Source organism: Ursus arctos, unplaced genomic scaffold (genome assembly GCF_023065955.2).
Source record: "Ursus arctos isolate Adak ecotype North America unplaced genomic scaffold, UrsArc2.0 scaffold_32, whole genome shotgun sequence".
In the NCBI taxonomy this organism is placed as follows: domain Eukaryota; kingdom Metazoa; phylum Chordata; class Mammalia; order Carnivora; family Ursidae; genus Ursus; species Ursus arctos.
Window position 1 is genome coordinate 6,212,183 of NW_026623008.1, and position 140,849 is coordinate 6,353,031.

General features: G+C 52.3%; 4 protein-coding genes and 2 long non-coding RNA genes across 7 annotated transcripts; 3 read left to right on the forward strand and 3 right to left on the reverse strand.

Moving 5' to 3' along the window:
• Positions 1–2,999: 2,999 nt before the first annotated feature.
• CA6 (carbonic anhydrase 6) lies at positions 3,000–25,028 on the forward strand. The gene is made up of 8 exons (XM_057305160.1): positions 3,000–3,117; positions 4,988–5,167; positions 12,746–12,894; positions 13,566–13,658; positions 17,350–17,419; positions 21,352–21,509; positions 22,528–22,651; positions 24,599–25,028. The coding sequence occupies exons 1-8, from the start codon at positions 3,039–3,041 to the stop codon at positions 24,718–24,720; spliced, it is 975 nt and encodes a 324-aa protein (XP_057161143.1). The 5' UTR covers positions 3,000–3,038; the 3' UTR covers positions 24,721–25,028.
• Positions 25,029–39,534: 14,506 nt separating this feature from the next.
• On the reverse strand, positions 39,535–58,083 carry LOC113270673 (solute carrier family 2, facilitated glucose transporter member 7-like). The gene is given in 12 exon segments (XM_044391405.1): positions 39,535–39,704; positions 39,707–39,783; positions 39,785–39,810; positions 40,385–40,515; positions 45,910–46,018; positions 47,600–47,710; positions 51,338–51,506; positions 52,218–52,428; positions 54,718–54,913; positions 56,620–56,733; positions 57,078–57,153; positions 57,884–58,083. Coding segments are annotated over 12 exon segments (1,590 nt in total).
• A 6,427-nt stretch (positions 58,084–64,510) lies between these two features.
• On the reverse strand, positions 64,511–90,384 carry SLC2A5 (solute carrier family 2 member 5). 2 transcript variants are annotated; one of them, XM_057305161.1, is made up of 13 exons: positions 90,189–90,384; positions 89,770–89,860; positions 83,227–83,325; positions 82,486–82,646; positions 73,811–73,935; positions 69,810–69,962; positions 67,347–67,472; positions 67,059–67,246; positions 66,840–66,950; positions 66,367–66,468; positions 65,958–66,033; positions 65,356–65,483; positions 64,511–65,262 (listed from the first exon to the last, which is right to left on the reverse strand). In XM_057305161.1, the coding sequence occupies exons 2-13, from the start codon at positions 89,800–89,802 to the stop codon at positions 65,059–65,061; spliced, it is 1,506 nt and encodes a 501-aa protein (XP_057161144.1). In that variant the 5' UTR covers positions 89,803–89,860; positions 90,189–90,384; the 3' UTR covers positions 64,511–65,058. The 2 variants fall into 2 exon arrangements, with proteins under 2 accessions (XP_057161144.1, XP_026375691.1); XM_026519906.4 differs by lacking the exons at positions 82,486–82,646; positions 83,227–83,325; positions 90,189–90,384 and having other exon boundaries at positions 89,770–89,854.
• Positions 89,904–95,843, forward strand: LOC125283073 (uncharacterized). Its single transcript, XR_008956733.1, has 3 exons — positions 89,904–89,969; positions 94,214–94,418; positions 95,639–95,843. It is a non-coding gene; the product is annotated as an uncharacterized LOC125283073 (long non-coding RNA).
• Positions 95,844–105,342: 9,499 nt separating this feature from the next.
• Positions 105,343–124,262, reverse strand: GPR157 (G protein-coupled receptor 157). The gene is made up of 4 exons (XM_026520156.4): positions 123,769–124,262; positions 111,859–112,072; positions 108,636–108,830; positions 105,343–108,171 (listed from the first exon to the last, which is right to left on the reverse strand). The coding sequence occupies exons 1-4, from the start codon at positions 124,149–124,151 to the stop codon at positions 107,959–107,961; spliced, it is 1,005 nt and encodes a 334-aa protein (XP_026375941.2). The 5' UTR covers positions 124,152–124,262; the 3' UTR covers positions 105,343–107,958.
• Positions 124,263–130,891: 6,629 nt separating this feature from the next.
• On the forward strand, positions 130,892–133,182 carry LOC123002173 (uncharacterized). The gene is made up of 4 exons (XR_006411773.3): positions 130,892–131,201; positions 131,716–131,777; positions 132,761–132,890; positions 133,043–133,182. It is a non-coding gene; the product is annotated as an uncharacterized LOC123002173 (long non-coding RNA).
• The last annotated feature ends 7,667 nt before the right edge of the window (positions 133,183–140,849 follow it).

Consider the following 140,849-nt stretch of genomic DNA (forward strand, 5'->3'; position numbering starts at 1 on the left):
CTTAATTACATTCAGCTTAATCTGTTTAAGAAAACAGGCATGAGTGTGATACATTTGAGAAGTTTTAATCCAAAAGAGACTAGGTGTTAGTACTTATATAGAATTGAGCCTTTAACCATCTAGAAAGTTCACTTGAACAGAATGACTCATTCTTCAGGATTCCAGAGTTAGCACTCCTGAATGAAACAAAATGGTGGCCCGTCTGTATTACCGCTACCAGAAAGTACATATTCCTTGGTAGCCGGATCCATTCTTCTAGGCTAGTCTTACGCAAACCAGAGCATTGGCGCACCTGGCCTGACCTGACCACCCCTCCCTGCTCCCCTGGGCTGATCACCCCGCCCTGCTCACTTGGGTTGATGGTGCTTCCCTGTTTACCTGGGCTGATCACACACCCTGGCCTCTTCCTTCTCTTCGCCTCTGTGGGTCTCTGTCATGGAGCTGTGGTGGCACTGAGGAAGAACAAAGCTCCCTTCTCATTTTTGACATGGTGTTACGATGAAAATGGCATACTTGTCAGCTCATCTCAGACAGTCGCTCAGGACACAGGCCTAGAAAAACAGGAGTTTAGAATAAGACGCAGCCTTGATGAGCCGGTGATGTGGTCGGATAATGGCAGAAGCGAGTTCAGAGTCGAATGCGACACCCTAAAAAAACAAATTAAAATGAAACAAAAGCCTGAACCAAAACAAGCAACGTGCTTCGTCAACACGAGAAGGAGGAAACTCATGTCCACAGTTAATGGAAAATTTTATGGTTGAAGAAGACAGTGAGTTAGAAAGTAGGCAATGAGAGGGACCCTGCTTGACTCTGTGTCGACTGTGTCATTGGAGTCTGCCACCTAGGCGAGGGAGGGACCCTCTTTCTCTAGTACGATGCCCTCCCTAGCAGGTGGGTCCTGGCTGGTCCGATCACGTGATTAAGTAATTACTCACTCTAACCACCTATGGTCCGTGTTAGCCAGCAGCACAGCCGCCCAGCCGCCCCGGCTCTTGCCTGAGCCAAGGATTGGGAGAAACTGGGGCAAGGCTGCAGGTCTGACGACTATATTGCAGGATGCCTCCACGGGGAGGTTGCTAAAATTACAGGCTCGCAGGTGCTTATTGTGAGGACTCTGTGGGGCCATAAAAGGGCCGGGGCTCCCTAGGCATCCCCAAAGCACTAAGCGCAGGACAGGGGAACCTGCGGGAAATGGAGCCACGGGTAGTAGCAGACACCCTCCAATTCCCCGGCAGCGCTGTCTACACCAGCCCCGAGCCCTCCTGCCTGTGAGCACGGGCCCTGTCTCCTCGCACTGCCCTGGGGCCACCTCCTCCCTCCCTCTCTCTTTCTCTGCAGGCTGCCCCTACCCCTCACCCAGCCCCCTCTCCCTCCTGTCTCCCCTGCTCGGGGGCTCCGTACCCCCAGCTGCCAGCAGCGCATGACCTTTCAGGCTCTCTCTGCTCTCCCTCCTTCCCTAAGTCCTACTTCAGACTCCCAAGAAAAGTGCTCAGACACCTCGGTTTGTGTTTCCCTGCCCGCTGGATGTCAGGGGTCCTTGGTCCGTTGGAAGGTGCTTGGCGTCCTTGCTGTCCTCAGGAGAGGTGGTCTCACGGAATCCATGAGGTGGCCCTCTCACAGGGCCGGGGCCCAGCAGGCAGGACGCGACTCACTTTGCAAAGACCAGAGAGCGAGCTTCTCACTTCTGAAAATGTGGAAGAGAGTTCCGGGGCGGGGGAGAATGAGCCCTTCGTTTTTACCTCTAGCTCCCGCACTAACAGGCTGGCTGACGATGAGAAGTCACTTTCTTTCTTCATCCAGGGAGGGATCTGGATAGAGGATACTGCCATCTGCCATGTACCAGGGGGCACGTTCTATTGTGAAAGCCTATTCAAGGTGGGGAAACTGAGGCATAGAGGGGCTGAGTCACTTGCTCGGGGTCACACATGGCTCATCAGTGGCGGAGTGGGGATCTGAACCCCATCACTCTGGCTTCAGAAGAACCCTTGCTCTTGGCCAGGCTCCATTCGCGCTGGCACGTAGCAGGTCCAGTGTCCCCGGGCTCCAGGGAGAAGGGCGCCACGAGCTCCGGCAGCGGGGTCGGGTTAGCGCTGCTCTCCTTGGTGTCTGGCCAGCGCCCCAAGCGCCCTGCGGGGACGCCGCCTGCCCTGTGCCTTTGTCCTCTCTTGAAGGGCATGGGAAATGCCTGCCTGTCAGTAGGTATAAACTCAAAAGTTTCTCCCTCAGCTGGTTTCAAGGACTGTTTACCCGAGTAGACATGGGAGGATTAGGCCCTCCGCTGATCCAACCCGTTTGGGTGTGACCAAGCGGGCTGCAGCTGTCAGGACAAAGGCTTCCCATGGAGAAACAGGAGGCCCACAGGAGCTCGATGGCCCCGAGGCACGCCCTGGGATGTGGTTCCCGAGCTGGGGCTCCGGGGTCTACAGGCGGTTCGAGAGTGACGCTAAGAACACAAGGGCCTCCAGGTGGGACACTGGTCCCTGCCTAAGCGTGGGGGGCCAGGCCATTTCCCAAGAGAGCGGCCGAGGCAGCCCAGGTCTGCAGGGGCAGCCTGTGTGGACTGCTGATGGGCAGGAAATGCCAAGCCAAATCCGGCTGGGGTTTCCAGGCCCCTGGGATGGCCCTCACCCATTCCCAGAGTCCCCAATTGCCAGGAGCAAGGGCACAGGAAGTGTCATTGTCCCCGGGAAATCCTCCCCATCCTGCTTCTCTCTGCCTTGGGCCTTTCCCTGTCCTGCGGCCACTCATCCACAAAGGGTGCACTGTGTGGTCCTTCAAGTGAGTTTTCATAAGTTAGGACATGGAACAACCCAAACCGTGGGCTCAGTGCACATGACGCCAGCAGGGCTTGGGCAAGTGCACGCCACCTGGCCCCATCACCCAAGTCACAAGGACCATTGTGGGAAGGTGTTATTGTTTTACTGGGTGCAGCTGAGGGTGGGTCAGTCAGCGAGACTTGGTAAATTGTTATTTACAGTTTCTGAGCTTTTAAAAGAAGAGCTGCCCCAGGATCAGCGTGGCTCCAGACCTGCGGTACCATGACGGCTCTGGCCCTGCTGCTGGCTCTGTTCTTCCTGGGCGCCCGGGCCCAGCATAGCTCCAAGTGGACCTACTCAGGTAAGCCCCCACCCCAGGGGCTGCACCTTTCCTCGGTACCCTCACCTGCTGGGGCTGCCCCTCCTGCCTACGGAGAGCACACTGAACTCAGACCCCTGATTGAGACAAGGGGAGTTCGTGCTCCCTTCCCGAACCCCCTGCTTCTCCAGCAGGTGTTCTTGCTTTAGAACCTTTTCTGGCCGTGGTGCTGGTTGGAAAGCCCGCGCGGCGCCCCTGACTGCGTAGCTCTTTGCTTTCGCAGGCTCTGCACGTGGTGGAGGAAGTTGCTAGAAAGGGCTCCCTGCCATCTCACAGAGGGTTTGTGAGAGCTTTCTTCTTGGAGAGCTCATGGTCTGAGATTTACCCAGAACACTCCGACTTGCCGAGAACCCAGCAACTTTGCGCGGCCCCCAGGCTGCTGCCTCCCAGTAGCCATGACCCTGCTGAGACCCAGATGTGCACATCTGGACCCAAGTCACCCCTCCCATGGGGGGGGCGAAGAGAGCTCCTGTCCCTGCCCTCCTTTTAATGCCCTGCACTGAAGGATGGGGCTCTGGAGGACCTCAGGGTCGCTGGCTGACCCACTCTCCACACGGCGCCCCCAGCTTTGGACACCAGGGGAAGCATACATTCAGGGTGGATGTATGTTCTGTTAAGTCAAGGGCAACAGAATTAGGGACATCATGGGAGGCTCAGAGAGTTCAGCGTCAGAGGGCAGGGCCACCAGCTCTCCACTCGGGAGCAGAGGACGATCACGTGTGGCCAGTGCCACGGAGGCCCTGGGCTTCTACTTCCTGCGGCTCGTTGGTACTAGGGGCGGTTCAGAAGCGTAAGCAAGAGAGAGAATTCCAACAGGCTGGTCTTGTCCTTCCTAAGCTCAGCCCGGCCTCTGAGACTGTGGGCCTTCTGGAAAGCGATCAGGGGCCCGGGAACACTCGGGGCAGCTGCTTCAAAGGCCTTTGAGGAATCCTCGAGAATACTGCAGCACTGCCAGGGACACAGGCCAAGGCCTCTCGATCCGTGCAGGGGCTGTGTTCGGCGCCTCTGGCCTTGATCCTGGCATCCCACCTCTGGGAAAGAATGTTTAAATATTGGTTTGTAGTATTAAAACAAGAAGAGCAGAGAAATAGAAAAAATGGACTTTTCTGTTGATTGCAAAACCAAGCCGCTGTGAGGGGCCCCAGTACAAACATCTTCCTTAAAACCAGCTATGCGCTTGCCATGCAGCTGCCATCCCGACTGTGAAGGGGCGGCTCGTTACAACCACTAGCTTTCTTCCTTCTCTCCCTAGAATCGTTGCCCACCTTAAAAAGAGACATTTCCTTACTTTCTTTTCAACTAATCACTTTGGTCATCTTTGAACGTGATGCTTCCCCTTCTTGCCCTGAATCCATAGGTGTAGGCATCCAGGTGGCCTCGACCATACTGGGATCCCATGGAAGGGGCTGGAGCAAGTAAACAGGTGGGGGAGGGGAGGGGCTGCATGGTTGTTGGGGGAGGGGAAGGAAAACTGTGCCATTAGGAGGAAATGGGGACAGGACCCCTGAGAGTAACACAGCAATGGCAAGCCCCAAGGAGCCTTCTAGTGCATTTACCAGCATATTCCCATTCCAGGGGAAAACTATATATTAAAGACCCTCATTGTTTTCCAAAAGCCGACTGTTCTCCACACTAATGACAGCAATGGGGAAGTCTGGAATCCGTGTCAAAGCCCCTGAGACACCAGGTTCCACCAAGCGGACTTTGACGGTGTCCCTCCCACCTCCTTCTGGGGGTCAGGCCCTGCTTTCTAGAAAGGAGACCCCTGGCCTTGATTGTGGCCTCCCGCTGGGCAGGCCCTGCTGTGAGCTGAGCCCCTCCAACTCTGACCCTTGGCTCTCTCCTGTCACAGCGGGGGCACTGGACGAAGCGCACTGGCCAACGGAGTACCCCACCTGCGGGGGGAGGAGACAGTCACCCATCGACCTGCAGTGGAGAAAGGTTCAGTACAACCCCTCCCTGAAGGCTCTGAACCTGACAGGCTATGAGGTCCAGGCAGGCGAGTTCCCCATGATCAACAATGGCCACACAGGTAAGGGGCAGGTGGCAGGACGCTGTCCACAGGCGCCCAGCAGCGGCGGCAGGTGCCAGGGGCCAGAGCGGCACACGGGAGACACAGAGCGCAGGCTGGGAGCTGCAGGCCACAGGCGGGTGGTGGCCTCCACCCCAAGCTGCGCGGGAGAGCCTCTGTCTTTGGCCTCAATTCTTGGCTGGCTCCTTCCTTCTGCATATTAGCCTCTCCCCAAACTCACTCTGACCCAGCCAGTGGGAAATGCAGCTGACAGAGGCCATGCTGTTGAGGCCCCTGATCAGCCTGTGAGGTCCGCGCACCTGTGCCCTATTCGGATTTTCCATATTTTCTGTATCGAGTCTGATTGGCTCACAATGCCTGACAGGCGGGCCCAGTATTTCTCAAAGGTTTTGTTTATTTTATTTATTTATTTTTAAAGATTTATTTATTTATTTGACAGTGTGAAAGAGAGAGAGAAAGAGCACAAGCAGGGGGAGCGGCAGGCAGAGCAGCAGAGGGAGACGCAGGCTCCCCACTGAGCAGGGAGCCTGATGTAGGACTCGATCCCAGTACCCTGGGATCATGACCTGAGCCAAAGGCAGACGCTTAACCAACTGAGCCACCCAGGTGTCCCTCAAAGGTTTTAAAAAGAGGCTCTTGAGGTCTTGAATTGGGTCCTCTTATAGGAAGGGGGTGGAGGTCAGACAGGAAAAGGCTGACCTGGATCTTGGAGACACCCCACTTCAGGAGCCTGGACTGTTCAGCTGGAAAATCTGTGCTTTATCTTTACTGAACATACTTTTGATTTTCCAAGTGGGCCCATCTCCCCTGAGCCTCGTGATACCCTCCACCCCCGGCAAGGGGTATCGTTTAGGCCGGAGGCCAGCGGCCTCGGGAGGCAGAAGGACTTAAGGTGATGCAGTCTCTGGTGGCTGAGCCGGACTCAGACCCCCAGCCCCCATGTCCGATTCGTTGACCACGTCCTCCTCAGACACCCCCACCCACTTCCACATGCTCTGGGCTGATGTACTCCTACCCACATAGGTTCATGGAGGTCACAGGACTTAGATCTCCTATTTGCACGATGGAGAAGATAAAACCAGTTGCCCTTGATGGGGCTGGTGGACACGGGAGAATGAAGATCGATAAAAGGCCTCAGGCACATGTGGCCGAAATCACTGAACTCTGCAAAGAATTCATGAAAGCCTGATTCAATCATTAACATCAAGCTCCTATTTCCAAAGTTACTCTCTGAAGCCTCCAGCAAGCTGGCAGGATGGAGCTTCCCCTGCTCTCCTTGCCCTTGATGAAGAGGGGCCAAGGGTGGCAGCTGAGGGCCAGGGAGAAGCTTGATTGACCCCACCAGGACAGGCAGCCAGAAGTATCAAAGGATCGAAGACCCCATAGGCACCATGGGCTGTTTCTGTTGCATGCCTGCTGGGTAGGGCTTTGTGCTGAGGACCCAGGAGAGGGGAGGGGTTAGGAAGGTCCCAGCTTCTGGGGAGGCGGGGCTTACAGCGGCCACCTCCTCCCAGTTTGGAGAGGGCCCTGGACCTTCCTCCTATGGGCTGTACTGGGCTCTCTGGAGGCTGGAAGCCTGTAGGGTCCCCCATCTACCCTATATCATATCAAACATATTGGAATGCCCTCAAATGGCTCCCATTACTTATATTTTTTTGATGTCAAGTATTTTGAAAGATTTTTAGAATTCTTTACAATTGGCTTTACATTGTCAGCAAGCTCCAAGCTTCAAGAATTCTACTGAAGGAAAAAAACAACAATACCGTAACCAACAAATTTCCAAATCTAATAACATTTTGATGAGTAAGTTTAAAAATAAAATTGATATGATATAATTAAACACTTACTAATTTTGATTTTGTAGGGTTCTTTTTAGATTTAGGAACCAAAGATGGATAGATATATGTAATATACACACACATATTTTTAACTGACTTCATTTTCTTAGAGCAGTTTTACGTTCATAGCAGAATGAAGAGGAAAGTGCAGAGATTTCTCATACACCCTCTGCCCCCACATACACTGTCTCCCCATTGTCAATATCACTCACCAGAATGGTACGGTATTTTTTTAAAGATTTTATTTATTTATTTATTTATTTATTTATTTATTTATTTATAGAGCGGGGGGAGGGGCAGAGGGAGAGGGAGAAAGAATCTCGAATAGACTCTGTGCTGAGCATGGAGCCCCCCGTGGGTCTCTCCATCCCACGACCCTGAGATCATGACCCGAGCTGAAATCAAGAGCCAGCTGCTTAACCAACTGAGCCACTCAGGCGCCCCTAGAATAGTACTTTTTTTTCTTTCTTTTTTTTTTTTTTTTTTTTTTTTACCATGGATGAACCCACCTTGACACAACATAATCACCGAAAGTCCAGAGTTTGCCTTAGCGGTCGCGCTTGGTGTTACGCATTCTATGGCTTTGAGCAAATGTAGAATGACAGTATTCATCGTCACAGTATCATACAGAGTATTTTCACAGCCCTAATTATCCCCTGTGCTCCACCTGTTCATTGCTCCCCCTCCCTCCCACCCCCTGCAGCCACTGATCCTTTTACTATCGCCATAGTTCTGACGTTTCCAGAATGTCACAGAGTTGGGATAATACAGTATGTAGCCTTTGCAGATTGGCTCCTTCCATTGAGTAACGCATTTAAGGTTCCTCCATGTCTTTTCATGGCTTGGTAGCTCATTTCTTTTTAGCATTGAATAATATTCCATTGTCAGGATAGACCACCGTTTATCCATTCACCCACTGAACGGCATCTTGGCTGCTTCCAAGCTCATAATTCAGCAATTATGAACAAAGCTGTCATAGACATCCATGGGCAGAGTTTTCTGTGGACATGAGTTTTCAGATCCATTGGGTGAAGACCAAGGAGCACGATGACTGAGATGTATGGTAAGACAGTGTTCAGTTTCGTCTTCCAAAGTGGCCGCGCCATGTTGCGGCCCTGCCGGTAGCGAATGAGTTCCTGCCCCTCCACACCCTCCAGCATTTGGGGGTAATGGCGCTCTGGATTTTGGCTGTTCTGATAGGTGTGCGATGGTATCTCACTGTTGTTAATTTGTATTTCCCTGAGGACATACGATGTGGAGTCTCTTTTCACATGCTTGTTTGCCATCTGTACATCCGTGGTGCGGTGTCTGCTAAGGTCTCTGGCCCATTTTTTGATCAGGTTGGTTGTTTTCTTATTGTTGAGTGTTAAAGGGCTCTTTGTATATTTTGGCTAGGAGTCCTTTATCGGATGTGTCTTTTGCAAATATTTTCTCCTAGTCTGAGGCTTACCTTCTAAGTCTCCTGATAGTGTCTTTTACAGAATTGAACTTTTTATTTATTTTTTAAAAGATTTTATTTATTTGAGAAAGAGAGAGAGGAGGAGTGAGCACAAGCAGGTGGAGGGGCAGAGGGAGAGGGAGAGACAGACTCACTGCTGGGCAGGGAGCCTGAGGCAGGGCTTAATCCCAGGACCCTGGGATCATGACCTGAGCCGAAGGCAGACACTTAACCGGCTGAGCCACCCGGGTGCCCCTCACAGAACAGAAGAATTTCATTGTAATGGAGTCTAGCTCATCAAGGATTTATCTCATGGATCCTGTCTTGGTGGTGTGTCTAAAAAGGCATCACCACACCCACGGTCATCTAGGTTTCCTCCTATGTTATGTTCTAGGAATTTTATGGTTTTGTATTTTACATTTAGGTCCGTGGGCCACTTTGAGTGAATCTCGGTGACAGGCGTGAGGTCTGGGTCTAGACTGGTTTCTTGGCATGTGGATGGCCTGCTGTTCCGGCCCCGTTTGTTGAAGAGACTCCATGGTACTGTCTTTGCTCCTTTGCTAGAGATGAGTTGAGTAGATTTATTTAAGAGTCTATTTCTGGCCTCTCTTGGTTCCATTGAGCTACTTGTCTCTTACTAACACTACCTTCTACTGATTGTCGCTTAATAGTAAGTCTTCCAGTCAGGTAGTGCCAGTCCTCCAGCTTTGTTCTTCTTCAATACTGTGTTGGCGATTCTGGGTCTTTTGCTGCTCCACAGAATCTTCAGAATCCGTTTGTTGATATCTACAAAACAACTTGCCGGAATTTTGATTGCATGACTCCATAGATCAAGTGGAGAAGATCTGACACCTTGGCAGTACCAACCCTTTCTACCCAGGAACACAGACTATCTCTCCATTTCTTTATTTTTTATTTTTTTATTTTTTTAAAGATTTTATTTATTTATTCGACAGAGAGACAGCCAGCGAGAGAGGGAACACAAGCAGGGGGAGTGGGAGAGGAAGAAGCAGGCTCATAGCGGAGGAGCCTGATGTGGGGCTCGATCCCGGGACTCCAGGATCACGCCCTGAGCCGAAGGCAGACGCTTAACCGCTGTGCCACCCAGGCGCCCCTATGTCTCCATTTATTTATTCTTTGATTTCTTTCATCAGAATTTTGAACTTTCTCATCTAGATCTTGTGCACACTTTGTTCAATTCATACGTAAGTACTTAATTTTGGGGGGAGCTCATACACATGGCATCGTGCTTTTGATTTCAAATTCTACTTTGTATTTACATTTTTATGTACCCTATCTTTTATTATGAGATTCAACAGATATAAAATGGTATTTCGGTAAAAAGAAATTGAAAACACAGCTGGATATTGAGACAAACTTAAATTGCTACAAGAGTTTCTAAAGCTTATTCTCAATTTCCCTATTTAGTCGCGGACTGGTAACAGTTGGTGGACCAGTACTCATTGATTAACATATATATTCTTTATCCCCCAAAATATATATTCATAGGCTCCAGAAAAGCTTACAGGCCCGAGACATTGGGCCTTTAAAGGTCAGTGGGAGAAACAACACTGTTCTCTTAGTAGGTACTATTAGTCACTCCATTTGTTAGGCTCCTTGAAAGGACGGATGATCTGTCATTCATCCTCCTATCTCAGTACCCGGCACAGAGCCTGACACAGGTCAGATGCACTTGAGGGGAAAAGACTTACATGTGAAAGGATAAATCCCCAAGTAGGTGCCCAGAGTGAGGTAGGGTTCTTAGCAGGTTCCATCTCTGAAGGCTGTGGGAGCCAGGCTGGTTTTGTCTTAAAACAAACAAACAAAAATACGCACCCCCCTCGCCAAGACCCCTTTCATTTTGAAATAGTTTTAGACTGGAAAAACCTCAAAAATAGTACAGAATTCCCATATACCCTTCTCCCACTTCCCCTAATATCAACATCCCATAACCTTACTACCTTGATACATACAACACGATCGACTATTTCACAAACCCTTGTGAATTTCATCACGTTCCCATAGATGTCCTCCTTCTGCTCTGAGACCTAATCCAGGATCCCACAATCCACGGAGCCCTCTTATCGCCTTGGTCCCCTCCAACCGCAGTTAGTTCCTCCATGTTTCTTTGACCTTCACGACCTTCACAATTTGCTCTCGTTTTCTTGAGCACAGAAAATGCGTACATCACGTGATTCTTCTGGCTTGAAAAGAACTTGGGAGAACTTAGTTTCAAGCAAAGAGGAGCACCTTCTGCTAAAACTTAGATCACTTTTCGGAATCCGGGAGGTGAATTTAGCAAGTCTATTTTGGGGGACAGGTATTTGGCTTCACCTCTTCAAAGGCCCAGTAACGTGCTCTGAAGCAACATCGCTGCCATTTTTCAACCCAGCCTGGGCGATCCTGTGGATACAACTAGGGCAAAAAACACTCTGTCTGCAGGGAACTGTGTTTGGGGGAAACATACCCAGCAGGAGTTTTGTCACTGCTCACGGGGGCTAACTGTCCAATTAGAAAGCTCTGGCCTGGTGTTCTGCTTTCCGATCTCTTGGCAAAGATGACTCTGCACATCTTCTTTTAAAGGCTTTTCCTTTTTTTTTCTCATGTGAGCATCAATTTGGAGGCTGGCCGCGTTTGAAGCACCAAATATGAATCATCTGCTCTGCCGAAGTGCATGTTAAACTCTTTGGGGCCAGATTCCTGCTTTACAAGCGTATGAACTTAATCGCAGCTCCCCGCTGCTTTAGGCAAATTGGAAGGGAAGAAGGGGACATTATTGATAGATACCAATCCCTAGCATTTGCTCTTTAAGGAAACCTATTTGTTTATAATCCTCTTTGATGACTTTAAATGGAAACACCCGGCTCAAAGACTAGATGCTGCCTGTCCCTGTCCCAGTCCTAAATTATGTATAGATCTTTTTCTGCGTCACTCTTTGCTGTCACCCTCCCGTGTCTTCCTTTTCCCTGGCTCATTCCAAAATGTAGAGATGTCTCTGAGGCCTGAGCCAGTGAAGCGAACAACGGCAGCTAGGCGACCAGGGTGACCTCCCTGGAGCCAGTCTGTAGGGCACAAGCAGGAGGAGGAAGTGGGAAGAGTGGCCCATTTTCCCGCTGGCAGGAACTTAACACTTGAACGCATCCACGGATAAGAACAGCAAGTTAAACCTCAGGCCAGGAGCTCTTGTGTTTCCAGACTTGCTGTAGAATTTGGTCTCTTGTCTTCCGAAGACAAGGGGAGGCCTGTAATGGGGACATCCTATCCCGGCCATGCCCCGTTCTTGGCCTGGTCTGCCCGCCCCCCTCCCGTGACCTGTGTGCCTCTGAGCAAGTCTTTCCACCCCCCAGGTTGACTTCCTCGTCCATAAAACAAAAGCAGTGAAGCCTGCGGTGATTCTCCCTTTTATGGGATGGAGTCAGCTGGTCGTTGGGCTATTGCTTTTTCTTTTTTTCCGAATATTTTATTTATTTATTTTAGAGAGAGACATCGAGAGAGAGAGAGAGAGAGAGAGAGAGAGGGCACTAGCAGTGGCAGAAGGAGAAACCGCCTCCCCGCTGAGCAGGGAGCCTGACGTGGGGCTTGATCCCAGGACCCTGGGATCATGACCTAAGCTGAAGGCAGACGCTTAATGACTGAGCCACCCAGGTGCCCCATTTTTCTTTTCCTTCTTTTTTTAAAACATTTTATTTATTTATTTGAGAGAGAGAGAGAGAGAGAGAGAGAGAGAGAGAGAGAAAGCAGGAGCAGGGGGAGGGGCAGAAGGAGAAGCAGACTCCCGGCTGAGCAGGGAGCTTGGTGGGCTATTTCTAAAAGGGTACCCAGGATGACATATTAAACACCTCAACTTGGCCTCACTTACAGTACTCTGGGAGTAAAAGTCATCAAACTAGTCCCAAGAAGGCCCCCTTCCTATTCCTACGATGTGGGCAAATTACAAAATTGGCCAGAAGTGGAGAGTGGCATTCTGGTTTCCACACCCACTGGCCATATTTTTTAGGGCATCCTCCTTCCCTAGGGCTGACAAGCTGGCCTTGCCACTCCGTGGTCCTGCCCCTGCCCTCCAGGTCTGGGTAGGAGGGCATGTGCCCTGATATGGGCACCTGCCCAGCCCAGCTTTCTCATCCTGCCCTGTGTGCCAGTCTCCTCCTCCCCATGGGTGACCCTGCTGGTGGAGTTCTAAGCCACTGTCGTCCTGGCTTGCCCCATAAGTGGGCAGGGGAGCAGGGGAGCTGCCTGGCCAGTAGACCTGACCCATCCATACCCATCTGCACACTCGCAGCCCTTGTTCGTCTTCTCTCCCAGTGCAGATCAGCCTGCCCCCGACCATGCGCATGACGGCCACCGACGGCACCGTGTACATAGCTGAGCAGATGCACTTCCACTGGGGTGGCGCGTCCTCAGAGATCAGTGGCTCCGAGCATACCATCGATGGGATCAGATTTGTGGCTGAGGTACTCTGAGGACTCCAGCCAGGTCCTCTTTTCTCTTTCAAACCCCACAGTCACTTTCCTTAGTAAAACAACCAAAGGGACTGCATGGTGACAGTCAAATCACCCTAAGGTTTTGTTTTTTTTTATTCATTCACGACTATTTATTGATCCTTGTAATGTGCCAGGGGTTCCAGCAGGGTCCCCGCTCTCCCAGAATGCACAGCAAGGCAGGAGTTTATAGCCCATGGAATGGGGCAAGCCCTCTGAATTTCTACGTGTTAGATTTTCAGGGTTGTCTCTGTCTTACATAGATCTGTCCTTAGGATGACCATGGTTTACAGTGTCCTCCAGAGCAAGGTGACCCATGCCCACTCCTGGGAGACCTCAGGAGAACCCAGTGGCCTCATATGAGCCCTCTGGACACTGCTAGCTTGTCTGCCTGGAGGGACTTGGGGTCAGGGAAATGCCCTTGAATTGCCATCTCCCCAGAATCCCACTCATGCTCTTTCTATTCTTGGAGAACTTTCTGGTCTTGATAGATCTCATACTCAGATGGAAGGAGGTCAGAGTTGTTTGGGAGGGACAGGCTGAGGCTTGGGGTGGAGCGTCTTTCTTTTCATTCTTCCCTGAGAACCTGAAGTATTTGAAGTCTGTGTGGACCGCCCTTGACTTACACTTTCTTGCTCCCACAGATTCACATCGTTCACTACAATTCTAAATACGAGAGCTACGCTATAGCCCAGAGTGAACCCGATGGTTTGGCTGTGCTGGCAGCCCTCATTAAGGTAGGCTGAAACGACAGACGTGAAGTCATAGACTGGCGTCCAAAGTATCAAGTGTAGACAAAAGGTCTTCCTTCCTGTCCCTCCTCATCTCTTTCGGAACTCACCACTCTCGAAAAAACTCTGAGTCAGTGAAGCCCTTGCTCACAGTCTTTGTGTTCCTGTGTCGCCAACCTCAGGGAGCTTGGATAAGTTGGACACCTGACTTAAAAGAGCTAGGATCACAGCACAGTTGGCCAAACATTAACTGGCCTGAGGGCAAGGGGAAGCCAGCCACCTGCCGGGCAAAGACAACACCTCTGGTTTTCTCAGAAAGTCTCGAGGGCAGGACTTGTGGCAAGAAGTGGTCAGTGAATTCAGTTTCCCTAACAAGTGTTAAGTGGGATAAAATTGCCAAAAACCAACCATTTCCCTGCTCTGGAAATGAACCACAGACAAACAACAAATTGAGGCATTTATTTGTGAAAAGTGGCTAAAATTTTGAGCAAGAACAATGAGGTTATTCCTATCCCCACCCTCTAGCTTGGTCAGCAAAGTGGTTTTACTGGGGCAGACTGGACAGGAGAACCAGCAGCCTCACTGCCTGGTGGTGGGGGACCCACTTGATTTGGAATGTGAGTTGAAAACCCATGCTCCAGGCAGTAACAGTAAAAGTAGCAAGCTTGACAGAAAAGACAGGAAACAGAGGGAACACTTGCAGCTCTGATCATCTGAGGTTGCAGATCTAGTTGAGGAAAGTACCAAGTGGCAGACCAACCAGAAATGTAATGAGAGATCCTGAAAATGCGAGAGCCGCAGAAGGGCTGTGTGAGCTTCCCGAGATGGCCTGGTAGCAAGCAAAAACTGAGGCTGACCTGAGAACTGGCTGATCTCTGAATGTGCTTCTCAACCCACACACAGATCCATCAGCAGAGGGTGTGAATCTTCAGGACTTGAGGGGTTTGAGCGGCAGGCTCTGCTGAAATCATTGAGCTGACCACAAAGCTATGCTGACCCTAAAAATAAGATTTAAGAACAGAGTGGAGACATCAGCTGGCAGTGGAGACACATCCTGCAGGTGAAGGCCAAGCAAATTACTAAACAGATATACAAACAAAAACTCTCTGAACAATTTTTAAAAATCAGAATTCCTATTTACTATCATGTTATTTAAATGTCCAGTTTTCAAAAAAAATTTGCACATGCAAAGAAATAGGAAAATATGATCCATATTTAGGAGAAAAAAATGCAGTGAACAGATAATGACTCTGAGTAGACCCAGGGATTTAGCAGACAGGATTTTCAAACAACCTTCATATACGTGTTCGAAGAATTAAAGGAAAGTATAATGACAATGACTTAAAAAAGGGAAATCTCAATAGAGAAACAGAAATGATAAAAATGCACCAAATGCAAAGTCTAGTGTTGGAAAGTATAATAAATAAAATGAAAAACCCATGACATGGTCTCAAAGCACATATAAGGCAGCAGAAAAAGGAGGCGGTACATTTGGAGAGAGAACAAAGAAATTATTCGATCTGAGGAACAAAGGAAAAAGATTGAAGAAAAATGAACAAAGCCTTAGAGATTCATGGGAACAAGATCACACAGCCCAAACAGACGTAATAGGAGTCTTGGAGAGGAAAAAGAGAGAGTGATAGAAAAAAAATTGAAGAAACAATGGCCCCCAATTCCCCAAATTTGATGAAAAAAATTTACTAAACCAGGAAACTGAACAAAATCCATGTCTAATCAGAGTCAAAGTCAAACTGTTGAAACCAACAAGAGAAAAAGGATTTTTTGTAAACAGGGGACTGACACTACAACTAATAGCTGACTTCTCGTTAGAAACAAGTCATCAGAAGGCCGTGGAATGACCGGCAGCCAGGAATCCTAATCCAGCTAAACCCCTTCAACAATGAGGCGAAACAAAGGCATGCCAGATAAAGAAAAACTGAGATAATTGCTGTCTTACGAGAACTATTACAGAAAATCCTTTTGGCTGAGAGGCCAGTGACTCATCAGACAGTAACTCAAATCCACAGAAAGAAATGCAGGGTGCTGGGAATGGTAAGACTATATACAAATATTTTTGTCTTGTCTTTAAAACATTTCTTTTAAAAAACCCATAAGATTGTTGAAAGCAATCATCATACCACTTATTGGTAGGTTTACGATATAGGTAGATGTAATGTCGGGGACAAAAGTGGAGAAAATAGAAAGAAATAGAACTAGCTTGGAGCAAAGTTGCTACGTTTTATGGGAATTAAGTGAGTATTAACCTGACATAGGTCGTGACAAGTTGTATCTTGAACAGTAGTTCCTCCTTATCCTTGGTTTCACTTTCCCAGGTTTTAGGTACCCAAGGTCAAGTGCAGTCTAGAAGAAAATGTTCCTTCTAGTGACGTATTCCAGTAGCCTAACGCTAGGTCATGGCGCTATGTCATTCACCTCCTTGATCTCATCACGTAGGCATTTTATCATCACGCGTCATCACAAGAGTGAGTGCAGTACAATAAGATATTTGGAGAGAGAACGACCACATTCACATAACTTTTATTTCAGTATATTGTTATAATTGTTCCATTTGGTTATTAGTTATTGCTGTTAGTCTCTTACTGCATCTAATTCATACACAGAACGTCATCACAGGTGTGTACAGGACAGAAGGTGGTATATATCGGGTTTCATCTACCCCTGGTTTCAGGCATCCCCTGGGGGTCCTGGAATGCATTCCCTTCGGATAAGGGGGAACGGCTGTAATCACTAGAGCAAATGCTAATAATTAAAAACGGTTAGGGGCGCCTGGGTGGCACAGCGGTTAAGCGTCTGCCTTCGGCTCAGGGCGTGATCCCGGCGTTATGGGATCGAGCCCCACATCAGGCTCCTCTGCTAGGAGCCTGCTTCTTCCTCTCCCACTCCCCCTGCCTGTGTTCCCTCTCTCGCTGGCTGTCTCTATCTCTGTCGAATAAATAAATAAAATCTTAAAAAAAAAATAAAAATGGTTAAATGGTACACGGAAAGTATTTGTTTCACACAAAAGGTGGAGAGAGGAACAAAAACACCACGAGGCACCTAGAAAACTGGTGGCAAGCCGCAGTCACAGATCTAAGAAATCGGAATTCATGCACAGCGAAGAAGAATTGGATCAACGCCACTGACTGAAAAGAACCATTGAAAATCTACCTTTTTCACCAAAAGCAATTTTTCTGACTTCTAAAATGTCAGCACTCACACAAAAATTGGTCACCCGGGAGTGGGCAGAATTGGAGCCGTTTTGCCTTGGACTGAGGGCTGTCCCGGCTCAGTCACGAGTCCCGAGGACGAGGAAGCAGCACATGAGACCAAGCCCCCCCTCCCCCCTTGTCACAGGGAACCGGCCTGCGGCAGGCCCTGCCCAAACGGGGTCACCGGGGGTATGGTGACAGTGACTTTGGGCCATGCCCTGAGAGCCTCACCGGTCGCTGCTGAGAGAGCTCTCTCCCTGGGAGCTGCCGAAACGCTTCAGTCCGGCCCCCCTGGAAGAGACTAGTGGGCCCGGGCAGTTGGTGGCAAAGAACAGCCAGGTTTTCTCTCCCCGGACAACTGGGGCGCGGACGGGCTGCCTCCTCCCTGCCCTCCAGGCTCTGCCCAGTCGGCAGGGACACCACACAGCTGGATTACCGGACGGAGGCCCCTTTTGCACTCGGTGAACTGCTCCGTGCTTCTCCCCCAGGTCAAGGATTACGGTGAAAACACCTACTACAGCAACTTCATCGCTCACCTGAAGGACATCCGGCAGCCAGGTGAGGAAGGCCCCCCGCGGCGGGTGGCGGGGAGCGCGAGGTGGGAACAGGGGCCCGGGAAGGGGGATGTCGGCCCAGAGGGTGGCGCACAGGCCCCGCCAGGCGAGCGCCCCCCTCCCTGGGCGAGGGCTCTCCTGCAGGCAATTCCTGCTGTCGGCTCAGGCTGCAAACACCTCCGAGAAACCTGTCCACGAAGCCCACCTGTTGCCCCCACAGTTGGAAGCCAGGGTACCACGGACTGGGAACATCTTCGCCTCACCTCTGGTTCCCGCGAGTGGCGATGACTCTGGGCACTAGAGAGAGAGAGGTCCTCCTGAGTTCCAGGCTGAGACAGACCTCGAGAGTGAAGCCCCTCATTGTCGCGTCTGGACAGGGCTGGGCTTCCTTTCCTCTGCCTCCAGAAGGGGGAATTCTTGTCCGAGTGGCCACCTACCCTTACAGCGGTGACCTGGACAGCAACCGCATCAGCCTTGACAGCGAGGCTTTGTGCTTGACTTTGGCCATCTCTCCCTGACTTCAGGTCCTGCCCCTCCAGGGGGTCCCTTGACCTCCCACCTAGGGGCCTTCTGTTCTCATCAGTGCAGGAGTGGGGATGGGGGTGGGGGGAGAGGCAGGGGGAGAAGCAGACTCCTGTCTGAGCGTGGAGCCTGACGACGCAGGGCTCGATCCCAGGACCCCGGGATCATGACCTGAGCTGAAGGCAGACACTTAACCGACTGAGCCACCCAGGAGCCCCTTGCTGTTATTTTTATTTGTAGCTGTAAGTATGAGCACGTATTAACACTGCCTGGAAATCCTAAACTACTCATCTGGGCCTTCGCTTTTCCCCTCTCCAGAATGCTTATTTCACATTTTCTCCCCTCCCTCGAAGCCCCCTGCACCGGCCCCCGCTTCCCCTTTGGAGCGGATTCCATGCCTTGTTCCTGCTTCACTGGGAAGGCGGTCAGACACTCACTCATCTTCTCAGCCCGTCTGCACCTGCCTCGCCCCACGTGCCCTCCCCCGTTACAGTGGGTGAGAGCCCCTGTGCCCCACCAAGGCTGGCCCTGCACAAGTGCGCCACCGCCCCTCCTTCTCGGGGTCCTTCCTTCTGCTCGCCTCTCTCCTGTCCCGCAGCCCGAGTTCTTACCGTTCACCCGTCATCCCGCTCAGCCCCCACATCTGTGCTCTAATACCTCCCGGTTCAAAACACCAGCAGACATGACTCTCTTTTGCCCCAGCCACTCCCTCGCCATCCTCCCATCTTCCATTGCCTTTGAAGCGCCCTTGAAAGCATTGCCTCATGGTCCTGTTCTGTTTTCTCGCTGGCCCTTGGCTGGCCCCGGCTGGCCACCATCCCTTTATGGTCACCTCTGTCAGATCACCTGGCCGCATCTCTTTTCTCTTAATTGACCTGGAAACAACGATCCATCACTCCTGGCTCTCCTTCTGGCCACACTCTGGCTCACCCCCAGCTCCGCTCTCTTTCTGCCCCTGCTCTAATTAATGGTGGGGTTGCAGGCTCTGCCTTTCCAGGGGGCCTTATTCAGTCCCATGCCTCGACTGCCCTCTCTGGGCTGTGGACTCCAAAAATCTGCATCTGGTCCTCCACGCAGTGACAGTATCAGGCAGGACAGGCGCGGCAGGGCAGATGCAAGAACCAGCCGGCTGCTTTACGGACCCTTAGCAAGGCCAGCAGGAGAAGCCACAGGCCTGTGCTCTGAGCTGTTTCCTCGAATGCACGACCTCAGCTATTCTGTTTCTACAAACTGACCCACATCCATTTCCTTTTCTGATTCAAAAAATTACGCTTCTGATCAATACTGCTCACAGCACTGGCCTCCCTCTCAACTCCGGATTCCTCTATCCAACTGCTTGCTTGATACTGGCCTGTGAATCTAAAACTTAACATGGCCCAATCTAACCCACCCCCCAGGTTTGTCCCTAAACAGATTTTCTCATCTCAGCAAAGAGCATCATAATCCAGCCCATTGTTTAAGCCCCAAATCCCAGAATCGCTTTTTTTTTTTTAAAGATTTTATTTATTTATTTGACAGAGATAGAGACAGCCAGCGAGAGAGGGAACACAAGCAGGGGGAGTGGGAGAGGAAGAAGCAGGCTCATAGCAGAGGAGCCTGATGTGGGGCTCGATCCCACAACACCGGATCACGCCCTGAGCTGAAGGCAGACGCTTAACCGCTGTGCCACCCAGGCGCCCCACACTTTTTTTTTTAACTTAAAAAAAAATTCTTTTTAAGTAGGTTCCACCCCCAACATGGGGCTTGAACTCATGACCCTGAGATCAGGAGTTGCGTGCTCTATAAACTGAGCCAGCCGGTGCCCCTCCCAGAATCATTCTTCATTTTCCTCTTTCCATGATCCCTCACATCCAAACTATGGGCAGGTCTTACTGTTTTCACCTCCCTGCTTTCAATCCTCTTGTGTATAAGCTGAGAAGTAGAATTGCTGGATCATACGGTAACTCTATGTTTAGTTTTTAAAGTAGCTGTCGTATCCTCTTCCTTAGCGGTTGCACCACGGTTCTGGAATTCTTAACTCGCTTAAATATATTACTCGCTATAATATATTAGTGATGAAACTAAATCTGTGCACTAGAGCCCTTTAGAAAGTGTAACTTGAAGCCTTTCCAATAACACTAACATTAAGAATTCTTTTTGCCTATTCATGGGATTATGCACGACTAGACTCCGACGCCTTGGTACAGCGAGCCTATTTATGTCTATGTAAAAACTGTAAAACCTCTTTGGGGCGCCTGGGTGGCCCAGTTGGTTAAGCGACTGCCTTCAGCTCAGGTTCATGATCCTGGAGTCCCAGGATTGAGTCCCGTGGTGGGCTCCCTGCTCAGCAGGGAGTCTGCTTCTCCCTCTGACCCTCCCCCCTCTCGTGCTCTCTCTCTCTCTCATTCTCTCTCAATGAAATTTTGAAAAAACCTGTAACCTCTTTGCCATTAAAAACATGCAAAGTGCTCACGGAAAGTGAAGCAAAATTCAACTCAATTCCGTGTTTCTTCGATGGCGTCATGCTGAGCTCAGGGGCTCAGAGCCATGACATGAACAGAAGAGGGGTTCTCTAGATGCAGGGGTACCGGTGCTGGGAGTTTCCAGACACCCTGTGGCAGCGCCTCCCCCCCGACCTGTGCCTGAGCTTGGTTCCCCGGGGGCACGGCAGGACGAGCTCAGCACCGCCTGCACCCCTGCTTGGTTCTGAGTCTGCCTTTCTAATCTCTATCTGCCCATTTTTTAAAAAGATTTTATTATCCATTTGAGAGAGAGAGAGAGCGAGCACAAGAAGGGGGTGGGGCAGAGGGAGAGGGAGAAGCAGGCTCCCCACTGAGCAGGGAGCCCGACTCGGGACTCGATCCCAGGACCCTGGGATCATGACCCGAGCCAAAGGCAGACGTTTAGCCAACTGAGCCTCCCAGGCGCCCCTCTATCCACCCATTTCTAAGTGAGCCCACACCAAGGAACTTCGTTCTTCCTTTGAGGGGCTCACCCCGAAGCCCAGCAGTCATAATTCCTTCTTTCATTTATCATAAAGCGTATGGTCTGCCCAACAGCCATGATGACGTGAGGCTCCTGAGTACTTTCCTATGAGCAAGTTCAATGTCCAGACTTCATAAGCACACCCCCTCCCCTTTATCCTCGGAGCAATCCTATTGAGCGTTCCCTTGGCACAGATGGGGGAGCAGCCTTTGAGGAGTGAGCCCCCGGCCAGTGCCACTCAGCCAGGGGGAGGTATTGAGTGAGTCTCTCTCCAGAGTTTTTGCTCTTACGCCCTCTGGGAAGCAGCAGACCGGGGAAATGTTTCCAACGATCAGCTTCTGTGTTCTGGTGAATCAGGAGATTCGAACATGGAGAGGTCTGACCTGAGCCGTCCTCCCAAGGGGCACCGGTGGCCCCTCACATTCCTCTATCCTTTGTCCCCTCTGTTAGGACAAAGCACGGTTCTGAGTGGCCTTGACATTCTGGACATGCTCCCCGAGAACATCCACCACTACTACAGCTATTGGGGGTCCCTCACCACTCCTCCCTGCACTGAGAACGTCCACTGGTTCGTGCTAGTCCATCACGTGCCGCTCTCCAGCGCACAGGTAAGGCCCGGCGTCACCTCCCTCGTCTGCCTTTGACTGCTGGCTCACAAGAGTGCTCCCCTACACCTCACCTAATGCCAACACCTGGGCTCCTAGGGCGCTTTCATGCCTGGGGCTCCCGTGCCTCACCTCTGTTGCCGTGGGTGATCCTACTAGAGCCGTGGCAGAGATGGGCAAGTTGAGGCATCAGGGAATCCAAGGAACCCTGGGCCTTGGATGCAGCAAAAGGACAGGGACCCGACCTCAGTCAGAGAAGAGCCACATGGTGAAGGCAAATATTTACTGAGCAGGTGCTCCTGCCAGGTACGGCTCTAGGCGCTCGACGGACAGAACCCCCATGCTCATGAGCTTACGTTCTAACTTCATAAATGGCTTTATGCAAGGACATTGACATACTGACATCGGTAGCTCTTTGCCGTGCTAACACGCCTGCAGCCCTTTGAGGAGAAGAGCTCTATCAGCTACCTTTTGTTCCCCAACATAGTATGGGTGCAGAATAAATATTTGTTGGGTTAGTGAAAGGACAAAGGTAACTGAGGTTGCAGAGGCAAAGCTGGCATTTCCTTCTGAGTGATGTTCTTTCTCAAGAACAAATAGATCTTCTTCTTAAACTTTTCATTTCCCCAATGCAGGAAAAGGTGGAAAGACCCCTATTCAAGGATACCCACACGGAAATCTGTTTGTTTCTTTTTCTTCTTTCTGCTTGTGACCAAATACTCATAGAACACAATTAAGAGATGGTTGGAAGAATGGATGGATGGATGGATGGATGGATGGATGGATGGATGGATGGATGGTTGGATGGACAGATGGATGGATGGTTGGAAGGATGGATGGATGGATGGATGGATGGATGGATGGATGCTCTGCCTGCCTTGTAGCAGAACTTGAGATCTTCTCATACCTGTTTTATCGGGGTTATATACCTAAACTCAAGCTCTAGTTCAATGGCTAATGATGCTCCTTTAAACCACCCAGTACCTCTTCCCCTCCATAATTCACTTCATGTGGCCTGTAGATTTGGAAGCTACAGAATTCCATAGTGGATCACGAGAACAAGACGCTCCACAATGACTATCGCAGGACCCAGCCGCTGAACAACAGAGTGGTGGAAACCAACCTCATGAGTCTCCCTAACCTGCGTAAGATCAACTCTTGTTTATCCTTTGCAATTTTTTGAGTCCTGTTTTCTTCCTTCTCTGGGTGGACCATGTCTTCTGGCAACAGTAGGGGAGGGAGAGCCAGCTGAAGGGCAGGGGCTCGGAGGGGCCAATCTGTACAGGGCATGTGTGGGCAGAGGAGATGGCTCATCTTCCCAGTCCCTGCAGTGAGGCCAGTGCGTAGAACAGAGGAGACCACAGGATGGACAGTGACATGATTTATCACCCACTTGGTCTTGGCCAGAGAGAGTAGGAGAAGCAAGATGTTCAGCAACATCCCGATACTCCCATAAGAGTGTAGGCTCAGGTAACCTTACTAAACACAACTCAAATTATTTCCCTCATGCCTTTATCTTGGTCTGTTCGCAAGCCCATCCCCAACTCCCACACGTTCCCTCGAGGTGGGGTTAACTAGAGCATGCATTGTTCACTACATTTTCTTGGGGATCACACCCCAGAACCAGGATGCTGGAAGTAGACATGACCAGTCCAGCCTTCCTGGGACCCTGTAACCCACTGGGTCAGGCTTCTTGGCTCACCTTATTGCTGTGGTTGCAAGAATGCAAATATTCTGCAGTTTTCCCGTCTTTAGTTTCTGTCTCTCTCTAAAATTGTGGTGAACTAGACACATTCCCTGAATTCATTGTCTTTATAGGCTATTTCTCCTAACCATTCCTGAAACCTTTACACCCTCTAATACCATAGAATTGGTCTCCAATCAATATTGCCCACTCAGTATTACCCCAACTGATTATATGTATCTTTCAAAACTTTTAAATCTCCAGACATGCTCCCCCCTCCCCATCAACAAAAGCCCATTTGTGATTCTCTCCCCATCTTTCCTTCCTGCTTCATTGATTGTTTTCCCTTGCATTTGTTTCTTCCTCTGACAATACTCACAGAGGAAAAAGGACACCAGTTATAATGATCATTTCCCCATATTACACTGTATATGATATTAACAGTACCAATTCCTTTTCCAAAGGGTGACATCATCCTAACCAGGTCCAAACGCTAGCTGCCTAGCTGAAGGGACCCATCTGCCTGATCTGCCTTCTTGTTCTAGTCCTGCCATGTTCCCATCGTCCCCGATGAAACGTTCACGGCTCTTGCAGCAGGCACATGCAGATTGTATAGTTTCCCACCTGCCACACCCCAAATGCTCTTACCATGAGGGGGAGAGTCGCTCCAGTTCACCCTCAGGAGGGAGCTCAGGTGGTTTAGATATCCGCCTCTCCGACCAAGACGCCCCACACTGCAGTTTGCCTTGATGTCCATTGTGCCCACCCTTCTGAGACCTGCTGTTCAGGATTATAACTCCAGCTTCCAGTAGGTGGTAAGAATTCTTCCTCTCCCACGCGCAGCCAGGGGACTGGAATGACAGCCTCCCTTTGCTGTTAAGAGAACGGAACTGGGCACCATTTTGCCCACCTGCCCTCAGACCCAGACTTCTCGTAGCAGCGCTGGTTTCCAGTCATCCCGGTGTGTCACCCACCTGATGTCTCATAGTTCCTTCAAAGTCCACCCCCCGATGGGTTAATATGATCAACCCATCCATAAGGAACGACCTGACAAAGAAGCAAGATTACAAAAGCAGGATAATGGCCAAGTACAGTGTCTTACAATTCATTATTAGAAAACACCCACGTCCCCTTCAAGTAAGGGCTTCTGAGCATCACATGAGAAACCAAGGTCCAGGGGAAGAGCCACCTTTGTCATATCAGCCCTTGGATTCTGGCAGCTTACACGCCTAAATTCAGAGTGAAGCTGCTTGAAGCCAATGGGATGGGAACATGGAGGGCATTCTAAGGAACCTAAAATCCTTCCCGTTAGTACAGGTGTGGGGAACGGTGTCTGGCTGTCCCACATGCTGTTTTCACGAGGACCACCAAACTTTTGATCTTTCTGTATCAACTCTTCTTTTTATAGGGTATAATCTAGGTCCTGAGTTCCAGCTTTATATAAACAAACTTGACAGTAAGCTCGAATACTTGAGAAGACTTATTGAAAAGAAGAATGTGAAAGAAAAACGCTACAGGCGGCGAGCGTGAAGCGGGAGGTGTGCAGACGAGGTGGCCCTTCCCCCGAGCCCATGCCCTGACCGTCTCCCCCGGCTCTGTGTCGGGATCCCCTGTTCAGTTTCTGAGTAAGACAGGGGAAACCATCATCCGTGAGCGGAAGTGAGGTGGTGTAAGGGTAGGAGAAGGGGTTTGTTAGACGACACCAATGGGAATTGATTGGGATACAAATTTAAAGGAACTGGAGCCCTACGTATCTTCCTATCGAATCATGCATGTTGATCTGTGTAAATTACAAAGAAGCCCGGCTGGCCCTATGGGATTTAGGTGTAATAAAACGTCTTTGGGAATTTGTCATTTGAAAATTTCTCTTTTCTGTTCCTTTGTACCACTTTGAATATGCCTTCTTCGCCCTTCCCCCTGGGGACACCGGTGATGGGACAGAGATCAAGGTGGGAGGGGTTCTAGGACCAAGTTTAGGAAAAAGGAAAGAGTCTTACCTTGGGAACTTGTTGGGGGGAGGTCTGGAGCATTGGCCACACTGTGTGAGCAGAGGAAAAGTAGAGGAGCAGGACTGCGGGTTCCCAGGAGAGATGGGGAGGAGAGGGGAGGAGAGGAGAGAGGACCTCCCTGCAGATCTCGTCCTCATCAGTCAGATGGCGGCTGGGCCTTGTCCCTAGAGCCGGGTTCAAGAGCCAGTTCTGCTACTTACTGTCATAATCGCTTACCGCGACCGTCTCCTGTCTCCTGGACGTGGTTTGAGCGCACTGATGCATGTTCCTGACTGAGGCCCCTTTCTTACTGCTCGCTCTTTGACTCCCCCATCTCCGGCCCAGCCCCCCACGTTCTTCCCAGTTCCTTTGTCTGCTCTCCTTACTGGCTTTGCTCCCACACCCACGCTGTCATTCTTCACCTTTGACTTCATTTACCCCTCAGGGCAGTCCTCAGCAGAGCGGCCTTTCTCCCAGTTCACTGAGACAGAAGCCAAGATGCAGGACAGCCAGGTGACTCGCCCGCCACCGCCCGGGTAGAAGACGGTAGAGCCAGGATCTGAAGACAGGTCTTTTGTATCTGTTGTTGTTTTAGCTACAAAAGGCTTCCCTTTCATTTATCCACGCTTTGTGAAGCACCTGCCACGTGCCAGGCGTGCAGCTGAGGGATGGGGCACAGAGATGGGGCGGGAGGGATGGTTTCTACCCTGAGAGCTCAAGTCCCGTGAGCAGGACGGACATGGAACTAACCCATCGCCCTCTCCTGGGAGAACAACGGTTTGTGACCTCTGCAGAGGGGCTGGTGCTCGGCCTGGGTTGAAGGAGTTCACCTGGGGAGCCCAGCGGGAAGGCTCTCGGTGCACCTGAGCCCGCAGGGAAAGGGGGCGTGGCCGGGAGGTCAGGTGCGCCAGCACCTCTGTGCCACTACGGTGTTGTGGATTTTCCGTGGGTGATGATGGGCAGCTGCTGCGGGGTGATGGCATTCCGCTGTGATAAGAGTCATCCTTTCCACCGGAAATGAGGGTCTGCGATGAACTGGAGTGGAGTTCCAGGGAGCGGCACTGCCCAGGGGTTTACGTAAACGAGTGAACGGAGATCACAGGTGTCTGTGCTTGAGAACAAGGGAAAAGGAACCAGAATTAAGTATAATGGTTCCCTAAAAGGGGAGGCAGAAGAAGAGTGGGGGATGGGGCTGGAAGTTGGGCTTTTCCTGAGCGCGTCTGTTCGGTAGTTTTAACTTTGGAACCTTCCGTTTTACGTCATTATAAAACAAAATTAAATTTTAAGATCTTTTTAAATCCCTACAACTTAAGTTAAAATGTGAAAACATAGTAAAAGGATCGAATAGTTGTACATTGAGTTGGTAGCACACACAGAGAGGATTTTTTTCCAAGTTATTTTAATTTATTAATTTTATTTTTTAAGAGATTTTATTCATTTCTCTGAGAGAGAAAAAGAGAGTGGGGAGGGTCAGAGGGAGAAGGAGACTCCCCACTGAGTGCAGAGCCCAATGGGGGGCTTGATCCCAGGACCCCAATATCATGACCTGAGCTGAAGTCTGACGCTTAACCAACTGAGCCATACAGGCATCCCTAATTTATTTCTTTTAAAGATTTTATTTTCAAGTAATCTCTACACCCAACATGGGGCTCCAACCTACAGCCCCGAGATCAAGAGCTGCATGCCCTACCGACTGAGCCAGGCCCCCATCCAAGTTATTTATTTATTTATTTATTTATTTATTTATTTTTAAGATTTTATTTTTTTAAGCGATCTCAACACCTAACGTGGGGCTCAAACTCCTGACCTCAAGATCAAGAGTCGCACGCTCCATGGACTGAACCAGCCAGGTGCCCTAGCCAAGTTGTCGTTAAACATGGTGCTTTTACTATCACACCTAGTGGGGTAGGTGTGTCCGAAGGACAAGAAGAGCTGCAAAGAAACCCAAACAGTACTCAGGAATCTTGTCAGTGTCTGGTTAGTACTAGCATTGCTATTTGGAAGCTGTGTGTGTGCACGTGTGTGTAATTGCTTCATGTTACTATATGGACGTAATTACGTTTATGCCCCCAGTAACAAGATTTTCAGGATGATAAAACAGAGATCCAAATATAAAATCAAGAAAGCTAAGTAAAAACCCTGTAATCCTAAATTCGAATTGGAAATATCAGCATGAGTTGATAAATTCTTTTTCTAAGGGGCATGTATTTTATAGCCTCTATACTTCTGCTCACGGAAACAACCATGAGCAGCAGCAATGGATGCCTTGTGCCCAGACAGTGGTTTCTCTTTCCTACAGTGGGGAACCAGGGCTCCCTGGAGAGATGCCGAGTCCAGATCTGGGGCAAGGAAGACAGGATGGGTCTGGGATATCTTTTTAGGCTCAGAAAACAAGAAATTTACCTAAGATTACTGGAGTCATGCCCAAAAGACACAGGGGCCATCTGGAACGGGCTCTTGGGACAAACTAAGCGTCGAAAAAAATATCAGAGAAAGAGTCAAACTCAATGGATCAAAACCTATCAAATATATAGAAAATACCTGAGCTCATATGGTACTAACACAATGAAAGAAAACTCATCGGTCAACTTTGGAGGTTGCTGGGGGAACCATTTATTATTCTGTAAATTGACAAACAGAGGGGAAGAAGCAAGTGTTTGTCCTGCCTTTTCCATCCAAATTGTATTTCGGAGAAATCTCACAGTGGTTCCTGGGCTATTGTAGCCAATGACCACAAACTGCCTGGCTTAAAGAACAGAAATGTATTTTTTTTTTCCCCACAGTTCTGGAAACGATAAATCCGAAATCAAGATGTTGGCCGGGCCAAGGTGCCCCCAGGCCTCTATGAGAGAGCCCTTCCCCGCTTCTGCCAACTGTGCTGCCTCCAGGCCCTTCTTGCTCGAGGCTGCATGCCTCCCACCTCTGTCTCTGCCTTCGCATCACCTTGTCCTCTTCTCTCTGTGTCTGCGTCCCTCTTTCTGTCTCTTACGGTGTTTGTCATCGGCTTTAGGGCCCACCCGACTATCCAGGATGGTCTCATCTCAGAATCCCTAATTAAATTAAAAAATCCTTAATTGCATCTGCAAAGATCCTTTTTCTCAAATAAGGTCACATTTACAGTTTCTGGGTGGATGTATCTTTTAAGGGGGGGGGGCCACCATTCAACCCACTACAGGTGGTGAATGGAAATTCTTCTTGGAGCAATTCCGGCCAGTAAATTCAAAAGGAATCGTTCGCAACCGCAGCGGAGTGGTGGACGCAGGTGCTGACCCTCATCGGCTCCTGCAGGCTGAAGGCTGAGACGGTCTTAGTACAACAGACGGGTTGGGCCGGTCACCTCTGGAGATACTCGGCAGTGTTAACATCACTCGGCAGGAAATAAGGTGACATTCTGTGCCTCTTGGAGTACAGAGCAGTGCCAATGAAGACAAGCTGCAAAAGAGATTTTTTTTTTTTGAGCCTGAATCTAATTAAGCCTGTAGCTATGGGCAGTTTTTGGAAAATGCAGGGGAGAGAACAGGTGCTCACTGGGAAGACAAAGGCTCCATGAGGACTGTCCTTCCCAAGAAATTCCAAGCACCTGAGAAGCGTAGGTGCCCTGAAGGTGCTCAGGGACAGTGGGCCGAATGCATCCCGGCCACAGAAAAAATTCCTGCAAAGCAGCAAGGAAAGGACTAGCAACCTACGAGAAGAATCACAAACCGGGACAAGCAACCTACAGGGGAGGAGCTGGGAATGGCAACGAACTCATGGAAAGGCTCACTCTCACTAGTGATTAAGGTAATGAAAACAAAAACCATGACAAAGTGCCGTTTCTCACCCCCAGCCGGGCACAAACGTCCCAAAGTCTGACAATACCAAGAACTGCTGAGGACAAGGGACCACCTTCCTTCCCCGCTGGTAGGACTGTCAACGGGAACACACACTCGGGAAGCAGCTTTGTGATACCTGTAAAACATGGGGCATGGTGAGGAGACCAAAGTTGACGCCAGGATTTCCAGTTCACGGGCCCTCACCAGCAATGAGTGTGGCTTCTCACCGAGGCCCGAGGGCTTGGGAGGGAGCTCGAGGAGGGCTGTTTTCTGGAAAGGAGGCTCTAGCCAGGAAGCCGCGGGTCTGACCAGAAACTCATTTACGCGACAGTGTTCCTGGAGGCCCTACCAGGCAAGGCGCCACACTCTGGGAAGTCACGGTGGGCGGCGGGAGGTGGGGGCACGCGGTACCGCCACGTGAGTGTTGTAGGGCTGTGGGGACAGAGCTTTCCGGCACAGCAGCGGGAAGGGCAGGAGCTGGAAAAGGCGGGGAGGCCGGGGCAGGTGGGGTGGCAGGAATTGTCCTTTCAGGGAGGTGTCCACAGCTACCCGGCCTGGCCAACCTGCCCACCAGGCCAGCAGGGAACTTTGGGCTCCTCACCGTCCAGGGCCTTCCAGGGGCTGCTGGGGGAGTGGAGGTCTTGGGCCTGATGGAGACCCCTTGGAGGCAGCAGAAATGAGAGGGAGAGACAAAGCCACCAGGAAGTGATCCTGGAAGGGACTGGCTACCCTGAACACTTGCAGGTAAAATTCTTCTATTAAAGTTTTCATTTTTATTATTATTATTTTTCTATTAAAGTTTTTAAACCTCTTAGTACATTTTAGCCCATTAGGCTTGCTCAGTTTTGAAGCAGCAAGAAGTTGGGAATTTGGGGGCGCCTGGGTGGCACAGCAGTTAAGTGTCTGCCTTCGGCTCAGGGCGTGATCCCAACGTTCTGGGATCGAGCCCCACATCAGGCTCCTCTGCTATGAGCCTGCTTCTTCCTCTCCCACTCCCCCTGCTTGTGTTCCCTCTCTCGCTGGCTGTCTCTGTCTCTGTCGAATAATAAATAAAATCTTAAAAAAAAAAAAAAAGAAGTTGGGAATTTTGTAAATGTCTAACCCTAAAGAATTCATCTGAAGACCAGGCTGGCATGACATTCGTGTGGGTGTACAAAGAGATCTGGAAGTTTCCACACCAAGGATTTAAATCATAGAATCTTCTTGGGTGGGTTAGCGTATGACATTTTCCTGCCTCATGAATGAACATTACCTCCATAATGAGAAAAAAATATAACACAACAAAAGAAAGAAGGAAAAATCTGGAATCGTCTAGCATGACCAACTTTTCCACTTTCCTGTAGTCCCTTATATTCTAATCGTATTGAAAGGTTGAAAACGAAAGTTTGCAACCATCCACGGACATTTTTACAGCTTCTCTGGAAACTATAAATGTTATTGTCTGATTGTGTTACTGCTAAGGTATGATTCCAGCTCTTCAGTATGACACACACTAGGAATCTGGCTGAATTTAGTTTAAAAACGAAAACACCCAAGGAAAAATCTTAAAAGGCTTCAGGCAATATTAATTTCAGGCTGATGTTGTTTCCCTCAGAGTGTCCTTGTGAACACTTTTTAAAGTAAATTGCTGGGGTCGATTTTGTTTCCATTACGTTCTTTCCCAGCAGCGGCAGAAGCTTCAAGGGCACATCCTACCCCAGGGGCAGCACAGAGACTTCGTCCCTCAAAGAGCCACAAAACCAGCTTCACGCTGTCAGTGGAAGAAAGTCACGGGCAGCCGCCCCCTTGGGGTCCGAGGGGGCCTGTCTGGGGGCAGAAGCGGGAAGACCCCCCTGGTGGGCCCTGAACCCCAGTTGTTCCATTATGGGTTCTGTGCCCTCAAGGTGCCCCAGAGCGGTCGTGGGGAACACAGCATCCCTCAGACACAGCCTGCTAGCTGTCCCAGGGCGCTCTCAGCGGGCGTCTCGCAGCCGTGCCAGAATTTTCCACAAGGCCTTCTGTGTTGGTGCCATTTTGTGAAAACTAAGGAAAGCCAAGGTTTTGCGGAAGATGGCTGAGGGGGCCGAGCGGGCGGGCTGTTTGCAGAGGAGGTGCTGCCCCCCAGTGGCCGCTGCGGGAATGGCGGGCCCCCTTGGAGATTTTCCCTCCCATTTTTCACATTGGTAAACTGAGGTACGCGGACGCCGTAAAGGTTTCGGGTAAGTTACAGGCATATCAGCGACGACCAGCACAGCGCGTGTCCCTGAACTGCTGTCCTTCTCACTCAGAAGGCGGGCGTCGGATTGCCCGGGGCTGTGGTGCCTCCGGTCTCCCCCACCTGCTTTCTGAATATCAAAGCACCCTCACACCTGACAGATGCTCAGCTCTTCCTGTCCACCCTCTTGTCACCAGGCGCCTGCCTCCCCCAGCTGAAAGGGACAGGCTGGCCATTCCGATGCCCCTCTGGAGCCCCCCTGACATCTGAGGGCCCCGGCCATACAGAGGCAGCCCACACGGGTGACCCTGGGCCTCCCACAAGGGGACGCTGGGGTTGCAGACACGGGGTCCTTCCAGGGACAGCTGCGGTGCAGAGGGAGGGAGGGTCAGCGTGGCTGAGGGTCGTGGGCAATGAGCTGCTGGTGACGGCTGGACTCCTGCCCTTGACTTCCCCAGAAATTCCCCACAGGCTTCCGTGGGGCCTCCATTCTGCTCTTTGCAAACACACACTCTCCGATGGGGACACAACACATCTTTGTTTGCACCTCGGAAGCAACCAGGGAGGCTTGGAGGGCCTGGTTTGGACACTGGGACCAGAGAGTGTGCTCTGACACACAGCGGCTTAGTGGACAAGTGGGAACTCAACTCCAAGTCCTGGGCTCCAGCCACTTTCTTGCTGGCCCTTCCGACCCCTGGGGCTGGCCTAGGGAACAAGTCCGCAAGAAGAAGAGGGGACATTGAGGTGCAGCCCAGCAGCCTCCCCAAAGGAGACCCCTGGGCTGAATTTTTGGGTGCTGGGACCTGAGCACCTTCCGAATTCGTGTTACATGCCCCCTCGGGCCCTACTCCAGAGTCCCTCGCCCCGCGCCTGGCAGCATAATTGACGCCTGTGGGCAGAGGCGTCTGAGGGGAGAGGGACCCCTCACCGGTCCAGGGTGGGCCACTCAAATGTTGGCCTCTGCTTCAGTGCAGACATGAAAAAAGCCTGCTGACGCACAGCCCTCTTCTTCTTTTTTTAAAGATTTTATTTTTAAGTAATCTCCACACCCAACATGGGGCTCGAACCCACAACCCCAAGATCAAGAGTCGCACGCTCTACTGACCAAGCCAGCCAGGCGCCCCTGATGCACACTCGTCCTAGAAGCAGACAGAGACGGACAAACAGAGCCCTGGACCGGGAAAGAAAATTTAGATGGGACCACTAGCCTTTGTCAAGAACAAAAGGCCCCATGTTCGTGGAAGGGGCATCGGAGGCAGTGCCCACTGCCCACGCACAAGAACAAGGGTGCCATATGTTCTGCTCACTCTGCCCGCCCAGCCCGGGTCTACCTGGGAGCCCCACTTCATCCTTCAGGACGTGGTATCCCCACCCGCGAGACAGGCATGGCACCCATATGGTGCATGTTTAAGAACGAGGAACAGAGGTGCAGGGACATTAAGCAACTTTCTCTAGGCGTCTTGGGTATGAAGCAGCAAAGCAAGATCTAGAACCTAGGTCTTCCGTTTCTTAGGCCGGTGATCTCTCTATTACATTTCCTACCTGAGCAGACCTCGTAGGGCTCTTGTCAGAAGTTCACCATCAGAGATTAAAAATTGTTTATGGTGGGGGCGCCTGACTCTTAATTTCAGCTCAGATCTTCATCTCAGGGTTGTGAGTTAAAAAAAAAAATCCTCTAGGGGCATCTGGGTGGTTCAATCGGTTAAGGACCTGCCTTCAGCTCAGGTCATGATCCAAGAGTCCCAGGATCAAGCCCCGTGTTGGGCTCCCTGCTCGGCGGGGAGTCTGCTTCTTCCTCTCCCTCTGCCCCACCCCCTCCCCCTGCTCATGCTCTCTGCTCACTCATTCTCTAAAATAAATAAAACCTTAAAAAAAACTCTCTATGGTCAACAAGCTTCTCTTTGAAAACGAAAACACTACAGGGCAAGCCAATAGAGGAAGTCTAAATCTCTAGCTGACACTGAAGTACTGCTCTGAGTTGCTTTGCTCTTTAAGGAACTATTTTATTCAAGACTCTTTGTTTTCAGAGACAGCAAATCCAGATCAAACAGGTTTTAGCAGCAAAGGAAGCCTATTGGTTTACCTAACTGGAAAATTCAGGTGAGGTCTGGCTTTGAGCGCAGCTGATCCCAGTGCTCACACCATATCGTCAGCCCGGAGCTCATTGTCCCTCAGCTCTGCTCTGCCCTCTGCTGGTCTTGTTCTCATGTAAGTCTTCCCCCCAGGGTGGGTCCCAGCAGCTCCAGGATTCCCTACTCTCAGCTCTGCAGCCAAGGGGGGAAACCTGGAATAGAGACCCCTATCCAAAGTGGGACCCTGGAGAGAAGATCTTCAGCAAAAGGGAGAGCAGGAAGCAAGTCCACCCACTAATAGGAAACCTGACGGTCCAGGTCTCAGACATTGGAGGAGGGGTGAAAACATGAGCCTTGGGCATTCAGAAGCACAGGTCGGTCCTCCGCTGGCTTGAGGGTTCAAATTCACACGATATGCATGTTAAAAGAATACAAAAATAAAAACAAAAGGGAAAAAAAAAGTAAACCAAAAGTTTGACAACAACTCCAGGTGCCTGATAGGAGCAAACACAAAAATATTTTGGGCACAATTACAGATATTTAATAATGACCGGGAAGGACATTATTAGGTGACATTAAGTCCTTTTGAATTTTCGTATGTGAAATAGAGGTATTATATAAAAACAAGGCTTTTTTTTTTTTAAAGATTTATTTGTTTATTTGGAGGGGGATGGGCAGCGAGAGAGGGAGAGAGAATCCCAAGCAGATTCCATGCTCAGCGCAGAGCCTGACGTGGGGCTTGATCTCACAACCCTGACATCAGGACCTGAGCCGAAATCAAGTCAGACGTCCAACTGACTGAGCCACTCAGGCGTCCCAACAAGGTTTTATTTTTTAAAGATGAAATGTCATGATGTCTGTAATTAACTCTTAAATATTTCAGCAAAGAAGGAGGAGGAGAGGAAATATGGCAAATTTATAAGTTGTTGCTGTTGTTGTTTTTTGTAAGAAGCATTACCGGGGGAAGAAAGGATCATTACGAGGATGTGTCTAGGAGTCATAGGTGTTTGGAGACTTTCTAGACTGAGAATAGGATCAGGGACAGCAGGGGAACAAGTGGGGCCTGGGACTCTCATGGTTGGTCACATTCTGTCCCCTCACGGGAAGCAAACAGGCTAATTGCAAAGCCAGGTAAATTGACAGGAGCCCTGAGCCCTGTTCACACCTGTTTCCAACCTTGGCCAATGGTGCTGACCTGCCCCTCTCAGAAAGCAAAGCACTTGGGTCCTTCCCTGCTGTCGGTGACCCTGAGGCAGGACCAGGGTGCTGGCACCCACTGGTCTGTGTTAGTACAGACCCTGTATCCCCAAGAAAAGACTTTCACTCTGAGGCTCCCGTCCCGATGATGGGAATGATGGCAAAGACATTATTCATCAGTGGGGCTCCCTTTCCACCAGGACGTGGCCTGGGACAGACTCTGGGGACAGAAGGTGGCTGAGATGGCAGGTTCCCCTGGACCTGAATGACAAAGGGGGTGTGATGTCTGAGCCCGTCCTCACCCAGGTGCCAAGCAGGCGTCTAGGACAAGACCATGGGATGGGGGCCATATGAAGGTGAGGACGGAGGGCCGAGCTCCGAGCAGGAAGGCTGGGGACCCATGCGGGAAGGATATGTCCCTGGGGGAAGCTGCCTGCCGTCATCGCTCCCACTGAACACGCACACACTTGGGGCCGCCCACTGCAAGCGGCACTCTCCAAGCCGACTTAGTGGGCTCCCCCAGAAGCAGAGCCTGAGTCAAGGGTTCCAGGGCAAGTCTTTCATTTGGAAAGGGGAAGAAAATGCTGGGAGGGAGGGGAGAAATGAGCCCCGAGTAAGAAAGCAGCCAAGAAATGGTGTGTCGTGGAGGCAGCTACCAGCAGGCATCGCCCCCCGGAGTCGCACAAACGTGTGGAGCATCCTCAGACTGCTCCCACCGGAGGGGCGGGGGCACCCGGGGCTTCTGCACATCCACTCGGTCGGCCAGTGGGGTGCAGGGCTGCCGCGGGGGCGGCCACCTCCAGCCCTTGTGGGTCACCCTGGGCTCAGAAGAACATCTTTGGGGAAAGAGGAGAGCAGAGCCAGACATACAGAATCTCAGCCAAGGAGCCCCCTCCCCGCCCACGGACACACTGAATCTTCTCAACAATGCTACGGCGTAGATACAAGTGCTATGATTGTCCCAATTTTTCAGATTGGAAAATGAGACAGAGAAGTTAAGTAACTTACCCGAGTGGCAGAACCGGGATTGAAAGCTGTGCTGTCTGGTTCCAGAGCCCATGCTGCAGTGGGCTGTGTTTGGGGGTGGTGAGTTGCCCGTCAATGAAGGCATTCAAGCAGAGGCCTGATGACAAGGGTAGGAACGTTGAACATGGGATTCCTACCAGGGACAGGGACTAAGACAAAGTCCCTCTCAGTTTTGAAATCCATGATTTTTTGAACAGGCAGGGCAAACAATGCCCCCCCCACCCCCGCAGTGGGCTCCAAGAGTTCCATGAATACTGCCCCCCCACCCCGAGCCGCACAGGACTCGCTGGACAATTAACTGACATGTGGGCTGGTTTTCTAGTGGACTGGCTACCAAGCAGGCAGTGAGGGCCTGCCTGGGAGACACGTGGCCCCACACCTGGGGGGTGGCCCACTGGAGCCCAAACCTCGCGAGCCGTGCGATTGACCAGCCCGAGGACCCCTCCCCCAGCCTTTCCTGATGCCCAAGAGCGCTGTTAGCCTCACGGAAGCTCAGGGCTGTCCAGACCCCACGTGGACAAGGCTGGCTCCAGCGCCCCTCCTGGGTCCTCATCTGTAAAATGAGGCCTGTGATGAGACCATCACCGAGGTCCCAAGTTCTGGGACTGTGGGGTTCGGGCAAGGAAGTGGCGGCCAAGCCTGGGCTTCTAGAACAGCTCAGTCACTCTTAGTGAAGCTGAGAACAGCACAGTCTGAATTCAAAGAAGCCTGGGTTATGGAGTCGTTACAATGCGCTGCGTGTTTTCTTCATTCAAGTGAACCACATACGGAGGATTGTTAATCAAGTACTTAGAACCCTGAGATCTGGGCTCACGCCCGTCCTTCCAGGAACCTTGACCGAGGCACCCTTCCCTATCTGCAGAGTTGCGTCCTTGCGGCTCCCGGGCTTAGGCATGGAGATCACCGTGTTAACCAAGCAAAGTACAAACAGCTAATCTCGATTCTCACACGAGGCACGAGACCGGGGCATGTGCGGTGACTCAGCCTGAACCCCAAACCTCAGAACAACAATGCCGCGAGGCCGCCCAGGGAGGGGCTGCGGCTGTTATAGCTTGGAGCCCCGGGTCACCTGGCTGGGAATTAAACCCAGTCAACAAGCACTTATTGAGCACCTGTTGGAAGCACTGGCCAGGCACAGGCCACGTGCCGTCAAGCACTCTGCTCTCCAGGGCTGTGCCGCCTGCATGGGGTGGCTGATGGAGGGAATGCTGTTCTGTGCGGTGGACACGGGAAGAAATCCCGGAAATTCAGGGGCTTGCTTCCAGGACAAGGTGTCTGTGGCCAAGTGGGGACTAGACTTCGGGCCTCTTGATTTCCAAGATCGCAGCAATTCCCCACCACAGGCACAGTCGCCTAGAGACCCATGGTTTACCAATGTGAATTTTTAAAATATTTTTATTAGTCATTTCTTTTATTTAAAAGGTACAAATTGATAGTTGGACATATGCATACGTCTGTGATGCTATCACCACAGTCAAGATAATGAACATTTCCATTATTCCAGAAGTTACTCCCAGGCAGCCACTGATCTGTTTTCTGTAACTTTAGATTACTTTGCATTTTTTTAAAGATTTTATTTATTTGAGAGCGAGAGAGGGAGGTGCAGAAGGAGAGGGAGAGAAAGTCCCAAGCAGACTCCCTGAGTGTAGAGCCCGACTCGGGGCTTGATCTTATGACCTGAGCTGAAACCAAGAGTTGGACGCTTCACAAACTGAGCCACCCAGGTGCCCCGATTTGTTTGCATTTTCTACAGTTTTATATAATTGAAATAATACAGTATGTACTTTTTTTTTTTTTTTTTGGTCTGGCTTCTTTCACTCACCAGAATTACTTTGAGATTCATGTATATGCAGCACTTCTCCATCATTCATATCTTTTTATTGCTGAGCGGTCCTCTGCTGTATGGACATACCACAACTGGTTTATCCACTCACCTAGGGACCCACTTTTACATTGTTTCCAGTTTGGCGCCTTTACACATAAACCTGGTACAGAACCTTGCATACAAGCCTGTGTATGGACAAATGCTCTTTCTTCGGGCAGATAGGTAGGCGTGGAATGCTGGCTCACTTGCAGGTGTATTGTTCACTTTTTAAGAGACTGGCAAACTGGTTTGGAAAGGGGTTGTAGCATTTTACAATCCTGACGGTGGTACGCAGGGGCTCCTGTCTCCACATTCCGTCGATGCTCGAGGTGGTCAGTCCTGGTGAGGTCAGGCATTCTAACAGGTGTGTGGGAGTAGCTCTTTGTGGTTTCAATTTGCATTTCTCTAATTACTGATAATACTGAGCTCCTTTTCCCATGCTTATTTACAATCTATTTTTTCTTTGGTGAAGTATCGAAATCTTTTGCCCATTTTTAAAATTGGATTGTAGGTTTTCTTGTTATGGAGTTTCGAGGGGTTTTTATACTTTAATCCATCTAGATACGAGTCTTTCTCAGCTATATGATTTGCAAATATTTTCTGCTGGTCTGCTTGTCTTTTCATAGCAGTCCGATGTATCGATATCTACTTCTATGAATTATGCTTTTGGTGTTTTTGTGTAACCCAAATTCACAAGTATTTCTCTCTCATGTTTGATTCTACAAGCTTTAGAGTGTAAGGTTTTAACTTAGGCCTATGACCCATTTGGAGTTAATCTTTATGTATGATGTGAGGTATGGATAGAAGTTTTGTTCTGTTTTGTCTTTGTATGTGGATATAATCGCCCAGCACATTTGTTAGAAATACTATGCTGGGGGCCTGGGTGGCTTAGTCAATTAAGCATCTGACTCTTGGTTTCAACTCAGGTCATGATCTCAGGGTCCTGAGTTCAAGCCCCAGGTGGCGTTCCACACTCAGCATGAAGTCTGCCTGTCGCTCTCCCTCTGCTCTTCCTTCTGTTCCTCCCCCTGCTCTCTCTCTCTCTAATAAATAAATAAATAAAATCTTAAAAAAGAGAAAAAAGAAAGAAATACTATCCTGTCATGGGGCTCTTGGGTGGTGCAATGAGTTGAGCACCCAACTCTTGGTTTTGGCTCGGGTCACGATCTCAGGGTTGTGAGATCCAGCCCCGAGTCTGGCTCCGTGCTCAGCACAGAGTCTGTTTGGGTTTCTCTTCCTCTTCCTCTGCCCCTCTCACTCAAGCTCTCTCTCTCTCCCCCTCAAATCAATAAAAATAAATCTTAAAAAAAAAGAACTATTATCCTGTCACCATTCAATTGTTTTTGTCAAAAATCCATTGTTTACGTGTGAGTTTATTTCTGGATTCTTTATTGTGTTCTATCCATCTATTTGCACACTGTACTGTTTTGATTACGGTAGCTTTAGAGTAAGTCTTGACGTTAGGTCATACAGTCATCCAACTGCATCTTTTCCAAAGTACTTTTGGTTATTACAGGGTTCTTTGAATTTCTACATAAATTGTAGAATCAGCTTGTCAATTTCTATCCCCCTCATAAAGCCTGCTGAGACTTTGGAATTGTGTTGAATTTATAGATCATTGTGGAGAGGATTAAGCCAACCTTGCATTCTAGACTAAACTCCAGTTGGTCATGATATTTTATGATCCTGTTAACATATTACTGGATTCTGTTTGCTAAAATTTGGTTAATATGTTTGTACCTATGTTCACGAAGGATAGTGGCCTATGGTTTTACTGCAATGTCCTTAGTCTGGTTTTGGTGTAAGAGTAATGCTGGCTCCATAGAATTACGTCCCTTGCCCAGCCGCCCCTGTAGGCTGTAATGCTGACAAACAGCCCCCTGTCACAAGGTGAGAGGAAGCCGCCTCCCCAGGAAGGCAATGGAGTCCAGAGCTTTGACTTCTAGCTCTTTTAATCCTCTAACCAATGTGCTGATGAGGATTCAGGCCTCTACCTCAACCACAGCACTTGAAAAGTTTTCCTTTCAAGAAGTGCATCCAGACATCATTTGGGTTTTGGTGCTAATGCAGAATCAGAGAACGGAGTTCTAATGGGCCAACCACTTCTTGACTGAATCAGAGACTAACGTTTCCAAAGTCTTCCAGTTGCCAAGGTGGGTGGGGGGGCACCAAAGCCTCAGAGCTCTCACCCTCACTCAAGGCCTGGGGTGGAGTCCTTCTCAGAGGAGGAAGCCTTGATACACCACCTGCAGACATGCGTTTCCTTGGCAAACAGAGACAGTATGTGAGGCCCGACATCTGTGATTTCCTCTTGCTTCTCAGAAAACGTCCCTCTGTTTCTCTTGGCAAAAATTCGGTTTACTCCACAAACGTCTGGCCCTTGGTCTCAGGAATAACCACGAAGACGTACATAGCAGCTAGGAAACAGATTTTAGCAAAGAATGAAACTGTAGGCACCAATGACCTCCTAAGCCAAGGGACAGGAAAACAGGAGAATGGAGGAGGAAAGAAGTGACAAGGACAGTTCTGGGCAAGGCCTTTGTGAATCATAGAGGAATTTCTTGGTGGCCAGTTTTACCTTACTTCTGCTGGAGGGAAACAGCTAGAAAACTGGGTCCCACCTTCATGTCAATAAGAACTTGTTAGCCCTTTAATGACAGGGACTTGGTGTTCCCTGGGACATTGTACACGCCCTTGGGACAGGGGAAGGAGAGTGGGGTGGGACATCTGTTCCCTTGGCTCCAGCTTGATTTCTATTGACTTCGAAAGTGGCCGACCAGAGGCCCCGTGCAATGAGTCTTTCATTAACTGAGCGAGGGAGCTCCCTCCAGTAAATAGGAAACTGCCTTATTTACAGAGTTCGAATTGGTGCCACGTGTGTTTTATGGACCTTGAAAGTGTCTGAGAGCTGCCCCTTGTCGAATTCGTAGAAGGGGAAACACCAGTTCTTTCCTGGAGCCTCTTCTGCCTTGGGGGTATCAGGGTGGACTGGAAGCGGGGGAAAGGGGCTGCCCCACGTGCTTCCTGCTGGAAAACCCCACTCACCTGGATGGAAGGGACAAGAAGCCCACGGTGAAGCAGGAGAGCCAGCGCACAGCCCCATCTATATGAAGGTGGGCGTCCAGGAGGGGCTGCGGGAAGATCTCAGCCCTCACCACAGAGGGGACGGGACCTTGAGGAAGAGAGCACAGGACGAGTGGAGCAGAGAGGGGCTCAAGGGCCCTCGAGGACGACTAGTACCTGGCTGGCTCTGTCCCCAAATCTAGACCTCCTGGAGCACGGTCCGCTCCAGATGGCCAAGGGAAGAAGCTGACATCTCTCACCCCGCTTCCTATCCCTTCGGGCTCCCCCTGGGTGCACTCACAGCTGTGCGGCATGGGGACAACCTCTGTGCGTGGGCCCCAAGGTCACACCGAGTCCACTCTCCCCTGGTGTTGGTGCCAGTTTGAAATTCTCAGTGAAGGGGAAGCAGAGCTCGCGGAGAGCTTGTGCCTGGGAAGTGCTGCTGCCCTGTGGTGGGTGCGGGCAATGGTAGGCACATGCTGCTTGCGCCTTGCCTTGGGTGTTCCTCAAACTTTTTTCATTAAGATTGGTCTAAAATGTCCTCAGCCATTTTTTCCCCCTAATCACCATCCCTCATGAAATTTTAATGCCACATATATGCTGTATAACCGTTTTATGTACTGTGTGTCTATCTATAGCTTTATATATAAAAAGAGTAACATCCTGTCTCTCCTCCTAACCACCTTCCAACCCTTGAGGATGATTTGGCCACAATGAAAATGCACAGTCTCACTGGATGGACATGGACAGGATTTCAAAGCCCCAGAATGGGCTGCCCGTAGGAAGTCAAACCCCTCCAGTCCAGCAAGGAGGAGGCCCCTTCTTCAAGGCTCTGTACCCCAAAACGGTGAGGGCAGTTATCTGTGCCGCCCACCATGTCCTGTTTCCCTCTCCACTTCCAGAAGACTGGCAGCCACGCAGTCCTTTAGAACCCGGCTCCCTGTCAAATCCGCGCACCGTCTGATCATCCTCATTCTTCAGGCGGGAGCCCGAGGCCCAGAGAAAGCACAGGCAGGAAGGGGCAGAACTCAGGTTCCTTTTTTTTTTTTTTTTAAGATTTTATTTATTTATTTGACAGAGAGAGACAGCCAGCAGAGAGGGAACACAAGCAGGGGGAGTGGGAGAGGAAGAAGCAGGCTCCCAGTGGAGGAGCCTGATGCGGGACTCGATCCCAGAATGCCGTGATCATGCCCTGAGCTGATGGCAGACGCTTAACGACTGGGCCACCCAGGCGCCCCAGAACTCAGGTTCCTGACAAACACCAACACTCTTCCCACTGGGCCCTCCTGCCTCCACATTCGAGGCTCACTGGGAAGGCTTCCAGCCAAAAACCCCACTTAACTATCCTTAAACGCGGCTGTGTCCCTCTGGTTCACAGCCGTGTCCCAGGGCCTGGCACGAAGTCCGGACTTCATCAACGTGTGTTGAAAGGATCGATACTTTTGTTTTGGTGTTTGGACAGCTCTTTCAAAACCAAGATTCTGCAGGGAATGTTCTCGTCTTTGGAGTCAGATACCTTTTTTCCAGGCAGTGAGGATGGGGTTTGATTCTCTGGAGGACACAGAGGGGAGAGGGAGCCCAGAGTCTGGAGGCTCCCGAGAGGTAGACTGAGGGGAGGGCCTGAGGCTGCGAGCTGTGGTCACGGGGGTAAGGCCACAAACAACTGTAGCCGGGGGTCAGGGGACCAAAGACCACTGAGCCTCGCGTGGGCGGTAGGCGTGGAGGCTAAAGCAAACGACTGGAGGGTTTGGCTGTGAACTGAGGTGTCCCCAGTGCGGTCTGGCTGGCATGAGCTCCTTCTCTGGAGAGGCTCATGTCCTGGTTGGACACCTCTGGGAGCCCCGGCCTGGCTGCGGCACAGGTCGGCACTTGGTAAATGTGTGTTGAACGAATGAGCGTGAACTGAAACGGCCTTCAAGGGAAAGGTAAACTGAGCTGAGCCTTCACATATAGGCACAAAGGAAAAAGCAGAGAGAATGTCACAAGCATCATGAATCGAGGACGTCCGTTCATTCCACAAATATTTCCTGAGCACCTGCCATGTGCTCCTGAGCACCAGGCCCTGGAAGACTGGTGGGGTGTGCAGGTGCTCAGGGGACCCGAGGGAACGTCCCGTGATGCAGATGAACACACAGGCGATGCCAAGGCAGGACGGCTCAGGGACCGTACTCTGCGGGGAGAGGCAGGGCTGGCTGGGCCTGCGGGGGCCGGCCTGGGACCGCTGAAAGCTTGAGGCCAAGAGCCCCACGTGCAGATGAGCCCACCTGCCGGTCCCACCTCCCCGGCACTGAGAGGAGCCACGCCGAATTTCTGAGCACCCGCTTGGGTCTCAGGGGCTCTGTGGCAAGAGAGAGAGGAAGACGAGAACCAGGACCGACGCCCAGCGTTCTCGTTCACACAGAGAGGGCTTCCCACGCCTTACCTAATTGAGAACAATGTAATAGGGGTGCCCACCATGCGTTTACTCTCTGCCCATCGCAAGGGTCAGCCCACTCAATTCACGACACGCCTCTGAGTGAGGACGTTATCCTTTCAAGGCCACGGAGGTGGAATCAGAGCACAGAGACCCTGAACACGGATCACAAGGACGCTGGGCCTTTCAGGGATCAAGCAGTGTCCCGAGTCAGACGATCAGCAGGGGCGGGAGGTGGGTCCCGGGCTCGAAGCTACCGGACAGAATCCTTCTAGAAGCTACCAGACCAAGAGAGCTGGCAGACCACCCTCTCTGCTCCCCACAGCCGAACAAGCACTGGCACCACATCAGGTGAGCACACTTCAACCAAACTAAACGGGGAGCCCCAACACTAACGACACGGGGAACTTCTTCTCTGCAACTGGGAGGTGGGCTGCCGAGGAACGGGCGCGGGCCTGGCGGTGGAGGCGGGCCAGGAATGGCTCCTTCTACGAAGCTGTCTCCACCCGCCAGGGCAAGACTGGGCTGCAAGGACAGCCCCCCGGAATGGGGGAGGCGAGCCTGGTGACAAGGGATGAAGAGCCAGCAGGGCCTCCCGAGTCACGTTTCCACGACAACCGTGGGGGAGGGGCGGGGGGAGCAGGCAGGAGAAATATAAGAAGAGGTGAGTGAGGCCGGGTGGGGGGGGCGTCCCAGACACAGAGCCACAGAGCCACACAGCCGGCAGGATTGGCCCATCTTTTTGGGCGGAGGCAGTGAGGGAGAAAGGGCTGCTGGGGACGCCACCAAGTTTTCCAAAACGTACCCAGCAATTCTCTCTGTAGACAATGTCCCGTTTCATCGACTGCTTTTCTCTCGCCCAAAGTCCCCAAATGTTCTAGATTAGATTTGTTTTAAAATAAGGAAGTTCAGGTCTTTACAAAGCAAACTTGAACCCAAATAAGAATGCAGCTCGCATGTTCCTCGCCAGCTCCTTCTGTCACCGTCCACCCCGCCGGTCCCTCCATTGGTCCCCTCCCCATCTTGCTATCCCCCCCCATCTTGCTACCCTCCCCCCCACGCAACCCACTTTGCACCTGAAGCTCACTGCAGGGCCCAGGAATGAAGGAGGAAGTCGTCCTTAGGGAGAGGCCAGCTTGGAGAAGAGGACGAAGAACGAAGACCCCTGCCCGGGCCAACAGAACCATCTCCTCGCACGTGCAAAGAAGTAGCAAGGATGCATAAAATGTTGATTGCTTTCCGAATGTTTCGTATCACAGCCATCCTCCGCGTTTTAAAATGCTTGCGGAGCACAGCTAATAAACGTGGGAGGACGTGCAGGGCTCCCCCGCTACCCGAACGTACAGTGTTCCTACGAAAACTTTCGTAAGCTGAAACGGCGTGAAGCAGAGAAGGCATGACCATTCATTTCAACAGGAAAACTTTTGAGGGTTCCCAGACCCTCCCCAAAATAACGTCTCTTAGGCTTTTCTGATACCTTAGGACACCTCTTGCTTAGAGATGCATAAAATCAATAAAGCTAAAGCACAGATGTTCACGGACATTTTTTGAAGCTCCAGTAGCGAGACGCTGCGCTGCTGGACTATTTCCCCGGGGGAGGAGCTCGTCGGGGCGCTAGCGCTGGGGAGGGCGGGGCGCTGCTTCTGGAAAGGCCCCCTGAGAAACAAACACTTTTTCACTCACATAAAAGTGAGAATCTTCTTTGGATTTCTTTCTCAACCTGTTATCAAAAACAGGCACTAATGCAGGTCTTTGGTTAAAGGGAAATGGTATAACGGAAACTTTGGAAAAGCAGGGGACACCTGTATTCCTCGTCTGGGGTGCATTATGTTTTAATCTCACTCTGACACCACAGCCGACCCTAGAGCAGGACAGGTGTGAACTGAGCTGGTCCACACGCACATGAACTTTTTTGACAAATACAGTCCAGCGGCGTAAATATATTCCCTTCCTTACGATTTTCTAAATGACGTTTCCTTTCCTCTCTCCGACTTTACCGTAAGAATACAGCATAGGACACATACTACATACACAATAGCTGTTAATCGCCTGTTTCTGTTATTGATAAGGCTTCTGGTCAATGACAGGCTGTTAAGTTCTGAGAGAGTCAAAAGTTCTACTTGAATTTTCGACTGCATCCGGGAGGGGTCGAGGCCCCTCTAACCCCACGTTGTTTGAGGGCCGACTATAACCCAATGACTTTCCAGCTCCTCATACTGGTTTCGTTTCCCACTTCGTTCCCATCTGGCCCCCGAGATGTTTTTACTATGCAGTGTTTTTACTCTTGACATGCGGTGGGATTTCGAGAGGAGAGCTTGGCCTCACTTTATAACCTGGGGGTTACTTTACCCGACGTCTCTAAATCAGGCCAAGCGCATTTGCTGAACGTCCTGTCCTTCTCTCGCTCTCTGTCCTAACCTTTGCGTGGGCCTGAGCCTCATTTCCCCTCTCTCATCCCGGATCCCGACAGAACTCACCCTGCCATTCACACTGGCCGCTGCTCTGTCCTCGTAACTTCTTCCATGGATCAACTTCGGACCTGTCTTCTCCTGAGTCCGCTCCAGTTCCCCCCAGCTGGCACTTTCTAGCGCGCTTGGTGCCTGAGAATTTAGCTATTGAAATACCTGTTTTAGCGGCGCCTGGGTGGCTCAGTCAGTTAAGCATCTGCCTCTGGCTCAGGTCATGATCCCAGGTCCTGGGATCGAGTCCCGCGTCGGGCTCCCTGCTCCGCGGCGAGTCTGCTTCTCCTGCTCCCTCTGCCCCTGCTCATGTGCTCTCTCTCTCTTTTGCTTTCTCTTGCAAATACATAAATAAAATGGTAAAAAAGGAGAGAAATACCTACTTTATTGAAAACGTTTCCTGTTTTGCTTTCACGTTATGGTCGGAGCGTCATACTTATCCACTGTTTGCCTGCGTGTGTGGGTGAGTGAAACTCCCCCCAACCTCACTTTAGGGCGGGGCATCACTGAGGACTCGTATATGAGGGGTGCGGGGGCCACCTGGTCTAGCGGTGCCGAGGGCCACGCCCCCCCCCCCCCCCCCGCGGCGTGCTCCCCCAACGTCCCGCAGGGCAGGAAAATGGGGTCAGACCCGGCAGAGGAGCGCCCGCGTCAGCAGGAGGAGGCCGAGCCGCAGATGGGGAGCCGACCGGCAGGAGGGGCCGCCTCCCGAGCCGAGCCGAGCGCTGCACAAAGCCAGCCTGCAGGGCAAGGAGGACGGCGAGGAGGCTTTATGGTTTCTAGGGGAAGGCAGGCTGAGCATCGGCTGGTCTGAACAATCTCAGCAGGTTTGGGAGTGCAGGCGCTGCCCCTGGCTGTTTGGCATGTGCCCCGGGGAGGTTAGGGCTGGTGGGTCCGGCCCAGAGTGTGAGAGCCTACGGAAGACCTGGCTGGGGCTGTGGGCTCTGGATCGGCTGATTTCATATGAAAGGTGCACTCACGGGCCAAGTGGTTTGCTCTTTCTAGAAAATGGTTAATCGTGGGGGGTGGGGGGCCCTTCGGGGTCAGTAAGGCCCCAAGGGAGCTGTGACGGTCATCTGATTGGCTGGCCTCCCCATACCCAAATGGTCATAAAACCTGTATTAAAAAATAGCTTCCCCCCATTACCTGCTGCTTCGATTCACAGTGTGGCCATTGGAGTCTGGCCTCGCATCGTGCAGGCCCCGCTCAACCCACACACTCCCCTTTCCGCCTCCTGGACTTGCACGTTCCTTCTTGACTATTCCAAACTTAAGCCCTGCTCTTTCCAGCTAACTTCCCCTACAGCCTTCTGGTTCCCATAACACTCTGGTGCTACTCCAAGCCCGCCACCAGCATCCACACCAGTGCCCCCCGGAGGGCTGACCTGGTGCAGGCCCTGTGTGGTCACTTGCAATCCTCCCAACAGCCCTACAGATGGGGATTATTGCTGCCCCTCAGCGAGGGCCTGACAGGAGCAAAATGGCAACCCTGGTTTGTATAAAAAGTTGAGAAAGAAGACCAACTCCATGGTCAAGGCCCGGCACCCGGGGCTGTTCCTCCAGGGAGGCGAGGGTCCCGGGCAGGATGGTGGGCGGAGGGAGGGTCCCGGTTATCTCCTAGAGCAGAGGGCTCTGGGGAGAGGGCGGGCTGTGCCCAGGGGAGGGGGACACGAGGGAGTCAGCAGGAGGGGGGGTGGACGGAAGGACTCCAGGAAGGGTGGGCGGCCTGGCCTGGCCTGGCCCCTCCTGTCACCCTCCCATCACCCTCCCACTCCCACCTCCTTAAATCCCCTGGAAGTTGACCGGGACTTAAACCGGCTCTGGCGAAAATACGAGAAAGTAATAAATAGCTTTCTAAAATACCTTAAACCTCACAGCTAACTCAAGAAACAGCAACTGAAAACAAGAGTAAAACACCTGTAGAGGTTCTAGAGAAAGGAGCGCTGGGGTCTCAGCCACCCGACCTTGGGAATGAGCGCTCCTCTGCTGATTTACGTTCTTAACACAGCACCTACGTCAAGGCAGGAGTGGTTCACATGTCACATCTAAAACTCTGAGATAAGTTTTACTGCAACCGTAGGTGACTCCCACATACTCTGGGTAAGGCAGCCACTGTGACCACTCTATGGAGGAAGAAACTTGAATTTGAAGGTAGTGAGATGGCCTGGTCAAGGTCACAGGAGTGGTCCAAGAGTCCACGTCCCTCCAGTGACCCCAGAACCAGTGCCACCACACCTCTCCACGGACCCCTGGGGCTCCTCTGTGCCTGCTGGGGCCCTGCTCGGAGACCCGCAAGGGAAAGGGCGCTTCCCAGTCACTCACCGAGATGACGGTCATCGCTGTGTTGACCATGGCAACACCCACTGTTACATACTGGGAGTGAGTGGCCTCCACGCCCGCGGACACATAGACCGTGTGTGCATAGTGGCTGACCTAAAACAAGGGCGCAGGGGCTGTGAGGGGAGGCCCAAAGGCCAGGCCCCTGGCTTACCATTCCCGACTTGACAACAGTCCTGAAAGCCTAGGGCACCTTTTGGACAGGAAGGAGGCAGTGGGGGCAGGGGGTGGGGTGGGCTGCGACCTGGATTCTGGAGGCCTGGGGTAAGCCTGGCTCTGCCCGGGCCCCTAGATGCCAGCAGTGGCCCCTCTGAGCCGCCGGATCTGCCTCTGTGAAATGGGGGCGGACTCAAAAAGTTGCAAATAGAGCTACCCTATGACCCAGCAATTGTCCTACTGGGTATTTACCCCAAAGACACAAATGTAATGATCCGAAGGGGCACGTGCACCCCAATGTTTATAGCAGCAGTGTCCACGATAGCCAAAGTGTGGAAAGAGCCCAGATGTCCATCGACAGATGAATGGATAAGGACGTGGTGTATATATATACATATATATATATGATGGAATATTACTCAGCCATCAAAAATATGAACTCTTGCCATTTGCAACGACATGGATGAAACTAGAGGGTATTATGCTAAGCAAAATAAGTCAATCAGAGAATGACCATTACCACATGATCTCACTGATGTGTGGAATTTAAGAAACAAAACAGGATCATAGGGGAAGAGAGGAAAAAGATGAAACAGGATGAAACCAGAGAGGGGACAAACCATAAGAGACTCTTAATCTCAGGAAACAAACTGAGGGCTGCTGGAGGGGAGGGGTGGGGGATGGGGTAACTGGGGGATGGGCGTTGAGGAGGCACGTGATGGAATGAGCACCGGGTGTTGTATGCAATGATGAAACACAGACCTGTACCCCTGAAGCAAATAGTACAGTATATGTTAATTAAAAAGTATAAATAAACAAAATTTTAAAAAGAGAGAAAAAGAAGAAGAAATGGGAGCTGACTGAGGCATCTCCATGACTCCTCTGTCACTTTGATCCTCTGCCATCTCGGGGCCTCTTGACAGACTCTTCGCCGCTCAGTCTGGGCCCCGCTGACCCCGGGCTCAGCCTCTCCCGGCCCAGCCCCCAGGACGTGGGCACGCACCGCCCTTCTGAAAGCCACACGTGCGCGTGCTGTTGTGGCTTCGGTGGCTCCTGCCCGGGCTGTCCGTCACTCTTAACATCACACAGGACATGTCCCCGAGTCCCTGAAGGCCTGATGCCACCTTTTCCTGACACGTTCCTCCAACACCAGCTGGGTTACCCAAACAGCCTGTGATGTTCCTGGAAGCAGCCCCCTGCCCCCCCTCCCTTTTTTTCAGATCTCCACCCTTCCCTCCACATCACGGATAGGGTTACTGCAAAAGGACAATGTTCACAGACAATGAGGCCACTATCGGCCACACTGAGTGAGTCCAAGATGGGCTCCTGACCCAGGCTGTGCCAACTCGCCACCCTCCCCCGGGGAACTTGAAATCTGTTTGACCCCCAGTTCATTCCAGCCTAGCAGGCCTCCTGCAGAGTGGGGAGGGGACTATTGGCAGGAGGCTGAGGGACTCTTGGGGACTGAGCTGGAAAGAAAAAGTTTCTGTAGCCAGAGAAGAGCAAGGCGGGCCGTGGGGAGGGGCAGATCTGGGAGACAGAAGCTCCGGGCCTCCTTGGTGCTAGAACAGCACAGCTCAGGATAGAATTTCCAGCCACACGGCAGCCCCCTGCCGGCCTCATCCCCGCCGCTCGCCCACCCCTGCTTGCGGCTGGGCACACAGGCCGCGCCTCACAGCCCAAGTACAGCCTTGATCCCAGAGAGCTGCAGAGACCGAAATGGGAAGAGGTGGAGAGCAGACAGGCCACCCTGGGCCTTCCCTGCCTGGTCCGTCACGTTGCTGACCGCTGACGGCAGCTCATCGGCCTTAGGGAGGCCCAGGGAGCTCCCTAGGAGCTCGGCCCACCTCTGGCCACAGCCCACTGTTTTCTTGGTGTGGTGTGCTCACTTGACCCCACCTGGGTCCCCAACACTGTGATGGTGTCCCCAGTCACAACCACACACCCGGGTCCAGCTCCCAGCCCTCAATGCCAATCAACCATAAGGCCGACTCTGACCTTGACTGTGTTCTCCACCAACCACGCCCCCTAGCTGCCAGGGATGCGCGGGCACCAGGGCGCCTCCATCCTGTCCCACTGGCCACTGTGTCTCGGAGCGCCTCTCCCATCCAGAATCTTCCCTACCTTGCCGAGCTGTTTCTTCATCACCCTTCTGAACGACCCCTGCAGGCACTGGGCACCCTCCCTCGGACCTCCCCGTGTCCTGACTCCCTCTCTCAAGGTCACTCGCCCCCCGCATTCTGCATCCCCCCCCTCCCGCCCATGAGAGCCAAGGGCAGCAGGGACTGAGTCCTTGCCAGGATGGGGCTGCCCGAGACCCAGCCACAAAAGGGCTCCACATTTAAAATTGGAGAAAATCATTACAATTTAAAAAGGATATTTATTACTTCACTTTGCAGCAAGAGCATTGTTTTTCTTCATAAGCACATGATTTAAAGGCGTGAGCCCTAAAGGAAAGGAAGATGCGTCTTGTTCCCAACATTATGACTGGAAATGGCACACGCTCTATGTGACCAGAGTCCGGGTCGGGAGCGACACGGCAGGCCCAGCGCTGCGGCTGTGGGAGCCCCTTCCGAAGGTCTGGGGTACGGGGCACTGCCAGGGATCGGGGAACCCCTGGAAGCCAGGATGGGGACCAGGCCGAGCCGGTTAACCCTGCTGAGCGGGCGTTGTGTCTGCAGGACAAAAGACGAGCCGCCGCGGCTGTGAGGGCGGACAGGCGGGCGGGGAGGGCGGACAGATGGCCAGGGCCAGCGGGAGGCAGCCCCCTCCCAGATCCGTGCTGAAGGTCAACTGCTCGGGAATCCTTACTGCTCCTGGCCTTTCACTGACCCCCTACTGGTTCGGGGTCTCTGCAAAGTCCCGTGGTGGTGGGTCTACCCGTACAGGAATGTGTGTGGAATTTGGGTAATTTGAAAATGTTTATGAACAAAACAAAACAACCCCACTGTGTTCTTTTTTTTTTAGGCTTTATTTATTTGACAGTGAGAGAGAACACAAGCCAGGGAAGGGGCAGAGGGAGAAGCAGTCTCCCCACTGAGCAGGGAGCCCGACGTGGGACTCAGTCCCAGGACCCCGAGATCGTGACCTGAGCCAAAGGAAGATACTTAACCCACTGAGCCACCCAGGTGCCTCCCCCCACTGTGTTCTTGTAGGCTTTTCGTCTCCCCTATCCCACCTGCAATGGCCGGGCCTCCTATTTCCCGGAGGAAATAGAAGCAACCAGAAGAAAACGTCCAAGGGCCCCCCCCCCACCGCTGCTCGCGCCCGGCCCCGGGCGGTTGTGCTAGCAGCCAAGTCTGCTGCATCTTTCCCGCCGGAAAACCCTCTTCCCTCCAGCACCCCCATCTTCCCTGCAGCAGAGCCCCTGAGCTGTGCACCCTTGTCTCCGAGTCTCCCCCTTCCATTCCGGGGTGCCATCTGCCCCTGTCAGTCACCAACACTGCCCTCCCCACCCACGTCCCCCAAGCTGCTCATCACCCAACCAAAGGTCACCTCTCGGCCTCGTCTGTGCCCTCCCGTAACCTGGCAGAGCTGAGTGCTTCGGCCACCCACTTCCCCTCTGACCTTGGTGGGCCTGGTGCCTGCAGGCTTGCCCAAGACGGCCTGCGGCCTGAAGATCGGTGCCAGGAAGAGTCCCAAGGTGATAAGAACGTCCGTCCTGGTTCCCAGAGTGCCCCTAAGGGTCTTGGGAGCCACCTCCCCCAGGTGTATGGGGAGGCACTGCAGGAGATGCCTGGTTCCAGCAAGACAGAAATCAGAGAGGAAAAGCAGTCCCAGTCTCCTGCGACCCTGAGCCCGGGATGTAGTTCAGTTCCGTCTGCTAAACTCACCCCCACGGCACCCGCTCCGCCGCCAGGCAGCTCGCACAGCCCCCACCTCCCCTCCGTGGAGATGGCGCTGGGCCATGCGGACGGTGCGGTCTGCACTTACAAGGAAACCCTTGCGGGATCCTCAGACCAGGGTGTCATGAGGACATCCTCTCCTTCCTAGCTGCAGAGCTGGGATCCCTCGTCACGTACCTCGTGGCAGGACTTGAAGACAACTCTTTTGCTTTGAGTTACTGGCTGATTTTTCCAAAGCACAGAGGACTTGTGTTATTTTTTTTTTCTCAATAGAAAAAAAATCACTATAGTTGAGAAGCCTCCCTCCCCTGCTGATGGAGGCTTCCAGTTCAGTATTCCTTCTGCTCGAGGCCCGTCCGCCTCAGTGTAAACCGGACCTCCACTTCGGAAGATGCCTGTAGAGCCTCCGTGGTGATGTACGCTTCCGGGTAAAAGTGTGTTTTTAAAGATCCTTCCCTGATAGGAGGCGTGGTTACATCAGGTCAGGGGAGAAGGCTCAAGGTTTGCAGGGACCTGGGAACGGAGACATGAGGATGCCCCCCACCCCAAAAGGGAAAAGAGCCGGCAGAGCCCAGAAGACCCTTGTCCTCCCTGCTTCCAGCCTTGGCCAGCGGTGCAGGGCATGGCCCTTCCTCCCACTGCGGAAACTGAGCATGGCCTTGGGGCTGCAGCCGCTGCTCCAGACACCTGCACAGACTCCCAGCATCACTCGGGAGAAGGGGATTAGCTCCAAAGCCGTGGCCACTCTGCTGACCCCCATGAGGATGGCGGGGATGGTGGCGGAGGGGCTGTTGAGCAGCGGGACTCCCTTTTCTGCAAAGACTCCCCCCCCCAGAGAGCAGGGTGGAGGATGCTCCCCTGACATGAGTTTCTCCAGGCCAGCCGTCACGGGGGTGCCGGGAATGTGCCAACAGAGGCTGATGGCCGGCAGGGACGATGAAGCAAGGACCAGTGGGCAGAAGTCCCATGCAGGGAGCTTTGGCGTGAGCTGGGGTGGGGTGGGTATGGGAGCAGAGTGATAGTTGGCGCTGACTGGAAACAACAGGAAGAGAAAGGAATGGCTGCCTCAGCAGAGAGGGAGTCTCCCGTCACTGGTGGTATTCAAGAGAGCCTAGGCTAGAGGAAGGTCGTCAGGAATGCCAAACGGGGTTCCCATAGCAGATGTGATACAGAGTTGGACTAGATGGACCCCTCTCAAGGCTGGACAACCACGAGTCAGTGAAGGAGAGGGAGGGTCTCTGAAAACAGAGAACTGTGCTCATGGACCCTGCCCGACCCCGGGATCCACAGCTCCCTTCCAGCCCGCTCCACGCCCCAGGCTGACTGGCAACAGTGGCATCCTTGCTGACCCCACCCCGCCAACTTTGACCCAGGTCTTGCCAAAGGAGGTCAGGAAGGGAGAGAGAGCGCCGGCTGTGGGACGGCTGTGGGCTCTGCGCCACCCTTTGTGGTCTCCCTGCTCCCCGCCCGCCTTTGAGAACTGTCAGTACCCCAAGGGACACAGGTGCGCTGAGTCAGTCAGCAGCAGGGGGGAGGGGGGAGCTCTGTTGCCAGGAGCAGGTGTGTGTGTGGGTGTCTCCAAACAGAAACCCAGAAAGCCCTCCTGACAGGTAGCCAGAGGAGTTCTAAGCAAACCCCCTGCTAGGCAACGCTGAGGGCTCGCCCGGTACGCACGCTGGTGTTCTCAGCCACGTGGGTGGCCACACCCCCGAGAGAACTGCCACCAGAGCCCCAGCTCTGAGAGCAGGTAATCAGCCAGCCCCGGGGCCCAAGGAGAACCAACAGCCCACACATACCTGCCCCACCTCCAGCCCTTTCCGAGGGGCCAGAAAGCCGCAGCTTAGCTCAGGGCTGTCCAGACCCCACGTGGACAAGGCTGGCTCCAGCGCCCCTCCTGGGCTCCGGGTCCTCATCTGTAAAATGAGGGCTGTGATGAGACCATCACCGAGGTCCCTAGTTCTGGGACTGTGGGGTTCAGGCAAGGGAGTGGCGGCCAAGCCTGGGCTTCTAAAACAGCTCAGTCACTCTTGGTGAAGCTGAGAACAGCACAGTCCGAATTACAAAGAAGCCTGGGTTATGGAGTCGTTACAATACGCTGCGTGTTTTCTTCATTCGAGTGAACCACATACAGCGGATTGTTAATCAAGTACTTAGAAGAAGAGGTTCTATGGTCCTGCTTTAACAGAGAATTAATTTTCAATTGGCAATGCTTTCTTTTATGTGTGAAAATTGAATAACTATGGTTTTTTAAATGTTAGTTTTCTTTAGAGGGCTTTCCACTCCCTCCTACTAATTGCCAACCTTGGTGCATCAAGTCCAGGTGTAATTGTGAACTTCAAAGAGTGGGATCTGGAGGTGCTTGGCTGCCTCCATCGGTAGAGTCTATGATCTTGATCTTGCGGTTGTGGGTTCGAGCCCCACACTGGGTATAGAGATTACTTAAAAAGAAAATACTGAAAAAGCAAAAACAAAGAGTGGAATCTGGCCAAAGGGAATGCCATGGTGCCTCCCCTGAGATCTGGGCTCATGCCCGTCCTTCCAGGAACCTTGACCGAGGCACCCTTCCCTATCTGCAGAGTCGCGTCCTTGCGGCTCCCGGGCTTAGGCATGGAGATCACCTTGTTAACCAAGCAAAGTACAAACAGCTAATCTCGATTCTCACACGAGGCACGAGACTGGGGCATGTGCGGTGACTCAGCCTGAACCCCAAACCTCACAACAACAATGCCGTGAGGCTGCCCAGGGAGGGGCTGCGGCTGTTACAGCTTGGAGCCCCGGGTCACCTGGCTGGGAATTAAACCCAGTCAACAAGCACTTATTGAGCACCTGCTGGAAGCACTGGCCAGGCACAGGCCACGTGCCGTCAAGCACTCTGCTCTCCAGGGCTGTGCCGCCTGCATGGGGTGGCTGATGGAGGGAATGCTGTTCTGTGCAGTGGACACGGGAAGAAATCCCGAGAAATTCAGGGGCTTGCTTCCAGGACAAGGTGTCTGTGGCCAAGTGGGGACTAGACTTCGGGCCTCTTGATTTCCAAGATCACAGCAACTCCCCACCACAGGCACAGTCGTTTAGAGACATGTGGTTTCAGTGAGGGCAGCACGCCTCTTTATCTGCTGCACCTGTCAACCAGCAGGCCCACCGTCAGCGACCCCAGCGAGCCACCGAGAGGAAACATGGGCAGAGTGCAAGACCACGGGAGCAGCGTGAGGTTCTTGTCCACGAATGTTCTGTGTCTCTCCAAGTAGGTTTTATAATGAAACCTCATAATGACGTTAAGACCTGGAAAGCATTGCTCCAGCTGCAGCCAAGAACCTGGGCATCTCACGAGACATGACGATGTAACGTTCCCAGCTGCCCCTTGCCATTGTCCTGAAGGGTGTTTCTGCCATTACCCCTAGGACACAATGGATTCTCTGCTGTTACATGAGAGTAAAAAGCCTACAGTAGTGTGGGGTGAGATGAGGAACCAGACTGCACAAAACGTTGCTAAAAAGTCACTGTTGGGGGGGCGCCTGGGTGGCACAGTCGTTAAGCGTCTGCCTTCGGCTCAGGGCGTGATCCCAGCGTTATGGGATCGAGACCCACATCAGGCTCCTCCGCTATGAGCCTGCCTCTTCCTCTCCCACTCCCCCTGCTTGTGTTCCCTCTCTCGCTGGCTGTCTCTATCTCTGTCAAATAAATAAATAAAATTAAAAAAAAAAGTCACTGTTTGGGACGTCTAGGTGGCTCAGTCGGTTGAGTGTCCGACTCTTGTTTTTGGCTCAGGTCGTGATCTCAGGGTTATGAGATTGAGCCCCACATCGGGCTCCACACTCATTGGGAAGTCTGCTTGGGATTCTCGCTCTCCCTCTCCTCCTACCCTCCCCCCCTCTTTTAATAAAATCTTAAAAAAAAAAAAAAGAAATCATGCTTCAAAAAAAAAAGAAATATTGTCACTAATTGTGTGATTTGGGGCAAGTGATCCGACCTCTATGAGCCTTAGTTTCCTCATCGGTTATAGAGACAATCTATATTTGATGGAGAATCCGCAAGCGTGCCGTGTGATACGGTGATGGCACCTTCATGACCGAGGAAAGATCGTTGTAGGGATATTAACACACGTCATGAGCAACTAATGCAGTGCCTCCTATAAAACAGTCGTGAATAAAATACAGCTACAAACGAATGACATCATAAAAATACGGCAGAACTCATAACCCACATGAATGGCGGTAGACCGTGGGTCCTGTCCTAGCTCTTTCTGGGACTTTCTCCCTGCAGTTGTCCCCTGTGTGTCCTGCCTCGCTGCTCCCTCCTTTTTTATTGCCTCCTCCCTCTCAGTACGCAAACAAGACTGCCGCCCTATAAAACCTGACGTGACTCCCTCGTCCCCCTTCACTGAGCTTCGTCTTTTGCTCCCTCGTGCAATAAAACTCCTGCAAATAGCTGCCTGTCCTTGCTGTCTGTCCTCCAGCCCACCCACTGTCCCTTGAACCCACTCCAGTCAAGCTTTTGCCTCCGGCTCTCACCACAGCTGCTCTCGTCAAGGTCGTGCATGCCCTCCACGAGGTCAAAGCCATGGTCAGTTCTTGGTCCTCATCTTGACTTATCAGCAGGGGCTGTCCCTCCCTCCTGACTCATATGTCTTACTAGGCCTTGGGGACACTCTGCCCTCGGGATCTTCTCCACCCAACAAGGACCCTCTTTCCTTTTCCTTTGCTCCCCCTCACCCCAGTCCCAATCTCTAGATGCTCTCTGGTTCAGGGAGGAGCCTGAAACTCCACGGTCAGTCCTTGACCCCATTCTCTTTGCTGTCTGTAAGTGGCTTTCCCAGGGGAAGGGCAGTGGCATGAAGTCTCAAGGCCACAAGCAGGGAACTCAGGTCTACTTCTCCCCCACCTCACTGTCCCAATATGCCTGGAAAGGATGACGCTCCGGGGAGAAACAACTCTAATCATCCCCTGGTCTCCAGAGGTGGGCATCCAGCGGACCACCAGGGGAGGAAAGATAGCAGCAGCCTCCCACCTGCCCTGTGCCCGCCTTGTTGGGCGTCTTGACCATGGTGATGTTGGAACTATCCTGGAAGGCCAAGCCAAAGGCTGTGCTCAGGGTCACCAGCACCAGCATGGGCTGGAGCCTCTGCAGGAGACAGGGCTACGGTCAGGGACTCTGGGGGGTTGCTCTTGGCCCCTGGAAATGGGGAGCAGGGGAGCCCAGGCTGAGCCCAGCTGGAGGCGGCAGATGGCTGGGGGGTGGGGATAGCTGCCCACACACTCATTCCCTCCTGGAAGACCTGTCTATGCGTCTCCTGTGTGTCTGGCCCTGGACCAAGTGGGGGCTGCTTCAAGGACAAAGGTCCAGCAGCGTGCTGCCCCCTTGGAGATTCCATTCTAGTAAGGGGACCCCCCAAATTGCACACATATGAGAAATCCAAATAACAATAATGTCATGAGGACAATAAGACCGGGTAATGGGCTGGGAACCAGTGGGGGCTGAGCAGCCAGGTTCGGTAGGGTGGACAGGGACTGTGCCTCTGAGGAGGAGCCTTTGGGCTGAGAGCTGAATGGACGAGATGAAGCAGACTGTGAGCTTCTGGGGAAAGAACGTTCTGGAAGGAGGGAGCGACAAACCAAGGCCCTGAAGGACACACTCGACCTGTCTTTTACTGCAGGATAGGCCTTCAGGAAAACCGAGGCGATCATACTTTCCTGCTGGCCACAACACCCAGGACTGCTCACGAGGGCTGGCCCAGGGCCAGGGTCTTAGGCAGGGGTGGCTGAATTGGGGCAGGGGCTATGGCTGCCTCCCACTGCTCCAAAAAAGCAGCTGGTCTGGAGCCACAGCCCTTGGACCATCCCCCAGCCCTCTGCTTGCCTAACGGCACCCCTGAGCCCCCACCGTCCCCATCAGCTATCTTCCTGCCACATCCGGGAGCCAGCCCGGCAGCCAAGGGCAAGATGAGGCGCCTTCAGGGGTCGGGGTGGAGGTGTGGGGGAGAACAGCACCGGGCAGGGGCAGGGGCTGGAGGGAAGGTGGCATCTCTGATGTGCCCCAGCCTCCCACACTTCGCTAGCTCTGGACTCAACCCCCCCCGTCCTGTGTCTGAGCTGGGATGTTAGGGGAAGCTGCTTCCCCCCACTGCTCTCCCGGGGCTGGCCACCCCCCCCCTCAGGCAATGCAGGAGCAGTGCTGGCCTCTCCTTGCTAGAAGCATTCCAGAGCCTCCCCCTTCCCCCGTGGGTCCCCTCTTCCCATGGGACAGTAACAGTGACAGTAGTCTCAGCACTTACCCCTCCTTGGTGGAGTGGACGGAGAAGTGCCTGTGTCTTTTCTCTCCATCCCCGTTCAGGTGAGAAACAGGTGCGCTCTGCTTCCGAAGCGACAGCTGGGTCCTGCCCGGCGCCGAGAGCTTGTAGGAGCAGCCGTTTCTCCCCTGGGCCCGTGTGGCTTTATTACCCTCTGGCCTCTGGACGCTGCTAGGGGAGCACATTTTCCTTGGACCTGTTGACTGATAAGACTCCTACACAGCATGAATTTTGTCTTGGCCTCTGCCAAGCCCCGAACCAGAAGCTCCCCGGTGCACCAAGGAGGACAAAGGCACCCTGCACCCTTGTCCCTGGAAAGAGGAGTCCTGGAAACCAAGGCGGGCCTGAGTGCCTGGGTGTATTACGCTTCTCCTGCGTTATTTCTCTGTCTGTGCTTCTTCTTACGGATCTGGACTAATTGTCCATTTGGAGGAAAGAACAAAGTAAATATATTCTTTTAAAACACAGCCTATTTATATCTAATGACGCTTAGCAATATTAAATAAGCCATTAAAATATTGAACAAAGGTTCATGTCAGAATTACTCTATTAGCTAAAAAAAGAGCAGGGAGGGTGCCTGGCTGGCTCGGGGGGGGGGAGGTGCCTGGCTGGCTCAGTCGATAGAGTGTGCAAACTCTTGGTCTCCGGATTGTGAATTCCAGCCCCACGTGGGGTGTAGAGATGACTTAAAAACAAAATCTTTAAAAAAAGAAGAAAAAGGAAGCATGATTGAATAAACTATGACCAATCACCTGACCGGAAGGCCAGGCTGCTGTTTCCAAGGAGAATTGTGAACACGTTGTAGACATTATGCGAAGTGACCCAACAGGACACAGTGGTGTGTGCAGGTCAGGTGCGCTGAGGACGCACCCCAGGGAAGAGGGGGCCTGAGTCCTTATGTCCCCTGATGGTCTGCTCACGACAGTTTGGGTGTTCTCTAAAGGGCTGTGTGTTCTCTGCTACGCCTCTCATTGCTTCTGAGTCCTGGAGTCATTAACCGTTAGGAAAGGCACAATCTTTGGCCCCTGCTAGCTCGGCTGCCTAAGGGTGGGCCCTGAGCCCTGGACACCTCCTTGCCAGGACATCCAGGGGCCTGTGGCCTGTGCCGGCTTACCTCGCTGCAGGGGAATAGCTTTCTGTGTTTCAGGCTCCGCGTGGGCTCCTGTGTTCTGCCGGCAGCGGACGTGGCCCCGGCCCCAGCCTGCAGGCGTGCCCAGCTTTCTGTATTTAAGAGCATGGTGGTGGTGGGGGGGGAGGACACATGGCAAGGGCTGCCTCTCGTGGCTCTCCGCCCCCTTTCTTGCTGAAAGGAGCCTCTATACCACTCTGGCCCGGGGGTCTGTTCTCGGTGACCTTGAATCATGCTGGTCTCTCCCTTGGGGGACACTTACCTGCCTTTTCCCGTTGGCTGCACCGCCTGGCTCCCCAGGGAACAAGGAAATATTCACATTCGGATTTCTACCAACAGCTTGATCAAGGCAGTCTGGGCTTTTTCTGTCATGCTTCTCGGAGGTCTCCCAGCCTCTTCCCATTTCTATATTCTGTATCAGCTTCCTGTGGCTGCCTGAGCAAACCATCGCAGACTTTGGGGCTTAAAATAAGACAGATATATCACCTTACCATTGTGGGGGGTCAGAAGTCCGAGCTGGGTCTCCGCTAACATCAAGGTGTCAGCGGGGCTGCACTCCTTTCTGGACTTGCCTTTCCAGTTTCTAGAAGCCACCCGCATTCCCCTGCTCATGGCCCCTTCTGCCATCTTCAAAGCCAACGAGATGGGACTGAGCTCAGGCTGCCATCTCTCCGGTTCTGCCTCTTCCCAGTGAACACGCCGGGCCTGCTGGGAGAGCTGAGGTCTCCCACCTCAGGGGCGTCTGGTTAGCAGTCTTCATTCTGCCTGCTGTTTTAATCCTCCTTTGCCGTATAAAAAACCATAGTGACAATTTCTGGGGATTCGGACGGGGACACAGGTGCGGGGGCATTATTCTGCTAACCACACTTACCTTTCAGTTTGTTCCTGAAGACTCCTGAGTGCAAATCTCCCAGGTTTCACAGCTGTATCAGCTGAATTCTCCTGGCGTGTTTCTGTCTGGCTAGTCACAACGCTCGTGGTCTAATCACATTGGTTCATCTCCGTGAGCCTTCCCTGACGTTCTCTGAGTCAACCACCACCACCACGTCAAGCTGATGACAAAACCAAGCTCTTTCCTGCTGTTCCTTCCGCTTGAAACCTTCCTCCTCCAGATCGTGGGACAGATGTCCCCTCCTGGGGACGTCTTCTCTGGGACCACCCTCTCTACAGTAACCCCCAGCCCTCCCCTGGCACTCTCTGAACACTTTGAGTACCATTTGCAATAACCTTAAGTGTCTGTTTACTTGTATTTTTGACCATTGGATCCGTTCTATCCGATGCCTGACGCATAGTAGGTGCTCAACAAATACTTGTTGACTGGGTGTCCTTGATTGACATGTTCACGTCGCTCCCTCCTCCCCTGCCCTTCCGAACACCTCGTCCTCCACTCCTGTACTGATCTCACCCATTCTTAAAGGCTCGGCCCACCGTTTACCTTCTCCTCAAAGACTGTTCCTGTTCTCATTCATTCATCCAGCATTTGTGAAGTGCCAGCAAGGGCCGAGCCCCCTGCCAGGCGGTGGAGCTGCTCGGATGATGTTGACCACTCAGAGCAGACTCGGAACGACAACCAGTGGCCTCCCATTCTATCCTCTCGTTGCCCCCCCCCCGCCTAGGGCAACGTGGTTTTCATCTTCCCGGCTTGACTGTAAATTCCTAGCAGACAAGAGATGCCCTCGGTCGCAGCGCTGAGCTGAATGTGGGGGTTGGGAGTGGCCGTGCACGGGCGCTGTCAGCGGGCTGAGGAGTGGCAGGAGGGGGGACCGAGAGGAAGGGTTCACGGGTGAGAGAGCCGAACCTCACGGGTTCTCACGACACAGCGCCTGCAGATGAGGGCGTCAGAACGGCAGCTACCTGTCTCCTCATTCTTCCTCCGGGGACCGGGGAACCAGCCCTGGAGGGGGCAGATTTTGGATGGCAAGACCCTGTCCCACTCCCCTTCCAGAGCGAGACTTCAGACTCCCTCCAGAAGCCCTTTGGTAACAAGAACGGCCAATGTCTCTGCCCTCCCTGTCCCGAAGCCTGTCTCCCAGTGGAGACAAGGCAGTGTAATGATGCTTCCACGAAGAAACCCCCACTCGGTTGAAAGGACTGAAGTTTATTCTGTGAGCATATCTTTCCTATATAGTAAAATTGTGCCCTTTCTTACAAAGGGTCTCTTTCTCATTATCATGGTAGTCCGGAGTTTCTCCTTCTTCCTCTTCCTCTTCCTCTTCCTCTTCCTCTTCCTCTTCCCCTCCTCCTCCTCCTCCTCCTCCTCCTCCTCCTCCTCCTCCTCCTCCTTCTTCTTCTTCTTCTTCTTCTTCTTCTTCTTCTTCTTCATGTCTTTGCTTGCCAGGAAAGGGGGGGCGGTGAGTAGCAGCCCAACGTAGTCCACTGAATTTTGTTTTTAAAGATTTTATTTTATTTTTTTCAGAAGTGTCTATTTTTTTTTAAGATTTTATTTATTTATTCAACAGAGAGAGCACGCACAAGCAGGGGGAGCAGCAGACAGAGGGAGAGGGAGAAGCAGTCTCCCCACTGAGCAGAGAGCCTGACGTGGGGCTCAATCCCAGGACCCTGAGATCTTGACCTGAGCCAAAGGCAGATGCTTAACCGACTGAGCCACCCAGGTGCCCCCAACGATTTTATCGTTAAGTAATCTCTACACCCAACGTGGGACTTGAACTCATGACCCCGAGATCAAGAGTCACATGCTCTACCGACTGAGCCGGGCAGGCACCCCTAGCCTGCTAAATTTTCGCCTGTGAAATCCAGAAGCGTGGAACCTGCTGGTAAAAGCCACCTGCCACCTGCCTGATGGGGTCATGAATGCGTTCGTCGCCCAGGGGCTGGCGACCTCTGCTCAGGTATGCTCTTTCCCGCAGCAGCTCCGCCTCGCTCTGCTCTGCCTTCACCACCTGAACTCCTCCCAGCGAGACTCAGCCCTGCAGAAAACACTCCGTGAGCGCCCGCTGTGTGCTGGCCCCTGTGCTCGGCACTGTGCACGCAGCCGCAAGCGTGAGCAGGGTCCGGGGCCCTCCTCACCTCCATCTCTCTCACTTGCCAACTGCCCTGACCTTGACTGACCTTGGTCAGCATCCAAAGAACCTCCAACCTCCTGACACTTTCCAATTCTCCCAAAGTGCCCTTTCTTCTCTGTCTTTGCTTCTCTTTGTGGCCAGCTTGGCCCCCCGTGGTCTCCGAACCTTTTCCATAGCCCTGTTTCCTCAGTAAGGACGTTCCAGTGTATGTGTATTCATGGTTTATAAGTTCCGTACATGTACGTGTCACATGATAAAACAGGCACTCAAACAGGCGTTGTGAAGGGAGGAAGCAAGACATACAGTAGTCCCCCCTGATCCATGGGGGATCTCCTCCCAGACCCCCATGAAACTGTGGATAGCACCGAACCTGGGTACACTCCGTTTTCTCCTATACATACATACCTGTGATCAAGTTTAATTTAGAAATTAGGCCCAGTAAGAAATCAATAATAAAAGACAACAATTATACCAATACACTATAATAATGATGTGAATGTGGTCTCTCTCTCCCAAGCTCCAGAGCCACGTGACTCGTGTCCTTCTAGACATTTCTTACATATTTCATGAGCCCCTCCATCTCCACATGTCCAAAAATGTTACTGTCTTCTCCCCAAACCTGCCGCTCCACCCCCCACACCCTCCACCCCCCACCCGTCAGAAACCGGGCAGGGTGGCAAGTGCCTCACCTGTGAGGGCCGAGGGGTCCCTAAATCCTACGGGTCTCTGAATTCTCTCATGTCCCAGCCCAACCACTGCTGGCTCTGCAGGGCCCCCCTTATTTCTTACCAACTGGTCCCCCTACCCATGCCCCCCCCCCCCAAGTCCTTATTACTCAGGGATCACCCAATGCCCGGGTTGTGCTGAGCACCCAGTTCAGACTCAGTTTGGCTCACAAGGACCCACACCTTTCCAGCTTCGCCGCAGACCAACCCGCAGTTCCCCTGCACACCTCCGTGTGCCGCTCTCACCTGGAATGTCCATCCTTCCCTTTCCTACTGCTTCTCCCGCATAGCAGAGATCCTGTGGTCTTCCCCGATCCCACACCTTCCTTCCCGTGCAACCAGCGCCAGGCCCATGCCACCCTCTTGTGTTTCCCAACCATGGAAACACGCATGTCTGCAAGTGTTTCTCTTTTTGGGGGAGGAGGGGAGAGAGAGAGACTCTTAAGCAGGCTCCACGACGCGGGACTCGATCTCACAACTCTGAGATCATGACCTGAGCCCAATCAAGAGTCAGATGCTTCACTGCCTGAGCCCCCAGGCGCCCCAGTACTTCTGTAGGTAGCCATCTGTGTTTATATTAAATGGAACGTGAGCTCATGCCCGTATCTCCGGCACTTATCTAGGACATGCGGATCGTCCTAGGCTCCCCGTCTTGGCTTATCTGCACCGCGGAGATGGCTCCCACCACCTGCCATCCATTTACTTAATTGCTTAATCCCAGTTATACATGGATAGTGGTCTCTCGCTGCATTTTTACCTGTGGGTTTATTTGTCCTCAAGATCAATGATCATTCTCAAGCTCTTAAAAATAACTGAGTCCGTAATACATGCCAGCCGCTGATCTAAACACAATAAACAGACTCTTTCACCCTCGTAACCATGTGAGACACTTGTTATTAGCTCTGTTTAACAGAAGAGGAAACTAACATACAGGAAAGCCGAGCGAAGAGCTCCTGTCGCACCATCACGAAGCGGCGGGACCAAGGACTTGAGCTCCAGCTTCCTGGATTCTGACATCCTGGCTGGACCGCTCCTCCGCGCTAAGAGCTCACGCCATGTGCGGCTGGGTCCGGTGCCCCCTTCCGCACGGCAGGTCCCTGCGGCTGGAGGTCAAGGGTGGTCCAACCCCAGCAGGATCCTATTCACTTCTGGACCCTCACCCCTCTGGTGAGTTATTTCATTCATCACCTGTGGGAGCCCCATTCCGCCCCTACCAAAGCTGCTCCTAATCCCACCTCTGTCCACCCCCAGCCCTGGCCCCTGGCTCTGCCTCCCTTACTCCGGGGAGCAGATCTCGCATCCTCTCTCTCTCTCTCTCTCTCTCTCTCTCTCACACACACACACACACACACACACGTCTCTAAGAAAAGCCTCCAGCTCTGCTGTATGTGCCGGGGGTGGGGGGCATTCCTCCTTCTCCCGGCCCCTGGCCCCAGGCTCACTTTCGGGGCCCCCTCAGTGTCCACTGTGCACCTGAAGACATGCAGAGGAGCCCCAATCTTAAATTTTAAAAAATCACAACTCTGTGACCACCTCATCTCTCGCTCCTCCTCTTCTTCCAGCAAATACTGTCTCAGTGCCTCCTTCACGCCAGGCCCTGTTCTAGGCAGGGGGGTTCCCGGACGAGCAAACCTGGCGGAACCTGCACCCTGGAGCGCAGACTGCGTGAAGGAGCAGGGAGCCCCCCTCCCCCACGCCTTCTCCCGGCTCACAGGAAAGAAGCTTGTGTCAGTGGGACGTGATCATACGTGTTTTATTGAGCATACAGAGGCAACGCCATTGTCCTCCAGCAATACAATTCACGATTAATAATCTCTGACTCTGTTAACGTCTCCACAGGGACCTGCCCCAGCCTCTTAGACATCATTACTTGGGACATCACACTTTCCAGGGCCGGTATTTCCGGAGATGGATCTTGCAAGAGGAGAAACGCCTCTGGTCTGGAGCAGACCCGTGGGATTGCAGAAGAGTTCGTTTCTCTGGCCAGATGGGGTTCCTTCCATCCGGCCACCATAGTGATGATATTTGTCGTAAGAGCTGGTGTTACAGGAGCCACCCAACGGCGAACCCGCACGGAGAGGGGCGCCTGCGCACTGCGAGGCAGGGTGGGAGGTGGGTCAGTCTGGAGAGAGACAGCACAGAAGCCCGTGGACAGTCCCAGCGGGGCCTGCGCTCCACCCCGGGCTGGTCCTACTTGCGGATGTTCCCAGACACCTGTCAGTCAGGAAGAAAGCCCAGGAGGGAAACTCCGCGCAGACCCACTTCGCAGGCTCCCCTCTCGAGTTACTGCCCCGAAGCAGACAGTGGAAAGTCCTTCAGTTCCTCCTTCTCTGGGTGCACCTCTGACACCTTGTTCATCTTGGTGAAAATCTGATTGATCTCTATGAATGTCTTGGCCTTGGTCTCGGGGACAACCAGGAAGATGTAGATGGTGGTGAGGAGACATATGACAGCAAAAATGATGAAGCTGTACGGTCCGAGGCCCGCCTGTGCGAAGGGATCGGGGTTCACTTTCTCGAAAAGGTTCTCCCCCTATCGCTTGAGGATTTGCACGTGTGGGGCCCCCCGGGGCGCACTTACTTGGATGAAGGGGAAGATCAAGCCCACGGTGAAGTTGGACAGCCAGTGCACGCTTCCCCCCACCATGAAGGCAGACGGCCGGGAGGATTGCAGGAAGATCTCGGTGATGAGCAGCGCGGGGATGGGACCTGGGGGAGGGGCAGGGTGGGAGAGGAGGAACAGCTGCCCCCTCTGGAAGCGGCTAAGCCCCCGAAGGGTCCCGGAGCCCCTGCCGTATCGGGGGGCCCGAGGCATCAGGCCCAAGGGGCATTGTGTCTCCGGGACTCCAGGGCTGGTGGAGAAGCAGAGCGAGAAGGCCAACAGCAAGAATGGGGCACTACAGGTGACACCCTGTGATGTCCCTACAATGGGTCTGTGACCACCCGCAAGGATCTCTACACCAACCACACGGCCCATTTCAACCCGCACAGTCGGGGTTGCCTTACTGCCTTCACTGTAATTACGCTCTGTCCAAACCCCTTAGCGACGGGAAGGTAGGGGAGAAGCTGTTTGGGGGCTGCACCCAGCCCTCCAAGGAGCCGCTCCGGGGAAGAGAGGTTTCTGGGCCTGATGGTGCAGGAGAGGAGACCAGGAAAGGACGGAGCCCGCGCTGGGGTACGTACTGGGCCCAAGGGCGTGTCCTATGACGTAGGCGATGACGCAGGCAATGCTGACGTAGGGCATCCAGGATATTGTGTCCTGTGGGGAGACAACAGGGTGGGACCACTGCCAGCAAAGCAGGGACAACCAGGGATGGGGAACGTCGGGAACCTCGGTCCCGGGACGGCCAGGCGCGCTGACAGGGCTGGGGAAGGAGGGCTCCTGGCTCCTCCAACGGGCAGCACCATCCGGATGCCCCCGGAAAATCAGCCGTTCGCGGGGCAGCGGGCTGCTTCGGGATGGGGGTGACAGGGCACTGCAGATGGTCCCGGCATCTGAGTCAGCGTGGCTGCTAAAAGATCATTCTGGTCTTCTTGCTTGTAATGCCAGCGAGGGCGCCGGGGTGGACGGAGCACAAGCCCCCTTCCTCACCTGCAGGGCCAGCGCGGCCGTCAGCACGCAGCAGGCCGTGAAGCAGACGGAGAAACCCAGGAGCAGCAGGACCCTTCGGCCCAAGAGCTCCACCACGAACACCTGTGGGGGGCAAAGGTCGAGCAGGGAGGGTCAGGAGCCCCGCCAGACAGGAGGCCGTACCCCTGCCTAAAGCTGCCTTCACAGGAAGCCCCCATGGCCCCCAGCTCCCGCCACCCTGCCCAGGCCAGGGGTCCCATGTGCTCCTGGCACAGGTAGCAACCCCAATGTCACACGCTGGGGAAGAGCCACTTCACACAGTGGAAGATTCCAGAGTCAGGGGCAGGGGTCCCCATCTTGGGGGGGGTTGCATAGGCTGCCCCTCGTGAGAGACAGGCTGTCTGTCATCCAACAAAAGCCAGAGGCTGGAGATGGGACCCCCCCCCCCCCCGCCTTAAGATGCCCTCCGTCCGTGGCGGCTGTCGGAGACTCACGGCACAGACGGTCATCAGCACGTTGACTGCCCCGGTGCCCGCTGTCACATACTGGACGTCGTGATCGTTCACCCCCGCGCTCAGGTAGATCTGGTCTGCGTAGTAGTAGATCTGGAAGGTACCCCAGAGGCTGGTGGGGCCCTCGGGGCAGCGCCTGCGGCACCGCCACCCCCGCGGGGACACCGCCCACCCGCTGCCCCGGCCCCACCGCCCCCATACCGCGTTCACTCCCGACAGCTGCTGGCCACCCATGAGGACGATGATGGAGATGACCTGCCACCGCAGGGACCTCATGCCGAACAGCTTCAGCACGGAGATGAAGCCAGCGGCCCTCTCCGCCTCGTCCTCCTGCCGGATCTCCTCTATCTCCGCGCCCACGTCGTCCCAGCCGCGCAGCCTCTTCAGCGCTAAGGGAGGGGAGCAAGGGGTCGGCTCAGGGGTCCCCAACTTCCCGGCGCCTAGACGCCGCGGCCTCTGTCCCCTGCCCCCCGCACAGTAGAGCCTTACCGTTTCTGGCAGCTGCTTCGTCTTTCTTTTGAATCAGCAGGTACCGGGGGCTCTCGGGGAAGAAGGGCAGGAAGAGCAGCTGCAGAGCCGCTGGGATCCCGGTCAGCCCGAGGAGGACGGGCCAGCCTGCGGGGAAGCCAGCGCCCACGTGAGAGCTGGCCCCAGCCCCTCCAGCCACCGCTCCGCCCCGGACTGGTGTCCTTAAGGGCTGGACACAGAGCTGGTGACACTGGACCCCCTCCCACGCTCAGGACTCTGCCAGGGCCACCGGAACACCTGAACAGGACTGGTCTGAGCCGAGGTGGCCACGGAAATGAAAACCACAAACAAGGCAAATGTCCACGATGGCAGAATGGATACACGAAGCATGGTGCATTCACAAAACAGCATCCTATATTGCACTGAAATGGAAGCCAACCACGACGGGGGCCAGTCGCAGAAACCCGATGCTGGGGGCAGCAGCCCACACCATGTGGTCCAACGGGGTGAAGGCCAGAAACAGCACATGAACTCGATCTTTGCAAAATGTGGTAAACTATAGAGAGACGCGAGGCTGGGATGATAAATGTCGGTATGGTGGGGGTGGGCAGGCCACGGCTGGGGGCACGCAGAAAGCCACCGAGAGCACGGGCATGGCTCTAGTTTGGACCTGCATCCAGACCAAACACTGGCGTTTGATTTCGGGTGGAGCGAATGTACATACGTTTATGTTTTATGCGCTCTTCCTTCTGCGTGTTCTTTTGCATAACAATGGTCCAGTGAGTGATGAGTAGTTTAGGCTCCTTCTAGGAGCTGTTAATGCCCTGCCTCTTCCCCCTTCTCCCAGGGCTGGCAGTCAGTGATGACGGCGGATGCCCGTGTGCCAGGCACTGCTCTAACCGCTCTTCGTGTATTAACTCACTTCCCCGCCAGCCACATCGTGAGGCAAGTGCCAGGACCAAGCCCACCGCACACCTGCAAATGCAGGCTTCCCTTGGTCCTGAATCCATCACCCTGCACAGCCAACAGCAGGTGTGGACCTATCTCCGACTTGGGCCACTGCTGTCTGGCTCCACCCCCCCCCCATGGAAACTCTTCTTGGAGACCCCGAACTGCCAAATCCAGAGACCCTGCTGCAATCTTTCTAAGAAGATTGTCAGACTTCTTCACATCCTCTGCACCATGGCTGCCTGCCTGCTGCCCTCTCTTCTGGGCTTCCTCCCTTCCTTGTTCTCGAGCACCTGTCACATGCCAGGACTTGTGCTGGAGATTCAGAGATGCCTAAGGCCAAAGCCCTGCCCTCCACACACTGCCCAGAGGAAGGGCACCAGGAGTGAAATAGTCTCAAAAAAGGATGGAAAATGCAGTCCACACAACATTTGTGGACACACAACTTCTGCGTTTCTGGCTCCCTGTGCGTGTCTGGAACGCTGGTTCTGCTCCCCACCCCTGTCCAGGTCCTCGGCCCTCTCGGAGGCCTCCCTCACTGGGCAGAACCAGTCACTCTCTTCTGCATGCCAGCAAGCACGTCATGGACATCAGGGCTCTGTAGATTGCCCTGCATCCTGCCGGTCATTTAGGGGCCTTCCCTGGGACACAGGAATTCAGCCCCTTAACCCCTGGTCCTTGCTCCTTCTGAGGGTGATTGAAAGGGGGACAGTAGTTGCTTAACATGGACCTTGGTTCAAGCCACCTGGATGTGCGCCCTAATGAAACCTTGGACGTGTTATCCAACCTCTATATGCTTTAGGTTCCACATCTGTAAAATGGGTATAATAAACAGTATCTGCTTTTGAGGGTTGTTGGGAGGATTGAATGAAATTAATATAAAGACTTGGTGCCTGGCCCATAATCAGCACGTTCTGGCTCGTGTGACTATTAATGGTGATTTCCCTTTCAGAGGTTTGAGACCTGAGACTGGGCTGGGGGTCATGCAGAGGCAGGGGCTGTTACCAGTTACTGTGCACCTAGTATGTGCCAGGCTAGGGCTCTCCAGGAGGGCGGTGCAGCTCCAGAGTCAGGCTCACCACCTGACCCCCAGGGGGCCCCCCTTTCCTGGCCTATGGAATGGGACGATCACAGAGCCCGCCTCCTCTCAACCAGCAGTGTTGCTGGGAGACTCAATTGAGGAGGTGGCGGGAAGCCTCAAGCACGGAGCCTGGCGCACTGGTGGCCGTCATTGGCACGCCCCGGGCCCCTATGTGGACAGCCAGCGAGCAAGCCAAGAGAAGATCCGGCAACAGCTCTTCCCGCTCACTCGCTCTAAAGCCCCTTCATCCGTGTCCTTGGAGGGACCGGAAAATGTCAGCTACACGGTCCCCGCCAACTAATTCAGGGCCCATTGTGTGCAAACGCTGAGCGAGCACCGAGGGGCCAGGGCAGCGTGGCGAGGCCGGCCAGCCGACTGGAGAGCAAAGACCAGCTCACAGAAACATCCAGTCGGAGCCGCGGGAGGGCTGGGGTCTGGACGCGGCCGGGGCTTACCTTCTTTGTTTGCGAGGAGGCTCCGAAGACCGAAGATCTGAGCCACGAGGATGCCGACGGTGATGAAGACCTGAGGGACCACCCCGAGGGCCCCCCTCAGGTTCTTGGGGGCCAGCTCCCCCAGGTACATGGGGACAACATTGGAAGACAGACCTGGCAGGGGATTGAAGTAAAAACACCATCAGGAAACATGAGTCTGGCAGGGACAAACTGTGTCTTCAAACACACTCATTTTTATTCAGCAATCACATCCGCTGGGCTGAAACTTTTGTCTCAAAACGGCGAACACCTCTTTTAATTATTTATCCTTTAAACTGTAAGGAAAGAAAGAATAGTCCGAGCCAAGGAAGTTCATAGACAAGCAGCCTGGCTTTTCAACTGGTGTTGCCAGGGGCAAGGGACACACGCAGCCTGACCCCTGGGCTGCCCTCCTAACCGGCTTGGTGTCAGGGAAGAAAAGCCCCGGTGTGGTCTGGCACCTTCTCCTCTCTGGCTCCTTGGGAGAAGCTGTTCATACGGGGCCAAGGACCGCTGTCCAACAGCTTCACCTGAGAAGGCGTATTACGTAACCAACACGCACGGATGTCCACACAGACATGGACGCACGAGATCCATTTCCCAGTGAGCATTACAAGCGTAAACAAGCACCGTGGAATAACTGCCACTTCCGATTCTCCACTATTTAAACTTTTCAGTTTTCTCGTCTTACTGGAGCAAGGAAGAGTCGGTGGAACTTGATTTTAGAGGCTCCGAAGTATTTTCACATAGATCATCCCATGTAATTCTCCCCAATGCCCAGTAAGAGGCTGAGAATCCTGGACGGGTGTCAGGAGGGTCATCACTAGGCCGAGTATCGAACTTGCAGTCAGGAGTCAGGCTGGGGCTCAGGGACACGTGGTCTGAGGGGAGGCCCCGGCCGCAGGGAGGCCGAGGGGAACAGTGTGGGGCACATGGAGGCTGGAGCTGCTGGCAGCGGGTGGGTATTAGATGGGGTCCAGATGGGAGGGAACCTTCTGAGAGCCAAGGGTTCAAGCTTGGTGATTCTGCCCAAGGATATCTGCTTAGTGTTTTAAGAGAGGCTCACTGTTCATTCACACCAGTTCTTCCCAGTTGTCAGAGCAAAGAGGGCCAGGCTTTGCAGCAGCCCAGAGAAGTCTGGTGGGGTGTCGGGGGGACCCCACAGGCCTAGTGCCCAGAGGGCTGGGAGGAAGCAGGGGCCCTTGAGGGGCAGGCTCCGTGGTCACCACTCAGCAGCAAGGACTTGATTTGATTAGGGACAAAAATCGAAGAGGCAAACATCAGGAGGTTTGGGAAGAGATGGGGGGACCTTCGTGCTGGTGGGAAGCAATCTCTGTTCTGATTTAAAAGCGACTCCACTGGGCTATCCCCAGCTGGCCTGTTCAGACAGAGTCGGAGAAAGTGGCTTTTACCTTGGAAATCCCTTCGGTGAAAGAGCTTGGTGTTCTTACCACACGCGTTGACTATCGGTGAGCTAGTGAACTGAACATCTCAAGTCCCGCTATCTGTCCCTGCACCCGCTTTGTCTCCGTAGCCCCTTCAGCAGAGCAGCTGTTCCCTTCCTTTTGGGGATGTCTGAGCCACATACTGCTGGCTCTCCCACCTTCCTGACTTTTTCGGGAGCCGTGTGAAAGAATTAACTGCAAACGCATTATGACCTCGGGTCCAAATGGGATCTGCAGACCTGGGGAACTCCTGACGCCTGTTCAGGGGGCCTGTGAGATCAAAAGCATTTTCCAACAATCCCGAGACAGCTCCTGTTTGTTCTCTCGTGAGCACAGAGTGGAGCGTTCCAGAGGCTACATGCCACGTGCTACCGCAGCCAGCGGAACGCAGAAGCACGGCTGAGAAGCCAGCCGTCTTCTCTGAAGCCAGACAGTAAGGAGATTTGCAAAAATGTAAAGCAATGTTACTCTTCTAAGTTGTATTTGTTTTAGAATATACAGCTTTTTTCATAAAGACATGTAATGGGCTTTTTTTTTTTTTTGAAGATTTTATTTATTTATTTGACAGAGATAGAGACAGCCAGCGAGAGAGGGAACACAAGCAGGGGGAGTGGGAGAGGAAGAAGCAGGCTCATAGCGGAGTAGCCTGATGTGGGGCTCGATCCCAGGACCCCGGGATCACGCCCTGAGCCGAAGGCAGCTTAACGACTGAGCCACCCAGGCGCCCCATGTAATGGGCTTCTTGTCGCCATTTAAATGAATTAAATGAACATTACTTGGTTGCAATTTCTTTTTTTTTTCTTTTTTGCTAGATTTTTATTTATTTATTTGTGAGAGAGAGCATGAGCAGGCAGGGAAGAGCAGAGGGAAAGGGAGAAGCAGGCTCCCTGCTGAGCAGGGACCCCCCCCCCCGCCCCCCGCCCATGCAGGGCTTGATCCCAGGACGCTGGAATCATGACCTCAGCCAAAGGCAGATGCTTAACCAGGTGAGCCTCCCAGGCGCCCCTTGGCTGCAATTTCTAGATGGTAAATATTGACCGATACAATCCACATGAGCCGAAAGCTCTCTGGAGCCCTCAATAATTTTAAGAGTGTAACAAGGGCCTGAGGCCAAAACGTTTGACGACCTAAAAGTCATGCCTATTTAAGAGTAAAGGTTGGGGGTTTGTGATTTGTTATCTATTGCAGCCTAATATTTTCCTGTTGGAACCAACCCTGAAGTGTTGGATGGTCAGCAGAAAATTGCCTGCTTGCACCTGCCCATGGCTGGCACCTTCCAGAATCATCCCTGTTTCATTAGCCCAGCCCTGCTGCAGGGGGAGGGGGTCCAGGTCCCCTTGGGGCTCAGGGGCCGAGGCAGAGGCCCGTCCAGCACTCTCAGGGAAAGCAGTACGAGGGAAGCTTATCACGGGGCCCGGCACTCCCTCCTTGACAGGACCTCTTCTCTCTTCAGAGGTCTTAATTTCCTCCTCTTCTCTCGACCCCGCAATTCCTCGCCATTTCCCCTCACACCAGGCTCCTTGCTGTGCCCCCCTTGCTGACATCCAGCCGGGTCATCGGCTCATCCCTAGCCCCGTGACTAGAAGGAGAAAATGAGAGCTGCTGGCACGGCCACGGCTGGGAGCAGGGCTCCTGGCAAGGCACCCAGGATGCAGGATTTGGGGGGCGCTCACCCTGGGTGCCCACCCAGAAGGTGCACGGCCCCGAGAGTGGGTGCCCCGCTCGCCCCCACCAGCCCTGTACAGTTTACAGAAGAAGGCCGAGTCGGGGGAAGGTGGCGAGCACGGCTTTAATCCCATCTCTTCGGTCTGAAGCGATTATGGGGGAGCTTCCGACAACCACCAAAGCGTGGCCCCTGAGAACAGCTTTGGAGGGTTTGCAAAGCAGCACTGGGGCTTATGAGGCGAGAGACCCCAGCCAGGCCTTTCTCTGTGCAGCAGGTGGGCCACGGAGGAGGAAGTGAAAGAGGACCCCTGAAAAGCCCTTTGCACACTTCACGTTCCCTATAGAAGCTGAGAGGCCGCGCTCGTGACGCGGGATTCGTCCGTTAGATTGTTTGTCACGCTTTCCAGCCGCGACCCACGGTAAAAAATACAGAAACACCTTTTACACGGCAACCTGATTTTCATACACGTATAAACAACCGAAGCAAAAGTTCCAGAAGACGACCCTTATCGTCACCGCACACGACACTGTCTACTCCGTCTAGGTAAAGAAAACGCGGCTCACAGCGCGCGCACCGGCCGCCCACGGTCGACAGAACATGGAGATGCAGGACCAGCCGGAGGCGCGTCTCTGCACAGGACTGTGTTTCTGTCTTTCACACATGGTTCTCTTTGCGGAGCAGCACAGAGACGTCCGCCCCCGAACGCCCCTGAGACTAACGCGTGGGCGCCAGGGTCTAGCTCAGGGCCGAGGCAGGGCAGCCTCCGCGAGATTGCGTGCTGCAGCGGCCCCAGAATGGTCCAGACCCTGCGCCTGCCCCTCCTCCCCGATTACCCTAAATTACAGAGCGGAAGCACAGCGTAGCCCACGTACCTGCACAGATGCCCACCAAAAGTCTGGACACAATGATCATCTCAAAAGACCGGGCGACCTCGCTGCACCCCATCAGGATGGCGGGTACAATGGAGAAGATGTTGTTGAACAGCAAAGTTCCTTTCCTGCAGAGGACGAAATGTCCGTTAGTCTGGGCAAGGGATTCGCTCGTTCACTGAACAGATGTTCACCAAGTGTCCGGCCAGTTACAGCAGCGGGCTTTGCTGCTGCTTCCACTGTCTGTGGACAAGGCTGATATAGGTCAAGTGCACAGCCTGGGGGGGGCACGTTCTCTGTGGAAGCCGATGGAAATGACCGCAGTGCAGAGCGCCTCGGCGGTGGGGAGCAGAGGGAAAGAGCCACACACTACGATACACTCCAGCGTTTTTGAAATCGCCAACTCACATGATGTTAGTGTAATCTTGAAACCAGATTATGTTAAGGACACGAGAAGAAATGTATAGGGCCAACCTCACTGATCCACATAGATGGAAAAATCGTACATGAAATATTAGCAACTTGAATTCAACAGCATATAGAAAAGTCTTTCCATGTTAAAACACCCTACAACATAAAATGACCAGACCTGTCTGGGGAAAACAAAACTGTAACATTATTTTTTAAATTATAGAAGATTACCCTTGAGACTCCAGGTAGGTAGGGAAGGCTGTCTTCAGACACAAAAAGCAAAAACCATAAATGAGAGTTAAGTCTGACCACTTGAACATGTAAACATCTTGCATGAAAAAGATACTATGTGTGTGTGATTAAGCAATAAAGCAACAGATCGAGAAGATACTCGCCTGATGCAACAGTGTTGCTTGGACAGGCTCAGAGATGGAATTTCCTCCCAGCTGTATAATCTTGGCTAAGTGACAGCAACTCTCTATGCTTTGTTTTCCCATTTTGAAAAAGGGGATGGGGCTGTTGTATGGATTGGAGGAATTAAAAACCCTAAAAAAACCTAAAAACCCAAGCTCAGGATAGAGCCTGGCACATAGGAACCCATCAATAAATTGTTCGTTGCTACTGTTATATAAGGAACAGATCCTTAAGAAAACCACAAACAATGGAATAGCATTTATCACATTCTCAGGCAGACAGCTGGACAAGCAACTGTCTCCTCCACCTGTGGGCCAAATGGACCAACGTGGACCGAAGTCCTTCACTCAAGGAGACCTGGCCTGCAGATCCGTGACTTGAATGATGTTCTGGTGGGCAGGGAAAACTGCTGAGTTCAACACCGACCTCCCAGGAAGACCTCAGGATCTTAGGTCCCAAAGCTGAGGTTGTAGGTTTCTAATCTCAGACTCTTTTTGAAAAATACTGCAGAAGGGGCTGGGTTCTGGCCTTGACTCTGGAGCTAACGAGATCTGTGGCCGAGAAGATGATTTGACTTTACCTCGCCTCCGTGTGCTCGTTCGACAACGAAGGGGCTGGTGGGGAGGAGCTCTTGAATACTGCTCATAACAAGGCCGCTCTCTCACGCCCAAGGAATTTACACGAGGGAGTGTGAGTCTTAACGACCTTTTTTGGAATCAAATGCATAATCTCTAGAATTAGGGGCAAAGATAGAAGCCCTGCCCTTGGCGTTCACAACACACCCATAGCGAGAGTCACCCCGCAGCCACGCGGCTTCACGCTGGAGTGCCTGACATTGATCTCAGCCATTTCAGAGTTTTACAGTCATTTAATTTGGGCTGAATTTTGCATATTACTTGATCCCAAGGGGAAAGAACAGAGCAGTGAGTTTGTGTTTGTTTGGGAGGCAGAGTTCAAGAACACGGTGCTGAAAGAGGAGTTAAGATGGCGGAGGAGTAGGAGACACCGTTTTCAGCCGGTCCTCCGAGTCGAGCTGGATAGGTACCAGACCAGCCTAAACAACCACGGAACCAGCCTGAGACGCAGGAAGACGCATCTGGATCTCTACAAATGAACATCTCCAGCGCTGAGTATTGAGGTACGAAGCGGGGAGCCATGAAACTGTGCACAGATATCGGAAGATAAACGGAAGGGGGAGGGAGCCGCCGCGTTCGGGTGCCGGGAAGCGGTAGCCACTTGCACGGGAGAGCGGGCGGGGCTCACGGACGGCACCCGCAAAACAGCAGACTGAGACCGTGAGCCGGGTGCGCGCGCCACCAGGCATCTCGCGGAACACCGGAATCCCGGTGCGCTCACTGGATCCAGACTGAGACCGGGAGATCCGGGAGCGCGCGCAGGGCGGCTGGCGGCTGGCGGCATTAGAAACACAAAGGACAGAGACGCGCCGGCCCTGGAAGTGAGGGCTGGGACGCCGGGTGTGGGGCGCACATCCCGGGATGCTGCAGGGTTGAGCAGCACCAACAGTAATAGAGTTAAAGTGGCCAGAACATTAGTAGAGAACAGGCCGCAATCCCTCTGTTCTGTGACAGAGACTGAGATTCGGCTGCTGCTGCTCTGACTCTCAGAAGAGGCACAGCAAACCGCCAGGGAAAGCCGCCAGAGAACAAAAGCCTGGAAATACCGGCTCAGGGAGTGCCCATCACCATCCCCCCTCGCAGGGGACGCCGAGACTCTACCCAAACATGGCTGCCTGAGTATCGGCGCGGCAGGCCCCTCCCCCAGAACACAGAAGGCAGGCTGAAAAGTCAAGAAGCCCACAACCCGGGCGCCTGGGTGGCGCAGTCATTGAGCGCCTGTCTCCGGCTTAGGGCGTGATCCCGGCGTTCCGGAAAGGAGTCCCTCATCGGGCTCCTCCGCTGGGAGCCTGCTTCTTCCTCTCCCACTCCCCTGCTTCTATTCCCTCTCTCGCTGGTTGGCTGCCACATAAATAAATAAATAAAATCTTTAAAGAAGAAGCCCACATCCCTAAGATCCCTATAAAACAAGAGGCACGGCCTGGGACCCAGTCAATAATTTGGGCTCTGGAAACCCCGCAACCTCTCTTCATCAGAATGACAAGAAGGAGAAGCCCCCCCCAGCAAAGAAAAGACAGTGATTCTGTGGCCTCTGCCACAGAAATAATGGATATGGATGTAACCAAATTATCAGAAATGGAATTCAGAGTAACGATGGTCAAAATGATGAGTAGAATTGAAAAAACTATTAACGAAAAGGTTACTGAGAATATAGAATCCCTAAGGACAGAAATGAGAGCGAATCTGACAGAAATTAAAAATTCTATGAGCCAAATGCAGGCAAAACTAGAGGCTCTGACGGCCAGGGTCGCAGAAGCAGAGGAACGGGTTAGTGAATTGGAGGATGGGTTAATAGAGGAAAAACTGAAAATAGAAGATGGTCTTAAAAAAATCCACACCCACGATTGTAGGTTACGGGAGATTACTGACTCCATGAAACGATCCAATGTTAGAATCATCGGCATCCCCGAGGGGGTGGAGAAAAACAGAGGTCTAGAAGAGATATTTGAACAAATTGTAGCTGAAAACTTCCCTAATCTAGCAAGGGAAACAAACATTCGTGTCCAAGAGGCAGAGAGGACCCCTCCCAAGCTCAACCATGACAAACCTACGCCACGTCACGTCATAGTGCAATTTGCAAATATTAGATGCAAGGATACAGTATTGAAAGCGGCCAGGGCAAAGAAATTTCTCACGTACCAAGGCAAAAGCATCAGAATTACGTCAGACCTGTCTACACAGACCTGGAATGAGAGAAAGGGTTGGGGGAGCATATTTAAAGCTCTTTCAGAGAAAAACATGCAGCCAAGGATCCTTTATCCAGCAAGGCTCTCATTCAGAATTGATGGAGAAATAAAGACATTTCAGAATCACCAGTCACTAACCAATTTTGTAACCACGAAACCAGCCCTACAGGAGATATTACGGGGGGTTCTATAAAAGTAAAAAGGCCCCAAGAGTGATACAGAACAGAAAGTCACAGCCAATACAAACAAAGACTTTACTGGCAACATGGCAACATTAAAATCATATCTCTCAGTAATCAGTCTTAATGTAAATGGTTTGAACCATCCCATAAAGCGCCACAGGGTTGCAGATTGGATAAAAAGAAATGACCCATCCATTTGCTGTCTACAAGAGACTCATTTCAAACCCAAAGATGCATTCAGACTGAGAGTAAGGGGATGGAGTACCATCTTTCATGCAAATGGACCTCAAAAGAAAGCTGGGGTAGCAATTCTCATATCAGATAAATTGGATTTTAAACTACAGACTATAGTTAGAGATGCAGAAGGGCACTATATTATTCTTAAGGGAAGTATTCAACAAGTGGATATGACAATTATAAATATATATGCCCCCAACAGGGGAGCAGCAAGATACACAAGCCAACTCTTAACCAGAATAAAGAGACATATAAATAAAAATACATTAATAGTAGGGGACCTCAACACTCCACTATCAGAAATAGACAGAACACCCTGGCAAAAACTAAGCAAAGAATCAAAGGCTTTGAATGCCATACTCGACGAGTTGGACCTCATAGATATATATAGAACACTACACCCCAGAACCAAAGAATACTCATTCTATTCTAATGCCCATGGAACATTCTCAAGAATAGACCATGTTCTGGGACACAAAACAGGTCTCAGCCGATACCAAAAGATTGAAATTATCCCCTGCATATTCTCAGACCACAACGCTCTGAAATTGGAACTCAACCACAAGGAAAAATTTGGAAGAAACTCAAACACTTGGAGACTAAGAACCATCCTGCTCAGGAATGACTCGATAAACCAGGAAATCAAAAATCAAATAAAACAATTTATGGAGACCAATGAGAATGAAAATACAACAGTCCAAAACCTATGGGATACTGCAAAGGCAGTCCTAAGGGGGAAATACATAGCCATCCAAGCCTCACTCAAAAGAATAGAAAAATCTAAAATGCAGTTTTTATATTCTCACCTCAAGAAGCTGGAACAGCAACAGAGGGACAGGCCTAATCCACGCACGAGGAAGCAGTTGACCAAAATTAGAGCTGAAATCAATCAAGCAGAAACCAGAAGTACAGTAGAGCAGATCAACAGGACTAGAAGCTGGTTCTTTGAGAGAATCAATAAAATTGACAGACCACTGGCAAGACTTATCCAAAAGAAAAGAGAAAGGACCCAGATTATTAAAATTATGAATGAAAAAGGAGAGGTCACGACGAACACCATTGAAATTGGAAGGATTATTAGAAATTTTTATCAACAGCTATATGCCAATAAACTAAGCAATCTGGAAGAGATGGAATCCTTCCTGGAAACCTATAAACTACCAAGATTGAAACCGGAAGAAATTGATTCCTTAAACAGGCCAATTAATTATGAAGAAATTGAGTCAGTGATAAACAACCTTCCAAATAACAAAACTCCAGGCCCGGATGGTTTTCCTGGGGAATTCTACCAAACATTCAAAGAAGAAATAATACCTATTCTCCTAAAGCTATTTCAAAAAATAGAAACAGAAGGAAAGCTACCAAACTCATTCTATGAGGCCAATATTACCTTGATCCCCAAACCAGGCAAAGACCCCATCAAAAAGGAGAATTACAGACCGATTTCCCTAATGAATATGGACGCCAAAATCCTCAACAAGATCCTGGCTAATAGAATCCAACAGTACATTAAAAGGATTATCCATCACGATCAAGTGGGATTCATACCTGGGATGCAAGCATGGTTCAATATTCGCAAATCAATCAGCGTGATACATCATATCAACAAGAAAAGACTCAGGAACCATATGATCCTCTCAATCGATGCCGAAAAAGCATTTGACAAAATACAGCATCCTTTCCTGATTAAAACCCTTCAGAGTGTAGGAATAGAAGGTACATTTCTCAATCTCATAAAAGCCATCTATGAAAAGCCTACTGCAAATATTATTCTCAATGGGGAAAAGCTGGAAGCCTTTCCCTTAAGATCAGGAACTCGACAAGGATGCCCACTCTCGCCACTATTATTCAACATAGTACTAGAAGTCCTTGCAACAGCAATCAGACGACAAAAAGGGATCAAAGGTATTCAAATTGGCAAAGAAGAAGTCAAAATGTCTCTCTTTGCAGATGACATGATACTCTATATGGAAAACCCAAAAGAAGCCACTCCCAAACTATTAGAAGTTATAGAGCAATTCAGTAACGTGGCAGGATACAAAATAAATGCTCAGAAATCAGTTGCATTTCTATACACGAATAACGAGACCGAAGAAAGAGAAATTAGGGAATCCATCCCATTTACAATAGCACCAAAAACCATACGTTACCTTGGAATTAACTTAACCAGAGACGTAAAGGACCTATATTCTAGAAACTATAAATCACTCTTAAAAGACATTGAGGAAGACATAAAAAGATGGAAAGATATTCCATGCTCATGGATCGGAAGAATTAACATAGTTAAAATGTCCATGCTACCCAGAGCAATCTACACTTTCAATGCTATCCCGATCAAAATACCAAGGACATTTTTCAAAGAACTGGAACAAACAGTCCTTAAATTTGTATGGAAACAGAAAAGGCCCCGAATCTCCAAGGAACTGTTGAAAAGGAAAAACAAAGCTGGGGGCATCACAATGCCGGATTTCGAGCTGTACTACAAAGCTGTGATCACAAAGACAGCATGGTACTGGCACAAAAACAGACACATAGACCAATGGAACAGAATAGAGAGCCCAGAAATGGACCCTCGGCTCTTTGGGCAACTAATATTTGATAAAGCAGGAAAAAACATCCGGTGGGAAAAAGACAGTCTCTTCAATAAATGGTGCTGGGAAAATTGGACAGCTACATGCAAGAGAATGAAACTTGACCACTATCTCACACCATACACAAAAATAAACTCCAAATGGATGAAAGACCTCGATGTGAGACAGGAATCCATCAAAATTCTAGAGGAGAACATAGGCAACAACCTCTACGACATCGGCCAAAGCAACCTTTTTCATGACACATCCCCAAAGGCAAGAGAAACAAAAGATAAAATGAATTTATGGGACTTCATCAAGATTAAAAGTTTCTGCACAGCCAAGGAAACAGTCAGAAAAACTAAGAGGCAGCCCACGGAATGGGAGAAGACATTTGCAAATGACACTACAGATAAAGGACTGGTATCCAAGATCTACAAAGAACTTCTCAAACTCAATACACGAGAAACAAATAAACAAATCAAAAAATGGGCAGAAGATATGAACAGACACTTTTCCAATGAAGACATACAAATGGCTAACAGACACATGAAAAAATGTTCAAAATCATTAGCCATCAAGGAAATTCAAATCAAAACCACACTGAGATACCACCTTACGCCAGTTAGAATGGCAAAAATAGACAAGGCAAGAAACAACAATTGTTGGAGAGGATGTGGAGAAAGGGGATCCCTCCTACATTGTTGGTGGGAATGCAAGTTGGTACAGCCACTCTGGAAAACCGTGTGGAGGTCCCTTAAAAAGTTAAAAATTGAGCTACCCTATGATCCAGCCATTGCACTACTGGGTATTTACCCCAAAGATACAGACGTAGTGAAGAGAAGGGCCATATGCACCCCAATGTTCATAGCAGCAATGTCCACAATAGCTAAATCGTGGAAGGAGCCGAGATGCCCTTCAACAGATGACTGGATTAAGAAGTTGTGGTCCATATATACAATGGAATATTACTCAGCTATCAGAAAGAACGAGTTCTCAACATTTGCTACAACATGGACAGCACTGGAGGAGATAATGCTAAGTGAAATAAGTCAAGCAGAGAAAGACAACTATCATATGATTTCTCTCATCTATGGAACATAAGAACTAGGATGATCGGTAGGGGAAGAAAGGGATAAAGAAAGGGGGGGTAATCAGAAGGGGGAATGAAACATGAGAGACTATGGACTATGAGAAACAAACTGAGGACTTCAGAGGGGAGGGGGGTGGGGGAATGGGATAGACCGGTGATGGGTAGTATTGCATGGTGCACTGGGTGTTATACACAACTAATGAATCATCGAGCCTTACATCGGAAACCGGGGATGTACTGTATGGTGACTAACATAATATAATAAAAAATCATTTAAAAAAAAAAAAAAAAAAAAAAAAAAAAAGAATAGAAAATACGTCCATGAATTTAGCTTCTGTGTGTATTAGATCTATAACTATTTACATTAAACAATATATATGTATTTCTACATACAAGATTTTACCAGAAAAATGTAGAGCTTTAATGCTCAAACCTAAATATATTTCCATGTCTCAAAATAGCGCAATAAAAAGTTCATTTCTAAACACAAAAAAAAAAAAAAAAAAAAAGAACACGGTGCTGTGATCTACATTGGGCCTGACATCGTGGCCGTGTTATCTGGTGTTTGACTCTTAAAGGCAAAAAAAAAAAAAAAAAAAAAAGAGGAAAGAACTTGTTTTGGTTTTAGTAAGGAATATACCTGCAAGGCAAGAGAACAGAGAGAGGGAGCGAGTCCTGACCTGTGAAGTACTCTCTGCTCTTTCTGGATCTGCCCCCAGAGCCTGAGACCCACCACACCCACCTCTAGGCCTGAGATCCTGCTTCCATCCCTGGACACTTGGTCAACATCTGGTCTTCTTAAGACCGTATTAGAAAACAGAAATCATCGCAGTGGTTATTACCTAGTTTTACCAACAACAGCAACAACAAAAAAGACTTCAGCTTTAAGCCTAGTTTTGAAATGGTCGGAGTCTAGAAGTTTCAGGAACCGGAAATTCCTCTCGCCTTACCTGCCAAATTTATTCACCAAGGGGCCGACCAAGAGGGATCCAATGAAGCCTCCGAAGGGGAACATGGACACGGTAACAGACCATAGCAACGTCAAGGAAAACTCATTGATGTAGTGATCGTTGCGTTCATAGTAGGTCTCGTTATAAAATGCTTTCATGAGCTGGAGGACAAAGCGGAAGACAGCACCAAAATAACTTGACCTGGTTTTGCAGGAAGAACAGCGTGAGCTGTTAGGCCCCCTGATGGAAGACCTGGGCACACACAGCAACAAGGGAGAAGGGGCGAAGTGGTATGGACAGCAGCTAGCAAGGACCCCCACTCCGGAACTGCCAGGCCTCCGACAGGCACCCTGCCCATGACGTTGCTAACTCCAGTCCTCCAGGCCTTTAGATGACCCCTGACCCTCCAGGCTCCTCTAGAGAGTGCAAGGCTTTGGAAAACAGAGCCCCCACCCCCACCCCCGAGGCCAGCCCCAGTGTGCGCGGCCAGGCCTGGCTCTCCATGAGCAGCTGAGGCCGGGGGACTGGGTTCACCCCCATAACCCTGTGCCCACAAGTCACTCCCTTGAGCCTGTGCCCCTGTGTGTCTCGTGGCTATTTCCCTCTCCCGTGACCGGAGGACCCACTGTGTGCTCCAGTACGCACGTACCACCACCCTGGGGACCACATCTGACACAGGCTGCTCCAACCCCCCTCCGTTTGCGGGGCGGGGTCTGCGTCTCACTCACCCCAGAGACCTACCTCGGCAGGGGAGTTAACGGCGGACACGTTGTACCCATACTGGAAGGATGACCCGAAGGCGGCTATCAGCGTCGCCAGTAAAAGTACGAGTGTCAGCCTCTGCGAGGGGAAAATCCTGGCTTAGGTCATAGGAAGCAACTGGGGTTCAAGGAACTCCTGATTTATCCCGAAGTCCTATAGAAGGACGCAAGAAAATCGGAAGATCCGTCCTCTTTCAACTGCTCCCTATCTTGAAACCTTCCTCTCCTCACTTAACCTGATAGAACAGGGTCCCTGGACCTCAGCACATAGGGCGGGGGAATTCTTTGCTCTGGGGGGCTGTCCTGGATGCCCGTAGGGCCCACCCGTCCCTACCTGTGACAACCCAGGTGTCTCCAGACATTGCTAAATGTCCCCCTGGATGGGGGAGGCAGCTGTCCCTGAGAACTGCTGGGTCAGAAAGACACGGAAGGCTCCCCTACTCCAACACTCTATCTAATGTCTGAAATGCTTCTCTAACATTCCCACTGTGTGGCTGTATTTGCTGACAGTGGCAAACACACTCAGGTCCTGCCTCAAACACCAACTCCCCTAAAAATCAAAGAGGAGAAAATGGGAACAATTGTCATTGTTTATTTAGGGCCACTGATTAACTTCCTTCAGCCGCTGGACTTTTGCTGTAACAGGCGTGGCGAGAAAATATTTAAATACAGGTTTCTGGGAACGCAAACACGTGTGTTCTGTGATCATATCCCCCTTTGACACATGAGGAAATCAAACACTCATTTAACAAGAGGGAAGTCCATTAGTAAAGTCATGGAAAACGAGAAAAATAAAAGTGGAAAAAGTTTTTCTCTTAGAAGCTACAGATTTCTTTCTTTCTTTCTTTCTTTCTTTCTTTCTTTCTTTCTTTCTTTCTTTCTTTCTTGTTTTTTTTGAGATTTCATTTATTTATTTATTTGACAGAGAGAGCGAGCGAGCACAAGCAGGGGAAGCAGCAGAGGGAGAAGCAGGCTCCCCACTGAACAGGGAGCCTGACGCGGGACTCGATCCCGGGACCCTGGGATCACGACCTAAGCCGAAGGCAGAGGCTCAACCGACTGAGCCGCCCAGGGGCCCAGAGCCTACAGATTTCATCTTGCACTTGCCCACTGCCACTTTCTAGCTTGATTGCTAGAATCTTCATTTTCCCGATCTTCAAAAGGAGGGTCATCACCCTCCCTCAGAGCTGCTGCAAGGTTGAATTATGAAAGCGTCGAGCCGCAGAGGTGAATCACTGACCAGGGCCTGGACAAGCTGCCCCAGAGCACCCTCATCCTTGTGCTCCCACGGAGGCTCCATCCAGGGGTCATGGGCTCCCCCGGGGCAGCTGAGCCCTCAGGTCTCCTCTGGGCCATGCCTCTGCGGAGAGCTAAGTGAGGAGCCGGGCAGGGAGAGGAGCCACGGCCATCCTGCCCCGTCCCGGTGCCCCGGAGAGCACGCGCTGGTTAACCCCCAGGCGGCAGGGGCAAGACCTGCAAGGAGCCCCCTTAAACGAAACCTCGCCCTTCTCCTCCCTCCACCTCAGGAATTAACAAATGGTTAGTTCAGCAGGATGTTTCTGGCAAGGAAGGTAAGCACCATGGGCTCAGACCCCACCATCCCCTGGGGCCAGCGAGGGGCGCAGGTGACCAAAGTGGGGGGCGATGGTGCCCAGGAGAGAAAGCGGGTTCTGGAGCTGCTGCCGTGCTACCCTGTGACTTCTAAAGGTGTGGGGGGGGAGCAAGTAGGCACATGCAGTCACACACCCCATCCCAGATGCAGGACAGGGCTGCCCGAGCTCCCACCCGAAGTGCTCTGGGCATTCACTCGCTCACTCACTCACTCACTCACTCACTCCAGCACACGGAGCGCCCACCGTGAGCCCGGCATTGTTCTAAGTGCTGGGGATACAGGGGAGAACACAACAAAGTCCCTTTGCTATGGCTGTTGTATTGCTTGATTTTGTGGAAGGAAGGAAGGAAGGAAGGAAGGAAGGAAGGAAGGAAGGAAGGAAGGAAGGAAGGAGAAAACTGATAAGGAGTTTTCCTCCTCTAATTCTCTTCCAGGTAAATGGTTAACTAGAAACACAACAGGCTTCACTCATACCGCCAAGTGCAACTCCTGACCACTTTCTCCTTTGGTGAGTCCTCTGGTTTGAAGTCCTTCGCAGCGCTCCGCTGGGGAGCTGGCCTGTGCCCCAGAACGCGGGATGCCGCGAGGCACCACGGACAGCCCGCAACCGGACTGCTTTTACAAGATCCCAGTGAACGCTACCGGGAAGAACTCAGGCTGCAGAGTCTGTAAGCATAGAGCGTACAACTTAACATCTATGCTTTGTCTTCCTCTTGAATTCGAGCCACAGGCACATGCTACGGACCCGTAGGAGTCAGGGGTTACCTTCTGTCAAAACAGTAAAGACATTCTGGGTAGGCTCTCCCTGACCATGCTGGTCCAAATGCCTTCATTCATTAAACAAATAGTGGTTGCGAGCTGACTCTAGTCCCAACACCACGCTACAGTCTGGTGAGCACATCAGCCGCCCTCAACATCATGGTCCAATGGGGAAGGCGGCCATTTAAAAAAAAATACGTAATAGGGGCGCCTGGGTGGCACAGCGGTTAAGCGCCTGCCTTCGGCTCAGGGCGTGATCCCGGCGTTATGGGATCGAGCCCCACATCAGGCTCCTCTGCTGTGAGCCTGCTTCTTCCTCTCCCACTCCCCCTGCTTGTGTTCCCTCTCTCGCTGGCTATGTCTGTTAAATAAATAAATAAAATCTTTAAAAAAAAATACGTAATAATCTAATAGCTTAGCTATAACTGGAGTGAGCTCTACAAAGAAAAAAACACAGAAGTGGTTTAAAAGAGGAGTCAGAAGTGACAGAGAACAGGGGCCCGGGCTCGGGGCAAGGCTGAGGCGGGGGCAAGGCTCTGAGGACCACTGAGGGAGTACAGTAGAAGGACCTGGAATCCCATCAGGAAAATGCACACCCACACTACAGTGAGACACTGCTTCTCACTCACGGGGACGGCTAAAATCAGTAAGACAGTAAAAAGTGTCAGCAAGGAGAAAACTGGAACCCTCTCCTGTCACTGGCAGGAATATAGCGTGATGCGGTCCCTTTGGAAATCTGTCCAGCAGTTCCCCACAAAGTTCAACAGAGTCACCGTATGACCCAGTGATTCCACACAGAGGGGTCCACCCAAGAGAAACAAAAACGCATGCACGCAAAAACGTAAATGTTCACGGCAGCAGCATTCGAATCAGCCCCAAGGGGGAAGCCATCCAAAAGGCCATTAACCGACGAACGTATCAACAGGGGCCGAGCATCCAGACAGTGGGAGATGATCTGACACCTGCTACACGGAGCCTGGACCTCGAAGACATGCTATGTGAAAGCAGTCAGTCCCAGAGGAGCACTCGCCCACCTTCATCTTGGCGAAAGGTCCAGAAGTGCAAATCCGTGGAGACAGATGGGAGATGGGTGGTTGCCGGGGCTGGGGAGAGATGTGGACCACTGCCAGGGGACACAGGGCTCTTTTGGGGTGATGAGAACGGTCTAAACTTCATCGTGCTGATGGTCGCACAACTGTGAATGTACGTTTGTGTATTTTATCCAGATTGCATACTTTTCTTGGGTAAATTGCATGGTCCGGGAGTTATGCTCTCAGGAAATGTACTATATTTAAAAAGGCATGTAAGAGAAAGCCATACTTTAAGCTTTCTTCTTCCTTTTTTTTTTTTTTTTTTTTTTTTTTTTTAAGTCTTTCCAGGAGGGAAAAGAGAAAGATCAAGTACTGGGCTGGACTAGGGTATGAGGGAGCAGGGGCCCAGGTCTCCCAGCAGCTTATAAAAATGCCAAGTGGCCTTCAGACGTGAAGGGGGTGGGGTGTCTCCTCAGAGGCCAAGGGGAGCCGTGACTCAGCTATGCTTTTGGGAGAAACCACACGTCCCTCATGCCCACAGTAAACTGGCTTCCTGTTTCATAACGCCGAGCACATTCTGAGACTTAGTTAAAGAGCTGCCTTCAGGGCCCGTCTTCCAGCTGGATGGGATTCAAGGCTGCTGGGAAGGGAGCCCTGCCCCAAACGGCTCCCTTCGGGAATCTGCTTCCTAAATCCACTCCCGCTGTCCGGAATCTCCCAGGAGAACGCAAACATCTCTAAAAAAGTTAGTTCTTATGAATTATTAACTCTGAGTCGCTTTCTCACACTATCAATCCCAAAGTTCATAAACAGAAAGGGAGGCCTAGGTGCTGCTGAGGGACAGGACAGTGCCTTGTCTTGTGGCCGTGGTGGTGACGAGCACGGCGGCGAGGAGTGAGGGGCAGCCCAAGAGCCTGGGATGGGACCTGCACTCCTGCTGCTGGCTGTGTGGCCTCGGGCCAGTTACAGAACTTCTCTGTGTCTCAGCACCTACACCTGTAAAACGGGACGATACTCCCTCCCTCGCAGGACTGAGGTGAAGAACGAAGTTCGTTTGTGAAACCCCGTTAGAGCCACACCCGGCTTATTGTAGGTGCTCCCCACAGGCTTGCTCTCATCATCAACAGCGACCACACCAGAAGGGAAGTTCCTTATCCCATGCTGCTGGGTGTGTTGTTGGTGAAGGCACCCCCCAAAATTACGTTTTCATTTTCTAAAAACACTTGGCTCGTTTTCACACCCCTCCAGGCCAAGAGTCCTCTCTCTCGGCAGAAAAATCCTTGGTGCGCATTGGTCAGATTCTGGTCATTTCTCTTTACATGTAAGGAATCCAGAGACCAGTGAGGCCACGGTCACACAGGCAATGGGGGGACGGGGAGAGGGGCCCCCTGCACCAGCCCACACAGCCCCAGCTCTCTGCAGTCTTCCCAGGCCCCTCCACTTTTCCTCTGCTCCTCAATCCCCCCCGCCCCGGGCTTTACTAGGTCACCTGTAGATTCTTACAGGCGGCCCCCATGGCAATCATTTTGTTTTCATGTATCCCAGGAAGCCCAGCACGTGTCCTGGCTTTTGTTCAAAGGGGCAGGTCTGGCCTCAGGCAGCCAGGAAGGGGAAAGCTCCATCCCACCTGCCACTGGAGGACGGGCTTCCTTCCTTGGAGAATCCAGGGCGCAGGGAGCCAGGGTCAGCCCATCCTGCTGCATGTGAGCAATTTAACCACACCCTCTCCACGTGTATTGCTTCTTTTCGGGACCACCACGCGGGGGCATTTCTGTTTTCCTGCTGCCTCACCCGGGGGGGGGGCACAGACCCGATGAGGGTCTCTCCTGACCCTCAAGCCCCTAAGTTCTTGTCACCTCACAGCCCCTTTTCTATAAAATAGAGGGGTTAACACTGAGTGGTCTCACACTTTCTTGGTTGTCGCGAGAGTCCGACAAGATCCATGTGAGGCTGCTCAGTAACCTTGAAAATCCTAATTCTCACGGGACGAGAACGCCTCGAATGAGTAGGGACCGGGGATGCTGCTAGACACCCTACAACACTCAGGCCAGCCCCCCAAAGCCAAGAATCATCTGGTCCCTGCTCTAAAGGGTGAGCAAAAGTGGTAACATTCACGGGGGACCCACTACGGGCCAGGTAATTCATATGCATCGTCTCATTTAATTGGTATGGTTATCATTCCCATTTTGCAGGTGAGAAAGCTGAGGCACGAACACTTAAATAACATGCCCCAGTTCCCACAGCTAGAACAGGATGGAGCAGGAACGGAACCAGGTCCTTCTACCTCCCAAACCTGCTCTTAACCCAGGAGCCACAGGGCATGCCCTCGACCTGACCTGTCTGCGGTAATGGCCTCACAGGCGTGCCCGAGTCAGTCATCATCTCCACACGTATGTCCCTCTGCCTCCACAAATATCAGCAAATGCCGTCGTGACGCGTGAAATGCGAATTCCTTAAAAGTGTTCGTAATACATTCGTATGCTCTGTCATTATGCATTTTCCTCAATCAAGAGACTCTCAAAGTACAGCTGAAAGTCTGTGAGTGAGGGGACTGGGGTAGGAGGGAAGAGGTCCAGAAAAATCTGTCGCGAAAACAAGGGAACCTCTCATCTGAAAGGCGGGGAATGTCTGCTACAGATGTGACTTAGATGCGAGCCTTGCACGGTCTTTTCCGCGTGCACCTTCTTTCCACGCCGGCCTAGCCGTGTGACTTGCCGAAAAACCTAATGAAAATGTTCTGAAGCCAAAATCGACACGCGTCAAGGAGCCTCTCGCCAGCAGCGTGGAGGGGTTTTGTGGCTGGCTGCAGAGGCCCTTCTCCTCAAGCTTTTCTGGGGAAGGCACTTGGGACAACTTAACCCTTTGCGACTCGTCCAGTTGGTTGCAGGTACTTCTCGAGTCTGTTCCGGTAGGATGATCCCTGACCGGTCTCTAAAATCTAACTGTCCCTAAATCTGTCCTCTAGTCCCTGTCCAAGTGAACTCTGAGGTTCCCTCCCACGGCGCTCCCCTGCACAGAGCTCCCAGGGACGGGCCCCCCACCTCTCCCACCCCGGCAACGCTGAGCAGGCCCTGGCAGCAGGCCACTCCACGCTCCTTCCTGCCCTGGGAGGCCCACTCACCCCTTCCTTCTTGTTCGGATTCTGTTGCTCCATCTTTGGTCTGCAAGAGCCGAGCGCTGCCGACTTCCTTTCAGCCAAAATAACAAACGCGCTGAATGGAGAGAGAAGACATTCGGGCTGAACTTTGGCCGCGCCAAGTAACAGCCAATAGCCTTTTTACAGCCAGCCCCAGACGGAATAACCCTTTCAGGAGTCCAGAGGTACGTCTTCTTTCACTTCTTTTAAATTCCAAGTCGGGTTTGGTTCAGCCAGCGGGCGCCCCCCCGCCCCCCCGGGGCTGCAGGCACGGTGCCTGCCTGATCGGACAGTCCGCGGTATCCGCTCCCCACGAGAGCCTCCACTGGTCGGGCTCGTGATGAGTGACTGGAGGAGTTATTTCTGTCCCAAACACACGGAACGCCACTGGCCCCACAGCATACCAGGTAACACAAGGCCAAGAGTTGGGGTCACTAGAGGTTTCTCAGAAGTGGTCCCTGCCAGGAAGCCTGCAGCCAATCGGAGAGTCTGCTTTTGCTCACACACCCATGCCACTCTTGCTCAGACAGTTTATTTTCCTTTGTAAGGAACTGAGTGGGCTGAAGAGGCGACTTTAGGCGTCATCATCACTACTGTCAAGGCAGTAAATGGTTCACATGCCTTTATCTCCAGGGCAGGGAAAGTGAGTCATGGCTGTTGGCCTGGGTCCGCCATGCATGAACAGGCCACGGCCCGCCTCCAGTGCTCAGCACGTGTCCAGCCACCACGGGCCACACCAGGTCAAGGGGCCAAAATCCAGAGCAGAGTCCCACAAGGCCCACAGGCTTTCATCTTTACAGGACATACTGCTGTGGCACAAATCCAACTAATTCAGCCATTCTTCCCCCTCCTTCCCAATTTTTTTTTAAAGATTTTGTCAGAGAGAGAGAGAGAGAGCACAGGCAGGGGGAGCAGCAAAGACAGAGGGAGAAGCAGGCTCCCTGCTGAGCAAGGAGCGGACCCTGGGATCATGACCTGAGCCGAAGGCAATGCTTCACCGACTGAGCCACCCAGGTGACCCCCTCCTTTTCCCAAATAAACCATCAACTGGGAGCCCACTATGTGCTGGGCGCCATTCCTCCATCAGTAGCAAGCTTGGGAATTGTGACCAGGCTCCTGTATGCAGGAGACTGTGAGGAGGGTGATGAAGAGGGGGGATTGGCCATTTCCCCCCACTAGCTCATTCCCTGTCCCTTCCTTCTGTGTCACAGCATAATGCCCAGTGCAGGTTTGGCAAGACCAGAAGTTCCCAATTCTTTCAAAGAGTTTTGAAGAATTCTCCAAAGAAAATGTACTTTAGTTGGGGTGGGGGGGTGGGGGTGAAAGGAAAGACACAGATTGTGCAAACAAAAAGAACTGGCCTCAGTTGGCAGTCCTGAGTCATGCTCTGCCCCCCGCCCCGCCCTCTCTGTGCTGGGGGTGGGGTAGGGTGGGGAAGACTCCCAGCCCAGCGCCTGACCTCCCCAGCCCGAGTGAGGCCTGACCTAGCTCCTGTGGCATAGCGGGCATGGCCGTGTGTCACCAGTCCCCCAGCATGGCCAGCCAAGGGGGTGCAGACCTGCCAAGGGCCCAGTGGCTCCAGCCCTTCGCCTGGGCACCTGCTGCTGGGAGCACTAGGGAACGGGCCCAAGGGCTCGGGACTGCACCCCCTGTAGGTGGTGTGGCCCTGCTCGGTCCCTCCCAACCCCAAGGACCAGGCCCAGTAGCCTGGGGTCTCTGGCAGCCATTGGGCCCGTGGGGGGGCCCTTCGGCTTGGGGGATCTGGGCATTCAGATGGGGAAACAGCCCTCCAGTGGGAGGCAAACCCCTGGCAGGCTGACTTGGGGTGTGTCGCCTGCACCCCTTCCCTGTAAGTAGTCTCTGAGGTTGGGGGGTGTCTCAGACTCCGGCCTCTGCGTCTCACCCTCCCTGCCCAGCCCCGGTCCGGACTAGGAAAAGAAACTGCCAACTGAAGCCTATTTTCGCCTTGTGGTTTAAAATGACACTGATGAAAACACTGATGGACCCGAGGGCAGGCTGAGGTGTGTCCCAGGATCACGTACAAGTATTTCCAAGAAACTGCGTGTGTTTTGAAACTGCCTCTACCGAGAGCCAAGGAATCCCTTTTAAAGGGAAAGTGGACAGTTGCAGAGCCATACTCGGTCCTGGCAGGGCCCTCCCGATGCTCTTCCCCACCTTCCACACAGTTTGGGTCATCACATGGAAACTATATTAGGATTTTATCATTGAGGGAGAGAAGGACCCAAAGAGGGCCATGTATTAGGTCCTCTCACGACGCAGAAAGTCTGGCCAGGGACTCTGGCATGAGCATTTGGGCCCCACCTCTCAATTCCCACAGGGTTACTACCAACATTAAATGTAAATATGTCAGCACACAATGTCAGAAGACGTATCAGAATCCGACAACAGTGGTTATTCTGGGATGTGAGATCACAGATGATTTTGACCCTAGCTTATATTTACATTTATATTTTATTTTCTTGTTTTTTAAAAGATTTATTTTAGAGAGAGAGAGAGCGGGAGGAGGGGCTGAGGGAGAGAGAGAACCTCAAGCAGACTCCCCACTGAGTACAGAGCCTGACGAGCGGCTCCATCTCACAATCCCGAGACCACGACCTGAGCCGGGTCGGATGCCTAACTGACTGAGCCACCCAGGCGCCCCTGCATTTGTATTTACCGAGCCTACTGTTGTCTGAGAGAGGGGAGTGCCACAGGGTTCAAATATAAAAACTGCCTTCTGCCTCAGGCAGCTTGGACCCTAGCTGAGGACACGGTGCGGTCAAACACATCGATGAATTTGGCGAATTTGTAACCATACAAGAGCTCTAAAGAGGGGGTGGGGCGCTGGTCAGGGAAATCGCTCCTCAAAATGTGAGCTCGAGCCGAGAGGGGAAGGAAGGAGGGAAAGAGCTGACCCAGGCAAAGGGGGTGGGTGGGGAGGGGGTGGTGGAGAGAGCCTTCCAGACAGGAACAGAATGTGCCAAGGCCTGTGGCCGGAGCGTGATGCTATCGAGAAACTGCAAGGTCAGTGCGGCTGAGGGGCCCAAAGGGGACAGGCAGAGTGCAGGGAGGAGGCTGGTGGGGCAGGCCGGGCCAGACTACGTTGAGTACTTGTAGATCACGTCCGGTAAGGAGCTCGATTTTTGTCCTAGGAGCAGAGGGAAGGCATTAAGACTTTCGGAAAGTGATCAGATTCGTGTTTTTCCAAGTTCACGGGGGCGACCTCGAGGAGAACTGTGGAGGGAACAAGAGATTCATGGATTTGAGGAAGGGGAGAGGGAGCTGTTCCTTTGCTGTAGGACCCACGGAGGGTGGCGGAAGAGATTAGAGAAGTCCATGCATCCGGGAAATACTTAGGCTGTAAAACTGACAAAACGTGGTGACTGACAGGATGAGGGGAGGGGAAATAAGAGGACTTCCATATTACTCTGGTGATAAGGAGTCAAAATGATCTTTCTGAAAATGAAGCTTTTCAGAATGACAAGTTCATACAGGAAAATTGAACAAAAATGTTAAAATGTGGAATTAGCACCAGAAGGCCGGTTGGCAAATCCCTGGGCTGTTTTGAGACCATGATATCGGGACTTTTGGTCCCTGCTGGTCTCACCTCTGCTGGGAATGTTCTGGAACCTTTCGAACAGACTGTTGTAGCTCCCCCAACCCATCCCCAAATCAATTTGCTCAGTCCTTCTTCAACAGTAATAGAATTTGCGGAAGGACCTCTGGCTGCCCAAAATAAAGACCGCGTTTCCCTATGGTCCTTGCAGTTGGCGTGAACATAGGCGAAAGCTCTGTATAATGCAAAGGTAACACGACGTGGTAGCTTCCAGGAACCTTGCTCTCTTCTCTGTCTGCTTCTCTATACTGCTGCCTGGAATACAGATGCCACCAGCTTAGATCCTGAGATCGAGGCCACACAGGACAAAGCCACAAGATGGAAGGAGCTTGGGCCCCTTCTCCTGTGGGCTGCTTCTCCAGCCCCAGGATGACTACCTGGACTTCACGTGTTAAGAAAAATACATGCATTGGGGCGCCTGGGTGGCTTAGCGGTTGGGCGTCTGCCTTCGGCTCAGGGCGTGATCCCGGAGTCCTGGGATCGAGCCCCACATCGGGCTCCTCCGCTAGGAGCCTGCTTCTTCCTCTCCCACTCCCCCTGCTTGTGTTCCCTCTCTCGCTGGCTGTCTCTATCTCTGCCAAATAAATAAATAAAATCTTTAAAAAAAAAAAAAAAAAAAGAAAAAGAAAAATACATGCAAGAAAATGGGGAGGGACTCTAACACATTTAGAATGCTGTGAAGACCTTTTCATCCATATATATATATATATACACACACACACATATGTATTTTTTTTAATTGACAATAGCCAAAGTCAGATTTTATTTTATTTTATTTTATTTTTTTAAAGATTTTATTTATTTATTTGACAGAGATAGAGACAGCCAGCGAGAGAGGGAACACAGCAGGGGGAGTGGGAGAGGAAGAAGCAGGCTCCCAGCGGAGGAGCCCGATGCGGAACTCGATCCCGGAACACCAGGACCACGCCCTGAGCCGAAGGCAGACGCTTTAACGACTGCGCTACCCAGGCGCCCCCAAAGTCAGATTTTAAATTGATGAAACAGCTCTCTCCCGGAAGTAAGTGCCCTCAGGACCTTCGTCGTAAGGAAGAAACTGAACCCCTGTAATGCTGGGCTCAAATGTCAGTAGAGATTTACCCAGGCTGCTGCTTTTTTTTTTTTTAAGATTTTATTTATTTATTTGATAGCACAAGGAGGGGGAGCAGCAGGCAGAGGGAGAAGCAGACTCCCCACCGAGCAAGGAGCCCAATGCAGGACTCGATCCCAGGATCCTGGGACATGACCTGAGCTGAAGGCAGACGCCTAACCAACTGAGCCACCCAGGCATCCCAGGCTGAGGACTGGATTTTGGTTTTGTGTTTAGGTTAAAAAAATTGCATGGGATTTGAGTGCGTCTGCCCCAACCCTTTTCTTCCCGGAAGCCCTGTTATTTTTATGTGCCACACAGTAGAATGTGGGGTTCCCCAGGAACACGTGCACGGTGCTACAGCAGAAACGCCTGCGTGTGCCTCAGGGGCACGGAATGCGGCCGCCTACCCAGGTGCAGTGTGCATGCAGGACTGCTTGGTTAGAGGGAGGGGCGGGAAGAGAATGGGTCACCTCCATTCCAGGTTTAGATAAGGAAGCAGTAATTAACAGGTCCAAGCGTGCATGCAGCTATCCAGGTGTGCCTTGGGCACTGGCTTTGAGGGGCAGGGCTCCTGGTGCAGTGAGGGGACCTGGAGGGGGTCCGGTCTGTTGACACAAAACGTTTCAAGCCTAGTGCTCCGTGGGGCCAACCACACGCCATCTAGGCTGGCCATCTGGCCATCGGAACTCAACTCAGCAGAGAACACGTACCTGGTCCAAGTTAACTTTCTTGCACCTTAGGCCAATTAGGAGTTCGGACATTGAATCTGGTCCGAGATGCTATCAGGCGTCCCCAGGGCAGGGAGGCTGCCCATCACGCTCTGACACGCCTGGGGAGTAACCTTCGGAGACTTTACAAGGTTCCCCTGTTCTTACCAGGAGCAGAATTTGACCTTGCTTATCAGAGTGCACATGGACAAACAGGTGTGTACCCCAAGAACCATGGACAGAAAGCGTGAAAGCCAGAGGGGTCACGAGGCTCTTCGGGGACCCAAGTGGCCTCCCTTGGTTACACATTAGGTAGACAGCTTGGTTTTGAACTCTCATAAAAAAACCAACAAAGTTTCCTATTTTTAGTATACAGTTCACTAGTGATAAGGATATCTACGTTGTTGTGCAAGTGATCTCCTGAGCTTTCTCACTTTGCAGGACTAAGGCGCTACGCCTGCTACACGGCAACTCCCCATTTCTCCCCCCGCCCAGCTCTGGCAACCTCCACTCGCCTTTTTGTGCCGATGAACCGCCTACTTCAGTTACTTCATAAACGTGGAATCATACAGTATCTTTTCGCAACTGGCTCGCTGCCCTCAGCAGCGAGTCCTCGAGCTCCATTCGTGCTGCAGGCAAGCCTGCGGAGAAGCTGGACCGCTCGGAACACTGCCGGTGGGGATGCAACATGGTGCAGCTGCTGTGCAAAGCAGAAAAAAAAGTTAAAACACAGAATTATGACTTGGCGATTCGAAGCCTAGATAGATACCCAAAAGAATTAAAAGCAGGCACTCAAGCAAATGTACGTATACACACGTTCATAGCAACACTACTCACGAGAGCCAGAAGGTGGGATCAGCCCCAATGTCCATCAATGGATGAATGGATAAGCAAACAGGGACATATACACACAATGAATTATGCAGCTATAAAAGGAATGAAGTATTGCTACATGGGACGTGAGCCTCCAAAACACCATGCTAAGTGAAAGAAGCCAGGCACGAAAAGGCACATATTGCACGATTCCATTTATACGAGAAATCCCACATAGGTAAATCCGTAGAGACAGAAAGCAGATTGGTGGTTGCCAGGGGCCGGGGGGAGAGGGAAGTGCAGAGGGACTGCTTAATGGGTGTCGGATTTCCTTTGGGGGGGATGGAAATGTTTCAGAACTAGATAGAGTTGTGGTTACCCAACACTGTGAATGTACTAAATGCCGCTGAATTGTACACTTTGCAAAGGTTAATTTTATGTTCTGTGAATTTCACTTTAATAAAGGGAATATTGAAACGTCTGTAACGACCTAACAGCTACGGCACATCTTTCTGGGTCTAGTGACATGTTAATAAAGTTCAAGCATACTTCCCCCCCTAAAATTATGACTCTTGTACAAATAAAAAAGCACGTATTAAAGATTTTAACTCATCATGGAGGGATCCAGGCAGCTGTTACAACTGGTGGCAAAGAGAGTCCGGAGAGCAGACCCATTTATAGATCAGGAATGTTGAAAGGAATTTGCAAACGGATCTAAAGTGGCTTCTAGGGACGGAGGGCGGGCAGTCAGGGAACCTCCCCTGATAGCATTTGTTTAGTGTCTAAATTATTTTCTGCTAGCATCGTTATCTACAACTTGCAGAACTGTAAACTCCAATATAAGGCCGAGCCCTGTGGAATCAGGAAGTGTGCCGTGCTGATGCGTGGTTTTTCCACCCAGGCCCATTTCCCTACACCGTTTGCAATTGACCTCGGTGGGAGCATGACCGTTATCAGCAAAGGCTATAAATCAACATACACCCCCAGGCCAGTCCACGCCTTTCTTGAACATTTAAGCACCCCCACGGGATTAGTACATATGACACCCCAGGGCCAGACAAGGCATCTCCAACCTGGGATCCTGAGGAACAGGTGATTCAAGCCAGCAGCCCTACAGGGGCTGCCGGCCCCGCCAGTTCCCCTCGAAGCCCCGGGAAGCACAGTTCCTCCAGGCCTCGCTGGTTTATGGGCAGGGACAGCCACAGCACCTGGAGCTTGCCAGAAATGCGGACTCCCAGGCTCCACCCCAGCCCTGCTCAGAATCTGCATTTGAACCAGAACCCCAGGTAGGTCCAGCTCTCCCGACCGTCTGAGAAGACCCGCTGTGTGGACGCCCAGCCCCGAGGCTTCCAGAATCTGTGCCCCACCAGAGCCGACTTACCCTCAGGCCTTACACCGAGTCCTGGGCTCTTCCTTAGGGTTGGTGGTTGGCCAACTTCAGACAGCGCTGGCTCCCCCTCCTGCTTGGCCTCCAGGGCTGGTGGGGTGAGAAGCAGGAGACCAGCACTGGCTGCAGGGAGGTCACCTTTTCCTCCTCCCCAGTGCCTTCGGCCCAGGTAAACCCAGGAATTTGCAGGCTCCCAGGAAGAAGAAAAGCAACAGAAGGGTTAGCAGAAGGGAGGGTCTCCTCCTTCCTACCTCTGGCGAAACAGTCATGAGTAATTCCTCAAATGCTTGATAAATGGGGGCTGCCCAAGATTCTACCCTCCCAGGGCTACTGGCACTACTGGGCCCAGCACCTTGAAAAGATGGACCGGGCTGTGTCGGGCGGGGCCAGGAGGAGAATCTTGGCTGTCACTTAGAGAACACAGCAAAGGCTAACAGTAAACACGATGACTGAGCATCGGGTCTTCTGTTGGGGCCACTAGTCCCACGTTAGATGAAACTGAGGTCAAGGGAGGGCAGCACCGTGTTGACCCAGTTTCTCCCCTTCAGAGCCTCAGCATCCGCAAGCCTGGTCATTGGGCTCACCTGCTTCTCCCGGTGCCTTTCCTCGGCCCTCGGCCCATCTGCCCACACATGGCTTGACGAAGCTGACACGGCACCTCCATCAGCATCCCTCCCCTCTTCCCGCGAGACTCTGGCCCAGAAAGATGGACGCTGCAAGTAACTTTATTGCTCCCTATAAGAACTTCCCAGAAACCCTCGTCAGCTCTGTAACGGAAAGCCTGCAGCGACATTTACACCCAAAACTCTTTAAACTCCACTTCTGAATTTTTACCTCAGTTGCCCACTAATCCAAAACTGTGATACCATGATCCTGGTGCCTGGCGGGCTCAGGTGGGAGAGCATGCGACTCTTGATCTCAGGGTCGTGAGTTCAAGCCCCACCGTGGGCACACAGACTGCTTTAAAAAAATTAATAAAAAAAATATATATATATACAATGGGGTTTTGGGATATAGATAGGTGAGGTTCGGTGGGGTGGAGTGCAGAGCCGACAATGAAGAATGAATGAATTCTTGAAATGTCTTTGGTGCAAAAGGTTGGTTTTATTAATGCATGGGGACAGAACCCATAGGCAAAATGACCTGCTGACTAGGGTCTCTAGGAGCAGTGATTATATACTTGGGAGTTGGGGGCAGTAAGGAAAAGGGAGGTTTCAAAAAGAACTTTCAGGCTAAAAAGGACCGATCTACAAGATACCTACAAGATACCCGAGGCCTTGCCGTTGTCAAGTTAAGGTTAATTTCCCCTCTAGCAAGGTATTAACATTAAGATAGTTGGGAGATTCCTGGACGACTGTCACACATGTCCACCCAGGAATGGGGGGTGGGGGGAGGTTGCAGGGTGTCAGCTAATGCTTTGTCTTCAGCCAGCCTTCTGCTCCCTCATCTTAGATAGACAGATAGATAGATAGATAGATAGATGACAGATAGATAGATAGACAGATAGATAGACAGAGAGATAGATAGACTGTGATATCTTGATCCTTGCCCAACGGAAGTACATTGAAAGACCCACGCTAAACCACATTTCAGCAACATCACCTAATATCCCGGTGTGGCCCGCTCCCGCTCTGAGATGCAGTTAAGGCCCTGTCTGTCCCAAGACTGTTTTTCCTTACCTGGGCCTGCAACCGTGTAGTTAATGGAGGATAGTTGGAAGAAAGGCAGGCAGGGACAAGCCAAGCCCCCCACCCCAACCCCCAACCCCTAGTCCTAAGAGGAAACTACCCTTAAAAGGAAAAAGACCCCATCCTGTTATTCTAGGCTTTACTCAGTGCCCCACTTGAAGTTCTTCCTGGGAGGACTTACAACTTGTATGTGACAGAAAGGAAGGGAATGACTTTGGGTGTCCCAACCCCGGGCCTGGGGGCCAGCTCAACCCCCAGTGGGATATCTAAATGGAGCTTGACCTTAGGGCAGTGGTGGCTGCCGCCCTCTTGGCCCTCTTGTTCCCCGAGGCTACGAACCACCCCGAGGGAGCCCTCCCCCTTTCCTACCTGAGGGGTAGACGACCACGTGGACAAACACCTGTTTGGGTGACAGGTGCAGGGAGGCTTAATCAGATTAAAACAGCCCAAACCAAAAAGCCCATAAAAAACCCTCGATTTAAATGCCAAATCAGCAACCCTCTTGGGTCCCTCCCTCCTTGGGAGCTTTGTACTATCGTTCAATAAACTTTGTTTCGCTGCCCACCACCCTTCATCTGGTCTGCCTCTTCATTCTTCGAAGTGGCGTGACCAAGAACCGCGGACGCCAAAGGAAAAGAAATTCTGCAATATAGTCATCTGCCCCCCCTGCCCCCCCACTGAGAAGCGCTCCCTCATTTAGCCCCGAACATAGTAATGAGGTGGAGAACGAAGGCAAAATAAAACGTGTCCACTTTCCTCATGACTGGATTGGATGACGCACTCGGGGACGCCCATATGCCCAGACAAATCTCCCACTTGCCTGTGTCTGGATATTGTCAAGGGTAGACCTCCAAGAGGGCTTCTTGATGGTTTTATCCCTTAGCTGTACTTGCCCTAGGAGCCACCTCTATGGACGTAAAATCACAAACAGAGACTTTAGCCATGTTTACAGCAGCCACCTTTAACCAGACCCAACTTGTAGTCACCCACCAATTCAAAAGATGGCCTTCCGAAACCGAATGGACCTTGATATCCTGACCGCAGTGCAAGGAGGCCCAGAATTAGGTGGCTGGCTCCTGATGGGACCCAATGGTAACAGAGGCTTCAGCCATGCTTCCAATAGCCACCTTTAACCAGACCCACCTCTCACTTGTGGCCGTGGCTTCCCCCAGGCTGGATAGACCACTGTCCTCTGGGTTTGCCTGGATGCACGGACGCAGTATGAAAACCATTACCAATCCAGCCAACCTTCCAAATTTAAAACAATGGTGGACACGTTCTGTGTTTCATTGGTGTGACCAGCATCCATCTTTACTCCCTCTTTAGGACTGGAGGATGTTGTTTGGCACATGGAAACTCTGAATAAGTACACAGCCGAAGCCCTAGGTGACACTCAAGATAGCATGTCCCTGTTAAATACTGAAGTAACACCAATGCATAAGGCAGTTTTACAAAATAGAACGGCGTTAGATGTTTTCAGTGCCGCACAAAGTGCGACGTGTCTTATCGCAAAAACAATATGCTGTGTACACGTTCCACATTACCGCAAACATAGTTCCGGGCTCCCAACTGACGTGAGTGCTCACCTTGGTGGCTTACATGAGCCCTCTCTGTCCTTTAATGGTCGCTTAGACGTCTGAACTGGAAGATGATTTTTGTCAACTATCAAAGGACTCTTATTTGGGCTCCTTTTGCTTTCTGTTATTCTGATCAGGTTTTGCTGTGTTCTCCCCTGTCTCTCCAGCCGGTGCCCAGACTCCTTCACTGCCAGAACTTCGAGCTGACAGATGATCCTTTCTATTGGGGAAATCCATACCTGTGGTGTCCCTTGGATTCACCCGCCTCTGCCTTTCTTAACTCCTCTGTGTACCAGCCCCAACTGACCAACGTAGACCCATAGGGAGGGGCGTCTCTATGCCCTCTTCAGTAGGAAGAAGTTACAGAAGAGAAGACCTTCCTCTCTCAGCAACCTTAAAGACTTAAGGGTCAAAATTACTCAGGGGGTAGGGGCGCCTGGGTGGCTCAGTCGTTAAGCATCTGCCTTCGGCTCAGGGTGTGATCCCGGAGTTCTGGGATCGAGCCCCGCATCAGGCTCCTCCGCTGGGAGCCTGCTTCCTCCTCTCCCACTCCCCCTGCCTGTGTTTCCTCTCTCGCTGTCTCTCTCTCCCTGTCAAATAAATAAAATCTTTTAAAAAAAAAATTAGGGGAAAGATGTGGCGAACAGAGGCAAAAGAAATGTATATCAAATTCAATCTTCTTAAGACTTAGACTCACAGCCCATTGACAAGCACTTGGGACAGGCAGTGACCTTCCTCAAGGAGCTCAGCCAAGTCCACGGTAATACTTCAGTAGAGACAAAAGGCAACTTTATCTTAACATTAACCCGACCTCCAGGATCCTACAAGTCTCCTTTAACATATGAAAATCTTTCTGGAAACTTCCTTTGTCTTTACTTCTCCCTCCATGCCAAAGTCTATAATTAGCCTTGCCTCACAACTCTGGGGCAGCTCTTTCTGCCCCCCGGGGTTCTGTTTCAGTGCCTTAATAAAACCACCCTTTCTGCCCCAAAAACATCTCAAGAATTCATTCTTGGCCATTGCCTCAGAGATCCCATTTGAAACCACATCAGTAAGAACTCAGGAAACTCTAGCTATAGCTGGTAAGAATGTCCTGACCTCCTAACAGTAGGCACCCTTGCTTCCTGGAGCCTGGATTCTGGAGTCTGCTTCAATAAGCGATTCGGAGGTTTTTTGTTTGTTGGTTTGTTTGGACCCACGTGCTTCATTCAGAAAGCAGTTCACCTCTTCCCCCAATTTCCTCACCTGCCGGGTGCATGCTGGGCTGGCCCAGATAGAGGCTTGCTGTGTGCCAGGAACCGGGCAGGCTCTGGGGGAACAGGCTGGAAGAGTTGTCTCTGCAGACACTGTGGCATCCCAGAGGCCTACTTAGAAGGCCGTGGACCAGAGGGAGGTGCCCTTCAGGGTGTCAGCTGGTTACCGGCAGAAGTGAAAGGCCAGGCAAGAACGGGGAAAAAAGGGCTTTCCAGGGAGAGCCAACAGCATGGGACAGCTCTGTGATAATCGTAATTTAATAAGGAATAGATATCTGGTCTTAGTTCAAGTCCTGGCATATAGATCCTGAAGTCCTTGGAATTTCCTAAGTGTTGAGAGTGGTAAAGGCACCTTTACGTCCACGTGGTGACTTTTGGAAAAGCCCCTAGGTAACCGAGACATGGGCAATCATGTGCCTGTAATGAAGCCTCCGCAAAAACGCAGAGGACAGGGTCTGAAGGGCTTCCGAGCCGGTGAACACGCAGAGGTTCGGGGAGAGCGGTACCCTTCCCCCACGCCTTGCCCCATGCACCTCCTCCGTCTGGCTGTTCCTGAGTTGCAGCCTGGTGGATTTTATAATCCACCAGTAATCAAGTAAGTAAAATGTTTCTCTGAGTTCTGTGAACCGCTCTAGCAAATTCATCAAACCCAGGGATGGGGTCGTTGGAACCTCTCATCATGGCCGGTTGGTCAGAAGCACAGGTGACTTGAGATTGGCATCTGAGGGGGATGGCGGGGGGCAGTCCTGAGGGATGGAGCCCTTCACCGGCAGGAGCTGATGCTGTCTCCGGGGAGATGGTGTCAGAATTGAATTGAATTGTCAGACTCCCCGCTGGTGTCAGGGACTTGCTTGTTGGCCTTGAGAAGAAACCCGCACATCGCAAGCAGGGACCAGCCTGCTGTTTGCAGGGTGAGGAGGGGGGCGGGAGACAGGGACAGGTCCCAGAGCACGCTGCGGTTCAGTCTGGAATTGTCCGGCCGGACTGTGCTTTGCGGGGTATGCAGGACCTCCCTGAGCAGGACGAGGGGTTGGGCGGGAACGTCAGGGAAGAGGTGACAAAGGATGACAGAGGGGAGACAGGACAGACAGGGAGAGGTACATGGCACCTCCTGGGGAGTGCAGGGTCCCGGGAAGTTTCCTCAGTGTGGGCGGGAGACAGGCGTCTTCCATTCTCTCACAAGTAAGCATGGCACATTTGGTTCAGAGACTTGGAGGAAAATGCAAAGGAGAGAGTAGCTAAAAAACCCAAAACCCACAAAACACCCCATCACAGTGGTCTCCTCGAAGAGGCAGGGCAAGGCACTGCTCTTTCAGGCTTGTTGCGTCTTAATAGTAAGATTAATATAAAAAGGATACAAGCCATTTCTAGGGGCTAGTCAATGTATTTCCAATTAGTTAATCTTATTAGGACTGGTTTTTAGAATGATTTGTTCACAGCGCAAGTGAGGGGAAAGTACCGAGGTTTCCCGTCTACCCCGCCCTCCACGCACACATGGCCTTCATTACCAACACTCTCCACCGAGTGCTGACTGCGACCTTGGGTGAACCTGCTTTGGTACACCATCACCCAGAGTCTGTAGGAGCACATTAGGGTCCCCTCTTGGTGTTGGACATTGTGTGAGTTTGGATAGATGTATATTTTTTAAATAAAGATTTTTATTTGTTTGAGAGAGAGAGAGGGAGAGCACAACCGGGGGGTGGGGGTGTAGGGGCAGAGAGAGAAGCAGACTCCCCACCGAGCAGGGAGCCCGACGCAAGGCTTGATCACAGGACCCTGGGATCATGACCTGAGCCGAAGGCAGACACTTCACTGACTGAGCCACCCAGGCGCCCCTGGACAAAGGTGTATTAGCAAGTAGCCATCATGGCAGTGTCATACGGAGTGGTTTCAGTGCCCTAAAATTCCCCTGTGTTCTGCCTATTCATCCCTCCCTCTCCCCCAGCCCCTGATCTTTTCACCGTCTCCACGGTTTTGCCTTTTCCAGAATGTCCGATAGTTGGATCATACAGTATACAGAGCCTTTTCAGATTGGCTTTTCACAGAAATGCACATCATCCATGTCTTTTCATGGCTTTTTAGTTCTGAATAATCCACTGTCTGGAGGGACCACACTTTATCAGCTCACCTACGGAAGGATATCTTGGGTGCTTCCAAGTAGTGGCCATTACGAATACAGCCACTATCAACATCCGTGGGAAGGTCTTTGTGGAGATGTAAGTGTTCAACTTAAGGTAAATGTCGAGTGTCGTTGTTGGACCGTATGGCAGGAGTATGTTCCGTTTTATAAGTGCCTTCCACACCGGCATTACCACGATGCAGTCCACCAGCGACGAGTGAGAGTTCCTGGGGCTGCACACCCTCCCGACATCTGCAGGTGTCACGACTTGGGTAGGTGTGCGGCGGGATCTCGCTGTTGCACTTTGCATCACCCTGATGACACGTGGCGCCAAGCGTCTTTTCACCTGCTCCTCTGCCACAGGTCCATCTCCTTTGGCGAGGTGTCTGTCCAAGTCTTTGGCCCGTTTCTTACTTGTTTTCTTATTGTTGAGTGTGAAGAGTTCCTTGCATATTTTGGATAACGGTTCCTTATCAGATGTATCTTCTTTTTTCCAGTGTTGAGAAATAAATACATCCCAATATGCTGAAGGCACACAGCATGGTGGTTTGGTTTACGGTGCTGTGAAACGATCACAAGAGGTTTGGGGAACACCTGTCATCTCATGGAGATACACTGCTGTGTCTTCTGAAAATATTTGGTCGGTCTGTGGCTTATCTTCTCATTCTCTTCACAGTTAATGTATCTTTAACTTCACACAACCCAGAAAGGAGAACAAAGAAACAAGCAGCACTTTGGGGAAGAAAGTTCCAGAAGATGCAGCAGTTAAAGAAAGCCCATTCCCTGAAGGCAGGGCTGCCTGGGCTGTACGAGGCAGCCAGCTCCAGTGGCCATTTTTGGATGGCTGTTCCCTTCAGAGAAGAGCCCTAGTGTCCCAGCAGTCCCAGCCACGGGGCAGCCTGTAGCTGCCATTGCTGTGGGTCATGGTGTGGGGTGACAGAATACAGGAAAGGTGACAGGGTCAGGGGCTTGGTGCTGGAGTGTCTGGTTAATGGCAGCTCGGCTTCAAGCCGTGGGTCCTTGGAACCTGGACCTGCTGATCCTCATATGGGACAAGGCCCAGGAATCTGCATTCTCAAGTCCCCATTCCACTGCCCCTCATATCCTTGAGACCCTATCAGGTAAACTCAGGAGAAGCTGGCCGTGCCAGTGGGGTGCCCCCTCCCTGATATTTGCCTACAGAGAAGGGCCCAGATGTTTCCAGGTCCCAACCATATAGAAGGCTCTGGAGCCATCCCACAGCACAGGCCAGTCTGTGCCCACCCCCCCAACCCCATCACGGGCGATCAGTTTACCAAACACGCAAAAGAAAAATAATTATTTTATTTAATTTAAAATAGCAAGACTTTGGCTTCGACCCAAGATGGTCAGGGTTTCGATACAGTTTTGCACGTGCCCAGAAGACTTCAGACTGTGGCTATCCCACAGCAGGAAGTTTGTAAAAACGTTTCTTGTACAATGTTTCTTCTTGTCGTGTATATAAGAACTCTGTGTGCACCCTTAACCCCAGGCCAAATAATACTCTTTATTAAAAGACAAAACAAACAAACATAAAGAACTCAGAAGCACAGAGAGGCAGAAGTGCCTGGTAAGCCTGACTCCAAGACCAAGGTTCAGAAAGTGCCTGAGAGGAGAGGGCTCTGGGCTGAGGACACTGGGATGAGGCTTAGCACCTGTCCTGGCTGAGTCACACCTGTCTGTTACAGAGGACGCAGCTGGAGGAACACGAGAAAGGCTGATGGAAGAGAAAGAAATCCGCTGGGGGCCCAAGCCAAGTGCAAGAGAGAGCAGCTTCTCTGGCTCTGATCAGAAGCAGGAGCCCCTCCTGGGCTCCTAAGATGCGACTTCGTCCCCACCATTCTAAGATGCGACTTCGTCCCCACCACCTTCCAGGTCTGACCCCCACAGAGATTCAGCCGCTGCCACACCGGCCTCAGGCCTAGACCCTGGGACACACCCCTCCCCTGCCCACACGGTCTCGGCCAATCACAGTAACATGTCTGCCCTCTGCAGAGCGGGGGCGGGGAGCAGAGGAAGCAGAAACAGAAATACCCACAGGAAACTTTTGGGTGGCTTTCATCAAAGCAGACGGCATAGCAGAGGCATCAAACCAGTGGAATGAGAACTTGAGGGGAGCCCCAGGCGCCCAGAGAGTCTCCTGAGCCCCTACTCCCTCTGCCGGCCCTTCCTGACCGCGGCCTGCTGGGGACGCCCGGGGCTCGCCAGTCCTGTGGAAGCCACACTGACGGGCAGGCAGCCAGCACTGCAGTCTGAGCCCAGGACTCTGGGGCCCCCTTCCGAGCAGGCTTCAGCCTCACCTCAGTCCTCTGTGGCCCACGGGCTAACTCAGCTCTGAACCATTGTCTTTCTTGCAGCAAGCAACTTCCTGAAAGTCTGCTCCCTTCTAGAAGCTAATGTGAAGGTCTTTACCAACTATGTGCCCATGATCTGCTGTACTGTCTCTAGGGGATCCCTGGATTCCCCTTATATTGGCCATTTCTGTAAGGAGATCGCCCTATGGACAAGTAGCTTTCGTAGGGCAGCCCAGAGCTTACGGCGAGTCCTAAGGGGACGATCACCACTTGCTGATTTTCATAAAGAAAACTTAAAAAAAGAAAAAAGAAACCGAAAACGAGCATTTTAGATCTGGTTCTATCGATGGCTCTCTCTTTCAGATTCTCTTCCTGTGACAGATTTTGCTTTTGAGAATAAAACGGGAATCAACAGCTTTGGTTTTCATCCAGAACCGTCTTACAGGTTCAGAAGATCATTTCAGTTTTGCAGAGTTCTGCCCGAACCCGAGGGAGGGACGCCGATGGGCTAAGTTGTACTCTTCCTCCCCAAGCCACCTGCCACCTTAGCCTGCGGCTTCTGCGACCGAACAGAGAAACTGTTTTCTGAACCAACAGGAAAATGTTGGTGGAAGAGCCAGGACCATAGAGATACAGATGCTTATTTTCAATCCTGTTCCTTTCCATGTAAATAATCACCCCATGATGCATGTGTCACTTCCCCAACCAACTCCCTAGAGCCTCACCTTCAGGGAGGAATCTGTATTTGGATCATTTACCAACTCTCTGGTCACCTTTCCTATAAAACACTGAGCCGGGAAGTGAAGCAGCCGGGTCCCCCACCAGCTCTCCCTGGTCCAGTCTTCAGGAGAACAGATCAGAGAGGCGGCGTGGGCATGTACTGGGATTCCCTGCAACGCCTCTGCTCGTCCCCGCTCCGGCTTTTGCGCGGGCGGAGGCAGGAAGGAGTCTGGCTTCTGGCTGGGCTTGCAATTCAAGCACAGTCTGCATTGAGGGTCGGCAACCCGTAGAGAGAATCTGGGAGGTCCCGAGGAGACCAGCTGCCCGGAAACCTCACGGGAACCTTCAACCTGGTTAAAGGGAGTCGGCTCTTTTGCTGACCAGCAAAGCTATCCAAGAAAAGCTGGGCTCTCCAGGAAATCTCAATGCCCTGACAAACCAAAAAATCAGCTTCATGACATCTAAGTGGGGGACGCATCTCTGGTAACCCCTGACACCTTATTTAGGACGGGTGCATGGTATACATATCTCTTTGTGCTTTTCCCACAGGTGTGGGTCCGCGAATTGTAAACAGTGCTGTGTGGTCACGAGGCCGATGACCCGTGGACCAGAAGGCAACCTGACAGTGATCACGTACCGATCTCACTGCTGACCCTCACGCAGCCAAGTGCCCCCGAGGGCAGCAGGGCACAGGTGTGAGTGGGGGTGTGCCACCTGAGGGTCTAGAGGTAGAAGAAGCTGAGTTTGTGGCTGCTCCCCCGCCCCCCCGGGGGTCAAGAGCTTCAAAAGCGGAAGGCTTAAAGTGCCAGCGACGCCCACCCCCACTCCCTGCAGCAGAAACTCACTGTCCCCAGGTAGGCAGCACCTGTGCACAGAACTAGGAAGGGAAAGCTCAGGTGCTTGGACGTTCAACTGGGGCGCATCTGGATCCCTGAGATTCTCCTGTCTTGGAGGGTGCAGGAGGCCTGGGAGGGCCAGCCGGGCTCTCAGCAGAGGGCTGGGAGCAGCAGCAGCAGCAGACGGAGAAGAGCCGAGTTCGGACGGCCTGGGTGCAGAGGACGAACATGATGCAATTAGCACCGCCCTGAAATGTGTTCCCAATACCCTGTTAGGGAGAAAAGGAGAGGCGTGAGTGCCAGGGCCGGAGGGGGTCTTTCATGCACGCGTGCGCGCACACACACACACACACCACACACACACACACACACACACACACACACACAGGAAGACTGGGAAGTGCTGTGGACTGCAGAACCCTGTCCTCCCCCACTGAGGCTGGTCTGCAACCCCCTGTCTGCAGGCCTTCTGGGCTGGGAAGGACAGGCTCAGTCAGCTCTCCTGGGGCCACTCCCAGGCCACCGGAGAGCCCCTTAATGTCCCTGGGCTGCTCTACAGCCTCGCTGCCCTTCCCCCTTCTGTCACCAAGGCTCCCCGGCTCAGGCAGGGAACTGGGATCCCTGCGTTCCCTGCCAGCCCCGGGGTGGCGGGGGCGCTGGGATGCACCCACTCTTCCGGGGGGTGGGGGGGAAGGCATCTGACCAGGAGGGCAGGGAGGGCAGGCCTACTTACGTGCAGAACGACCAGCACTGGCGACCGCACGGCCGGGGAGCCACAGAGGGTCAGGACGAATCGCACGGTGCTCCAGACCCGGAGGCAGATGAAGATGAGCGGGATGAGGATAAGCTTCTTGTCGGCCACGGAGGCGTGGCGCTGAAGCCGGTGCGCCTCGGAGAGGATGGGCCGGTACTCCAAGAGCGCCTCGTGCTGTGCAGGGGGCACGGAGACCAGGTGTGAGCAAGGCGGGCTGCCCTGCCACCCTCAGCCCGTTGCGAGCCGCGCCTCTCCACGCGGGTGTCCACCACACGGCTGACATCTCTCGTGTCAGGAAGGTCACGCCGGATCCCGACCCCCACGCCTGGCACGCACTTCCCCACCTCGGCTAAGGAACCGGCATCCTTCCAGGGGCCCGGGCCAGAAACCCTCCCATGTCCCCTCCATGGGCAAGTCCTGCGGGCTCCACCTCCAAAGGAGATCCAGAAGCCGGATGCTCCGCCCACTGCCACTGCCACCAGCCTGGTCCAAGCGCCGTCACCGCTCCTCTGGGCAGCTGCAACTCTGTCTTACCTGTCTCCCTCCCTCGCCCTCACCACCCAAACTCCTCCCCGCTGCAGACTTATTCTTGGCCGGCAAGCAGCGCGGTTCCTTGAAAACCTGTCAGGTTCAGCATGGGTTCCACTCACGGGTGTCGGACTCCAGCGTAGCTCTGACCTCATGCTTACTGCCGTCGCCAGACTTACTCCAGCCACACAGGCCTCCTTAACTCCCCAAACATATTCCCCCAGGCACACCCTACCTCAGGGCCTTTGCACAAGCTGTTCCCTCGTCTGGAGGGTTGTTTCCCATCTGTCCTGGAGGCTCACTCTCACTCTCTTCATGACTTTGCTCAATGTCGCCCCCTGGAGGAGGCCTATCCTGACAACCCCTTTACAAGTGCACAGGATTGCCCAGGTAGTCCTATTCCCAGATTCAGCTTGCTACTTTTGCCTGTTTTTTTTTTTTTTTTTTTTTTTTTTTTTTGTAGCTCTTACCATCCTCCCTCCTAGATGTCATTCATCCTTACTTATCAGGCCTGTTACTCATTATCGTCCTGCCCTCCCTCTCCAGAATGCAAGCTCCCCCAGGGCAAAGACCTGTGAAGGAGGGGCTCCATCCAAAGCTGGGACAGAAAGAAAAGGTGAGCAGGCCCCGGCTTTGGGCTTCCCTGCTCCTGGGAACACCCTTCAGTGAGAGGAAGGGGGAAACTCCATTTCCAGATCACAACCGAATTTGTAAAAATAGATGCAGGGGCGCCTCGGGGGCTCAGCCGATTAAGCATCTGCCCTTTGGTTCAGGGCATGATCCTGGGGTCCCGGGATCGAGTCCTGCATCAGGAGCCTGCTTCTCTCTCTCCTCCCTGCTCTTGCTATCTCTGTCTCTCTCTCAAAAAAAAATAAATAAAATCTTAAAAAAAAAAAAAAAAAACAAACAGATGCAACTACTCGTAACAAAGATGTCTTTGAGCCCGGTCCTGTGTCCAGGACACTGAAAGCCCAAGTGAAGGGAGAAGCCACACACCCTGGTTGAGCACCCAGGCCGTTGCCCTTCACCTGCTCAGAGCACCTGCTCCTCCCTTCCTCCCTTGGGGCCTAGAGCAGCCTGCGGGGATGGGGTGGGGGTGGGGGAGGCAGGGCAGCTGCTCTTCTTTGCAAAGTTCGCTCCAGCTCACTTATTTTTTCTTTAAGATTTTATTTTTATTTATTTTAGAGTGAGAGGGTGCATGAGCAGGGGCGGGGAGGAGGGGGAGGAGCAGAGGGGAAGGGGGAGAGAATCTGAAGTAGACTCTGCTCAGCACTGAGCCTGACTTGGGGCTCGATCCCATAACCCCACCCCCACCCCTGAGATCATGACCTGAGCCGAAAACAAGAGTCCAACACTTAACCGACTGAGCCGCCCAGGTGCCCCCGGCTGACTTATTTACAGCTCTCCTTCCTAGCTAGAGGTGGGGAACAACCCCTACACCTCCCTCCCCACTAGTCTTCCCGTTTTCTGGAAAACGCCTGCAGAGTTGTTAGAGAGGACCCGCTGGGTTGGCCTCCCAGGCGAGGCCCCAGGTTCCCCACGGAGGGCAAGGAGGAAGAGAAGCACACAGAAGGGCAGCTGCAAAGGGGCAGCCCGGGAGCTTCATCAAGGAGTCCAGAACCTTCCCAGGGTAAAAAAGGAGTCAAGAAGGGTGCCCCCAGCCCAGTCAGGAGACCCGAAAGAAGATGGATTTCAGACCAATCAGTAAGCCCCGTGGTATCGGAAGAGGGTGGCAGGCAGGTGGGGAGGCAGTGGAACTTCTGAGTGAAAAGAGAACCCGAAGTCTAGATTCAGAAGCCACAGGCGGGAGCACAGACACGTGGTGAGGACCCTACAAATTCGGAAACAGCTACCATGTCACAGTACGCCCCAAAAGACCAAAGAGGGGGACACGTGCCCCTGTAGTTTCAGCCCCTGAGAAACGGGGCAAAGAGAAAGGCTCTGAACAGAACAGCTGCAGCGCCCCTGGGCCTGGGCTCCGACGGACACCCCCCTCGGTGCTCCCGCCCCGTCCCCGGGCAGCACCCCCCCACCACGACTGGCCAGCCACGCAGAGCCTGTGCGGAGCCTTGGCCTGCAGAGCCAGCTGTTAAGGACAAGGGAACGATTTGGCCCCATCATCAGAGGAAAACCTTTCTTGCCTGAATTTCCAGCCAGCCCAGCTCTTGCTCTCTGAGCTCCCGAGACCCTGAAGAGTCTACATGTATGACACACATTCGATGACCACAGGTAACGCAGTGACACATCCGTGTCGCCGACTACAAAATCCCACGCCCTGTCTCCCAGGGGCATCGCAGTTCCATTACTTGGACGCTGCTTCCGGGATGCTGCACTCCCCTCGAGGAGGAGCAACCCCGGAGGCCTGCCAGGAGGGGGCAGTAGAGGTCTATGCCCAGAACACAGGCTGGGCACTCCACTCCCACACTCCACACACAGTGGCTGGGCCTCAGGGGCTGGGTGAGTCTGGGGAGCCCCTTAGCCTCTGCCAGCCCCTATTTCCTTGTCCACAATGGAGGAGTGACAGGACCCACTCCCGCCAGGGCCGCATCATTCGCAAACCCGACGGTCCGTGAGTGGTCCCTGAGTGGCTGAGCCCAGCGCCCGGCTGCAGGGGCACAGGGGCCACACGGAGCTGTGGTCTGGGGTCTGGGGAGGGGGCGGCGCAGGTACCTACTGCCCTGTTTATGTGCTTCCGGATGAGGAAGTAGAGCACGGGCAGTGAGACGTAGGCCAGCATCTCCCAGAGCTTCCCGGTCAGCAGCATCCACAGGACGCGGTCCTCCGCCTCCAGATCGATCCAGCACCAGCCGACTGACACGTCCGAGGCGTCATAGCCGATCTTCTTTAGAGCGACAGCTGCCACGGTGATGACCAGCGGCACCCCCCAGCTGAGGAACAACGGGCAGACGAGACAGCCAAGGTCAGGCCCCGCTCCCAGCAAAGCCAGAAGGGGCAAAGCCACGGGTCGCTCCGTGGACAGAACGGAGCTCCCAAACCCTGGACCACAGAGTATCCCTGGAGAAATGGGGCAGGAGTCCTTAACACCCCAACCCAGCCCCGCTCTGCCCCAGCCCTGCCAGGCTGACCCTACTGTTGCAGAGCCTGGGGAAGAGGACACAGGGATGTCCTGGCCTCCTGCCTGGTCCGACGCACCCCCAGCCCCTCAGAGGCCAGGTTCTAATTCAGAATTGCTGGGCTCCTTGGAGATGGGCGCGAGAACGCTGCAGCATGGGGGGGCGGCAGCTCCTTCCTGCCCCCAGAGCGGCCTGCACGCCAGCACGCAGACACCAGCTCACGTGCCCATGCCTTGCCCACACAGTGCCCTTGGCCGCCTGGGTCTAGGGGTGCACACACTGGCAGCTTGGGGTTGCTGGAGCAGGGAATTCTGGGGTCTTGTGCACCTGCGGCAGGACCTAGAAGGGGGATGAAGGGCTTGGGTAGACACATCTCCGCCTTCCTGAGGCCTCCTTGCTCTATGGGAAGGGGGTATTCCCAGCAAAGGACAAAGGGGGGCCCCTAAAGCATCAAGCCTGGGGTGGGGGTCCCCTCTTAGGGCAGTGCCAAGCTGACTTTTTGAGAGCTCCCCCTGATGGCAACACAGCCCCAAGGTGCTTCCCAGTGTCCCCGCACCAGTCTGCGTGCAAAGCATTTTACACAGGCCAGGGGGACACGTGGAGGCTTTGTGGTGGCACCGTGGGGGGTTCGGAGCTTGGGCTTCCAGGCAAGCAGAGGGTCCAAGTTGGCCCTGCCCCCACTCGGCCTCAACACGCCAGTGTTTTTCCCCACAAAGTGGGGACGGGAACGGTGCCTAGAACAGAGTAGGTCATCATGGGAATAAACCAAGTGGCGTTATGTCTGGCGCACAGGACTGGGTAAGCGTGTCAGCTTACTTATAAGTAAGTCGTGTCATAAGTCGTGTCTGATGCCCCAGGATTCCGGCCTGTAGGGCAGGTGCCAGGAAAGAGTGAGGCCCATGCAGTCTCTGCCCCTGGGAGAGCGCGTACGGGCCTGTGGCCCAGGTCGGTTGCTGGAGGACGAGCAGTGTGTAAACGGGACCCTGTCATCAGTAAAACACTCAGCTCAGAAATCAGTTACATGTTGAGAGCTCTGTGTAAGCAACAGTGGCTCCTTTTTTTTTCAGTTTATTTTTATTTCTTTACTTAAGGAATCTCTACACCGAACACGGGGCTCAAACTCACAACCCCAAGATCAAGAGTTGCACGCCCTTCCGACTGAGCCAGCCAGGAGCGGCTTTTTGAAAGAAAGTTCCAGAACAATGATGAGACCACAGCTGCATGTTAGTCTTGCCAAAATGAGGAGTGCTGTGTTCTGTTAGGTTCTCCAAATGCTTCGGGGCTGTGAGGGACGAAGAAAGCCAACACCCCGGGCCTGGGAAGGACTCTGCGTTGGGCACTTTCAGAACAGAGGTGCCTGTTCGACCCACCCCCTCTTCCCACACTGGCCTCTGGGGGCCCAGACAGAAGCATGAGGGCAGAGCCACCTGCACCCTCAGCATCTGCTCTCCCCACAGCGGGGAGGGGAGGGCAGGGGAGGGGAGGGGAGGGAAGGGGGGAAGCAGCACGTCCTCCCTGAGGTCACAAAGGCACAGAAGGGACAAAAACCCCACAGAAGTTAGGGGGTTACGAGAAAGGGACCAAATTACCCCCAGGAGTCTGTCCATTTTACATGCTTGTTCTATCTATTACTTATTTGTGAAACTGATACAGACCAGGGTCAATCTGTTTTGTCATAATATAGGGCTATCTTTTACAAACTCATGCCGTCCTGGCATCTGGAGACAACATGTCACAGCTATGAGCTCTGGGCGGGCAGGTGCCTTGGGCTTTCCAGCGTCTAGAACAGCGCCTGAAGCCTGGTAGGGGCAAAACAAGAACCTGCTGGATGAATGAATGAGTGAATGAAGTTTGAGGCAAGTGAGGGAGACAGCCTTCCCCAATTTACTTCTTAACTGTTCACTGCAACGACATCATTGTCATTGAAAAGGAAGTAAAAGGCTTCCCGAGCACTAGAACGGCAATCCTGAAGTTAGCTGTGCTGTTGCTCACCACTTCATGGTCTACAGGGCTCCTCCGGGGAACCCTGTGACCGGAAAACGCCTGGTGTGTAGGGTGCATCACCCTGCAGGAGGCTGGGCAGGAGCGCAGGGTGCCCTCGGGGCCGGAAGGGGGCGCACAGGGCAGGCGTGCGGGAGGAAGGAGCCCACGCACAGGCAGGTGACTCCTTCCTGAGCATCCTGATGGCCCTCGCAGGAGACCTGCCACCCCCACGGAGACAGACCCCATCCGGTGACTTTAGGCTCCTTGTCAGAAAGCTATAAAGTGATGTATTTCCTCCGCCTGACTGGGGTGCGCCTGGAGCTAAGTCTGTGTTGGGAAATAGCCAGAGAGGAGACCCACCCGGCAGAGGGCTTTCAAGGGTTAAGAATGTGGGCTGATCAATCAGAGTCACTGAATCTAAGCCCAGATGGCCAGAAACTGCTCCGGGAGGTATTTAAATGGGAGGTCGTAAGAAGAAGTAGTATCGGGGAGGGGTGGGAATGGAGTGGGAGGGAGGGAGGGTCTAACGACCCAGCAAAGCAGGCTCCACCAGACTGGTGATTTATGGGTACGGCCGCGCTCTGTCGGTAACGTCTAACAGCTGGCTCTGCACACAAAAGTACTTGTATGCGTGCGCGTGTGTACGTGGGTATGCTTGCACACATACATTTATTGTTAATTTAACTGATGGGAAAGACGCGAGGCAGCCAATCTGCAAGTAATAACACAACACACTACGATCCTTGTGGCGAATTCCATATAGCCCACTGAGCCTCACAGAATGTGCCGGAACACGCTATGCCTGCAGGGGGCAAATGAAAGTAGTTTCGGGACGTGACGTTGGTTGTGTGTTCATTTCCCTTCACACGTAAGAACGTGAAAAAAGCAAGACCTAGGGACAAGACAAATAAATGGTGACCAGGAAGCGACTTCCTTGTGGGAGCAAATATTTATTTCCTAACCTTGGAAGAGTCTTTCTTTCTTTTTTTTTTTCCTGCTCCATGATACTGCTTCTTCTCACCCCCTTAAGTTCCCGGCTTCCCATCTGCCCCAATGTGGGTAGAAGTTCACACGTGGACCACTTTTAAACATAATCTTTCCTATTGACATTTCCTCCATCACCTTAAGCCTAGATAAAGGGTCCCGCAAACTATGGCCCTCTCTCAGGTCAAATCTGGCTGGAGGTCTGCTTTTTTAAATAAAGTTTTATTGCAACACGGCCTTGTTGACACTCACTCCTTTACATATTGTTGAGCTGCTTTCGGCTACAAGGCCAAAAGTCGAACAGTTGCGATTGAGATCAGATGGCCTGTAAAGCTAAAAAAACCCTACAATCTGGTCCTTTACAGGGAAAGTTTGCTGACCTCAGGTCTACACAATCAACAAAACAACAGAGCTAGCCCTGATCTGTAGTGTCAGCCATTTTCCACGGGGCAAATATTCCCACTATCAGTCATTTCAAGCCATCAACACATGTGGCTGGGGACTGACGTGCAGTATTTCTGACAGTATTTCCATCCCGCAGGTACAATAGTTGTAAATAACCCCAAGTGCACAGACAATAGTAAAATAATTCAGATGTAGTTTTTAGGGGGGCACCTGGGTGGCTCAGTCTCTTCAGCATCTGACTTCAGCTCAGGTCATGATCTCGGGGTCCTGGGATCAAGCCCTGCATCCCGTTCCACGCTCAGCGGAAAGTCTGCTTGTTCCTCTCCCTCTGCCCTTCCCCCCTGCTTGTGCTCTCGTGCTCTCTCTCTCTCAAATAAATAAAATCTTTTAAAAAAAGATGTAGTTTTTAGTATTTTTATTATATATTTTTTAAGATTTTTATTTATTTGACAGAGACAGAGCCAGTAAGAGAATACAAGCAGGGGGAGTGGGAGAGGGAGAAGCAGGCTTCCCGCTGAGCAGGGAGCCCCATGTGGGGCTCGATCCCAGGACCCTGAGATCATGACCTGAGCTGAAGGCAGGCGCTTAACGACTGAGCCAGCCAGGCGCCCCTTTGTTACTCTTTTTAATACAATTTATTGTAAGTTTATATAATTTAGTTTTTATTAATGATTCTATTTAATAATCAGCTCACAAAATGCCCTCAAATTTAATAATTGGGTCTCCCCAGCTGGCTCCAGGACGCCACTGGACAGAGGATAAAAAAAAAGTAATTTGCTGAAGATGCCCCAGGTTCTCGACCTGCAGAATGAGGAGAAAGTCAGTGTTTTTGATAACCTCAGATAAGCCAAGCCATTCTCAGGCCAGGTGGCCAGCCTGAGCTGCAGGCGTCGTGAATCTAGAAGGCACTCCACAAAGACATGCGTGGCATGATCCCTGCTTTCCAGAAACATATACTTCCAATTCATCACGTACCATGTAATAGTTTTCCCCCCTCCCCAAACAGAAGCCAGCAACCAAAAAATTAACAAAATCTGAACCAGGAAAATATCACTGAATAACAGCATATGAAAAAGACCAAGGACTTCAGTTGATTACGACCTAGACACTCATGTGGTTGGAAGGATCGCCCTGATGCCTGGATGTGGGCAGATCAGACCTGCCAGGGAGCTGTCCTGCCTCCGTGTGGACACTTGTGACCCATATTCTAATAAGATTGTTAAGCTGTCATCAGAGCCAGGCGCGTTAGGAGATGCTGGGCCTTGAGCTATCCTCAAATGTTTGGAGACTCTTGATGAGGTCGGGCTAGGGGAGATGGGGTTAGACGGCTGGGGGAAAGGGTGTCCTACGTAATACCAAACCGAGGGCTGCACTGGCAGCTTCCCTGAGGGAAGCCACGGGACCACATGCAGGGCATGCTATGAAAGGTGTTTGGTCCCCTTCTCTCCAACCCTGCGACTCAGGCTGAGCAGAAGCAGGGTGGGGTCACCTGGATGGACAGAGACTGAAGGCCACACTCAGCACAATCCCCCACTTGGAGGGGCACCAAGAGCTTCTCTGAGAGGTGCCCACGCCCCCTCCCTTGGGTTCACCCGGAAACCGAGGCCAAACTCCAAGCTGGCTTCGTCCTCCCGCGGCGGCTGTTAAGAGCTGAGTGGTGTACCGCCCACCCCCCCACAAATCCATATGTTAAACCCTAACCCCTAGCACCTCAGGATCTGACTGTAGGTGGAGATGCGGGTCTTTAAGGAGATGATTCTGTTAGAATGGTCTGGAAGGTGGGCACTAATCCAGCATGACTTCCCTTCTTGTATGAAGAGACGAGGACACAGACGCACACAGAGGGAAGACCGAGTGAAGACACAGGGTGTGGACGGCCACCTACAAGCCAAGGAGCCAGGCCTCAGAGGAAACCAGCCCTGCCAACCTTGATCTCCGACTTCAGCCTCCGGGACTGTGAGAAAATGGATTTCTCTTGTTTAAGCCATTCGGTTGTGGTACATTGTTAGGACAGCCCCAGCAGACGAAGAGAGAGGCTTCTACGAACTACGGGAGAGACACATGTGCCTGGTTCCCGGGGATCCCACCACAGCTGGGCTGACAGAGCTGGTGGGGTCCCTCAGGAAGCTTAAGGGAGGGGTAAACTGACAAAAAGGCACTCAGATCTCTTATGAGCTGAGCTCTTCTCTGGAACTTGTCATCCTTTTGCTTTTATTTTTAGTTACTTATTTTTTTTAAAGGAGGCTCCATGCCCAACATGGGGCTTGAACTCATGACCCCGAGATTGAGGGTCGCACGCTCTACTGACTGAACCGGCCAGGCGCCCCAGCACCCTTCTGTTTTTGAATCCCCCAGAGGCGCAGACCCGGAAGTACCGCAGGATGAGCCAGGCGGTGAGGAAGCCAGCCCCGATCCCTGAATTCTCTGGACGGTGATGCTCAGGGTCTCCCTTGGAGTTCCCAGCTCTGCCCAAATGGGGATGTTCTGTTACACGGACTCTGGAACATCTCCCCCCAGAGTCACGGTGGGGGACACCTGCGATGACAGAGACAGTTCCACTTCACACACAGATGGGAATACCCTTCCTCCCGCTGCACAAGGGGGTTGGCCTGCAAGGTCTGCTCACCCACTTGCCCCCACCGTTAGATTCTCGCACTTTCCCCTCACCCCAAATCTCACTCTTCCTACAGATCTTTCCACAAGGGGGTGGGCACCTGCTCGGAAAGAAACACAAAGAGTCTTCTCCCCCAAATAGCATGGCCTGGTCTCTGTGCTGTGTGGCCTACAGAAAGCCTTGAATGTCGACTCAAAAAAAAAAAAATTGCTTTGATAACAAAACTATCGGGCAACAATGCACCAATTTAGAGAGTTCTTGGGAGCAAGACAGAGCTGGGCCCAGAGGGAAGCGCGGCTGCAGTGAGCCAGGCCTGGTGCACGGAATCACAAGGCCCGTGGCTGCCTGGAGGTTTCTCCCCGGAACAAAGGGCACCTATTGTTCAGTGTGAGGCGGAGGGGTGGGTCGTGGGAGAAGTTCAGGGAGCCGGCCAGCCACTGACCAGGCCACCACGAGGTCACTCCGTGGCACTGGCCGCAGAAGGAAGTGGGGTGTGCAAAGGATCTGTTAAGCACACCATCCCAGCAGCCTGGTGCTGGTGGGCATCGTGAAGCCACCTGCCCCGCTCAGAGACACGGCTCAGGTCCCCGCTGACAGGACGCCGGGCAAGGATGGGCAGAGGCTGACTTTGCCCTGGTCGGAAGGTCAAGGGCAGCCTCTGCTCTCTCACAGCCTCTGGGGCTGCAGCCAGCTTCCCGTGAACACAAAACACTGTGCAGGCCTCACAAGACGGCAGTGCCCTCTGAAAACTTCTCAGGGAGAAAAAGCAAAGCCAGTTCAACCCTTGTTATTTTGGGGAGCACTGACCACATGGGGTGCTGTTCCTGCAGCTGCTACGTGCCTCCTTCCTTCGGACACACCTGCTTGGGGCCTTGTCACCGGGCCCCACAGTGAGGTAGTTTCCCATCAAAGAGCTTAGAGCACCTTCCCCTTCCTGGCCCCGTTTCCCCTTTTGTCTACGTTAGAACTTCCCACTCCCCACAGCAGGGGTCTTGATGGCGAACTTGGGAACCACAGACTCTTCCTCCAGAGCCCCAAGCAACCTCCAGAGCATGGGTGGGCCCACGGGCCCGCTGTCATGCCCACACCCGCTCCCACCTTGTGCCCCGAGAAACCCTACGACTGCCTCACATGTCTAGCTTGGCCAGGACCCTTCTTTCTGACTTGGGGCAATGAGGTTCGCCCCAGCCCAGCCTTCCTCCCCTGCTCACAGGACACCCCATGACACCCGGCGCGGGGACGCCTGAGCATACAGGCGCAGAGACGGCTCACGGACCCTGCTGGAAGGAGCCCAGCGCCCTGCGGGGGGACAGGAGCTGACAGCTCACCTTCAGCAGGGGGACGGGGATGGTTTCTGACCAACCTGGTTTATGCGACCAGAGAAAAACGGACGGCACCCACAGCAGCTCTGGGCCTGAGCCCCTGGGCACCTTCTCCAGTGAACATTGTCAATGTTCCCAGACGCACATGCACGTGATGTGAAACAGGGGGTGTCTGTATCAGGCTGCCTCCACGTCTCACGGACAGTGGAGCGGGAGGGACTTCTCAAGCCAGGGCTTTCCCTCAGCCCAGGGCTGAGTATTCTCACACGACCTTACAAAGGCAACGAAAAAACCAGGAAAGTCACTCTCAGAATACCGTCAGATTCGATGTGTGCTAAACTTGCGGGTAAAGTCTAAGGAGTCGATCTTTATCCCCACGAGGTATTTATTAGTTACCCAAGGGGAGGACAGTAACCGCCCTGCAAAACTGGCAGGCAACACCTTCACCAGGCGATCAGAATTCCTATCACCAGAGGCGGGAGGAGTCCAAGTCCCCGGGGAGGGAGCAAGGGGAAGATTCTTCTGCGGGATTCCACCCCCAGGACAGAACCTGAAACCACTCACGGGGAAGCACCGGAGAGCCCAGCAGAGGGACCTTTGGCAAAACCACAGACCTCTGCCTTTCAAAAAAGCCAGTGCCCTGAAACACCGAGAAAGAAGAACCGTTACGGATCACAGGACAACAGAAAGACCGGACAACTAAGCCAAACACAAGCTGAGGGTATCCCTTTGCTATGGGGGACACTGACAGGAGACCGACAACATCCCTGTAAAGTCCGCCCTCAGATAACAGCAGAGTTCTGGGCGATACCCTTGCCCTGCTTCTGGAAGGTGTACGTGGTTACCTAAGAGACGGTCCCTTTCTTTTGGAAATACACACTAAAGGATTTGGGGGTTCTGGGGCCATCAGTCTAGACTCTTCAATGGGTCCAGAAAAATAAATGCAGAAGACAAAAGCCAACATGATACCATGTTTGTAACGGCGGAAATCTGGAAAGTTAAAAATAAATTGTGTAATGATATCTCACCCTTAAGAATTATCGTCAGGCCAAGAGACAAGATGGGATCGTAAATGGAGGACCAACCCTTGGAGGTCTAACTCCGAGCCTCCCAATTATGGCTACGTGAGCTCGGGCAAGTCTCGTGAGCTGAGACTGGAGGGTGACCATCCCGTCCAGCCCCAGGGCTACCGGTGGCCAACGAGCTAAGGAACAGACCAGCACTTTGCAAGACCTCAGGAGCCAGACGCAACTTGTGATAAAATACCGTTTGCTTGAGGATAAAGTCTAAGCTGCCCTCCTTCCCCACTGGGCAAAGAAAAAAGTCCTTCTGTAAAGGGAATCTGCTCCGGTATTACAAGGGGGCCTTGGGGGGTCCTGCAGGCGCTTTCTGGGAAGTGCTGTGGGTGCAGGATTTTATCTGGTGTTCTGCTTTACGTGGTTCAGTTTTAGAGATGACTGGTTTTTTTTCATTTAACGTTGTATCATACTATTTTAAAAACACGGCTTTATAGAGTTCACAGCCACTATTTGATGGCTATTTAATGTTTCCGGTTGGCTGTAGTTCGTAATCTTCTGTTCCCCTATATTTTGGACGTTCGGTTGCTTCCAAATTCCTGCATAAACTCCTTTGTACCTACAGCTTTGAATGTATTTTGGATTCTCTCCTTAGACTAGGTCCCTAATAAACAGGATTAGTGGATCAAGGGGTATGAACCAAATACTTTCTATGCAGATTATTCCAGTTTTCCATTGCCAATAATAATGCAGGAAAATAAAATACCAGTTTTACCAGCATTTACCACATTGGTATTCTGGTTTACAATTTTTTTCTAATTTAATGAGAAAATGGTGCCTCACTGTTATAATTTGTATTGTTTTGACTATTAATGGGAGAAACTTTTCCCCACATACATTTATGAACCATTTTGACTCTTTTGTCTCAATGTCTCCCTTGGCCATTTATCAGGATATATATATATATATTTTTAAATCATTTCAGGGGCACCTGGCTGGCTCAGTCGGGACAGCATGTGACTCTTGATCTCAGAGTTGTGGGTTTGAGCCCCACGTTGGGTGTAGAGATTATTTAAAAGTAAAATCTTTTAAAAAAATCATTTCATAAAAACTCAAATAGACATTCTCAACCTCTGCGTTGTCACATTTTAAAATACTCTTCCAAACTGAAGGTTGGATGAGGACTGATCTTTAGTAGTCTGAAATGGTTAAAAAGTGGATGACTGTGTTAGCCTCTGTCTGAAGACGAGATTTCTCATGCCAACAGGCCTTTAACAATTATAAACTCATACTCCAAAGCAAGCCTCGGGAGAGCCCTTAGCAAGGTCATTAGCCTGGGAGGATCTAGGTCAATAAATGAACCTGTCAGACAGGTTTTCTACCAATTCTCTTAGACCAGCAAGGTGCTGAGAGCTAACTTCTGAAAGGGAACTCCAGAGAACAAATTGTCGGACTCCCTTTGTAGCTTGGATACAGGTTGGTTTGTTTGTTTTATTAAAGCAGGCTCCATGTCAAGTGTGGATCCCAATGCGGGGCTCAAACTCACAACCCTGAGATCAAGACCTGAGCTGAGATCAGAGTCCAAGGCTTAACCAACTGAGCCACCCAGGCGCCCTGGTGATTTTCTTTTGAGAAGCTGATGGATCACATTCAACGGACAAGATGAACAACTCCCTTCTTTTTCGTGGCCAGCACAGAGGACCCACGGGCTCTCTTAGGAGGCCTCTCCTCAGCATCACAGAAAACACCCCTAGGAGTGAATGGAAGAAACTCCCAACTCGGGTTCATTAGGAAATGCATCTTTTCTATACGAGCTGTACCATCACCTAAAAAAATATATTGTTTTCAATATTCTTCTTTTAAGAGGGGAAAAAAAGAGGAGAGATTCTCGGCAGAGAAAGGTCCAGTCTTAGGCTCCTTCCAAGTACATGTGAACTCTGGTGTACACGCTGCCCACGCCCAATCAGACTGCCAAGGACTGGGTCTCTGAAATAGGCAGAGGTGGGGGGGAGGGGAATGCTGCAAGGAGAGGAAAGGCAGTCCCTGTGGGTCTCTGCAGCATCTGAGGTATGTTCTGGCTCCTTACAAAACTTTTGACATGAACAGCTGAGAAGCGGGCCACTTAGTTTCCCAGGGACCAGCTGGCCTTCATCCAGCAGTTCTGAGACCCAGAGATCAAGTGACTCTTGCAGGCTTGTGATCTCACTGTTGTGACACCCAGGTGACCTGTCTGTCTCTCCCAAAGTGCTGACTGTCCTCAGTCCCATGGAAAGCACTCAAGCATTTAACAGAGAGGTCCTATAATTAGGGCAGTATTTGGTGCTCTTATCTGGGAGAGGGACAAGGAGAAACAAGCCCTATAAGATTCCTGCCTCGAGTGAAATGCAGGACACCATCAGACGTTCGAATCTTGAAATTACACCAGGAAGGGGTCAACCTTCCACAGGTGAGGTTACCTAATGAGGTTCTTTAATGCTAGTGCCGGGCAAAGTCCTCGGCTGACTCTACTGTCATAGACGCCAAGCAGCTGGGGGCCCTCTTCCAGACCAGCCCCTGCCACTGACCTCATTCTCGGAGATGCCGAACCCTAGAAAGTCAAGATCTTCTGAGTCTAGAGATGAGCAAAGACAAAATTATGAAGACTGTGTACTCTGTAAATTTCACAGCTGAAACACCACATTTGGCCTTGGGCAGCTAGCCTGGGAGGGGCTGAATGCGTCACACCTACTGTGGCACAGGGTGGGACTGGGAACAGCTGCCCTCTCCAGCCGGCACAGCAGCTAACTCATCTCAGCCTGGGAACGAGGAGCTTCTCCCCATGGGCAGCAGAGATGGCCATAACACAGGGAAACAGGAGGCAAAAAGCATGAAGTGTCCTCGCCATCTCTCCAGATGCTTCCAAGTTATGAGGGCCGAGCTCTGGCCCCCTTTCTGGGAGGTTCGGGCTGGGGCAGGCACAAAGGGATGCCCTCCGCACTGATGCTGGGGGCAGGTCCACCCCTCCGCCCGCATCTTCCCGCTGGCCCCTGACGGCCTCGGAACATGAGCAGAGATGACTCTCCGGGCCCCCGGCCAGGGGTCCGACCAAGACGCGGGCACCAGAAGGGCGCGAGGGCCACCGGGGTAGCAGGCAGGGCCCAGGTGGGGGTCAGGGACTCGAGGGAAAGCGGCGCGGCTGCCACGCACCTGACGACGTGGAAGGCCCAGAGCAGGCGGCCGGTCTGAGGCTCGCGCGCCGCGCGGACGATGCTGAGGTACAGGTAGAGGGCGATGGCCACGGTCCAGAAGAAGGAGCTGGTGTTGGCAAAGGTGGAGAGCGCGCCTTGCAGCACGCAGTCCCACGAGGTGCCCGCGAAGTCCTGCAGCACCCCGTAGAAGTAGGAGGCAGCCGAGAGCAGGTCCGCCAGCGACAGGAAGAGCAGCAGGCGCCGTGCTCGGCTGCGCAGGTCGGGCCACAGGGCGTGCGTGGCCACCAGCAGGCCGGAGCCTAGCGCGGAGAGCGCGCACGACAGCAGCACCACGGCGCGCTCCGACGGCACCAGCTCGGTGGGCGGCGCGGGCAACCACATGGCTGGCCGGGCAGGGGGCAGGCGCCGGGGCCGCGGCGCCGCGGGGACAGAGGCCGGGACGCGCGTGCGGCAGCCGCCGCCGCCGCCGTCTGGGCACAGACGCGCCCACCGCTAGCGTCCCGGCCCCTCCCGGTCCCTCCGGTCCGCGGCCTCGCGGCCCGCCGCTTCCACGCCCCGCCCCGCGCCCCGCCCCAGCCTCCGCGCTCCACCCCCGCACGCTCCGCGCCCCGCCCTCGGCCACCGCCCCCGGCCCCTGCGCCCTCCGCGTCCCGCCCCCCGCGCTCCGCCCCTGACCCCGGCACCCTTCGCCTCGGCCCCTGCCCCCTGTGCCCCGCCCCCGCCCCCCTCCGCCCCGCGCCCTCCACCGCCCCGGGTCCCGGGCCGGCCCGCGCGCCCCCCACTGCCCACCCCGTGGCCCTAGCGCGCGGTCCGTGACGGGACTTCTGGACCCCGAGCCTCCCCACCCTGAGCCACGCCCCCGCGCCCTCTAGGCTCCACCCTGTGGCTCCCAAGTCCCCACCCGCGGCCCCGCGCGCCGCCCGGGCATCTTGCTCCCAGCCTGCCGCGCCAGGGCCACCCCTGCTCTAGCCAAACGGCTAGGACGTCCCGTTCTGGAGAGGGAAGGACTGTCATTTTTAGGGCTAGTGTTACCTTCCGTTCAGCCAGCTGGTGTGCGGTGTGTGTGTTGGGTGAGGGACGGAGACGGAGGCATTCTTTACACTAGTAACAAAACAACCTTGGAGTGCGATCGTCCTTCCTTATCCAGCGGTACCCGCACTGTTCACAGGGTCGTGATGGCTGCTTTGGGAAGGGAGTGTTTTCTTTTTTCCTTACAATGAGCGCGCGATTCGGTAAAGTCAAGCTTATTAGGTTTTATTTTGTAATGAAATACTAATTCCCGATTTGTTGGTTTTTACTTTTTTGAAAATTTTGTATCTTTTTTATTGAGATATCATTCATATACCATAAAATTGGACCTTTTCAATGTACAATTCCATAGTTTATAGAATATTCACAAGTCTGTGCAACTGTTACAAGTCTGTGCAACCGTCATTATCTAATTCCCCAAGGGTTTCATCACCTGGAAAAGGAACTGTTCGTAGTCACCTTCCGTTTACTTCCTCCCCTCAGCCCCAGGCGGTCCCTAGCCCTCTTCCGTGCCTGTGGGTTTGCCTATTCCGAGCGTTCGCAGTAGTGGAATCAGATAGTAAGTCCTCATTTGACTGATTTCTTTCACTTGCCATGGTTTCAAGGTTCATCCACATTGCGGCTTGTATCAATACTTCATTTATTTTTATGGCCAGGCAATATTCCATTGGATACACCACATTTGTTATTTTTATATGTTGATAGCCCACTTTTTGGCTATTATGAATAATGCTGTTATAAACCTCTGTGTACAAGTTTTTGTGTGGACACATGTTTTCAATTCTTTGGGTATGTACCTAGGAATAGAATTGCTGGTCATATGGTAACTCTGTGTTTAACTTTTTGAGGAACTGCCAGACTGTTTTTCAAACTGGCTGCAACTTTCTATATTCCTACAGCAATGCAGGGTGCCGATTTCTCTCCATTTTCCTAACGCTTTTTCTCATCTGTCTTTTTGATTCTAGCCATCCTAGGGTGTGAAGTGGTCTCTCATTGCGGCTTTGATTTGCATTTCTCTAGTTAGTCATGATGTGGTTCCACATCTTTCCATGTGTTGGTCGATCTTTCGAACATCCTTGCTGGAGAAGTGCTGGTCTATTCCGTTCCCCTGCCTCTTCTTTTGTTTGTTTGTTTGTTTGCTTGCTTTTTGTATGGAGGGGTAGGAGTTCTTTGTATTTCTGGATACCCGACTCTCATCAGAAATGACTTACAAAAATGTTCTCCCCTTCTCTGTGTTGTCTTTTCACTTTCTTGATGATTTCCTTTGAAGTACAAAAGTTTTTTTTTTGACAGTGTCCAATGGACCTATTTTTTCCCCTTTGGTTGCTGTGCTTTTGGTGTCCTATCCAAGTACCCACTGCCTGTCCCAGCTCATGGAGATTGACACCTGTATTTCCTTCCTTCCCAGTACAACAGTGTTTGGTTACTGTAGCTTTGCAGTAAGTTTCCAAATGGGGAAGTGTGAGTCCTCCAATGTTGGTTTTCTTTTTCAATATTATTCTGGCTGTTTGGGGTCCCTTGCAATGTTGTATCAATTTGAGGGTCAGTGTTTCCATTTCTTTAAAAAGAAAAAAATAAAAAGCCAGCTGGGATTTTGATAGGGATTTCTTTGACTCTGTATATAAATTGGGGGGGATAATGCTATTGTAATAATACTAAATCCTCTTATCCATGTACATGGGATGTCTTTCCATTTATCTAGGTTGTCCTTAATTTCCTTCAGTGATGTTTTGTAGTTTTCAGTGTACATTAGATTTGCTTTTACATTTGATTCATAAAAGGCAAAGATTATCCTAGACATAGGCCTTTTTGGATCTAACTTTTAAAAACACTGTATTCTGAGATATGCATACTGAAAATTATCTAAAATACAAAGTACAATCTGATATTATACAACAAAAACCCGCCCAGAGCAAGAAATATAACATTTCCAGCAACCGGAAACCTCCCCCAAACCTTTCTACCTCTTCAGTCACTTCCTTGCTTTTTACGAAACCACGCGTGTATGCATCCCTAAACAAAAGGGCATAGTTTGCCTGTCTTGAACCTTCCATCAGTGGAATCACGCTCTATCTTCCCTTTGTGTCTTCTATTTTTCTGCTCGACATTCTCACACAAGCTCATGTATTTGATCACTACATATAGTATTCCTTTTAATCACTGTATGGTATTCTGTTGTATGGCTAATATATGTATCCATCCTACCGCTTTTGGACATGTGGGTTGCTGCCAGGTTTGGGCCGTTACTAGCAATGCTGGAATGAGCATATATTCTTTTTTAACCAGAAAAGCAATTTACTAAAAACAATTCTCAGAAGCTTGAGCAAGCATATTCATGGTCTTTGCAGAGCAGAAGAGCAGCTGTGTTCCTTCTGAGTCACTTCAGAAGTCCCTGGCCTCCTCCCGAGAGGACCCCAGATAATGAACAGACTCTAGCAGAGAGGGCTGTCAATGAAGCCTCGCAGCTTTTTACGGATATGAAGTTTTAGGCTTGGGTTATGCAACCAGCCCTGGGCTTTGGCACATGGCCGGGCAAGAGCCTGGAATGGACTGCCCCTGTCTCCCACCAAGGTCAGAGTCATTTAATCTTTTGGGTATTTGGGGGACAAGAGGGGTTAGGAGAGGTCTGGCAAGCTACTGTGTCACAGACCAAGCCTGACTATATCTTTCCTGCTTTATTGAGGTGAAGGCCCTTTGCCCACCTTCCCAGGTGAGTGGCTGGCTATTTCATAGGCAAGTTTGATCAGGAGATCGCTTGGTTTTCTTCACACTGGGAAACAACATTCAAAGAACCATTCAGACTACCCACTGTAGGGACAAATGGGGGGGGGGGGGAGACATGCAATGATATAGCTTCAGATCACTTCCAATTAAGCCTGTAGCTAATTTTCCATAGCCTGAGCTCCCTGAAGTTGCCCCGTGGGTCCGGACATTAAGCAGGAAGTGAGACTCATGACTGCCAAGTTGCTGGGTGATTTTAAGCCACTGAGTGTGGTCTCCACCAAAGGGAGCCAGTGACTCCTGGCTCCCCACCTCTCCATAGAACTCCTGCTTCTCCTATCCCAGGGGCTGTTGGTCCCCCAGGGAGGCCTGACCCACAGTGGACCCAGAGAAACCTCAGGCTCCGGGCCGTCACTGACGTCCCATCCTGCAGGGAATGTGATGTCCTAATGGCCACATTTTCTACTTCTGGTCTCCCAATCCTCCCTCCCCCCCCCCTTGGGGAATTGGTAAGAAACTCGGATGGAGTCTTCTTTTGACCCCAAGTCGTCTCTCCAGAGTTTGCGCCAAGTGAGCTGGCGGTTGTCTGCTGTTGCACGTCCAAGGCCCTGGCTCATGGTGACAGCCTTCCCTGCACTAAAATATCCTGACTGCAGAATGAGGGGCCCAGACGTGGAGAGGCCCCGTAACCATGGCCAGTGGCGCCAGAGGCAGACTGGCTTTGGTTTGCTTCTCTCCGCTCCTCCCACCCCAGTCCTCCTCGGACAACTGCAAAAGGGGTGACAATCTGACATCTCTAAATCAGAGGAGCCCTGAGCAATTTTCCGAGCCTAATGCCTACCTGAGTAACAAGCTGTGTACGTGATTAAATATCGCTTTATTTTTAGAGAGAGAGTGGGGGTGGAGGGGCAGAGAAAGAGGGAGAGAGAATCCTCCAGCGGACTCCTCGATGAGCATGGAGCCCGACACCGGGCTCTTGCAGGACCCTGAGATCATGACCTGAGCCGAAATCAATAGCCGGATGCTTAACCGACTGAGCCACCCAGGCGCCCCTTCGTGTATGTGATTTTAAAAACTAGAACAGGGGCACCTGGGTGGCGCAGTCGTTGGGCATCTGCCTTCGGCTCAGGGCGTGATCCCGGCGTTCTGGGATGGAGCCCCACATCAGGCTTCTCCGCTGGGAGCCTGCTTCTTCCTCTCCCACTCCTCCTGCTTGTGTTCCCTCTCTCGCTGGCTGTCTCTCTCTGTTAAATGAATAAAATCTTTAAAAAAAATAAAATAAAAACTAGAACAGAAGAGGGACTTTTCCTTATGTTGCTGGTAGAAATGTGGGCTGGCCACCTTTCTCATTTCCCTGTTTGGAGGTGAATATGGCCCATCTTGCCCCTTCCTGCCCCAGTACCACAGTGAGGAATGGCTGTGGAAGAGGAACCTGGCCCATGCGGGGCCCTTTCTGTACTCCCCCACCCCCAAAGGAGGTTGTGCAACCACTGACATGCTCACAAGGCCGTTGGGCCACACAGTTGAAAGACCAGGACAAGCCTGACCAGCCACGTTTCTGGCCTCCTCCCTCTTCAAGGGGCACCATCTGGGGGGTCTGTGTTCCTACAGAAGCCCTGGAGTCTCAGGGGGATGTATTCAAACTCTCTCCCAACACCTCGAGCCTCCCCCTCCCCGCCCCCACCCCCAAACTCTGAAAGCTGCTGCCCCTGGCTTTCTGTGCACCCAGCCCTCCTGCCTACAGAAATCTGGAGGGCCTTGGTTTTGAGGAGCCCCTGGGTTGGGCCCCCACACTTGGATGCCCAGACACTTGGATCCGTTAAAGAGCTAAGCTACTGGAGGTGGCCTCTACTTAGGGACTCACTTGGCAGGCGGCTCTGCCTTGCAGCACACTGCTGGCCCCGGGAGAGAGCTCTCGTGGTGCAGTGAAGACCCAAGTTGTCATCTTGCACTTCTGTCCTGACCCCAGCTGGGAGGCAGAATTCCAAAGACCAAGTCCCTTCCCCCCAAGATCCCTGTCCTCTGGTTATTTAATCGTCAGTAATCGAAAAGCTGCTGCAAGGGAATTTTGAAGATGTAATCAAAGGCCTGTTAGGCCCTGAATGTTTGTTCCCCCCAACCCATCCCCTGTCCTCCCCACCCCTTAAATCCATATGAAGCCCTAACCCTCAATATGATGGTATTAGGGGGCGGGGGGCCTTTGGGAGGTGATTAGGCTTCGATGAAGTCCCGGGGGTGGGACGGCCGTGATGGGATTAGCAGCCGTGTTAAGAGGAGACACCAGAAGACTTGCTTCCTCTCTGTCGGCCTTGGAAGGATACAGCAAAAGGCATCCATCTATCCATAAGCGAGGAAGTGGTCTCCCTCCAGGAACCAAATCGGCCAGCACTCTGCTCTGGGACTTCCAGCCTCCAGAACCACGAGACATCAATGTCTATTAATTAAGCTGCCGCGTCTGTGGTATTTTGTCACAGCAGCCCGAGCTGACGGAGTCAGGTCCTATGTCAGTGGACCTCAAGATGCAAGGATTATCCAGGTGGGCCTGGCCCAGTTGGGAGAGCCCTTCAAAAGAAGCAGGTTTTTCTTGGCTAATAGCAAAAGAGGAAGTCAGAGAAATGGGAGGAGTGGGGGGGATTCCTAGAAGGGGGACCTGACGTGGGGATCCCACTGCCGGCTACAATGTCCTGAGCGGGCCTGTGCACCAGGGAAGGCAGTGCAGGGGCTGCTGGGAAATGATGACGGCATGAACCCACAGCCACCTGCGCAGGGAGCCGACACAGCCGGCCAGAGCCAGGAGTGCCCCACCCAGAGCACAAGACCCAGTGGAGTCACCACCGCCTTCTGACCTACAGAAACTGTGAAAATAACCTGGTGTTCTTAGAAGCCACCAAGTTTGTGTCATTTGTTACACAGGGACAGCAAACGGGTACACCACGTGACCGAAAAGGGGCCACTCCACCTTGCCAAGCCTCCAGTGCCTCATCTAATGTAACAGCAGAAAATTCACAAGGTTGTGAATAAGGGGCTATTTGGGGGTTAGACAGAGCCCTGGGCTTGGGGCCAGAAGGCCTACATTTGCTAGTGGCACCAACTTAAGTAATTTCACTTCTCTGAGACTCAGTTTCTTCATCTCTAAAATGGAGCCAACAGCAGCTATTTCCTTGGCAATGCAGTAGTCGCTGGGCACATGGCGCCCCAGCCAGAGACTATTTTCCGGGAGCCCCTGGCAGCTAGCATGGTCACGTGACTAGGACTCACCCACGAAAAGTGAGTGGCAGCAACAGGCTGCTGCTGCTGCTTCTTTTTTTTTTTTTTTAAGATTTTATTTATTTATTTGACAGAGAGAGAGACAGCCAGTGAGAGAGGGAACACAAGCAGGGGGAGTGGGAGACGAAGAAGCAGGCTCCCAGCGGAGGAGCCTGATGCAGGGCTTGATCCCAGGACCCTGGGATCAGGTCCTGAGCCAAAGGCAGACGCTTAACGACTGAGCCACCCAGGTGCCCCCAGCAGGCTGCTTCTAAACGTGGGCCTTAAAACACGGCACATGGCCTCCCACCCTCGCCCCTTCCTTTCACTGGAATGCTGAGGCACCGAGGCCAGCCACACAGTGTGGACCTGCAGACCAGGAACGTGATCTACAGGAAGGTGGAGGAGGATGGAAAGAACCCAGGTCCCTGAAAGGTGGGTGCTGCTGAGTCCCCTGCTCACCGGGCACACTCCCCTGGTGTTCGAGGGAGAAAGAAACATCCGTTTCCTTGGAGCCACTGGATACGGGGGGCTCTTTATTACAGCCTCCCGGTCTGTGCCTTAACCCATACGAACAACCAACACAGGGCACCCGGCTGGCTCAGTCCATGGAGCACGTGACTCTTGATCTAGGGGCTGTGAGTTCAAGCCCCACAGGGGGTGTAGAGATTGCTGGAAAAGAAGGTCTTTAAAAACACAAAAACAAAAAAACAACCAATACAAGGAAAATAGGTCTGGGGGTTTTTAGCCCAGGGTTTTATTTCGTAAAGTGGAATTATTATACACATGTCCAGTAACTTATTAGTGCTGGCAAGTAGTGTTTGAAGAATATTGTGTAATTTCAGTGAATCAAAGGGTTCCACTAATTTATTCATTCCACACATACTACTGAGCCGCTGCTAATTATCCGAAGTTACGACCCTGAGCAAAACCAAATCCTGCCTTCCAGGAGTTTACCTTCTGGTCGAGAGAGAGGATACACAATCAACAAATACACAATGTCTAATGGTGGTAAGTGTGGGAGAGGAGTAAAGCCAGGTAATAGGGCCAGGGTGTGCTGGGGGGATGGTGATGGGGGTGCTTCCTACAGGTGTCCAGAGAAGGTGACTCCATGGGATGGCGTCTGACAAGGTCCTGAAGTGAGAGAGCGAGAATTGGGACACGCAGGGGAAGGGCAGCCTAGGCAGAGGAAAGAGCATGTGCAAAGGCCCTGAGGATGAGCATGGCTTCTGTGTTCAGGAAACAGCAAGGAGCCACTGTGGTTGGCCAGTGACAGAGAGGGAGAGGACAGAGGCAGAGAGAACACACAAGGCCCTTGGTCAACGTGATGGATTTAGCGTTTACACACTGAGGGACACGGGAGCCACTGGAGGGCTGAGCAGAGGTGTGCCTCGGGCTACTCAGAGGCCCCTGCATCATCTAGGTGAGGGACGGTAGAGTCTGAGGTCATGGATACGTTCTGGATGCAGAAAGGATAGGATTTACTGGAGGCTCAGATGTTGAGTGTGAGCCCATGAGGAGTCAGGGAAGATTCTAGACTTCTAAGATGCAAGGACAGAGTTGTTTTTCACGGAAGGGAGCAGGTTTATGGAGAGGCAACAGCAGGGGGTTGGCTCTGGACACATTACATTACCGTTGGACAAGCCAAGTGGTGGTGGTGGGGTGTTTGGAGTTCTAGGGGAGGCCCTATCTGGAGACAGAAATTGGAGGCAGTCAGCATAAAGGCAGCATGGAAGCCACGAGACTTGAGAGCTCCCAGGGACTGAGGTTGGAAGCCTGGGGCACTGCATGGCTGGGGATGAGAGGGTGACTCGCTGTAACCAGAAAGATGTCTTTAAGCAGTGACTTTTTTTTAAACTGCGGTAAAATATATATCACATAAAAAATTGCTATTTTAACTACTTTTATGTACACAAATCGGTGGCATCGATGACATTCACAAGATCATGGAAGCATCACCACTACTTTGAAAACTTTTTCATCACCCCAAACAGAAACTCGGGACCCCTTAAGCAGTAACTCCTCACTGCCTTGTCTCCCCAACTCTGGCAACCTCTCGTCTACTTTCTGTTTCCATGGATTTGCCTTTTCTGGACGTTTCACACCAACTGAACCAGATAACAGGTAGTGTTTTTGTGTATCTGGCTTCTTTCTGTTACCATAAGGTCTTCCATGTCTACCCACGTTATAGACTGTGTACAACACTGAATTTCCTTTTATGGCCAAACTATACTCCACTGTATGAATATTTTGCTTGTCCATTCATCTGTTGACAGACATGTGGGTCATTTCCACCTTTTGGCCATTGTGAATAGTGCTTCTGTGAATAAGGAGTGACTCTTAAAGATTTTGGAGAGCAGATAAAAGCCATGAGCAGCCCTCCTTCCCAGAAGCCCTTCAGAATCTTCCAGAAGAGGTAAGATTTCTTTTGCTTTTAGAAAGAGGGACCCTGGGCTTCACTAGGTTGAAAACTCGGCTTTAAAGCAAACAGGATTAAGAGAAAATGTTGGCTATAAAGAATTATTTAACATTTATGCAGGAAACATTGTTATATATTAACTATTGTATTCAACAGGAACACGGGATCTATGTATTATTTCTCACCTGTCTCTCCACAGAATGTGTGATCGATAAGGGCAGGGACCCGGGCTATGTCGTGCACGGTGTCTGTCACTCGGTGGGCCCTCTGTCAGTGTCTGTGGAATGAATGACAGGAATACGCAGCAGCCACACGAAGCTCACCTGAGCCGTGGCGAGGGAGGTGCGGTGGGTCCCTGACTGCCTTTCCATGGCAGGGTTCTTATCCACAGGCCAGGAGCCTAGGGGGTGACTAGGTACGAAGCTTTTAGCAACTTCCCACAGGAACCTAGCATTTCCTTTCCGGACAAATGTGGGCAGCAGGTCCCAGGAGTTTTTCACAGTACCTGGGATTCTGTTAGCAACAGAAATTGCAGACATTTTCATATCATGTATGCAGATTTCTCAAAATGCCACTAATGCTCATCACTTTTTTTAAATGATAGTCATTATTAGACCAGCTTCTGCCAGATCTCACTTAATATGCTGATAAGGAGGATGCCTGGTGGCTCACTCAGTGAAGCGTCTGCCTTCTGCTTGGGTCATGATTCCAGGGTCCTGGGATCGAGTCCCGCACTGGGCTCCCTGCTCAGCGGGGAGACTGCTTCTCCCTCTTCCCACTGTTCCCCCTGCTTGTGCTCTCTCTCCCCCTGACAAATAAATAAAATCTTTAAAAAAATATGCTGATAGGGGCGCCTGGGTGGCTCAGTCGTTAAGCGTCTACCTTCGGCCCAGGGCCTGATCTGAGGGTCCTGGGATTGAGCCCCACATCTGGCTCCCTGCCTGGCGGGAAGCCTGCTTCTTCCTCTCCCACTCCCCCTGCTTGTGTTCCCTCTCTCGCTGGCTGACTCTCTCTATATCAAATAAATAAATAAATAAAATATTTAAAAAATATATGCTGATAAGGGGCACATATCTACCCTACAAGTTCGGCTTTATCAACTATTTTGATAATTACAGTGCATTATAATTGTTCTGCTTTGTAATCCCAGGTATTCTATTTTTCGCCTTTATCTTTTCGATCCACAGGCATCACTAGATGGGCACAGGGGTCTGTGGTATAACAAACGTTAAGAGCCTGCTGTGAGGGTTTGCCTGGCTTCTCCCTCTGCCATCTTCCTGGGACAAACACTGTCCTGGACCCCGACAGCCAGTCATGATCCGGCCATGTGAGCAGTGTCGCCTCTCGCCACCAGGAGGCGCTGCTTCCCCCCAGGTCAGGGGAAGCCCAGGGGCAGGTTCAATGCTTCCTCCCTCCCATCTTTGTCCTAACCAGGGCTGGCAGAAGCTCCTGGGAGTTCTCCTCCCTTTTCTCTCCCCGCCCCCTCTCTCTTTTTAAAATTTGAAGTACTCTCTACACCCAATGGGGTGCTCGAACTTAAACTCTGAGATCAAGAATCCCATGCTCTACTAAGCCAGCCAGATGCCCCTCTCTCTTAAAAAAAATAAATACATAAAATTTAATTACGGAAAATTTCAAGCAAGTACAAAAGTCTATGAACCCCCAGAAAGCCATGAACTGGCTTCAATAATTGTCACCTCATGTGGGGAGCTTCTGAAGCGTACAGATGCCCAGGCCTAGCCCAGAGTCTTAGGGCTCCCAAAGCTCGAGGGCCCTTTGGGAGCCGCCGTTATAAGCCTGGCCCTGCCTCCTGGGACAGCCCAGGTGACTGAGTGCGGGTCTCCAGACCACACTTCCTGCTCTCCCGACCTCAGCCTGCCACCCCCCACCTCCAATCCCACCCCCAGGCCTGAAGGTCTTTTCCCCGTTCTGACCAGAATCCTCCTGCTCACACTCATTTCCTCTCGCTCAGGCCCCGCAGGACTCGGGGAACAGCTGGCTCCCATCGTCTGTACCATCACTCTTCCTGTGTCTTTCTGGAAGGCGGTATTAAGTAACCCACGCCTCACACCCTTGAGCAACCACACCCGGCCACAGTCTACTGGCCAGGGAGTCTTCTGTTGCTTTTTCCTGTGTTGGAGAAAGGACTCAGGAGTCAATGATTTCTCACCTTTTCAGACTGGAAAGATACTGTTGAGTGGTGAAAACAAGATTTTGAAGTGTCCAGAAAAACCCAAGACAGGTTGAACTGTGTCCCTCCCCCCATTCATATGTTGAAATTCTAACCCCTGGAACCTCAGGACGTGACCTTATTTGAAGACTCTCTCTAAAGAGATGATTAAGTTAAAATGAGGTCATCAGGGTGGTCCTAATCCAGTACGACTGGTGTCCTTATAAAAAGGGGAAATTTGGACACAGGTGGAAACAGAGGGGAGGCCATGTAAAGACACGGGAGGATGGCCGTCTACAAGGCCAGGAGAGAGGCCTCCGAAGGAACCAGCCCTCCTGACACCTTGATCTTGGACTTCTAGCCTCCAGAACGGCGAGAAAACAAATTGTTGTTGTTCCCGGTACCTAGTCTGTGGTTCTTTGCTAGAACAGCCCTAGCAAATACATGTAATCCCCAAACAGACACAATTCACCAAAGCAACAAAATCCTTCCCCAAATCCTGATGAACCACAGTTTCTGATGACCGCCAGAGGCAGCCCCATGCACAGGACCTGAGTTCCCTACCTGAATCCCCCAGCGGGCCCTGGGTTCAGCCGGAGGGAGGATTCTGGTCCCACTCAGCTCTACTCACCATCTTTTGCTGGAGCGTCTGCTCTGTGCCAGGACCTCCTGGCAAGTGGGCACCAAGGCCTGATCCCCTACTGGGTCACGAGTTTGATGTGGGACAACAGAGTCCTCGTGACCTGCAGCCTGAAAGCCTGTGGAAGGCTGATTGTCAGAAATTTCATGGGCAAAATGAGAACGCAGGATACCCTTGTCCAAAAATTACTACAAATTTCAATTTGGTGACAGTCCAAAGGCAGGCCCAGCTAAGGTGGCAGAGGTGACACACCCATGATGCCAACCCTGCTATTAGGGGACAGCAAAGGGAGGCTCGGGGAGGGCCAAGGGTGCAGGGCACAGGGATGTCACCAGAGCTACTGACTTATCATGTGGCTGCCCCCAAATCCATGCCCAGTGTGCATGTGTGTGCACGTGCGTGTGTGCGCACGCGTGTGTATGTGTGTGAGAGAGAGAGAGGGAGAGAGAGAGAAGTAGCCCCCCCTTTGTCCCAATCCACTCTAAACCCATTCTCAGAGTCAGCACCGCCCTGCCGGTCTCCACAGAAGTTCTAGAAAGATAAAGAGCTAGATACATATCCAAGTACGTTTCCCCACTACGGTCAGATACAATGATGCCAGAGCATGTCCTGCATGTCTTCTCTAAAGCTGCGGAAATAAACTGCCACAAAGACATCGCTTTCCCACAAACCTGCTGTTTGTTTCCTTCCTTATTATCTAGGAACTTCTGCACCTGAACTGTATCCGAGAAGCACCATTTTTCCGGTTTCTGTGTTGGCCTAACGAAAAGCAAAGCTAGACACGGAAAGAGGTTACTCGCAAATCATTTCACCTGAACTCAACAGGCCACTCAGATCACAATCCGAGAGTGTGGTCCCTTTAATTTAAACGTTCAAGACCCTGAGTCAATTGGTGGTTGGGAGGAGGCAGGCATTCTTCACCTCTGCCTAAAACTGGGAAAAATGTAAAGACTTCGGCTCAGAAGCCATCCCAAATGCTGCCTTGGTCAAACTCCCCTGAGGGATCTGAGTGTTGGTCTGTCCTTGCAGCCGGCATTCCGGGCATTCCATCGGCCCCACTTCAGCCCACACCCGGCTCCACGGGCCTGGGGAGCAGTGCGGAATGTGTGGCCAAGTGGGCACGGGCGTGGCCAGTCCAATGTGCGTTACAAAGGGGCCCTCTCTGAAGCAAGCCCTCTGAGCGCCGAGGAGAAACAGAACAATTCCCACAGGAATCCGGTTTGCTGGAGAGAGCCTGGCTGCCCACTTTGCTCTCTAGCATTAAGAGAGAGAGGGCTGGCTTGGACAGAGGAGACATCTCCAGGCCAAGGTTATACCCAGAACACCTTTCTAAGGGGTCTTCTGACTTACATAAAGTGGTCCACATGGAAACAGGCTCATCTCCCGCCCAGCACTAGAAAGCACCGAGGTCGGCCAGACAGAGCCAAAAAAGATGGGGTCCAGGCAGGTGGGCATGAGCAGGGCAGGGGCCGCAAGAGGAGGCTGGGGGGGGGGGGTCACAGCAGGTGTTGTCCTTGGCCTGCATCAAAGGTACCAGAAGCCCTATCCTCTCATGGGCCCTCGAAGCTTGTCTTAGTCAATGGGGTCAGACGGGTAAACCACCAACGCCCCGCTTCACCTCTCAGACTTGTGTGAATTCGCACAAGCACTAGATTGGAGGATGGGAAAAAATCAGTGGGACGAAGAACCGGAGTACTCACAGCTCAATCGGAGGCCACAAAGGAACCAATGCAGACAGGCAAGGACCAAAGGTTCCAGTGGGTTCTGTCAAAGCGTGGGGCCTACTAATGGGTTCCCCAGGCTCACCGGAGCCCACGGATGTGCCTTGTGGTCCAAGACCTACCCAAGTGACCAGCGTGTCTTTGCTCCCCAACCTCTGGTGGCTCAGGTCCACTTCCTGTTGCTGTGGCAATCCAGCTGGCCGCACAGCTCACTGCGCTCAAAGTTGGCATCTGCAGGTGGGGCTGGGCGGACCCAGAGAATTAAGAGTCTCTTTTAGCTGAGCTCCCATGAAGGAACCTTCCTCATCAGCCACTGGGGCAGAAACACCAGCAACTTCTCATTCCCCGTCCACATCTTGGGCCTGGCCTTGGCTGAAAAGGAAACATCTCCCCAAGGCAGACCCATTTCCTAACGTCCACCCAGGCACGTTCGCCAAAGCTAACGACGGCCTCCACGGTGTGCCTCGTGGGGGAAGAGAAGCGGCGTACGCCAGCGGTTAGGGATATGGACTCTCAAGCCAGACTGCCTGGGTTCAAATCCTGTCCCTCATTTCTGTCGGCCACATCCTTCGTGACTTTGGCACTTCGAGTATTTTTCTTCTCTATAAGACAAAAGTACCAACAGACCCGGCTCCTGAGAGACGACATTTCCAGTCTTAGAACAGGGCTTCACACACACGAAGTGCTCTGTAAATGCTGGCTTTTATCATTCCCATGTGCCAGCTTCTCCCAGAAACATCCCATACCCCCAGCCCTGCGCTTCTTTCCCTCGACATCCGTGAGCAGGCCACTCCATGGGCCCCGAGAGCTTCCCCCCCCCCGAAGCCCTTACCCACTAACGTGGCAGAGCAGAGCTTCCAGCACCATGGGTCCGGCGTGTCGCGCGGGCTCCGGGCGCCTGTCGCGCGTCTCCTCCCGCGGGGGCCCAACAACGTGCAGCACTTCTAGGGCAGTATACTTGCTGATTGCTTCCTGCACTATTATTCACAACAACCAGCTAAGACACTGCCAAAGAAACACTCACAGCTGGCCCTGCTGATGACTCAGGGGCAGGCCGCTTCTGCCGCCGCTGCGGACCTGTGGCTGGGAAGGGGATGGGGGCAGGAAGGACGGGACCGGAGAAAAGTGGGGACCGGCGACAGATCCCAACGGGGCTGGCCTGCGACTCACTGACCAGGAGAAAAAAAAAAACCAAGTCAGCACTTCCCTGGAAGAGAAAAAGTTAGGAAGGGACAGTTGTCTTCGGTCCACGTGGCTATACGAAAAGGGAGCAAGAGAACAAGGGCACCGGCTGCTCCCCCATCCTGGGCGCCCCTGACAGCGTGGAGCAGTCAGAATCCTCCCGGGGGAAGCGGAAGCAGAAGGAGATACAGATGAGGAGATTTATTTCAAGGAACTGGCTCACATGACTGTGGGGCTGGCTAGGGCCGCCTGGCAGGCTGGCCGCTCTCGGGCAGGAGCTGACACGGCAGTCCGCAGGTGGAATCTTCCTCCGCAGGAAAACCCCAGCTTTGTTCTTAAGGCCTTTCAACTGCTTGGATGAGGCCCACCCACGTTATCGAGAAGAATCTTTACTTAAAGTCAACCGACCGTAGGTGCCACCCACATCCGCACACGCAGCACGAAGCGCGGTGTTTGGTTGAATTACTGGGTACCCCAGGCTGGCCCAGCTGACGCCTTGAGATGCTCGTCACAGTGGCTGCTAGAATATCTAGTCACTAACTGCTTCGGATGCGGACCACCGACGGATAGTTCCTCTTCTGCGTGGGGGTGGAGACATACCGGGGTGCTCTTGGGTGGTCACTGTGTCCCCTACCCCAGTACAGGAGGTTCTAGAAATGGGTTCCAGGCGAGTTGTTGTGGATCAAAGCAGCTCACAGGTGGGCACAGTCTCTGCCCTAGAGGAGAAAGCCCCTCTGCGGCCTCCCCCTGCCCCCGCAGGACACAAGCACACAGTGCCTCCTTCCTTGGCGGCTAAGCGTCCAGTGGGGGTTGGCGGGAGTCTACTCTCACCTTAGTCTTCTGCCCCAAACAGATGAACCCATAACGCCCTGCCTAAAAAGCAAGCCAGACTAGACTCTCACTGTGGCTTTTTACCCAAGTGTGGAAAATATGCCTCTGATATGTCCAACTTTATCCCAAAGGTAAGTGCCAGCAGCACACGTCTGTCAGGTTCGAGCACTGTGCCCAAGAATCACCTGGAGGCTCTGGTGAAGAGTGATTCCTGGCTCCACACTAGAGCTTCTGACCCAGCGGGTCTGGGAGAGAGCCAATGGCACTTTCTACGGTGACCGTCCTCAAGTAAGCACAGGGGCAAGCAGGAGCCTAACTCCCAGGCTGGCTGGACGAGGTTAGAGGGCCCTCAAATACTGAAGACAGAAGCAGACTCCCCATGGTAGACAGCTACATGGAATAAACAGCCGCGTGCTTGGCATCTGTGAGCACAGAATACCATTTGGGACGGGCTGGCCCTTCCAAAGATGTGGTGTGAGAGGCAGGAACGGGCTCATGAGCACTCGCTGGCCTCAGGCTGGCATTTGGGACTGCTGTCAAGGTCAGGGCAGCATGGTGGCTGTGTGTTTCTCAGGGATGGGGCAAGCACTGAACCCCAGCAGAGGTCGAAAGCACTAACAGAGGGAGGGAGACAACGGAACTGCTAATTCTTGGATCCAGCCTACTCTCTGGCTCAGAAAATGAACCAAAGGAAAAGATGGCTCAGAAAAGCAAGACCAGATGAATCTTCTACTGCTAAGCAGCCCCTGCCCCCGACTTCCATGCAGAACCCCATTTTCTGAATCTAGGCAGTGTACTGGGTGAGGATGTCTGCCTATGGAGGCTGCTCCCCAGGCACCAGGGCTGATCTGGCACTTATGGTAGCCAGGAGGGGGTCCTTCCTCTTCCTCCCGAGTCCAGGGTCCTCAGACAGAGAGGACAATCCTCCGAGTCAGACAGGGGAGGCCTGGACTTCGGAGACAATTTTCCCAGTCAGAGAGGGGAGGCCTGGACTTCGGGGATAATCTTCCCAGTCAGAGAGGGGAGGCCTAGACTTCGGGGACAATCTTCCCAGTCAGAGAGGGGAGGCCTGGACTTCGGGGATACTCTTCCCAGTCAGAGGGGGAGGCCCGGACTTCAG

Bases quoted from the DNA above. Each gene is read 5' to 3' on its own strand.
- CA6 (XM_057305160.1), top strand. From the start codon at position 3,039: ATGACGGCTCTGGCCCTGCTGCTGGCTCTGTTCTTCCTGGGCGCCCGG. The intron at 3,118-4,987 runs GTAAGCCCCCAC...CTCCTGTCACAG, and splicing joins CTCCAAGTGGACCTACTCAG to CGGGGGCACTGGACGAAGCG. The intron at 21,510-22,527 runs GTAAGGCCCGGC...TGTGGCCTGTAG, and splicing joins TGCCGCTCTCCAGCGCACAG to ATTTGGAAGCTACAGAATTC.
- SLC2A5 (XM_057305161.1), bottom strand. From the start codon at position 89,802: ATGGAGCAACAGAATCCGAACAAGAAGGAAGGG. The intron at 67,473-69,809 runs GTAAGCCCCGGC...GCTTCCCCGCAG, and splicing joins CCTCCTCGCAAACAAAGAAG to GCTGGCCCGTCCTCCTCGGG. The intron at 67,247-67,346 runs GTAAGGCTCTAC...CCCCTCCCTTAG, and splicing joins CGAAGCAGCTGCCAGAAACG to CGCTGAAGAGGCTGCGCGGC.
- GPR157 (XM_026520156.4), bottom strand. From the start codon at position 124,151: ATGTGGTTGCCCGCGCCGCCCACCGAGCTGGTGCCGTCGGAGCGCGCC. The intron at 112,073-123,768 runs GTGCGTGGCAGC...GTTGTTCCTCAG, and splicing joins TGGGCCTTCCACGTCGTCAG to CTGGGGGGTGCCGCTGGTCA. The intron at 108,831-111,858 runs GTAGGTACCTGC...CCCCCTGCACAG, and splicing joins GGAAGCACATAAACAGGGCA to CACGAGGCGCTCTTGGAGTA.